Raw genomic sequence first — 110,800 nt, 5'->3', positions numbered from 1 at the left:
TATTGGGGTCATTTCCAGTAAGAAAATAATTTTAAATAACATTGCACATAATATTTTATGTTATTAATCGATTTTGTTACGATTTTTTCAGCCGTGCCACACTGATCCTTCTATTAAGTACCTATCTTACAGGAAAACCACAACTAACTATCTACAATATACACTAACAAACAATTTAACGAATTTACCCAAAAATACTTGTTATTTCATTTTCTGTTCATAATTATTAAGGTATAAACACCGGTCATTTATCTCCTTAAAATTCATAAACCCTATTCATTTGTTACCAACAAATCTCATTTACCCCGTTACAAAGAGGCCATTAGCAAATGCTTATGAAATAGTCATCCGCTAAGTCGGTCAAATTAAGACGCACCTCATTACCAGAGGTGTTAAACAATCAAAGTCAGCGTTTTAAGAAACCAACCTTTTAATTAAAGAGCTCTTTCAATGTACTTCAGCGGTAATTTGTAGTGCAAAATTAAAAATACAGATCGAGCGTACGTAATGCGCGACAAATTAAATAGCAGACGTTAATAGAAGCGGAAAGAGGGGAAATTGAATTGTTTTGCTGAGATATATTGAAGGTTTCTTTTACTGTATTTTCTTATTTCATTTTTAGAGACGCGGAATGTCATATTATGTGAGCAATGTGAGCTACACATACTTTGTAACTATAATTTTAATTTAAAACTATAATATTATCTTAGTCAGTGCCTTCTCCATTTAGTTTATATAATCTATATTAATATTATAAATCTGAAGATTTTGTTTGTTTGTTTGAACGAGGAGGTTATCTCAGGAACTACTCGTCCGATTTGAAAAACAGTTATATGGTGGTGAGATAGCCCATTTATCGAGGAAGGCTATGGGTATATCATCACGGAGTAGAGAAATGCGGGTTAAACCGCGGGGCATAACTATAATATTTATGTTACGAGTAATACATTAAATCCTCAACAAACACGGTCACAACTTTTCTCAACTTACTTATTCTACATATAAATCAAAATAAACACCATTGAAAACGTATAAATTAGGGCTCATGAATGAATATTAATAAACTATATTTCCACGCCTTGACCTTATCGCCCCTTATCTATTTTCCGTAATATGAAGGTGCCTCTTGAATTAATTAGTTCAAGCTCTAGACTCGCCAACGGGAACCTGACTAATCTTTTACGACGTTGCAAATAGATAGAACGAGGTTAGATCTAATCAACTAGCTACTATGCCAACAGCTGTGAGCTTAGACGCAGTATCTTTTCATGCTGCATCTAATGTATGCTAAATATTCTATAATAAATTAGTGGCGGCTAATATTATGCGTTTCATAGGAAAGTGATAGCATGTTTTGTTTTTTTTGTTGATAGAGAAGTGCTTGACCACATTCTCGCTTGATGTAAAGCTAAGATGTGGTCTATGATGGTACGCCTTCCGTAGTAGATAAATATTTCAAATGTTGTTAGAATAGCTTTATTTCGTTTACATAAATTTCAAAAATTTCACTTAAGCCTCTAAATGATACAATAAAAATATGAATCCTTTGTTTTGAGGATGGCAAAATTAAATCTATGGAAACTCTTGACTTGCACCGCAAAGTAAATGTTTGTTCTGATTCGCGTCATTCTTGTATGCGTTTTGTGCAGAGCAACCACGACAAAGGAAATTGTCTTGGGTAAACGTCCGAAGTTATTTACTCTGTTGTCGTGTTACTGTTTAGTTTATAGTAATAATATTTATGATAGAGATGTGAAGTAATTGAATGATGCGTCAATTCTGAAATATTTACATGGTGCTTATCTAAGGTGCTTATATTAAATTTCTGTTAAGGTGACTAGTAGAGCAAAACGCGAATTTTCTGCTAAATTATAATGCTTTAAAGTATATGATTAACTGCAGTAAAAAATCTCAGATAAATATATGATATTCTTCAGGAGATAAACTAGTTGGATAGTGTGTTGAAAACACAATACAACTTATTTTACTCGATAGAAAAAAATCTCAAAGGTACCTCTAAAAAAATCTTTTGATGCTTAAAAACCATACTAAACTACATGCAATCATTCTGTTTTTTCGGCAAATAATTCTACAAGCAACATACTAATATAATACTGTGGTATTTTTTTAGTCCAATCAATAGATTTCGTGTAAATCGCAAATTCTTATTCCCAAACCAAAAACGTACGCATGTGTGCGTGAACGCCTGTGTACCGACACTACCGGCCGAGGCCCGTTCGTAATGATTCGCGTATGGCGATTGGCGTCGGGCTGCAGCTGTGGCGCGGCGTGTGTGTGTGAGTGGAATGAAATGCTTGCTCAGGGCAGCGCCTTAATGATCGCTAAATATTTGGCACTAAGAAAATAACAAAACAACCTTCTTTTCACAATACAAAAACCTTTATTATTCTGCCGTTTTGTTAACCAAATTCTAACCACTGCACACCAAGAAAACGACTCATTGTTGAGTTTAAATTAATTACCGTTTCTTGCCTATACATATATGTTTATACTAAAGTGAGTTTTGTTATTAAGCACAGAGGAACTAAAGTTGTGTTTTCCAAATTAGTTTCGACTGACAGACGTGAGGCTTTGCGGTCGCTAGATGTCATATCCAATTAGCTATGCTCTTACCTCAACGTATATATAATGTGCACAATATGATATTAAATATAAACAGGATATAATAAATTGATCTCATTAAATAATATTTAGTACTTTTTGATACGACAGTAACACGCTTTCTGATTGCGACAAGGGTTCGAAAGTAGATGAGCTTACAACAATTTTAAGTAGGCTCTTTGCGCTAATTCTTACAATATTTTTCAGTAAACTGCTATGAAGACACCGGCGTGTCCAATAATTAAAAATTCGACGTCATGAAATTTACGAGCGCTGGCCAAGCGTGGTGGATAATGGCCTAAACTCTCATGAGCGGCACATGGCACTGCAGTGGGAATATACATTTGCCGATAACAATTAAATACTCAAACTCAAACATTTTTTCAAACTCAAACATTTATTTATTCAATTAGACTTCTTCGAGAAGCACTTTTGAAACGTCAATACATATTTTTATCATTTACCACCGATTCGGAAAGCAGTATCTATGGAGAAGAATCGGCAAGAAACTCCATAGTTGCTCTTTTAAATCATTTCAGTATTACAATTTAATTTTACAAAATATGTAAGTAACCGTACATCATAATATGCCAAAGAACTGTCCTGCGGTTCTCACGCGACAACCCTCCATGGGTTTTTATCTTCCATATATTCCTTAATGCTGTAATAGGCTCTCTGAACTAAGACGTTTTTTACATAATTCTTAAATTTAGCACTACTAAACTCTTTAATACTATGAGGAATTTTGTTGTAAAAAAGTATACCTTGACCCATAAATGAATTTTTAACTTTAGCTAACCGGTAAAATGGCATTTCAATTTTATTTCTGTTCCTTGTGCCATAACAGTGTCTATCTCCTACTCTTGTGTGTAAGTCTGCGTTTTTGTGTATATATAAAATATTATTAAATATATACTGTGATGGTACAGTGAGGATACCAGTATTCTTAAAGAGATCTCTTAGTGAGTCCCTAGCACGTAAATTATATATAGAGCGTATGGCTCTTTTCTGTAATATAAATATAGTTTCAATATCTGCAGCCCTGCCCCATAGCAGAATTCCATAGGACATAATGCTATGAAAGTAGCTAAAATAAACCAATCTAGCCGTGTCTACATCGGTGAGATGCCTTATTCTTCGAACTGCATATGCAGCTGAACTAAGCTTAGCAGCGGTGGCGGCAACATGGGCCCCCCATTGTAACTTCTCATCTAGTGTCAATCCAAGAAAAACAGTAGAATCCACAGGGTATAATACCTCTCCGTTTAAAATAATATCCCTTTTCACCTTTTTTACATTTGGAAGGATAAATTCTACACAATTTGTTTTTTTTTGCATTTAATAATAAATTATTAGCAGTGAACCAATTGGATATGCGTAAAAGAGCAGAGTTTACTTCGTCAACGTTTGAGTCATGTCTATCCACATTAAATATTAATGAGGTATCATCTGCAAACAGTACTATTTCACACATATCCTGCAAATAATAAGGTAGGTCATTAATATATACTAAGAACAAAAACGGTCCTAAGATAGATCCCTGCGGAACACCTATGTTTATCGGCGCACCGCGAGATTTCTCTCCATTAACAACAACGGTTTGTACCCTGTTCTGAAGATATGAAGCTATGAGGTCCTGAGATAAACCTTTAATACCATAAAAATTTAGTTTCCGTAATAGAGTGGTATGTTCTACACAGTCAAAAGCCTTAGAAAGGTCGCAGAATATCCCTAAAGCATTCTTTGAATTTTCCCATGCTTTATATATATGTGACAAAAGAGCTATTCCAGCATCAGTAGTAGAGCGCCCCTTTGTAAAACCAAACTGTTTGGCGTGCAGTAAACCATTTGATACAAAATGACTACATAATTGGTTTAAAATTAATTTCTCGAAGACTTTGCTCAAAGTTGGTAAAATGGAAATTGGCCTATAGTTATTACAGTCTTCTTGGTCACCACTTTTAAATAAAGGAATTACTTTACTTAACTTTAATAAATCAGGGAATATACCAAAGTCACAACATTGATTAAATATAAACGCTAAGTGGTTGGCAATGTTTTCTATAATATTATTTACTAAATTTACAGACATTCCCCAGAGATCACAAGTTTTTTTTAAGTTTAATGTTTTAAAAGTTTTAACAATTTCCTCTGCAGTCACATGTCGCAATTCAAATAATACATTACACTCAGCAACATGGTCCCTCAAGTAGGACTCCGCAAGCGCTGATGACGAATTTAATTTTTCGGTAATACTAGCAGGGACACTACTAAAAAAATCTTCAAAAGCAAGCGCAACATCAGCACTTTTGTCAATGACCCTACCAGCATTAACAAGTTTTATGGTACTATTTGATTGAAATAATAATAAAATACCATTGAAATAATTTGGTTTTATGAAAAATAATATTCTAAAATACAAATAATTAATTTTAAAAGAAAATAACGACTCTGCCGTAACCACTGTACGACAATTATAGATCAATCTTCGAGTGGTTTCAATATATGAAAATAAAAATAATAAATATTATCGTAAATAAAAATATACGTAGAAGCTTAAATAAAACTAGGCTAGCAGTACTAATGAAGCTACTAACGATGTTCATAACAGCTATATACAATTAGAAGAGGACTTCATCGAGATATCAGCTGGTGTATATTTTTATTTTATTTGTGAAACATTCATAAATAGGTATGTGTTCATGTATAATTATTATGTTATACTACGCCTAATGAAATAAGTTAAGGGTACAATTTTTTTTCCTTTCACGTGATATTTAATAAATATTTTAATTACTTATTATACCCTCGTATAAGAACGATGTCACGGTGAGATGAATCTGTCTTATTCGGAAGAAACTTAACAAAAGCTTTAAGGTAAACTCGTTCCGGACAAATGTATTTCCACAAGCATGCGGTAAATGTGCATCAGTAAAACGTTTTTGGTTTTAATTCAAGTTGTCAATGTCGGTGCCAAAATTAAGTACCTAAAACAAATAGCAATCGGGTTAAAGCTAGAAACAAAAGTTTTTTATTATGTTTATTTGTTAAATACCTTTAACGTGTAAAAAATCAAAAAGTATAAACACATACCTAATTTAACATTTATTAAAATATTTGTGTATTATTTCGGCGGTTATTTGTTCATTTTTATCTTAGACCCGGGATTAAGCATATTCCGATGTAACGTAAAAAGAAAAATTGAGTTTTCCCAATAATCCATAGGTCAACAAAAACAAAACACAAGCGGGTAGAATGTAAAAAAAAAGGTTTCAAATTCTGTAAAAGTTACAATTATGAAAGTCCTTAAACTTGAATACCAAACCAAAATACGAATAGTTACAAAGCTCACAAACTGAGGTAATTAAAAGGGATTTACGAATCTAACATTCAGCTAGTTGGCAATTACGAACTCTATCGACATTTCACAAATATAAATTATCCGACACTTCGATTTTATCACATAACACTTTATTGAAGTTCCCAAGTTTGCTGAAACGATATGTTTATCTAATCGGTACGAGAATGCGAATGCAAGAGAACTTTAAATAAGTTTTTAAGCGATAGCATTGCTTTCGAACTTGTTTTGCTGTGGGAGTTTCGGATAAAATATTTTATAGTCACTTTTACAATATACTCGCAAGTTATAACTAGTGAAAAGACCGCTTTGTTGACTAACTTTATTGAGTTGCAAAAATTTAGATAATATTACTACGTTTGGAGGAGACACCACGAACAAAATCGGTGCGCCATTTTTTTGCTCTAACTAAGTTGTAAAAATTATTATCTAGTTGGGTACTTACTGATGAAAGTTATTCCTTTGCACTTTTCCGTATTATTTTTATTATTTGTGCAATATCGTAACACACACGAAGGCATATTTGATGCGTTTCACTTTAAAACAAATAAAAAATGAGCGTGCAGTTAAGCCATATGGCGTATGTTGAGGGGAACATAAGTGATGTAGGCGGTGTCGTCTCCATATGCATATCTCAATGGTTGCAAACCTATTTATGGAATATTAAAGCACCATCCATTTCACATTGAAAGTATAAGTCGATAATATACTGGTGTATGTAGGTGTTATGACTTCGAAATTGTATTGTTATTTGTATGATATTATTGTTACCTTATTCCAAGCAATAGAGCGAGTAATAAAACCAAATTTATGTTTAACCAACTTTTTCCTAACAACTGCGAATACGAAGGAAACTTAGCAAATAAATAACCTGGTGTTTACATGATGGCTCGAATCAATATCTACAAACACTATCCATCAAAGACTCTTTGAATCACTTACACGGTAAATAGTAATTCTTGATGCTAACCGAATATTGTCAGGGAGATCAGGTTACTGTTTGCACTTTCATTCTGGAATTTTTTTTTATGTTAGGATTAGGCAAGCATTTGACCAACGCTTCGCCTGATGGAAAGCGACAAGCGTGGTCTAGGATGGAGCATGTTTGCCTAATAAGTGTCTATTCACATTTCTCTTGAATAAATCCAGATTGTAGTTTCTGGGAAAAACGGAAGCCGGAAGATTGTTCCACTCCTTACTAGTACGCATAAGAAAAGAAGAAGCGAAACGCTTAGTGCGTATGGGTGGGATGTCGATGACATAAGGGTGGAGACCGGCCCGGCGTCGAGTACCTGAACCTGGGCGAACCTGGGCTCTGTATAGGTTTAAGAGCTGTTCCGGTGTGAAGAACTCCCTCACCTTAGAAAGTATTCCGAGCTTCTTAGCTGCAACTTGTACTTTGGACTCAATGAAGCTCTTAAAATTCAGGCTAGAAGAGAGTGTTAGACCTAGAAGCTCCAGTTCTTTGGAAAAATTCAAGGAATGAGGTAGAATGTTCCAGAATAAAAGATTCAGCAGAAGTAATAGATGTGTACAAATTTCCAGGTGTTTACACATGTCTCGCCATCTTTACCAGGCACAAAATAAGATATACCAAAAAATGTTACATAAAAGGCATTTTATACTATTATGCCATACTCGGCTGCTCTCGCATAGTCAAGGGAAATTACCATGGGAATGAGATGTTTCACTCCGATAAAAAGTTGCCTATGTCACTCTCTTGCCTTCTATATAACTCTAGACACAACAATCTTAGCATAAAAACTATCGGTTGCGACGTGTGAAAGAGACAAACAAATAATCTCACGTTAACTTAAATATTAGGCTAGTAAAGCTACGACAAATTTTTCTGATACAAAATTCCAAATTGCTACCCAATTAATGCATCAAGGAAGCATACACAAGCCACATACAATACGCGCTAGCACCCCAGAGTTATTATGATTCAAATAGCCGCTGTACAACCATTAATATTAGTGTTACAAGTAAAACAAAGCAATGCTACTCTAATGGCGAGCTGGTAATGTCCACACCATCGGTCAATGTCACGTCTCTCCGGCTTTTTGTGCACTTATGAAACCTTATTCACTTTATTCGGCGAATGTTTTAACTGGACCGCGGAAGAGTGCGATTTGTCAAGTGTTTCACATTTTTCGGAAATAATATATACCATTGTGTTTGAGAGCTTGATTTTTGGAATGAATTTTTTATGTATGAGGAAAAATGGGTATTGAGTTCTGTATTTAACATTGGAGATCATGCATGCTTATTAAATTAATAACAATTAAGCTTTCTAACTCCTACTATAACCAGCCGTTGAGTCTCGGATGTCCAGATTGTAACGGTAAAATGCACTACATTGTTTAAATATAACCATTTAAGTGCAGCATATTTCGTAAATATTAATTACTAGCCCAACAATCAACATCATGATCAATCAGTATAATTAACATATTTATAAAAGACCAACACCGTTCGTAAGGTAAACATACAATATTTTAATGAAATGGCACAGATTTAAGCCAATTTTAATTACTTGCATCCAAAGAGGCTTTATAAAAGCCGATTGTTATTATCGCTCTCAACAGCAAGCAAATGAAAAAATTCACCACAATCTGGTTAATGGTAGGCTTAAAGTTAAACTTGGCAAAGTGAATTAATATTGAAGCTTTTTGTTGTATTACGCGGGAGTTTGAAACTGTTGAAGGTCATATGAAGGTCATATGTTGGTAAACGGAATTTATATGAAAAATGTAGTTAATGAATATCTACATTATATAAGGTAGGGTGTGTATGCAATTCATTATCATACTGTTGTGAAGGTAACGTTAGACAAACTATATACTTTTAACACAATAACTAAATTATAGGCGATAAATGAAAAGGTAGAAAGAAATATACAACAATAGAAACAAAACTGATTACTTACATTATTTAAATGAACGATACACCGATTAAATAAAACATATTTGCTGAAACAATCAGGTTATACATTACATGCGTTGGCTCAAATATTATTGGCGTCCTTATTTATCTGCATACAAAATTGCGTAACCTCGTCCGATGACACTGTGATAAAACTATTAAAAACTCGCTAACATTACAATGCATTCTCCAAACAATATAAAATTGATTGTAATTATAAAAACAATCAAGCTTTATATTTGATCGCTCCCGCAAAACGTTCCCGGAACTTATTGAATGTCATACCATCACAAAGCGCTTACAAAATTGTATCGACATGATTGATGGAGATTTTCTAATATGCAGATTAATTAATATCAATCAAACTTTCCTAAAGCAATTAATTATCACCAAGGATGTGTTTAGATAAAGGACTGGCAGCTCAAGATTTTAACTTAAAACAAAACACGAAGAAATGGAGTAAACACTGAGAGCAACAATAATGTAAGGAGCAATTATTTGAAGGTTCGTAGTATTTATGAAAACCATGGAATAAACAACTATTCATGGAAATTTTAATACTAATATAAAACAGTGAACCTAATATAAAACTATAATTAAAGAAGTCATTAAACAACTAAGAAGTTTGTTGGATGGACTTGCAGAAGAAACAATATAAAGACTCCTTACTCAATCTTTAAAAAACACTAATTTCACGATCATCTGCTTCAAACTATGCATTTAAAACCAAACAATTAAAACGTTAAGGCCGTTAAACTTTGCTAGCATTTAATCCAATTTGTTCAATGGATGAGATACCAATAAATCTTTTATATTTCATTTGAATCTTACGGATCCTATCTTATCCTCGGTTCAATGAATATCGGAGCTGGTGGCTGACTGCAGTAATGATATTGCGATTTGCGACTGAAAAATATAATTTATATTCCCATTCAATTTAAAGGCTGCACTCTATCGGATTTTATTATCCCTGTGATTACACTTTACCCTTGCTACAATATTGTATTGGTTATTAAAGATTGTGTTACACCAAATAGATACATATAACGATTGAAAGTAGAACCACAGAATACATAATAGTAGCTAAACGCTAGTAGAACTAAAAATGTACTTTCTATGTGAAACTTGGGCATTTATTTTAAACTAGCTGCTCCGCGCGGTTTCACCCACGTGGCTCCACTCCTGTTGGTCGTGCGTGATGATATATATTATATAGCCTTTCTCGATAAATGAACTATCTAACACCGGAAGAATTTTTCAAATCGGTCCAGTAGTTCCCGAGATTAACGCGTTCAAACAAACAAACAAACTCTTCAGCTTTATAATATTAGTATCTATAGATTAGATGCGTCACCTTTTAGACCAAAGGTGACAATTTAGTCTTACACAACTTTGAATTTAATGAACTATATCTATTAAAATATATCTTCAATATAAAATGAATATAATATAAATTATTTAAAAACAATTCTGCTGTGCTATTATTACCCAATTAAACACAAACGCAATATTAAAAACAAAGTAAGAACCACCACGTTCTCGAAAATTCGGCGCTTGAAATAACAGAAAAATTACGTCGAGATAAACAGAGGGTCGTTTAAAAAGACATTTAAATGCAGTGCACTTCGTATCTCGAATGTGGCGAGCTGCTAGTAAAAATTCTGTAGAATTTTTTCCACTATCAGCATTCGTTGAGGCAATTCTTCGCAATTACCATTTATCTATTGAACTGTCGACGACTTCTTTCATTATTAGCAAGAGTTCATTATAAAATCGGCGCATGTGCCAAAAATTTAAAATGAATCGCTTATTGTTCAGAGTAACTGAAAGACAATAAAGTTGAAATGAAATGACTGGGAAAATATTATCAGTTTCGTTTGTAAATATGACGTCATTAGGACGGTCACGATTAATTGTTGTAGGTTGTACTAACTGAAATACGTTTTTCAACACTTGAGACTCAAACAAATGTATCTTTTAACTTATACAAAAAAAAAATTGTATAACATAATATTACTTACTTGAAATATTTTAATTATTAATTCACCTTCTGGTTTTATCTGTCATCCTCTGTAAAATTGAAATTTCTCGCCTGACGAAAATAAAACTATCGAAAATGGAAATTCAACCAAGACATCTATAAATTATTCCAAGATCCGCTCACTAAGAAAGGTTCAGCAAAAAGTTGAGTAAAGCAAATGTTTGCAAACGTTCGGGTTACTGAAGGGTCCTTTGTGTACGATTTAATATTCTTATTCCATAAATCTATTGGATTTGTGTAATAATAACTCATTTCTTTAAAGACTTCGCCTTTTTCATGTGAAGAAGGCGAAGGATGATTGAATGGTACTTATTAGACCTTATGTTTACCGCAAATTATTTTTTGCGTTAGTTTTTCACTAACTTCTAAGGCTCATTTGTTTATTTGGGCTTACATTGTACGTAATGACATTATACATACACTTATTTGACATAAATATCTTGTTCACAAAATACTTTCCAGTTATCGTTCGTCAAATACAACAAAGAGACAAGTTTAACCGTATTAAAAGTTGTCAATAGAACATTCTACATATTACATTATTAAACTCGAAGCTTCGTACTTGATGTTGATTTTCTCTCAGCTCTCAGTTCGAAATTTTAAGCGGTCTGAAAATCCAAAACATATTTTTACAACTGTAACAAAAATAATGATCCGAAACAAAGGACAATAGCAACGGTAGACAAAACAATGCGACGAGTAAATGATGGTCGAGAACAAAACAGAACAATTTGCGGAGAGCTGTCAATCCATTGCCACCTTCGTGGCGTCAATACTTTCAGAACGAATACGAATCAATCAAAACATTTCCGGATATAATTATTTAGTACGAATTTTATTGGAGAATAGATTATTCTAAAACGTATAAAGGCTGGCAATCGTATAAAGCAGCGATGTTTTTACTATGTTATGACGATTAAAAAGTGCTTCTAGAATCTTATTGAATAAATAAATTTTTGGGTTTCAGTTTTATGATCTCTGCTGTTGGAAAAACTTTTATTCGACACACGCAAATAGTTTCTTACTTTTAAATAAGTAATAATAGGTGTAATAAAGGCGTAGGGATGTGACGACCCCATCGCCCCCGGTTGGCATATCTACAATAGATATCCCAGCCGTGCAGTCAGTCACCCCGCAGGGCACCTTGTGGCGAGGTGTCGGGGAGTAGCGACCCCGCGGGAACCGAGTGCTCCCGGGGGAGGTCCCTGTCCTCACCTCTGGGCTGTCCCGGTGGCAGTTCGGAGTGAACAATGACGAGGTTCAGGATCCCCCACCTCTGGCTTGCCTTTGTTGGCCGTCCAGAGTGGAGCCGCTAGAGCTATATGCTCGGGGGTGGAAGTGTCTAATGGCGTAATAGCGGGGAAACCCGCTCCGGGCCCGCGGGCCCGCGATGGTGAAACCGGTGCCGCACCTCTCTACACCCCCAGCCGTTCAGCTGATGTTGCCCCCTTGTTGCCATTATCGGTAACCTTTTTGGGAGCCCATCGACCGAACTGGCGAGTCACCGTCTGCCATAATTTTCAATTTTTAAGATTGAAAAGGCAGACGTCCATAGTCCCCATAGACCCAATATACCAGTCCATCTAACACCCCCTTCCATAACCTAGTTTTATTCATTTCCATTTTTCTGCAATAGTCCTACATTGGCCGTGGACTGCCCAGGGCTGTATCTCTATAGTGCAGCCATGGGCAGGCTGCGGCTGGTGTCCCACAACACATTAAATTCTCTAAAGGGCCTCTGCGTGTTGGACCTGTGTCCCCACGTAAGCCTTCCAAAGGACCGGGTATCATCCTCACGGCGATACCCGTGTATTATGGAGGTGTAATAACATTTTCAAGCATACGTAGTATACGATAATTAATTAATCTTTAATTTTAGGAGTGATTATTAAGTATTACGTGGGTACATATTTGTGGTTTACAATGCTTTCGCTGTAGAAAATATTTTCTGAAATGATCTTTTGGTTATAAAATATGATAATACAGAATGAGGAGCTTAATGTTAAAATATTGAATCAAAATTATAAGCAATAATAAGTTTTATTTCGCAACTTATACGAGATATGCAACCTATGTTTAATATTCAACTATAATAGCTTTTAGATAACGTTTTTCAAACTTGTGAACATTAATATTGGGTTAAGTACTAGCAGCGATTAAGGAGCGCAAAGATGGCAAGCGCTATTGCATTTTTCATTTTAAAACTTAGCTTTCATGCTTTGCATAACATTAAAAGTTATTGTTTAAGTTTTGCATTATTACAGTTCTTAAAAATAAGGCAATGAGACTTAAATGTTTGTTTGTACACAACTTGAATAATTATGAAACAATTTAACTTAGAAATTTAAGATTTTAACGGATTTTAAACGGGACTAAGATCATAAATATTTTAATAGTATTCAGTCGTTTCGCACACTTTTCAGGTAGCGTGGACCATGCAATCTTTAATTTTTAAATGAATAATACTCGCGGAAAATCAAACACAAGAAAACACAATTTTTGAATGTTTCTTACGAGATCGTCGGTGTAAGTCGGTGCCTTATAATATGATTGACCGCTTTTTGTTATCTCGTTACAAACAGAACTCATACTCATATTGAAACGGGCGATTCGAACAATTTATTGCCGCTAAGATAGGTAGCTTAAACATTTAATGCGACTGGTTTAGCATTGCACTTGGATTTCCGGAGACCATTATTCTGCACGATAAATGACTCGATGCCACATTCTGCTAATGGCCTCTATGAAATGGGGGCCATCTTACACTGGAATCGGGGAATTACGTTTTTATTGTTAGTATCGTGGCCTTTTCACGCAGATTACTCGTTGGGGACATGATACTCTTTTGTACTCGAATGTTCGAATGTGACTGTTCATTTTGTCGTAAAACTTACGCTTGAAATATTATGGTGCTCGTAGTTTATGATGTAGCGTGAATGAAAGTTACAGAATTTTCTCTTTATTTTTAACCGACTTCAAAAAAAAGGAGGAGGTTATCAATTCGGCCGGTATATTTTTTTTTTTTTTTTTTTTTTTTTTGTTTGTACACCGATTACTCCGAGGTTTCTGAACCGATTTACGTGATTCTTTTTTTGTTCGATGCGGGATGGTGTCGAATTGGTCCCATAAAAATTTTATTCGGCTAGGCCTAGTAGTTTTTATTTTATGAGCATTTTTGTCTGTACTCGATGACTTAATTTCAATGTAGCAAGTAACTTTGATTCACTTCCCGGTAACCGATTGAGCTGAAATTTTGTATACGAATGTAAATTGGATAGCGATGAAACATTATCATGACATGGAGCTGATCTGATGATGGAATCGGAAGGTGGCCATAGGAACTCAGTAATATATTGACTCAACTTTATCGAGTTTGGGCTCGTTTGATTCGTGTTGAAAAATACACTAAAAAGTATTAAATAAAAATAACTGCGTTAAAAACAACCGACTTCAAAAACGGAAAAGTAAGAAATAAAAAAGATTTGATATTATTAATTACTACATATTATTTTTATGTGCTATTTATTAAATAGGTTTGAAGTCGGTGCCAAACACTAAGCACTTAGTATTAAGCCCATGCACCGACATCAAACCTTTTTAGTAAATAGCACATAAAAATAATATGTAGTAATTAATAATATCAAATCTTTTTTATTTCTTACTTTTCCGTTTTTGAAGTCGGTTGTTTTTAACGCAGTTATTTTTTTTGTTTGATCTTGTAAAGCACTAGTCAGTTTTCAGTTAATGTTTATTATATTATTGTATTTAATTCGAACAAAACAGTGACGATTTTACAAATAAAAAGTAATTGATTATGGCAATCTCGAACTTGAAGCGTTTTCTTTTGTTTGATTTAAATAATTCAAATGATATTTTTATGTTCGTAACTTACTACGTAGTTCATAGTTTGCAAATTAAAACTACCAATATTCCAATATTCATCGATTAATTGCCCTTACGTTTGTGTTGGTTTCAAAGAAACACTGTTCGCATTATATACTAAGAAATAACAATATGAGAAGGCAATTGACTATCGAAAATAACTTCAACACAAGAACTTGTGACGGTTATTGTACAGCCAAGACTTAGGGAACAATAAAACACAGCACGACTTATAGCACCTGACATTTATTCCCTTTGGGCGATCGCGAAAGATTCTTGTAGTTTATTTTAAAGTGGAGTAGTAACTGGAACGAACAATTTTAAACGGCTCAGAACTGATCTTCAACGAAACGTTATTCACAGTTCATTTCCAATCTTCTGTAGCGATGATTCTGAAACTCAATAGAAATTAATAAGCCTAGGTTTGGAAACTGAACCTAATGGGAGATGTGATTAATTAATCGTTATTATTTTTCTTAATGATAAATCTATTCATACAAATTATTATTAAATTTATCTTGTAAATGAGCTTTAGAAACTCGGCACTAAAATACTAACAGAAAATAGTATTAGATGAAAATTATAAAATTATCCAAAATAGTAAGTATGTCTACTAAATTTATTTGCTCAATTGCTAACATCAAAAATTATTATTCGTATATTTATATTTTCATTCGTTAAAGCACTTTATTTTAAAGTTGTATAAGAAAGCAACAATTTCTTTTCATAAAGCTAATCAACAAATATTACACTAAAAGTAATAAAAATATTTATATAGGTAGCTTAAATAAACCTAGTACCATTTTAGTTATAACAGCCCATTACTTATCAAGAACTAACAACCTTGTAATCACTGAAGGGAGAACTTTTCGAATTCATGATAATGATCATAGTTTATTGAACAAGTTAGTTTCTATAAAGATTAAAATATAATACATTTATTTTGATCTACTGCTTCTGATATTAATTAAATGGTAACAAATTAGTTTAAAACAGTTAAATTTGAACCCGCCGTTAATATTTAATAAAAGACAAATCAGACGAGGTTTTTAATGTTTATTTCATTTAGTGCATACCGAAAGCTAATTTTAATTTGAAATTGCAATGTACCTATCTCAATAAAATTATCCAAAAATATGAAACCCATTTTTGTTATAGTAGTTAATTTTGTTAATTTGAACGAAATGAATTTATTTATTGCTTTTCACATATTTTTAATCTTATAATAATATTATTTTCCTTTAAGAGCTAAACTCACACTATCAAATCGACCTTTGTGAGGAAAATTATAAAAACTTATGATGTCGTACCTTGTGTCGTACGAAGGTCGTATGGAATTCTCTGGCGCTATAAATTATAACAATTATCGGCATAACGTATTACGTTTTAGATTAAGGAGACAGGAACGGCAGTGATATCTTGAAGCATAGAGGGTACCTTCTAGGGAAGCGCGTATCATCTTAGACCACATCTCAGCTCATCTCTCTGATGTTAATCAGGCGAGATTACGGTCAAGCGCTTTCCTATTCACAATTGAAAAAAAATCTATTTTAAAAGAAAATGATTACCATAGAGATAATCTTAACAAGCATAGAGGTCGCAGCGTCCTTAATATAAAGGTACCGCGTGTAAATAGGGGCACTTAGCTACCGTATTGGCAATTAGCTTCGAGCGACTTAGCTAATGAAGATCGAACACTCTTGAATCCTGTTCTTGCTAAATACATAATAAGATGTTCTCTAAATTCCATTACATCTATGGTATCATTTTTATGTACCTATAGCGAAAAGATACACTACAGGAAAGCTGCGAAAAAAATGAATAGTATTACTTTTAGAGGTGAACACATTTTTATGAGTTCCAAATATACGTATTTTTCCACATAAGTAAATAAATTAATATGTCTAGGCGAAGAGAAGCTTTTTAACCACTTTTGATTGTCTTAAAAACTAACTATTAAAATGTATTAGCTATAGGATACTTGCTTTTCTGTATTTATATTAAAAAAGTTCTACATTTAAAAAAATATGTTTAACTAGCTTCCGCTCGCGACTCCGTCCGCGCGGAAAAATTAAGAAAAGTTCAGATTTATTTTTTTTCTACGTATTTTTCCGGGATAAAAAGTATCCTATTTTATGCCCAGGATAATAAAGTATAATTATACCAAGTTTCATCGAAATCGGACCGTTAGTTTTCACGTGATGCCTGAACATACAGACAGACTGACAGACAAAAATTTTTTTAATCACATATTTGGGTTTGGTATCGATCCAGTAACACCCCCTGCTATTTATTTTTTCAATATTTTCAATGTACAGAATTGACCCTTCTACAGATTTATTAAATGTATAGATTATTCCTTTTATATTTTAATGTTTATATTAATGTATGAATTGGTATTTATAATTTAATGAATTGAAAACAATCATCACAACACTGCTTCTAAGTATTTATTAAATAAACAATATGTCAGTAATGAACATTACGTCATTTGAATCCAATATTAACCCTCTTCATTTAAGTTTTAATGAATTAATGAGCACTTTACGATCACTGTCATGATGATACAATATAATATTATATTATCATGACTCAGGTACATTATCTTAATTATAACATACCTCCTAATAATAAATTTAATTAAAATGAGCAAATTGCTTTATTTATAAAATACTAGCTTTCCGCCCGCGACTTCGCCCGCGTTTTCAAAGAAAAACCCGCATAGTTCCCATTCCCGTGGGATTTCCGGGATAAAACTTATCATATTATGTGTTAATCCAAGTTACCCTCTAAACTTAAGACGTGTGCTAAATTTGTGTAAGAGTAACAAACACACATACACATACATCCATCCTCACAAACTTTCGCATTTATAATATTAGTAAGACAGGATAGGATATCTTATCTGTAAGTTTCAAATTCAAAGCGCAGCCTTTCCAAATCTTATTAACAAAAAGATCTAAAAAGGAGTAGAGTAATAAAGGAAAGATAAAAGTTAGTAATTAATTAAAGAAAGCAGATGTTACAAAGATAGTCGCAATTAGACAAGAAATGTCAGACGGCAGTTAACAAGCAAGCGATTATTTCTTAGAAATAACGTTTAACGAAATTACGACTGACTTTAATAATAGAACCCTTTGTAAATTGACCGCCTCCTTGGTACAGTGGTTGACGCGTGAGAACCAAGAGGTCCTGGGTTCAATTCCCAGTGGAGACGAAGAAGAAAAAATATCTCTGCCTGGTAGGACACAGAAGGCTGATCACCTACTTGTCCACAAAGAAAATCTATCAGTGAAACAGATTTATGGAATTCAATTTTGTAGTGTGTAATATACCTTTTTGAAGTGAAAACTTCTTTAGCGGCGTTGGGTATAAAATCTTAAACTCGCGTCAGGACACGTGGCCTGATCGAAAAAGCGTAAGACGGTTTTTTTTTAGCCCTTATATTCCATGTGTAAGACGGATACCATTCCAAAATATCCTGCCGGCACTCCCGGAGTGCAACCCGTTTTTTTTTCAATTCTACTTTTAGTAATATTTTGTACTGTAACAATTACAGGAGCGACATTATTCTTACCAATTTAATAAAGATTTCTATAGTAAACTTATCAAGATATTATAATAAAATATTTGGGATAGAGACGTATCGTATTAAAGGCCGGAAAATAAATGAATCGTCCCCTGTTATTAATGGTGTAATTAACCGGAGATTGCTTTATAATTTGTTGATTGCTTTATATTCACATTTTTTAGAGATCACATCTTTATACAATAAAGATTCATAGTATCTTTGACCTATATTTAGACGTTCCCGCTAACCAACGAAATTAAGATGTCTGTGATGTCAAAAATCATGTGATATATAAATCAACTCAATATTATAACTATTAAATTTATTAAATTTTATGAGGACCTTAGAAAGATATAATACTTCTGCATTTTCTATAATCAAATCAATTGATTTTTAAATGACGTTAAATACGTTTAAATTTTTGCTTTTATCAATACAACCTGTTTCTATAAACCATATCAGCTTATATCCAATCAGTTATAGAATCAATAAAAATAAAAAAGCAAGAACAGTTAAACAATAAACCAAACATATTACATTTTCCTTTCCGTCAAAAATATTTGAATTTCATTTATTTGCGCGTACATATTGGTACTCAAATATATTTTTTTTTAATTTTGAGTATTCAATCTAAAGGTTACTATTATATCACAGAAGAAAAAAAATTCTCAAAATAAAACGATGAGTATTTGTATTGCTTCTCGCTAGCGCTTGTTTTATTCGAAAATCTTAAAACCTTCGTGGTACCTACATATTATTAAGTACCTTCTCAATGAAGGTAATTGCCACTTAATATAGGTACGGAAGAAAGATTCGATTGTAAGATAAATAAACCCTTTTTAAACTTTTTATTTTTATTTGATAAAAGTATCGAAAAGAGAAATTTAATTTTGCTTCCGTTGTATGGTAATTTTGTAGACTAATTTCTTAGAATTCAATCTAAAATTATGATTCCACGTATTTTGAACCTACGATCAAAAGGGATTCTACGTAATTTACGCTACACTAAATCTTCTTGAGATATCGTTCGAAAAATGATATCCATACCATCTGTTTTTATTTTATCGATTGCCAATTTTCTAAGCCTGGTTCTAAGCAATTTTCTGGTTATTCAAGATTCTTTTCTGCTTTTATTGAATACGTTAAAATTAATAAATGCCTTCTGGTTTTCAATACTTCTTCAATCTAAATAGATGTACATACGTTAAAATTGACACACTATTTCAGTTCGCGCTGAAGATTCGCAAAATGCATGTAGCTTCTAAATCCCAATGCGCTCAGATTTACATTTCCATTCTCAGCTTGGCAGTGGCTAGTAAAACTCTATATAGAATCCCGTCTTGGGGCGTTAGGTGCTATCACACCGGGATTTAGTGCACATAACGTTTTTATCGCTACGAATAAGATACGTATCTCGAAATATGTTTACATTTTATTGTGGATTCGATGATGGTTTGTAGAGCTTTGTTTTATATAGGTAATAGGAAGTTAATTAGATTGTTGCTACTTATCCTTATTTTATTCTGGTATTGACAATACCCATAATGGGTAACTGTTATGGTCGTCTAAGGGCGAAGAATTTGCTTACTTAACAGGCAGTGCGTCTACTCATTTACCTTACTATATTATCACAAAAAATAACTTCTTTTAAACCACCAAGTGAAGTGAAATTAATAAAGGTATGTCTTTATTAACAGCATGGTTTTGACTATAGTGTTTAAAAAGTTTTATGTAATGTGAAAAACAGACATTAAAGATGGACCCAATTGAAAAGTGTTGTTCTAAAGTTAAGTAAAAACGTAACCGCTTGCTTGTTCCTAGTTTCCATTTACTTTTTACGTCTCTGCAGTGACTTTTTATCGAATCGTTGGTAAATAAAATCTTCAATTTTAAAGGCTTTTTCTTGTATAAAACGAAACAAAATTGTGAAATTGTTAACTATTTTCTTGGAAGTAACTATACCACGAATCTCTCGTTTCGGTTAGAAATAAAATTGTTATAATTATTTTATTTCAATCTTTCTCTTGTTTTGACATCACAAAGAGCGATTTGTGTTTTACGCCTTTCATTTCATTGATAATGAAGTTGCTTTAGGAAAAGCAACTAACAAAAAAATTGTAACGAAATAAATTGACTTAGAAACCAATTAAAAAAGTAGCCTTGAACCTTAATTTTCGTAGAAAGCGGCGTAATAGCTGACATTTAACTTTGGGGCAATTTTATCATTATTTAATTACTTACGCTAGTCGTACAGCCTTTAATGTATTAAAATAAAACTGATATTACAGCGCGGCACCTGTCGGAAACTTATAATCTCATTTAATATAAAAAGTTTAGCGATAGTGCCGTGAAGCCTGGAATTGGTTTAAAACTTGTTCTGGTTTTAGTAAAACTGCAATCAGTTCGCTACTAATTCATAATTAGTTTTCTTTAATACACGATGAGATAAGGGATTAACATTTTACGATAATTATTGTGTGGTAGGTACATAATATTTAAGCGTACTTTTAAAATAATGCTGTAATTAGAGTAAGTATATGGGTTATTCTGAGCTAATACTTATATTAAGTTTTTAACTCAAGTTGCACGAACAATAATAAACACCTTAGTTGGTTGAATTAAAACAAAATTCTGCAACTCTACAAATATCCCTAAAAAATAAATCGAAAACAGGTCTAAACTTCTTCAAGAAGCATTCCCAATAAAACGTTCTTAGATATCTTCAAGATCTGAAGCCTTACAATCACTAGAAATGCCGCAGGTGCAGCTTTTGTAAGGGAAATAGGAGTCTAAAATACAGAAGCAGGATGGTTTGTAGAAGCCTGTCGTGTTTGGAAGAAGCTAAATTGTTTTTATGCCTTGCGGCTGGTGGCTTAGTGCTTACGAAATATTAAACAGTGTTGCTAGAGTGTGAGGCTTAAAACGTGTACGACAAAGTGTGTGTAATATTATGTATAAGTAGTAGGTGTAGACTATAGTTATATGTTATATACGTTAAAGGTGTTGCCTATAATTGCGTATTACAGTTTTCATTCGCGTATCATTTCATTCATGTTTTCATTCGTAGTTCATTGTAGGTTTAGGTTATAAACTAAAGAACGACAATAATGTCATAATTTTAAATCACAGTTTAAAATTAAACTTTAAAACGACAAAAAAAGATATAATCGTCATCTTCCTTGTTGAATATTCCTTGTATTACCGAAATTATTATTATCTTTTGATAATTAAATAATTGAAAGTGTAACTTATAAGAGGGTTTCATTTAATGAACTTCAATGTCATAATTTCTTTATTATATTTAAATTCCAGGGCTCTAAAAATGTCCCAATCTAAATTCAGGGTCTTGGTTGACAAAGAACGGTAGAAATAATTCAATTACTTACCGGCTGCTAATTTGATGTAAAAATTATACAGAAAGCAATTATGACATTTATAGTGACAAATTTTATTAAAATGATTTCAGGGTTCAGGAAAAAATCTTTTGTTCATGAATCTTCTATGATGTGCACAACATTTAGGTACTTATAATTTTTTTTACATATTTTCATTGCACAGACATCACTTTTCTACAATTTTAATATATATTTATTGATGATGATGAAGAAGATCTATAACTTGTATTTTTTATATAACTGATCTCTTAACATTTAAGATAAAAACAAAACTGAAATAAAAAACGGAATCTTTATAATATAACGTTGTACCTACAATCAAATTTATATAAGTTTGATCTTTTGGCTTTGACGGTAGACTTTACCTACTTATCCTGATAATTTAGGGCATGTGATGCAATATCTAATATCATATTCAAGATTCCTTTAGTCCAACGCAAAATTTCTCGGCTTTGCTCTTTATTCCCAAATGCCCAAATTTGGAGATATTCAGTGAAAGGATGACGGCCGTCTCAATGGTCCTTCAGTAACCGGCTTTTTAGATAAGAACAGATTCTCTCCAAATATCTTGTCGACAAACTCCATATTATCGGCTAAAATTATTTGATAAGAGAAATATAATTTCATATTTATTTATTAAAATTAAATACACACAACAGATCACGATTTTCTTAGGCCAATATGCGTAACATTATTTTTGGGAGCAGATCGCGATAAAGTTAAACAATTAAGGTAAATTACAATTTATGTTTAATCATTATAATACGATATTATACATTATACATATCTGCCTAATAAGAAAGGTTATTCGTTAAATTTTTACTTCTTACTTATTTGGTAACAGAGTAAAACCAATACGACGGTTATTTATTTTTAATTATATTCTGTTGTATTAATATAACTGCGCGCGTGTAATGGGTACTTACTATGATTTTTATTAGTATGATTATTTATATATTTATACATACTAGCTTACCGCACGCGGCTTCGCCCGCTTTCTCTAAAACGATTTGAGATTTAAACTATCCTATCTCTCAAGTTGGATTGAACTACACATGGTGTGCGAATTTTATTATAATCGGTTAAGTGGTTTAGGAGTCCGTTGAGGACAAACATTGTGACACGAGATTTATATATATTGAGATTGACATTTAACAATGGATGTAAATTTTACACAAAGGTTGATGTTGAATTCAATAAGTATTTAAATATAATACAACCATTTTAACAAACATCAAAGTAAGCATAAATTCTCAATTCGTCAGAGCCTTTTTGTTAAAAAGTTGTTACGTGCTCAACAGCGATACATTTCAGTTTCCCAAGAACAGCGATTTAGCTAAAATTAGAAATTTCTTGAAACTATTGAAGTTGGCAAAGCCTGTAATAAAAACATTCTTCCCTTACCTCACGATCAGGCAACAATTTCTCTCTTTCTGTCCCTAGCAATCATTAAACATTCTTTGTAAAGTTGTTACTACAAAGTATTAACGTTAAGCAATCAATTTTTTTCTTTGTTTCCTGAAATTCGGTTTGATAAATGCTGTTGTTCATGCTTTACTATTTATATAAGACTTATTACAACAACTTTGAATGTTTTGTCAATAAATATTCAGTATTTTCTACCTGTTTACTGTAGGAATAGAGACTTTCCTTAAAAGTTCATGTCTTTGTTATTGTTTCTAGAACTTTTCTTCAAAGGCTTAAGTAATTGTGTAAATCTTTGAGGTATAGTGCGTAAATTTTTTAAGTTCTCTCAGACGAGCGAATGCTCATTTGATGTAAATGCACCGTTTGCACTAAGCACCCCACTATGTCAAATTATTTTTTTGTAAACCGGCATAGAGCATTTTTTCGTTGTTCTTAGTGCGTTCGAAAAGATTCTATGCAATGTGTAAAAGATTCTTCGTTTACACTAAAATATCACGAAAGAATGGTCTTGCTCTAGCTCTAGGCTCTATGTTCGTTTTATGTAAATGCACCGTAAGGTATCTAAACTATTCAACAGGTAAATCACGAGCTATTCAAGATTGACTTGTCCACAAACAATACAACTACAATAATAACAATATCATAAGATGTTATCGTGACCGTGTCTTACGCAATTTCCATGCTAAAATCTGCTTGTAATCTTACCTTTTCAGCCCATTGTATACAGTGACGGTTCAATTCATTCTGGCTTTTAACAAACTCAAGGAACAAGAAGCTTTTACCCGCGTAGGAAGTACGATAAAATCGTTGTTACGTTAAGTAAAACTGAAATGAACTTTTTAAAATTGCTTGTTATGTTTTAAATATTAATTCATTTTTTTAATTGAACAATTTATTTTCAGTAGTTTACTAAACATTAAACCTCCTTGAGTGTACATTGTATATACTTTAAAGGTATAGATAATATTCTTATATATTAGTTTTTTATTACCTAGAATTACTTTGTAAGAAGAGTTACAATATTGCTAAAGAAAATTTACATACATCTGTGTCCTAAACTTGTTTGTGATGATAAAGGATTAAAAGGTTAACTACTAATAAAATACGTACAAATTGTGTGCAGTTACTTAGAGCGTAAACTGATCGCATCGTCGTGTTCTAAGAAAAGGATCAAGGATTTGACTGCGTGTGAAACTGATAACAAACTACAATTTCTACTGTCGTTTCACTAGTAGATTATGTTTCCAAATCTTTAAAAAATTTTTGTCTATTAAATCGAAATTCCGCTAATCCATTCTTAGACTCAAATGTAATAAGCATCAATTATTTATGCCCTTAGTTAAACTATAAAGTTACAGGTCATATACATGGACATAATGTAATTCACATAATAAATATTATGTTTTATTATTTAATGACCGTTACAAAAGCCTCAGGTGAATTCTTGGTTATTTACTCAATCGTATTTAGTATTCCAAGAGTTTGTAAAAAGGTCAGAACGAGATTAACGAAAACAAACATAAACTTGTTGATTGGTTTTGTCGTTATTTCTTTCTGTTTTCTCCTATTTCGCTATTGAATCACTAAATAATTCTCTCTAAGATAAAACTCAAGATAAACTCTGTACCGATATCTGTAAGATAGGTTAAATATTTTTGCGCTGGCTCGTATTGGAGTGAAATTTTGAAAAATTAAATAGCGATAGAAGAAAAAGCGGCTTTTGAAAGGAAACTACAGTCTCCATAGTTAAATAGTGATCTATAAAATGAATAAAGTTTACAAAAAAAAAATGTTTAAATTACATAATATGTTTAACAGTACCAATGAATTTCAAATTTCTAGTTATCATCCTACTGGGAAATTAATGTTTATCCAAATTTTGTACACGCATATTAAGGTAGCTATAGTCTTCACCCCAACGTATTAAAAAAAATAGTATTATGTATTAATTAACACTTCGTCTAGCTTATTAATGATTTCTTTTTATTTCACAAATTACGACTCTTTATAAAATGGCACTAGCGTAATAATAATAAATTATTAATAGGTGTCAAGTGTTAAACCAAGCAGATCAACGATATTAAAATAAAACAACGAGGAAAACCAGTAAAAAAATAAAAAAACCAACCAAACATTTATTCATGCAACTTCAGTCATTTTAAATTGTACTGTTTTGCAATTATTCTTGAAATACAAAAATGGTACCAAAATCGCACCTTATATTAAGACAGCTAGCCTTTGGCATGAACTAAATACTTAACGTTGCATTTACATCAAACGAACATAGAGCTAGAGAAAAAACATTCTTTCTTGATCTTTTAGTGTAAACGATAAGTCGTATTCAGTGTTTTTCAGTATTAGAAGATTCACTAAGAACAACGAAAGAATGCTCGTACACTTAAGAATTTGACATAGCGGGGATATAATGAGATTCGCTCGTTTGATGTAAATGCAACGTAAGAGGTACGTTTTGTGTCGCATTCACTCAGGCATAAGTTCGTCATAGGGAACCTGGCTAAGTAGAACAGCCAAGTTGTTCACTACAGATGCGCTGAGGCTCTCGCATATCGACGGGCCTACATCTGCCACAATCTCACGCCACATTTCATTGAGGAGTTTGTTTATTTGGTCCCCTGTAAACGGAAAAATCGTGAAAGGAACAGTTTAATGGGTTATTTGAAGTGTTGTGGGATACATTTGATTGTCTGTCAGTTATTGTGGTCTCCTAAGATGTAAAAGAGAAAAAAACAACGTGTACAATTTATTTCGGAAATAAACTGCAGGAAAAAGTTAACATATAAAGAATACAGCTTTATAATTAAGTTTTAAAAATACCATACCTATATTTTTAACGTTCAATAAATTTTCTAATCGGAATGTTGCTTTTTCTACCTCATACTTGGTATCATGTTTTGTAATATTCCAGTATACTTTATCGTCATCTGCTTTTATGTGTTTGTACCATATGCGTATATGCAATAGTGTATTTTCTGTAAAATAATTAATACAAAAATTCTTATAGGTTGGAAATACTTATCTATACTATCTACAAGAAAATAGAAAAATAAAAAAGAGCGTGTGTGCCAAGCACACGTGTCAATAGTGAAACTTCTTTGACAAGATACAAAATACTTACTTCATGACGTGACAGTATTGCCATGATGCGACCTTGAAATTTTACTCTCAATGCGCTTAAAGAATTTTCACTTCAATATCTCGAAAACACACATACTTATATTTAAATGCAAAGGACCTTATTTGGTCTACACACTAAATTACTTTGATGAAAGGGATGCCCTGATCTAAGATAGAAATGGTAATAACTATGTAGGTTAATGCTTCAATTGTCCATCAGTACATCAAAGGAGACCTATTTAAGGATTGTGTAAGTCCATATAACTATAAAATCTGTGAGTCTTGTCTTGTCTTTTCTTGTTAATATATTTTAATTAAACGTCACTATGCATAACATTAAATCTATTATTATACAGATTTTATTTAAACTTAAATTGTATTATAAAGATTAAAGACTATTTATTTAGTGTTATATCTTAAAAGGACTTACAAATATGTGGTATTACATAATTGTTGTTTTGTTATCATTTACTATGAGATTATTCAGTTGTTTTTGCTCAAAGTTTTATAGCCGTACTAAATCATAATCTAATTCACATTTGTAGCTATTTTAGCGGTTATGTAACAAAGTCTATTAATGTTTTTCATACTTAGCTTTATAGATGCATCGCCACTGGATCGAATCGGCAAAACAAGGATTTTCCCACTGACCTCATATTCATTTTTTACATCAAGAGTCACTAAGGCATCAGCAGTGATTAATTTTTTATCCAAGTCGAATCTAAAATCATCAAATGTACCTTATTTTGTTTCTTGTAAGTAATAATAGTTAGTAGATTAAAAAATAATAAAAAACGTGTGTAATGATTGTCGTTATATTAAATTTAAATTCTGTCTTACAAAAATAAAAACAAAAAGACTATTTGGGCTTTTTGTTTGTGGTTAAATCTTAGTCATGTGGTCGGCGCGTCATACGACTTATCTCGCCTCGATGTTATCAACTGAATTTGACCAACTAAAAATCTTCGGCTCGACACACAAAATATATAGGTAATACCTATTTCTTTTCAGAGGTAAAATGCAAACTCCTCTAATCACTACAAAATATACAGTATACAGTACTATACAGTATAAAACAAAGTCGCTTTATCTATCTCTATATCCTTAAGTTACATCCTGTGTAATGTGTAAGTTTAGGTATATACCTATTTTTAAAACTATCTACGCAACGGATTTTGATGCGTTTTTTTATAAAGTGTTTCTCAATGAAGTTTTTAATATGTTTTATTAGGTTTTAGATAAAGTGGACAGAAAGTTAAACACTATATTATACATAGTTTCACACAATTAAATAGATAAATATGGTAAATAATATGACGTTTAATAGAGACTAAGATGACCTAAAAATCTCGCTAGTAACGTAAAAAATGACACTTCGCGAGCACAACCACGATATAATACAAGAGTGCAATCTTACATTCAAATCATACAAGAGATGTGCTATTAAATACCCGTGTAATTTTACTTAAGATGAATAAAATACTTAGGTTAAGGGGTCGAGATGACGCTAGTCTGAATATAGGACATAGGTACTTGTTAAGGCGAAACAATCTCCAATTAGATTTAAGTGCACAGGTAAAGTATATATTATGTTACAATGTCAATAATCGAATGATTAAAAATGATTGCTAGTATAGTTGTAAAATGGTTGTAAGGATATAGGTATTTATGGCATATTTACAACCGGTCTTGTTAATGGTATGTCAAATGTCAAACTATACACTATTACTGTACATTTTTAAGATGTAATTTATGTTTACGTACATAAATTAATACATTTTTAAAGCTAGCCATGTAGTGTTTTTTAAACCAAACATTCAAATTTCAAAACTTAAAATTAAATATTGCTTTTTTTCTTTTTTTGAGAATTGATGCCCAAGATAAGGAAAACTGGGAAAAAGCGCGGGAAACTTCGAAGTTGGAGGGAGTGTTTCTAAAGCTGATTTAATTTTAATTATTTTTTTGTAGTCAGAGGTGTTTATTTTGTAAATATTACTTGTATTTATTATATATATTTGTAAATTCATATAGTTTTGTGGTGTATATTGGTAAGTTTTCTTGTAGATATATTTTTAGTATGTAAGAACCCTCGCGGGAGTTTCGGGCGGGAATATGAACGACCCTCCCGATCCTTTTTCAGAGGATTCAGATTTACGCTCTGGTCCTCTTGTGGCAAGTTATGTCACATTGGAATCAAACAATGAAAGTATACTATTAGATCCGGAACTAAATAGAAAAAGGCGGCGTAAAAAAATTATGAATGATAGCGATACAAATATTAATTCTAGTAATGATTCTTCTTCCTTTATATCAAATAATAATGTAGCAGAAACATCAAACTCAGTTCCACCTAATCCTACAGATCATATTATTCGTGCCAATTATATCCAAACAGATGGATATCCATATATAGTTCATGTGCAGAGAATAGAAGGTTCTGAGGGAGATGGCTCCACATTGCACCCTATCACATTTGGAAATTTCTTAAAGAAAAATAAAATTCAAAATATTGTTCCTGGCAGTGTTAAGAGAATAGGGAGAAATAGATGTTCTGTTGCGTTTTCAACCTTTTACGATGCCAATGCATTTTTAAATAATAGCAATCTAAATACATTTAAACTAAAAGCTAAAATCCCAACATTTCACATTACAAGAATGGGTTTAGTTAGGGGTGTTCCGAGTGACTGGTCTCCTGAGGAAGTTATAGATAATATATCTGTGCCTTCTGGCTGTGGTAAAATTATTAAAATTAGGCGAATCAATTTTAAAGTAAACATTGATGGATCCAATGTTTGGAAGCCATCCCAATCTGTCATTTTAACCTTCGATGGTCAAGTCCTACCCCAAAAAATATACATGTGTTATAATGCATTACCAGTTGATTTGTATATTTTCCCAACAATTCAATGTTTTAACTGTTGCCGATATGGCCATACAAAAAACATCTGTAGATCGAAACCTCGTTGTTATAAATGTGGTCTAGATCATTCAGGTGAGACATGCACTGTTGAGGAAGATTGCGCACAGTGTATTACATGTTCTGGCTTTCACTACGCTACGAATAAAGTCTGTCCAGAATTTAATAGACAAAGGAACATTAAAATTTCAATGGCTCAGCAGAATATATCATATGCTGAAGCAAGTAAATTACATCCACAAATTTCTAAATCTTTTACAGACATATTACAGTCAACCCCAACTGTACATCTCACATCAAATAAAACAAATTCATTACATGCTGGCACTCAGAGGTCATCATATAAAAAGACAGTAGCTTTAAAACCACGATCTCCACCTAAAACAAGTGTGGGATATGATAGAGCTTCGCATGAAGCCCTCATAAAGGAATATCAGATCCCAGCTCCTGATAATGGTTGCGCAATTCAGCCTAGTAGTGACCAGTCTCCTAATAATGTCATATTAGATTTATTATCAACTTTAATAGAAGCTTTACATCAAAACAATATCTTAAAACCGTCCAACGTTGCTCAGTTAAACAATGTGCTCAAAAATTTCGGTAATAATAATGGATTCAAATATAATTCAGTGGAACTGTAGAAGTGTTATCCCTAAAAAAACGGAACTAATACATCTTATAAATAAATATAAACCTTTGGCAATTGCCTTAAATGAAACATGGTTAAAACCAAGTTCATTTTTTCGCATTCCTGGCTATCACTGTTTACGTGATGACAGGAGTGATGGATATGGTGGGGTTGCTATTTTATTAAAAAATTCATTGCTATACAAAAAAATAAATTTTTTCAACAATAATCAGTCTTGTAATATAAACGTTGTGGGAGCCGTTGTTGACAAAATTTCCGTTGTGTCAATTTACATACCCCATCCAACTTCTGAAGCTTTAAATGATTTAAGACAGGTATTGAATTCACTACATGGTCAAGTGCTTGTGTTAGGGGATTTTAATTCACACCATCAAGTATGGGGCAGTAGTATTACTAATACCAATGGAGAATTATTATTGGAGTTAATTGATAAATTCAATTTATGTTTATTAAATACAGGTGAACCGACTCGACGGACACATATTAATGAAAATATTAGTGCAGTAGATTTATCAATGTGCTCGGCAAATTTAGCTTCAAAAATATCGTGGAAGCCTTTAGTGTCTACTTTTGGAAGCGACCACTTTCCAATTTTGTTAAATCTTCCTAATAAAAATAATAAGCATTGTAATAAAAGATCACCACGCTGTAAATATAATTTAAAAAATGTAGACTGGGATATTTATCGAAATCGCATAGAAAACGAGGTTAAGGAGCTGTCTGAAGTCAAAGAGGGGAAAGAAACAGAATGTTCAAACAATTTTGCAAAAATTATTTTAAAAGTAGCTGATGAAATTTTACCTACAAAACCAACGAAAACTTCAATACTACCTTTTCCCCCTTGGTGGGATAAGGAATGTTCAGAGGCTATCAAGAAAAGGAAATCCATAGAGAAAGTATATAACAAAGACATGTCAGAAGAAAATTTGGATATTTTAAACGCGATTATAAAAGATACCCAAATTCTTCTTAAAAAGAAAAAAAGGGAAGGATGGAAATCATTTTGTGCCTCTCTTTCTCCCAATTCTAATCCTAGCGAAGTATGGAACTCTATAAGACGCTTCAGGTCAGTTTATAGAGATCAACAATTTATAGTTCCAGAATCGTTAGCTGAAGAATTTATAGATACAATAGCACCACCTTCAGTCCCATCACAGTTAGATTACTTCCCCATTTTAAAATCTGTTCAAATGGATCATAACTATGCAATACTATCAACACCATTCACATTATATGAATTAAAGGGTACTTTGTCTGGAGTGAACGATTCTGCACCGGGTTTAGACGGAATACCTTACTCCTTCCTCTCGCACCTCGGCGATTCTGCCTTAGAATATTATCTAAACCTTATTAACGTTGTTTTGCTGACAGGAAATATACCACCTCAATGGAAGGAGCAGGAAGTGATACCTGTGTTAAAACCTAACAAAAACCCAGAGGAAGCATCCTCCTACAGACCTATCGTTTTATCATCAGTATTAGCCAAAATAGCCGAACATTTAGTTAAAAACCGTATAGAGTGGTATATTGAACATCATAACTCATTATCAAAAACACAGTTTGGTTTTCGGAAAGGTAAAAGTACTATGGACAACATAAGTATTTTAACAACGGATATTCGTATTGCTTTTTCTGATAACCAACATGTCATTGCTGTTTTCCTTGATATTAATTCTGCGTATGATAATGTTAATATACAAATTCTAAAGAATAAATTGATCAAATTACAGATCCCCGAAATACTAATTAACTTTATAATTGTAATAGCCACTGAGAGAAAATTAAAATTAAAGTTAAATTATTCTGACTCTACATTATCGCGAACTGTACATAAAGGACTTCCTCAAGGATCCGTCCTCAGCCCATTATTGTATAACATATATACAAGCGATTTAGAAGATATATTTTTTGATTCTGTTAACATATTACAATACGCTGATGACGTTGTAATATATGTTGCAAATGATAATTTAATTTCAGCTTGTAGCTCGATAAACAATAACTTGCATGTATTAGGCGAATGGCTTGATATTAACTCACTCGATATATCGGTTTCCAAAAGTTCTGTTGTAGTTTTTTCTAGACAACGGTCGTCACCGACCGTAAATATCGTGTATAAAAATAATACCTTACCTCAACACGATCAGACTAAATTTTTAGGCGTTATATTGGATTATAGGCTCACAGGCACTCCTCACATAAATTACGTGATGATAAAGTGCGAAAAATATTTAAATATGTTAAGGTGCCTCTCGGGGGTGTGGTGGGGAGCTCACCCATTTTGTTTGAAGCTTGTTTATAATGCCATTATAAGAAGTACTATGGACTACGGGATGTTTCTCTTAGACGGTGGAAATGTTACAGCCTTTAAAAAGTTAGATCTTATTCAATCGAAAGCGTTACGAATAATAACAGGTGCCATGAAATCTAGCCCAATCAATGCGCTTCAAATAGAATGTTGTGAGCCTCCGCTATCCCTTCGGAGGCAATATTTATCAGATAGATATGTATTTCGTCTATTTCAATTCTCTAGACATCCCTTGTTCAATAGATTAGAAAAATTATATTGCAAAATTCTAACATGCAGGTATTGGGACCATAAAATGTTACCATGTCTGATTCAAAGTTATCACAGAATCAAATCTATACCTTCCCCGATTCATCGGTCTTCGGCGTTGCCGCTATTTAGTAATAATTTCAAATCTCTTCTTATATCCCCAGATATAGTTTATAATATAGGCATAACGAAACATGATTCATATGCTTATATAGACTTTAAAAATGCACTGAATTGTAAAGAATGGGAAAAACATAATCACATTTATACTGACGCATCAAAATCATCACCTCAGAGTTGTGTAGGAGTTGGAGTGTTTCACCAGCAGTTCAACATTTATATAAAAAATAAACTTCCGCCAGAATCGTCAGTTTTTACTGGAGAATGCTTAGGTATACTTAAGGCCGTAGAGTATGTAATCTTAATGAAACTGCCAAAAACAATTATATTTACAGATTCCAAGAGTGCCTTGCAAAGTCTTCACAAATTTTCATTTCTTAATAAACCCTTTTACCCCATTATTTTTGATATCAAAAGTAAATTATTAGAATGTTCATTCAAAGGTTATGCTGTTACATTTGCTTGGATACCAAGTCACAGTGGTATCCAAGGAAATGAAAAAGCTGATGAGTTGGCAAGGTCTGCTGTGCGATGTGGAGACATGTTTCCCTATCAGAGTTATTGCCATGACTTGGTCAGTTTGCCTAAAATTTACTTGCACGAGTCTTGGGAAAATCTCTGGAAACAAAGTACATTATATAAAGGAAAGCAATATTATAAGTTACAAGAAGTCGTTACCACTAAACCTTGGTTCAATAAAGTTACAGGCTGTAAGCTTGTAACCTCTATTATTATAAGAATGCGTCTTGGTCATACATGTTGCCCAGCTCATCTTGCGAGACTGGGTATTTTAAATAGTGCCATCTGTGAATGTGGAACTGATGTAGGAGATATAGATCACATATTTTTTGCATGCCCCTTACTTGACCACTCTTCGTTTATATCCAACTTGATATCCCTTCGTATTCCATTTCCAACTCGTATGTTATGTTTACTACAAAATCCTATAAAGTTATACAACGCCTTATCATCATTTATAATAAGTAATAACTTAAAGTTATAATAATTTATACATATATATTTGTATCTAGTAACATTAAACGTATCTATAATAAGTAAATAATAATATAAATAGTAATCTATGTATATATAAATATTTCCCAACTCCTCTGACTTAAATCCAAATCTCCTCACCTTAATCCTTACCGCGAATTGTTTCCTTACCTTTTATCATACTTGACACTGGCAAAAAGTCACATCTTCTTGCCATGAAAACCAAAAAAAAAAAAAAAAAAAAAAAGGAAAACTGTTAACAATTATCATGAATCCTTTTCCTTTTATTGGGCATCGACTCTCAAAATAAGAAAAAAAAAACAATATTTAATTTTATGTTTTGAATGTTTGGTTTAAAAACACTAAATAGCTAGCTTAAAAAATGTATTAATATCTTTATAAAGATCTGATTACGACTTGTTGTTATTAAATATTTAGTTTCAATTTTCATTTAGATATTGAAATAATATAATCTATATCAAATTAAACGAACTAAATGTTTCTGATTTTGGTTTGTTCTGTATAATGCTGTAAGAAATTCTCGTTGAAAAATGAAATTAAAGTAATTCACGCAAATACCTACTTTTAAAAAGGAACTAGAGGAAATAGTTCCTAAAATAACTGACCAACAACACAAAGGTAGGTCATCATCATTACGTAAATTATTATAAAGGCCTCCCTTAGAAAACGTCGGTAATTTCGCGGGTGTAAAATGAAGGAAGTTTTAATTAATCAATTTAACCTATCCCCCACTAAAATTCAGCAGATCATAGGCCGGTTCACTCCATTACTTCTTTTGTAGCCGTCGAATCAACCGCGCTTAATTTCGGCTCCCTTTGAGACGGCGCGTCACGATGTTATTCATAATTAAAGGCCCGTAGCTAATTGCCCGTGACTCATTGTGCTCTAATAGTTCCTTATTTTCACCGAATTTTAATGATTTTTTTTTTGCTTGATGAAGAAATATTTTTGGGGAAAGACTTAATTGGGAGACTGCTTTTCCTAGGACATTTTTCAACTCAGCTAGGACATTTTTGTTTATAGTTATCAAGTCATTAAAAAGTAATTCTAACTAGGTAAACGTTTATTTTAGGAAATGAGGAAAAACGACGCTATTCATCAGAACACCGCCCGCTCCTTTGTCGGTTGTGGTAATAAAAAAAAAAAAAAAAAATAATATTTTGATACGAAAATAGTACCTAGTAATAGTAACTAATTCAAATAAAGAAATACTCACGTAAGATTTTCTAAATGCAATTTCGCTAATCCTTTAAAATAATTATTTTTAAAAACGACCTTTAAGCCGTTTTTATCAGGAACATAAATCTTCATTTCAGCAACATATAGCGGGTCCAATGGCAATAGACCTCTACTAGGGTCACCCAGTGCGAATAAATTAAGAGACTCTCTTGCAGATTTTAATGCACATTCGTTCAACTTTGGGTCATTTCTTGAACAAGATTTCAAATAATCCGCTAAAAACAATGCAAAAAAGAATATGCAATCAAATTAGGTGTTATTATTAAAACCTTGCAATTTTTTGTCGTAAATTAAGGTGGTAACTGGTAACCTTACCCATTTTTTACGCCTTACAAGTACAACAAAAAAGGTTTTATTACTAAATGAATATTAATATACATTTTTAAACGAATAATTTAATATAAAATGAATTTAACAGCAATAAATTCGAATGAAACTTACGTAAACTCAGCGGGGAAGCACTCCAGACCGCTAAAAATAAAACAAAAAGTTTCCGCAACATCCTATATGACCCTTACTGTTCCTGTATGACACTTTGTAACCGAGTTACCGTGTGCTCCCGGCATCTCGGCTTTATACGCGAATGTCATACAAATTGCATGTTACAACTTCTCATTAGAAGCAACTACTACGCCGCTGACGTCAGTAATGCCCTAATAACATATACTTTTCTATAAATAAAGAGCACTTAAATATATAATTGATACTTGAATACATAATTGATATAACTGTTTTAAGTAATGACGATGTTCCTTAATTAACCTGTGCTAGTACAAAATAAAATACTATGATAGTAAGAATATTAAATTTTCAATTTCCTCATTACAGTTCTAGAGTTTAGAATAATTTCAATGGCAGTGTATGTTGTAAATTTAATACAAACTCTCTAAAGTATCACAATATATCCGGCCTATATTATTTCTTATTTGAAGACTTGATCGAACCTAGAGAAAAGTCTTAAAATTCGTTCAGCGTATAAAATGGACATTTGAATTTTCAATCTAATACTAAATTTCTCACATCTTTCCTGTATGGTTATAATATAAAACAACTTTGTTATCTTAAAATTAAAAGACCGACAGTATGATGAAGAATTAAATTATTATAACTTTTTTGAAGTTATGCTGAGATATCATACATTGAAAAATAACAATGGCAGCAAGAAAATGCATTAGATTTTAAAAATAAAAACAGAATACTTATGTTTCACTAAGCCCTAGGACAGAAATTAAAACATTGCCTACATTACGTTAATGCTCTTTAAGTGTTAAAAAATAACTAAAATGAATTTGAGATTAATAAAATTATATATAATAAAGTTTTTCACATAAATTAAAATGATTTAATCCTGCGAACTGATAGCACAGATACATAATAGTAGCTAAAAGGTAAACTTTTTGCGCTTGGTGTATTTGTATCTTAAAGAATTTAACGAAAATTATGTAATAATACAGACAAAAACTTTCCTATACGTACGTAATAATAAATATTGTGTGATATTAAATTATAAATATACTTAATGGAAATTGTGAATAGATTTTAGATTTTTAATTTATTTCAGATCTAACATTATTTTATAAACATTAATTTCGTTTAACATAATAATGAAATAATGCATTTCTTTTTAAATTTAAGGTACCTAAGTGTCTATTTTTGATGCACTCAAAATTAATCTGTAATTAAGTTCGTATCTCTTTATTTTGCACTGTATTTTTTTTCCGATGAATACCTACTAGCAAAATTTCATGGAAATCGTTTGAGCCGTTTCCGAGATTCAGATAAATTGTATACGATAAAGATTTTTCGATTAAAGGTAAAATATGCAAAGCAATTTAATGTTATTCAGTTAGGATTTAATTAATTACATTGTATTTTATGAAGATAAAATAATAGTTCATTAAAAGTAATTTATTTATTTATGCATTCAGATTGTTCATCAGATTCAGATGTTATTGTCTGATTATCTATACAATATATATATCTAATAAATCTGTAGAAGGGTCAATTCTGTACATTGAAAATATTGAAAAAATAAATAGCAGGGGGTGTTACTGGATCGATACCAAACCCAAATATGTGATTAAAAAAATTTTTTTCTGTCTGTATGTATGTGAAGACATCACGTGAAAACTAACGGTTCGATTTCCATGAAACTTGGTATAATTATACCTTATTATCCTGGGCGTAAAATAGGATACTTTTTATCCGGGAAAAATACGTAGAAAAAAAATTAATCTTAATATTTCAGTTTTATCCATAGACGTTGTTCTGTAGAACTGCGAACACACGTTGCGTATTATAATTAGGCCTAGCCGTATTTGGGTCCAATAGATATTTATAAGATGTCATTGTCAGAGTTACTCTAAATGGAGAAATAAACCATCCACGCGAAGACCGACATCCGCGCGGACGGAGTCGCGGGCGGAAGCTAGTTTTGTATAAGTTTACTAAACGCTGTGTAAAATATGAAACAAAAATAACAATTTATAAAATAAAATTGAAAAACATTTATGTTTTAAAATAGGTATCAATGCAATTCGTTAATTGTAATTTATTATAACTTCTTATTTTACCAACAAAAACTTTTAGGAAAAACACAAAATTATCATAATTACTATTATAGCAGGAAAATTGACGTCAAATACATGTAGGTAACTTATGCAAATTTTTTATCTTCGTATGATGCAATAAAAACAACTGTGTTAAAAATAAAATATATTTTATTTAACATATATTTAACAGGTCACTTTGTTTATGTCTTGATAAACGGTGTAAGATCGCCAGAGAGGTAGTATTTGGTAGGCACTTGTCCGAAGAAATTGTGTATGAACTGATAAGCCATGTCCGCCACTGAATCCATTACAGTTCTTCCAAAGGTTTTCCATAAGGTCTTCGCGTTTTCATTATAGTAAGTTGAAAGAAGTTGGCCTGGAATTAATACATTGTTTTATGAACATTGCTTTTTTGTTTATATGAAAGTAAATCAGCTTATCGCTTTGTGAGGTCGGGCACAGATAATGTTTAACAGATTCAATTGATGGCTAGTAGGTCAATTTTCCATGCCCTCTTGAATGAGACACTCTTAGAAGAAATGAACGAATGAAAATAAACCTAGGGCTTCTCGCTCACGTTACATGTTAATAATACAACGATTACTAAAGGGGCAAAAAAAAATATGTACCTAGTCAGTATGACTGCGTGAAATCATTGCTAAATAATTTTGTTAAAGATAGGTATATATTATGCGTATTTTCCTTACGTAATAGGGCCCTGTTACACGTAAACTATTTACTGTGTTCCAATCCAATTCAAATTCCAATAAATACTATACCCGGCGCGGCCTAAGATGATCCCTATGACACTGACAGTTATTCTCAAGAGACAAACTTGTAATGGCGTCACCATTAAATTAGAAACGTATTGGAGGCGTCTAAAAATGGCATTTATTAATTTTTACGTAGCTTTATGCCATTACAATGATATTCTGTTGGCATTATAACAATTCTTAACATTTACGAGAAATTATATCAATCTGACTTTACGTTTACGTCCTTCAAAACTTACATCGTTGGCATTTATCGACTAGTGCGGAAAGTATCGATAAACAAATTTCGATAATGGAAACGAGTTCACATTTTTTCCATGCTTAAGCTATAGTTCATTCACTATTGAATGGAACAGAAGATCGCAGCATAATTAATTAATTAATTTCCGTTCGCGTTAATTTACTTACCTATGATAATATAAGTTTTAGAAAAATTTAATGGGGGATTCCATTTTCATGATAAAATAATATACACTGTGTTAAACGGGTTAAAAAATACGAGCAAATGATAAGGTGCATTTTTATGTTTTGGAAAACTTTCGTTTTACTTACCGTTTCGTTTACATAATAGACGTTAAAAATTCATTTTATAATATTTGTAAAAACATGTTTACCGACGTGGCTGAATGCAAACCACGCCTTTGCCTATAAAATAGTAAAGTATCGACACGATCCATCATACGAGCAATCACTAAGACGAACTGTCATAGGGATCATCTTAGGCCGCGCCGGGTATAATGTATCGCGGTATTCCATATTGACGTCTATTAGTAAAAACTGACATGACGAATCACAATATATTTTTTACGTGTAAGAAGCGCCTTAGGAACATTATACCTAATGATTAAATAATTAAAATAAAGTCCTTATCTTCAATAAAACCTTGTTTAGAACGTGTTTACTCACTCGATTCTACGTCTCCAACGTACAACTTTTCAAGCTGCAATTTGCTACCGCCAAGCAATTCGTAATCGTATTTAGCCAGGTCTTTCTTACATTCGATGTAAACTTCACCATCCGGACGCCGTACTACTTCAATTGTGTAGTCAAGTTTGATCGATACTTTTTCTGTAGACAAAACAATGAATTATTATTTTCCTTTTATATTAACATTTTAGATTCGTTCTTACACGTGTATGCAAATGCGTGTCTTTTTTTTGTTCTCTATATTAGTAATACATTTGGTAATAAATAACGTAATAATGTATAGATGAAAAATTATATCATTAACTGTTATAAAGAAATAAATAACATAAAATGTAATAAGAAGAATAAAATGCTTTGTAGATTTGTAAAAATTGCTTTTCGATATAAAACAATTGTATTTTTCTAAAAAGTATATGCAATATGCATTTATAGATCTTTAATTCAAATCTAATTCCTTATATAAAACATCTGTAATTACTTGAGCTCAAACTTTCCATGGAATATAACACTGCATTTACATCAAACGAACATAGAGCTAGATAGCTCTAGCTCTATGTTCGCTAGCTCTAGCGAGCAAGAGCATTCTTTCGTGATCTTTTAGAGTACCTAAACGAAAACTCGTATTCAGTGTTGTTCAGTATTAGAACATTGCATAGAATCTTTTCGAACGCACTAAGTACAACGAAAGATTGCTCTACGCCTGTTAACACTAAAAGAATTTGACATAGTGGGAGCTAGAATGAGCATGCACTCATTTGATGTAAATGCACCGTCAGATCCGTTTATAATACGATACGCTAGTTATATACCGATACATACCAATTTTGATTTTAGCGTTCCCGCTGCCTCTGACGCTGTTGCCGCCAACCAATTCCTTCAAAGCGGGGCTAGATCCAGTTATGTCGTATTTCCCCTTTGCTGATATATCACAAGTAAGCTTAATTGTGAAGCGACCCTTTTCCATGTTCAGCCTAAAATGTTTTAGGTTACATTAAATACTGTTAGATGCATGTTATAACGGTATTATCTCAGTTCCAAAAACGGATGAAAATTATAATTTCTATCGCCTATGCATTTTGTAGCATAATATTAAGTGTGTATATGCAACCTCTTGTGAAGTACCTAATCGACTTGTTATACATATACCAAGAAAAATTTTGATGTTAAAAATATTTAGAGGAACATAGATAATATGCTGAAGAAGTAATTTGTGAAACTTAAAAATTCTAGAACCAATATTGACAACAATTTATAGTATTGAATATTTACCATAAACTCGATGTACGAATATATTTTTATAAAACACTTACTTCAAATCGTTGACTTCGCAGTTTTTTATACCCTTAATCGTTCCCTCAAGGATCGTGAGGTCTATGACGTTTAGTAAGTTAAGCTTCATATTTTCTACATGTAAAGGGTCGATGGGAGGAATGTCATATTCCGGGATACCAGTCTCGGAGATGCTCACAAGCATGGTTTGGATGACTTTCTTTTGACATTCGCGATCTTTATAATCACATTTGTGTAGCGTGTCGACTGAAAAGAAAAATTGTTTTATGAAAATATGTAACTTCGAGATAGAAATAATATTTTTATTGAAATCATGATCTAGATTAGGTAGGTATATGATCTAGTAATATCTATATTATAGAATACGCATGAAGCTAATGAAAGGATAATAAGTTATATATATAATAATATTATTAAATAATCTTATATATATAAAAATGAATCGCAAAATGTGTTGGTAAGCGCATAACTCGAGAACTGCTGAACCGATTTCGATAATTCTTTTTTTATTATATTTCTTGAAGTACGAGGATGGATCTTATGTAGAGAAAACGTAAACATGTACCACGGGCGAAGCCGGGGCGGACCGCTAGTAACGAATAAAAATAAGTACCTAGAGTGATTTGACTAAATAATGTAGTATGCGTTAATTAATCTAAAAAGAAAAAGTATGACAACAAATAACATAACCAAAAAAATCATTTGAAATAATGTTCGAATAAAATTAAGAGTTTTTAGATTTGAATAGCATATTATTACGATAAATAATAAACCAGAATGTTCTCTATATATGTTTTTTTCGAAGCATAAATGTCTTAATTTCATAATTTCTGGTTAAATCGTTAAAAAATATACTAAATATTCCACAATACTAATATTATTAAGACAGAAATATTCATTACTATTTTGGTGAGTATAATAATTCTAAATTTGTTTATAAGAAAGACATCAAGAAAGTGGAACAATACTTTACTTATTTAAATATTTCGCACAGTAAAATACAGATTATATTTATACAGATGTCGCAAAAGTAATGAAAAGTTTTGTAAAATTATTAATTAACCTGTATATTAATGCACTAATACGACGCCATATATAAAATCTGTCTAATCTATTTTTGCAAAACATTATTTTAATATATATAAATCTCGTGTCACAATGTTTGTCCTCAATGGACTTCTAAACCACTTAACCGATTATAATAAAATTCTCACACCATGTGCAGTTCGATCCAACTTGAGAGATAGGATAGGTTTTATCCCGGAAATCCCTCGGGAACGGGAACTATGCGGGTTTTTCTTTGAAAACGCGGGCGAAGCCGCGGGCGGAAAGCTAGTTTATTTATACATTATACTCTGAATAATTTTATATTTCAACTAATCTGATAGATAAACGTTTTAATCTAAAAATACAATAAAGTACATAATTACCAAATGCCGCTTCACTGAGCGCCAACCCAAGGCAAGCTAAAACGAAAATATTTTGGTATCCAAACATTTTGGACCACTGCACCACTTCGAGATCTAACAATACTGTGTCGCTTTACAATCTAACGTATATTTTATAGCTCGAAATACTGACCATACAAATTAAATGAAAAACTACAAAACCTGTTCTTAATTACAACGATAACCCTGACCATGCGTCCGCGAATTATAATCACAATAAAACATTATGTAAAATGCACATGTATCTTAATTCTGTAAATGAAAAACTTATCTGATAATGTTTCAAATACACTTTGAGAATTCATTATTTGTTTTATTTGTTCATTTTTTAATACTAGTATTTTGAAGAAATCTTAAAAATTAATATACTAAAACCCATCTCAAGAATGACTCTATCATTTAAAAATCTCTCATCAAAATCAGTTGCCTAGTTTTTAAGATTGCATACTTTGAGGGACGGACAGACAGCGACAACAACATATTTTCTTTTGTGTAGTGATTATAAATTATAATTTGTAACACGATTTTATTTCAACTGTAAAACGATGAATGATAATTCTCAGCCTCTTTAAAATAATGTATAATAAAATTGAGCTAATGTTTTTAAACTACATATAAAGGTACCTACATATTTAGAAGATTCTATTAACATATTACATAAGTAATATTATAAACTATATCCCACCAAAAACATTTTCATGTAAAATGTTGCCAACACGAGCCCATATGAATCGCACTGTCAAAAAGTTATCAGATCTCATGTAGAGCCAAGCTTCTAACACTACACGCCCTAACTCTACAAGGTCTAACTTCACAAACTCTACACCTTAGTCAAAATATGTGGCTTGGCCGTTCGTTACTACAAGAACTTCGGCCGGATTCACATCGGCGTAAGGTGAAAAATTAATTCACTGTTCATTACTTTTGTGTTATACAATAGTTCTTGTAGTAACGAACGGCCAAGCCACATATTTTGACTAAGGTGTAGAGTTTGTGAAGTTAGACCTTGTAGAGTTAGGGCGTGTAGTGTTAGAAGCTTGGCTCTACATGAGATCTGATAACTTTTTGACAGTGCGATTCATATGGGCTCGTGTTGGCAACATTTTACATGAAAATGTTTTTGGTGGGATTTCATTTCTTTTTGTAAGTTGTTTGTAACAAAATTTTATACTTATGTCGATTATTTTTTTTTAACAAGGAGTACATATACATATATATATATATATATATCTAGGGGAACCAAGTTTTATTATATTAGACCTCTAGCGTCATCAAAATTTAATTTAAAATTACAGGTCTCATACAAACTCCCATCCCCTAGTTTAAGGGGTTGGGGGATGAAAGTTACAAGTTTTATAATTTTTTTGTTGTTTATGTGCTAATACTAGCTTACATACAAAATTTCAGCTTTCTAGGACATTAGGAAATACCTTAAGAATTTTGATGATCATCAGTGAGTCAGTGACGAAATTAGCGTTTTTTAAATATAAATAAAATCTGAAGTATAAAAGCTAATGTAATTAAAACAACATATGTTCAATAAGTCCGCTATTGACAATATATCCCGAAAATTTTGTTGATCTAGCATAATCCAAACCCAAGTTATGAGGGTTCAAAAAAACGTCGAAGCGCTTCGAGAAAAGGTAGGTAGTGCCCGTGCGCTTCGTTTGTTCGCTTGGCTCGTCTTGGCAGGGGCACTACCGTGCCCCCAGATTCGGTATTGTGGCAAAAATTACAATAATCAAAAATCTTGTTTACTACAGACACTGTAGTACTTTAATTACTCCATAAAAATTAGCAAAAAATTAAATATGTAATTTGTATATTATGCTAATTTATGAATTGTTTTTTGCTTATTTTTTGTACCAGAATCAAATATTTCGTTTCAATGCATTTTTAAGGAATCATTTTTCATTGTTTATTCCGTGATGGGATATTTATAGACAATACCTACGATATATCTAATCTAATATATAAAAATCAATGCCACTTTTCGTTGTAATTCCATAACTCGAGAACGGCTGAACCGATTTCGATAATTCTTTTTTTATTATATTCCTTGAAGTACGAGGATGGTTCTTATGTAGAGAAAACGTTAATATGTACCACGGGCGAAGCCGGGGCGGACGGCTAGTATTATATATAATAATATGTAATGTTTTTTATTAACATATAAAATAATAATCGCACGAGTTATTAACTACAATAATAAAATATAAACTATTACATTTTAAGGGTTCCAAACCTCAAAAGGAAAAAACGAATCCCATAAAGGATCACTTTGTCCGTCTGTCTGTCTGTCAACACTCTTTTTCTCAGGAACGCATGGAGGTATCAAGCTGAAATTTATATCGATTACTCCTGTCTACGGTCCCTTGATGCTGTGCAAAAATCAAACGTATACCCCATTAGTGCTGCAAAGTATCGCAAATTTCGACATTCGCAAGGGAATCAAATCCTACATTGTACTTCCTGTAAACACAGAGACTTGAAATTTATTTTATATCACAGATAAGTGACAAATTGCCAAAACTTTATTTTAGAGTTACAACATAATAAAAAGTAGGTTTGTTCGGAGCCCTCGGTGCGAGTGTCCGACTCGCACTTGGCTGGTTTTTATTTTCTCTTGATATAATCCAAATAGCATTAATTATTTTCTTGCGAACATTAAAATTATAGTAAATATAATATACTGTAATATCCGTTGATTAAAAAACACTGTTATCTATATTCTATGTATATCTATACCTAATTAATTATAAACTGAGGTATCTGAGTTAGGTACATAAATTGTAATAAAAAAAAATAAGTTGTACTAGGCAAATTATTGCACGGTACTACTATTACAATTATGCAAAATTATGTTTGCTTATATTTATTTTTATTGTAAGATACGAGCCTTGAGAGTGATATGGCCTATATATCCCGAGGAATTTCCTTTCAGTAGGTACGCAGACGAAGCCACGGGCCGATAGGCATAAATCTTAATAATATTTTAAATGATATTATTATAAAGAGCGCTATTATATCCGAGTTTTTTCAACACACAATAAGTGAGAAAAAATCTCAAGGCAATGGATGCGGTTTCTTACGCATTACCTTTTTAAATATATATAGTACATATTAATATTGTATGTAGGTAAGTATATACTGATAACACTAATAAAATCATAATAATATTATGTATGTGTATTCATATATTTAGCCATTTCATGGAGCATTACCCAAATTGAAAGGCATAAAATTAGTCATGCCAAATGTTTGCATTAGTAATTTTGTAATTTCAATGAAATAAAAATAGAAAATTATCCAAGATTTTATCTACGATAGTTTTATTTTTGGTAATGAATTATTTCATCTAAATCATGTTTGTGTTTTTTCGTATTGTTTCTTTGTTTTGGTGCAAATAAAGTAATTTCATTCATTCATTCACTCATGGTTGTTATGATGGTCGATACTGTTAATTATCTACATGGAAAAATTTTGGATGAGATCAAGTCGCAAAAAGTATTATATGATTTATAGCCAAAACAATATTGATATTCGTCATGCATGACGCAAAAGAACTAGAATAGTACCTATTCGAAAAAAATTATAAACATCGGTTGCGATGACAAGAGGAAATTGTATTTTGAGACTATCTGAGGTATTTGATCTTTGTTATCTTTGTATTATACTTTGTTGTGTTTCATATTGATTCACAAAAGAAACAATCCATAAAAGTAATCAAAATTCGTTTAATTGGTAAGATAAAAAACCTAATCTATATAAAAAGATCCAGCCATCCAATACCCTAAAACACGTGCAGATTTGTATAGAAATTTTATTAAAAATAAAATTAATGAATGTAAAAATAAATTTCAGATGCTTCTGTTAGACGGTATACGCCATACGGCGTATTTTTATGTATTTTTCATTAACTATAAATTAATTATTATTAACAAACCTTTTAATATTTTCGTGATTACTTAATTTTATTTCGAACGTAATTTATATGAATGACTTTGATAAAGATAGTTTATCTTAGTTTCAGATATTTCTAAAAACGATCTTAAAAACATTTTAAAATGTTCATACTATGATCTTATAGACAGCAGTCTGAGCACAGAACGATAAAAACATATTCTTAAGCACTATCTATAGTTCAGACATTAGAGCGTCTATTATAAATTTTAAATTATTATTCTGCAAAAGGTATTGTTAGAACAAAACAAACTAGCTCTAAATTATGAAAACAATCATTAGTGTAAATTTTAGTACATTAGGTAGGTAAGTGAAGGTGAAGGCATCACAACAAAATAGATACTATTTTCTCGCATGCAATTCTTTATTAACAGTTCAACTTTAGATTCAAATATTAAGAAATAATTATAATACAACAATATTTCCTGAGCACACCCAAAGAATCTCTTGGTGTAACCGTAGTAGGGATTCAAATACTCATTTACAAATGCTTGGCCACGGTAATATTATATTACAAGTATTACAATGGCTTGGCCAAATGATGATGGCATCCAGTTTTCATTTAAGTAACTGACGACGTCGGAAGCCGGGCAATAAATAATTTAAGTAGGTACTTGAAAGATCCTTAGCGTTAATTTTTCAATCATGTCATTTTAATCTTTCTTTCAGAAATATTAAGTTTAAACCACTAAAAAGAATAATTCCCTGAATTTGATCCACATCACAATCAAGATTTATTATGATTTATACATATACCTATATGCTGACGAAAATAAAGGTGTGCACGCAATTATTAAATAATAATCCAAGATTAGTTTTGCAGGTAGGGAGTCAAGTCGTCGGTGATGTATAACCTCGTGGGAACACCCTCAAAGAATCTCTTGGTGTAAGCGTAATAGAGCTTCAGATACTCGTTTACAAATGCTTGGCCGAAAGATGATTGTTGCCAGTTTTCATTTAAGTAACTGACGACATCGGAAGCTGAAATCAGATAATTATTAGTCTTAGATAAAAATCAAACATGTTATTTTTTTCGAAATAAGCAAACCGAATTGCTTTTGCTGGAATTGATGTTGCTGGTAATTTTCGAAATTATAAACAAAATCCAACACAGGGTAACATTGACAAAAAAATATCCTGTGTAATCTCGTTTTTCTTAAACCACCAAAAGCTTACCTATATTTTGGTCACCAACGTTAAGATTGTCAGCAGCGAACACAACCGAGCCCTGGTATTCAAAGTCACATTTTCCTTCATCGTACGAGCAGATGATGAATGTTTCGTTCCTGCGCTTTTCGAAGTGAAGCGGCACTTCAATCTTCATGTCTAGGTTTACTGTGGACAGTAGAAAAATATTTAAATGTGATCTTCTACGTAGAACATTACAAAAAAATAGACCTACTTCCTGGTTCAAGAACATAGAGAAAATCGTGCTATCGTGCATCACAGAAATGAGGAAATCGGAAAGATTGTAGACTTTAAACCATTTTATTTATTTCTTCACATGTATCTGTAACATCGCTTGGACTCACCAACACTAATCTGTCCAGTCCCTTGGCCGTGCAAGTCCTGGTCAGTCTGGAAGTCAGCTGCTAATACGGAGTTGGGCGCGTCGGCCGTGTAGCCACCTTTCAGCGTCAGGTTGCAGCGCACTTCTTCTTTCACCGTTCCCGCCGTTGAATCGATTCTTAAACGAAATTTTTATTTTTGTACTTTCACAAGTATTTAATTTTAAGTTAGTTAACATTTTATTAATTTTTTCAAGTTTATAAAAACGAAGTTATGCACGTGTGAAATTGAAATCAACTTACGCGAAGCTTTCGAAAACACAAGTCGTGACTCCCGTTAAGACGGCGTTGTCAATGGTAACATTAACCAAATTCGGTAAATTAACGGAAATGCCATTCAAATACATGGGGTCAAATGGTAGTACGCCGTAAGTAGGCAAACCGGGGTTGTTAAGCTTCCTTATCATAACCTGTTCCAGGCAGGGGTTGTCTTGCACGCTGCATTGTGGTAGAGATTTCACTGAAAACAAACCGATAAATCATTCAATGTTGAATTTATAAGATAATGACAGTAATAAAGGTTATTAATATCTACCTATACCTAGTTTCAGATTTTATTTTAAACAAGTAGTTTTAGAATGTTATGCCATAAGTGCAATATTATTGTAATTCACAAATTGTTTTTAAACAAATAATGGGATGAGTTTTTGTAAAAAAATCGAATCCTTATCTTTTCTTATACAAATCGCCTCATCGAATTTCAGCAGTGATTATCTTATCAAATAGATCTAATAAGATTATTAGGTATGTTGTTATCACAATATATTTATGTATTACGACGCAACGATTGACCACATAGCCACATGGATGCTATTTTTATAATAAAAAAATAAGAAAAATATAAATGTTTCAGAGAGATAAACGACACCGACGACAATCTTTTTTCTTTTTACCTAAACAAAAATTAATGATGCCATAATATCATCTACTAGTTAAGTAGGTAAGCTAGCATTTGTTCATATTCCTAGTCCAAAAATTTGAAATCAATGTTTTAAAAACAATTTTATTAAAAAAAAATTTACCAAAGTCATCTTCAGCGGTCCCATAGACAGCACCCAAGAACAATACAAATACAAATTTTCGGAATGCCATTGTTGTGATGTGTTGAAGTCAACTGCTTTCACAATATTATAGTCCTTTACTGTAAAGCGCCACTATTTATAGTGAAAATGCTGAAAGAAAATATAAAGAAAACGGTGCACGAAAGTCAACCTTAGGCGCTTTACATACAAATCTTTTTTAATGTCTTCCGTAGGAAAGTCGGAAATTTTGAAGATTTCACAGGTGTTTTATTTATCACGGTTCATTTGTTTGGTGGGTTTTTTTTTTTTTTTTAATTTAACTATAATAATGACTTAATATGTTCATATTTTGTGTTTTAGAACAATGCATTTTCGAGCTTTTGTGAGCTTTTATTATACATAATATGTATAATATTATGCTTAAGGTCACTTACAAGGCTTTAAAGCTTAAATCGTACATATAAATTAAAGATATTCGATATATAAAATGTCTATAATAGGTATCAATTTGGTATCAATGCATGTTTATTTTTTTAGATTAATTCCATCGTGATAGTACAAAAATGAAGTATATTTTATTGTATGTCAATACTAGAAAATGTGAAATCATGAAAGATTTTTCTATGTAGCTGATGTGGATTTCTTCGATTTCAAATAATTATAACAGAATTGACTTCACCAGATAGTAAATTAAAATGCTTATAATATATTATGTACCTAAATAAATACAATTACTGTCAATATAATGTAACATATCGTTTTTTTTTTTAATTAAGGAGGATATTTTGAGAATTTCTTAGATACCTAATCTAAGAAATTCGATACATCGAAGGTATCTATTAAAAAACCTTATTATATGTATAGGTACTTTTATGGATTAAAAAAAACTAATTTGTATGACTGAGTTTTCCACAAACTACTTACCTACTGAATTTAAGTAAAACTTAGCATGCTACGAGTTCAACTCTAATTCAATTTGTAAATATAAAGGTAACAAGTGATAACTGCGTTAAAAACAACCGACTTCAAACTTGCACTTGCAAAATTTACCGGTTCAGAAACCTCGGAGTAATCGGTGTACATACATAAAAAAAAAAAAAACATACTGGCCGAATTGATAACCTCCTTTTTTTTTGAAGTCGGTTAAAAATAGGTATGTTTAATTATTTGTTACAAAAACTTGCGTGTGTTTAATTCAAAGAAGTGCAGTGCGCGAGAAACGTCTTAGTTTTGAATAATAATTTAAATACCTTCTGTTGTAGAACGATAAAAAAAGCATTGAAGTTCTATGATTTCTTGTTGGACACAATGTATAATTGTACTAGTAGTAGTACTACTACTTATAATTTATAATATTATCTCGTGTTCCAATTGTATTTTTACACTATAGATAAATAAATCTCAATACAAAAATTAAGTTTTATACAGCTTCTTTCATTATTGGGTCGCGATTGGGCCATGGAAAAGCTCTCATGCTCTCCGCTCTCAACACATATAATAATTATAAAAAAAAATCTTTAAAAGAGGTGTAATATACAATAGCAAAAAGCTATTATCATAAATATATTATATTTTATATTTATTTATTATGCAGTTATATCTAGATTTTCTCTTTACTCAAGCAATATGTGCCACTTATTATATTTTAATTGAATACAAATATGATAACAATTGGCACACCAATTTCTTTTGAATTCCTCAAGGCCAGAAGCTCAATAAAACCGCATGTTAAATACAAGTGTTCTGGAGAAATTATTGTGTAAATATCCGTATCAAAGTAAATTTAAAATGATTTAATATTAAAGCAAATATAATATTATGTAGGTATTGACTATTTTTTGGAAATCTCTGACCGACTTAAAAAGAGAGGTTCAATGTTCCAATGTATATTTTTATTTTATGTATTATTTAATGTACAGATTGCTTAGTTAACTGTTATACTTATTTTTGGGGAGACTCTCCCCGTGACCACGCTCGCAGTAAAGTGTTCGAAACGTCGGGAAAATAATATACCTACATATAATGAATAAATCGCGTTTAAAATCCGTTAAAAAGTCTTTAATTTCTAAATGTATAATACTCGCGTAAAATCAAACCCCAGAAAATACTGATTTTTTCAAAATCTTTTTTATCGGAAAGACGTATTGCCGAGATGGTACTAAACTTAGTACTAAAATATATTATTTCCTTGTCATTGGGCTCGTTTATTATAAACGAAAAAAAAAACTCATTAAAATTATGTTATCAGTACATGCCTGAGTACATGACAAAATGATTGATCATTGAGGCATAGGTAATTGTTAGTTAAATGGCGTAATTGAAGCGTGCCGGTGTAAGGGTGCTTTTTCACCAGAGATGTGTGAATCTTCACAGGATAGCGTATTTTTCACCAGAGATGTGTGATGTAGAAAAGGATACGTTTGTAAAGAACTAATAGGTGGACCATTATCGCCTTATTTACCTCGGTCAGCACAGCTCTAGTGGCTCAGCGGTGCTAGGTTTGTGCACATAAAAAACAAGCGAAAGATGTGTGCAAGGAATGCGTGCGACGTATATTTATTAGTTCTATTATTTTGACATTTTGACGTTCCACACATTTTCATCCACAGCTACACATATTCGCACGACACATTCATTCCCTCGCACACGAAAGTGGAAAAGCACCTGAAAAGTGAGCAATTTCTTACTTAAATTTTAACCGACCGATAATAAATAAAATCACTAAATATGAAGCATCAAATTCGATATTGTTATTCAAAGGGTGAATAGGTACTTATAGTTTGTTGACTGTTGTCCTCTTAGCACCATACCTCACCATATTTATTATTTTTGATGATGGCTTAATTTCATGACTGTTTACCCTCTAAAATAGATCACTAAAAATAAAAAAATAAAAATATTAGTTACTTTTAAATATTTAAAAAATAAACAGCAAATATTAAATAATATACAATTTAATTTCAATTCAATCAAAATAAAAATAAAAAATCTAAAACGGAACCACCAAAAATGTGAAAAACAAAAATGAACCATAAAATTGAAGATAGCCAGCTGTGAAACCAACCTCAAAATGGAAATTTCCACCTTTCATTGGGAAGTTATTTAAAAACATATTGTATGTAAAGTGCTTGAGGTAGATTTTTGAATACCACTTTGTATAGATTTTCTTTCGGTTTTTTTCACTATAAATAGTGGCGCTTTACCGTAAAGAGCATATAATATTGTGAAAGCAGTTGACTTCAACACATCACAACAATGGCATTCCAAAAATTTGTATTTATATTGTTCTTGGGTGCTGTCTATGGGACCGCGGAGGATGACTTCGGTAAAAAATTTTTGTTAAGTATTAAAATATATTTTTTATGAAATAAATATTGATGTTGAAGTTTAATCTAATAACGAATGCAATAAATTTTTAACTACTTATTTAATTAATTTTTAAAAAACTACTTATCTATAATTATCCAAACCATAGTATTAGATATATATTTTCAATTGACTCTTCGTCTTCAAAGTGTTCCCGTCTCTGTAAAAGACGTATACACATAATATTATAGTATCTAAATTCGTTGTAGTTAATTAAACATAACAGCTCTTCATCTCTCGTTTTCTATGTACCCAATTACAGTTTATATTTATTTTTTTATAATACAACAAAAAAAATAGGTTTGATGTCCTTGATCGCATTGTGATAAACAATGTGATAACAAAATCATACAATTTTAATACAAATCAAATTGATAGAATAAGATTAGGCGATTTAATACATTATAAGAATTTAGAAACGTTTTATATTATGTTGCTTAATGATTGTAACTTTCTTACATGATAATATTATGTACAATTTGTGAATGAATATTATTTTGTACCACATTGCATTTCTAACACCATACTTTATCACGTTTCTAATAATTGTTCAATCTTGAAATGTCTTTACCGGTAAATTAACATTATAAACTTGAATGGTCTTTGTTTTCAGTGAAATCTCTACCACAATGCAGCGTGCAAGACAACCCCTGCCTGGAACAGGTTATGATAATGAAGCTTAACAACCCCGGCTTGCCTACTTACGGCGTACTACCATTCGACCCCATGTATTTGAATGGTATTTCCGTTAATTTACCGAATTCGGTTAATGTTACCATTGACAACGCCGTCTTAACGGGAGTCACGACTTGTGTTTTCGAAAGCTTCGCGTAAGTTGAATTCAATTTCACACGTACATAACTTCGTTTTGATAAACTTGAAAAAGTTAATAAAATGTTACCTAAAAAAAATAAAAAAATTAGTCGTGAAAGTACAACAATAAAATTTTGTTTAAGGATCGATTCAACGGCGGGAACGGTGAAAGAAGAAGTGCGCTGCAACTTGACGCTGAAAGGTGGCTACACGGCCGACGCGCCCAACTCTGTATTAGCAGCTGACTTCCAGACTGACCAGGACCTGCACGGCCAAGGGACTGGACAGATTAGTGTCGGTGAGTTCCATGCGATGTAACAGATACATGTGAAGAAATTATAAAGGTTGTGTGGAAGTTAAAGTAAAGGAAATGATTCAAAGTCGACAATCTTTCCTATTTCCTCATTTCCATGATGCACAATTGCACGATTTTCTCTATTTTCTTGAACCAGAATGTAGGTTTATATTTATTTAATGTTCTACGTAGAAGTTCACTTTTTAATATTTTTCTACTGTCCACAGTAAACCTAGACATGAAGATTGAAGTACCGCTTCACTTCGAAAAGCGCAGGAACGAAACATTCATCATCTGCTCGTACGATGAAGGAAAATGTGACTTTGAATACCAGGGCTCGGTTGTGTTCGCTGCTGACAATCTTAACGTTGGTGACCAAAATATAGGTAAGTTTTTAGTGGTGTAATAAAAACCAGATTACACAGGATATTTTTTGTCAATGTTACTCTGTGTTGAAATTTGTTTATAATTTCGAAAATATTCAGCAATATAAATCGAATTGCTTGTTTCCAAAAATTACATGTTTGATTGTTATCTAACACTAAGAATTATCTGATTTCAGCTTCTGACGTCGTCAGTTACTTAAATGAAAACTGGCAACAATCATCTTTCGGCCAAGCATTTGTCAACGAATATCTGAAGCTCTATTACGCTTACACCAAGAGATTCTTTGAGGGTGTGCCCACGAGATTGTACATCACCGACGACTTGACTCCCTACCTGCAAAACTAATCTGGAAGTGTTAAAGAATTTTAGAATTCAGAAATTAAAGAATTGCATGCATAAAAAACTCTTTTTTGTAAATGACCATTACCTAATTTGAATTTTTACGGTAAATAATTAGCTTGTCGTTCCTCCAAATAAGTAGGAATACGATTGAATAATGTTGATAAGCTTTTAGTTGTAGCGTTATCATTAAATAATGATGATTTCTTAAAAATCTTTAGTAATATAAATTAACTGAATTGAAGGGCCAGAGGGAAGAAAAGGCTAAGTCACATTCACAAAACTTTACAGTACAGACCATTCAAGTTGTGAAAGCGGAAATGGGCGACTTGAAAAATCTACTCACACATTAGCAGTTGATTTTAAAAGTAAATTTAGTATATCACATGTATGTGTAATTGTTTTCCGTGCAAAAATTAATCTATAATCATAAAAAAACTAAAATTTCATAGTTACATCCAAGTCGTCTGGGAAACAAGTAGCTAAGTCCAGGACTTAGCCTGTTTTTCCCATTTTTGAGAACTATGAAGGAGTTAAATAAAAAATAATTATCAGCTTGTGAAGCATTTTATTATAATACTTATTGTCTTCATTGATTTTGTTTATTAAAAAACAATTAAATAACTATTTCAAGCAGTAGGAATCAACACAGACCGCGAAAAAAAAATGTCGATTGTCGCTTGTCAACTTAATTCTGACACTTTGTTGCGTTTTTGTTGGGAAGTAGTGGTCATGTCCACAGACTTAGCCGGTTTTTCCCTAGTTATATAGAAATTCAGCAAAAAAAACTTTTGACTCAACGAGTTTTGCCCCTGTGTAAGATAGTCGTATGATGAACTGCGTATTTTTGTGGCCATAGACACCAAAAAATCAATTTTAGAAAAAATGGACTTAGCCAGTTTTTCCCTCTGGCCCTTCAATTACAAATAGACTACCATTGTTTCGTTATTAATTACCATTTCCTATCAATATATTATATATCTACCTTTTTACTATTTAAATATAAGATTGTTTATGTCCATATTATAAATTATATACTATAACTTGCTCTTCTATAGAATACTACAGCTGTAGACAATGAAACACCAAAACTTAAATTAAAAATTAACAAAAACCCATTAAAAGCTGAATTTTACGAGATTCTCAATCAATAGTGTAAGCGAAACACATTCACTGGGCGGAGACAACAATAAATGAAAACGCCACACCTACTTCATAAGAGTAGGTATTTGAAACTATAAGAACATTGTACAAACAAATGTTTCTATCTCAAGTATTGAAGATATTTTAGAGGTTCCGAACCATAGAAGTTAAAAACAGAAGCCTTATAGGCTCCTGTTGTGTGTCTATCTGTCTGTTAAGACCCTTTTTCTCAGGAACACGTAGAGATATAAAGCTGAATTTTACACGAATACTCAGTCTATCGTTTAAGCTGTTAAAAAATCAAACTTATAAACCAATACAAAAGAATATCATAATATAGCTTATTTTTAAGTTGCTGGTATGGGTACAGTTCAGTTCTTCTCTTTGATTCATAGCGGGATTTCATGTTTATAACAGATTATAAGTATAATAGTGTAGAAAAAAAACTGTATTTTGATAAAATAGCAAAAGTAAAGGACAGTCGACAGACAAGATCACAGTGGGATATCTTGTCGCTGAAGCAGCATTCCTTCCAGACATCCTGATGGTCAAGAATAATACCATACCTATCATAACAAAATATAGCGCTCTAAATTCTATAGCGCATTACATTTAGAAAATATGTTCGAAGACATTTTACGATAAATAAAATATGGGCCGAAGAAAATAACAGCTCAAGTGATTTTCTTCAGTCAAGCTACGTCCACATGGGCCTACCTCTATGGGGACTCGTTTATTTATATAAATGAGTCCCCATAGTTTTAGTTTAAATTTAAATTTCAAGGAAAAGGTCTTAATGAAAGAGTGCTTTCTAACTTGCAATTATTTATTAACAATGGAAGGTGGTTTAGTTTTGAATGTAGTTAGTCAAGTCATCGGTGATGTAATATTTTGTGGGCACGCCCTCCAAAAATCTCTTGCTGTAAGCGAAATAGATTTTCAAATACTCTTCGATAAATGTTTGAACAAATGATGATTGTTTCCAGTTTTCATTCAAATAACTGACAACGTCGGCAGCTGAAAATTAATTAAGTTTAGAACATGTTTTAAATAATATAACCGACCTGTAATTTAAATATTTCAATTAATTTATTGTAAAAATATTAAGATCAAAACCAGTAGGACAAGAATTGGGGTAATCCCAATTGAAGCGGTTGGAAAATATTGTATCAACCGCCCAGCTTATTAATATCATCATGATTCATGTTTATCAAATGGCAACGGAAGAGCCATACATTCACACCTGCCCCCCTAGACAAGTAGCTTTCTATTAGCGTAACGTTTGATAGAATAGATTATGAATGTATGAGATTGACGTAAGCTGTCGATACATTTATCTACAGCTCATACATTCATAATCTATTCTATCAAACGTTACGCTAAACGAAAGCCACTTGTCTAACCCCCCTGTAACTCGTATATGCTAGGATAAGCGTTTTGCTTACCTATATTTTTGTCACCAACGTAAAGATTGTCAGCAGCAAATACCACTGAGCCCTGGTAATCATAGTCACATTTTCCTTCATTGTATGAGCAGACGATGAATATGTTGTTCCCGCGTTTTTCGAAATGAAACGGCAATTCAATTTTCATGTATAGGTTAACTGCAAACAATATAAAATATTAGTGTAAGCTTTTTTCTTTATATACAATGAATGAAACATAACAGACGCCTAGCCCGATTCAAAAAAATGAAATAAATTGCTAAGAGAAAATGAGTGTATACTACTATAACTATGATATATTATTATTATTAAAAATGGCAAGCTATAAATAAGGGAATCACATAAAAGGGTATTGAAAAAGGGATTCAAATGGATTGAAACAAAAGTTAGCCTCGTTATTTTTTTCAAAAACTATATTGCATCGACTTTGACTTTTGAAATTTTTTACAATAATTTGGTACAACGCATTCAATACTCGCCAACGCTAATCTGTCCAGTCCCTTGGCCGTGCAGGTCCTGGTCAGTCTGGAAGTCAGCTGCTAATACGGAGTTGGGCGCGTCGGCCGTGTAGCCACCTTTCAGCGTCAGGTTGCAGCGAACTTCTTCTTTCGCCAAACCCTCCGTTGAATCAATGCTTTTAAAAATCCATACTAATATTATAAATGCGAAAGTAACTCTGTCTGTCTGTCTGTCTGTTACTCAATCACGCCTAAACTACTGAACCAATTTTCATGAAATTTGGTATACATATATTTTGATACCCGAGAAAGGCTACTTTTTATCCCGGGAAAATGACGCAATCCCGGAAACCCCACGGCAACGGGAACTATGCGGGTTTTTCTTTGACTGCGCGGGCGAAGCCGCGGGCGGAAACCTAGTATCTTTATATATAAACATAAATCGCTTTTTCCCTTGGTCACAGTATCACGCACTAACGGCTTTACTGATACCGATAATTCTTATTTTGTTGTAGGTATTCCTTATTATCAAGAAAAGGATTTAATGATATAAAAACTAAAGAAATTTACGCTTGTTCCAACGACTGAGGTGCTAGAGATTTATTAGTTTTAAGTTATACTGAATTCAATATTGTGCTCATCCCCGTGTGCATAAAAAAAAACACTTTTAAATTGAGCTTAAATTTTACTTACGCGAAACTTTGATAAACACAATTCTTGACACCTGTTAAAGCGGCCTTGTTAATGCTAACATTGACCATATTTGGTAAATTAACAGTAATATAACTCAAATAAATAGGGTCAAATGGTAGTACGTTGAAACTTGGCAAGCCAGGATTGTTGAGCTTCTTTAGCATAACGTTCTTCAAGCAGTCATTGTCGAGCACGCTGCATTTTGGTAGAGATTTGACTGAAAAACAGAACATTACCTGTAGAATATATAATTGTCTAGGTAAATATATTAATTTTGAATATGTTGAAATAATATTTTTGTTTGAAACATCTTTCCTTTCTATTTTAAAAATTGTATGATAATTTGTAAATGTATAAGATAAAGGTCTCCAAATAACGATAAAGATTCAACATTATCTTGATTCGTATTTTTATTATATCGTAAAATGTTAATAATGTGGAAAATGAATGTTTCCAAATACGTTTAATATAATGTTATTGATATTATAGAAATCATCCTGTTTTATCAAATAATAGATATGAATAACGAAAATCCTAATTAATATAATATGTAAGTATGTAATTTAAGTATTCTCATTCCCTAATATTTTAATTTTTCAATTGAATCAATATTATCATTAATCATAGATACTTCGATGCAGTTATCCCAGACCTTATTCAGTTCCTTATTCTTCCTATCCTTTGAAATTACAAGCCTTGGTGATCTCTTACCATCAGGGGAACCATCGGCTCGATTGCCTTTCGAAGATAAAAAAACCCAAATTTTTTACAAAAAAAAAAAATAATAACAGGAAATAATTACCAAAATCTTCTTCTATGGTCCCAGAAACAATACTCAAAAACAGCATAAATATAATTATTCTTTGGAAGGACATTGTTATTAAACTATTTTCACAATGTAATATTGTAATATTATGATGTAAGTAACGATATGCAGCTACTTTATATGAACTACTGACAATGCAGAAAGAAATTTTATAGACTGTGATAAGGTATATAAAAATTGTTTACCTAACAAAGAAAGGTGCAATATTTTATTTGGGATTCGTGGAAAACTGGAATTAACTTTAATACTGTAGTCTATAATTATCTACATCATCATTCATCTAATTTACATACCTTTTTCTTTAACTTCCATTCTCTTAAACAAAGTCTAGTCAATATAGGGATGCATCGATACGCCTTTTCGCCGATACGATACCGATACCGATACCGATAACGATATCGATACGCTTACTGTGAATTACAAGTGATAACTGCGTTAAAAACAACCGACTTCAAACTTGCACTTGCAAAATTTACAAATACCTACAGACAAAAATGCTGCTCATAAAATAAAAACTACTGGGCCTATCCGAATAAAATTTTTATGGGACCAATTCGACACCATCCCGCATCGAACAAAAAAAGAATCACGTAAATCGGTTCAGAAACCTCGGAGTAATCGGTGTACATACATAAAAAAAAAAAAAAATATACCGGCCGAATTGATAACCTCCTCCTTTTTTTTGAAGTCGGTTAATAAAATTAAGGTATAATCACACCCCGGACACTCCATACAAAATTATAGTTTTGACAGTCACACTGTAGAGACTGCAAATGCGTGTGTAAACTCTTTATGGTTGGCACATTTGCGACTAGCGTAAAAAAAAATTCGCGTTTTTCTGATGAAATACATCCGTAAACAGCACAATATCTAACCATTTTCTACGAAAAATGATAATCACAAATCCAAAATAATAAAATTGCTTTAAGTCAATTTGATTAATGTTGTCAATCTTCGTTGCGTTTCGTCTAAAGACGTCGTTGGTATCGTCCTTGCGGGGAAATGGGTACCATAACATGTCTGATTGTGCGGGGTGAGGTAAGTGTTTAATTTTGGCGGGAGGCGGAGAGTGTCCGTTCTGTAGCGTTTAGCTACTATTATGTATTCTGTGGTATAATAAATAAATCACAAGTCAGATTTTTCTTTTATAATATAAAAGTAGAGACATAGGATAATAATCTGGCAATTAAAAATTTTAGCAATTAAAATTAACATTGATAAGATTTTTGTTTAAAAAACAAAGTAATTAAAGTTATACTTCTTTTGGCGCGATGGAGAAAAATGATAAGAGTGAATTTTTACGATGCGCGCGCACACCGACACCTAAATTAAACAGCATGGAGTTAGTTCTAGGTGATATGAAAATTGATAACTATGTTCAAGTTGTATATTCTAGTATTTTTTCCATACGCCAAAGAATTATAACTTCTAACGCGTGTACATAAGTACACTCACTCTTTTTAAAAAAATTATTGCACACAAAAAGAAAATACTTATAAATTTTACTTAATAGGAGGACATTTGACAAAAAGCGGCTTTATTGCTACAAGCAATTTCTTCCAAACAATAATAAGTAATCTAGGCCGTAATCTTATCCGTAATCTTAAGTTTTGCGGAGAAAGGCGATTTCGCAAGTCTGTTTGAAAAAGACCTGCGCTGGAAAATAGTCTCTCAGATGCAACAGAACTCATTTGGAAACTAAAGTACTTCTGCGCAATTTTTTTCAAGTTTGGGTATAAATTAAAAAGTATCGTTGAATCGGTCATAAAAATATCGTCGATACCGATATATCGGCTAACCCGAAGTATCGCCGATATATCGGTATCGGTATCGGATGCACCCCTAATTTAAACAAATGAAACATGGTGGTGGTAAAAACGACTTTTTTTAGTTTAGTAGGTAGTTTGTTTAGAAAGTTTATCCACTTTTTGCTATATAAATGCTATAATTATAGATACATATTTTCATTTATATTGGAACAAAGTTTTGGAACGAAGTTCGAAAACTGCGCGCGTTGTGAAAGGAGGCTAGACCGAAAAAATTCACGACACTTTTTGCTACAGTTGTAAACCGCGCGGCGTGCGCGTGGTACTCTGCCTGTCTCTCTCTAACTTAACACTTCGTTCCAACTTCCATTCGGATGTCCCTTGACATCGCTCAAGTTTTTTTAATTCCAACTTTGGATAGGTCTCGTAGTTGTGGGAAGTATGACGTAGTTCTAAGCTTATCTAAATGATATTATAAAAATATATTTATTGGTGTAAGTAAGCCTTTAAGCAAATCATAATATTTGATGAAGTATACTTAAGAAATTCTACTAAGCTAATAAAATAATTTAATCCCCAAGGTGATAATAACAGCTATTTACTTTAATATTAAATCATTTTGTATTTACTTTGATACGGACATTTTTCACTGCAATTTCTCCAAAACACTTGTTTAATTAACTTCAGCTTTTATTTCGCAAATGTCTTTGTGAATTTAAAAAGAAATCGCTGGCGAAATGATATCATACTTTTATTTTAATAACACTGATGCTGTTATAAAGAAAATCTGCAAATATGTAACGGATAAAATAAGGAATTTTAATTTTGTAATAGGTATGTTAATATTCTCTTTTAAACAAGTAATAACTGCGTTAAAAACAACGGACTTCAAACTTGCACTTGCAACATTTACAAATACTGACAAAAATGCTCATAAAATAAAAACTACTGTTCCTATCCGAATGTATTGTATGGGACCAATTCGACACCATCCCGCATCGAACAAAAAAAGAATCACGTAAATCGGTTCAGAAACCTCGGAGTAATCGGTGTACATACATAAAAAAAAACATACCGGCCGAATTGATAACCTCCTCCTTTTTTTTGAAGTCGGTTAAAGACTTTCAATCATCATAATATGGACACAAATAAAGGACAATAAATGCAACTTGCTAAAAATATAAATAAAATATAAAACGCATGATAACATTATCTTAAGCATCCCAGTACGCTAATAATGGTTACATTATTTATAATTATAATTTAACAGAACGTAATTTCAACACTAGAACAGGGCTGTGTGCAAGAATTACAAAATTTACAGCCTAGATTGAAATCTAGGCTAGTTGTATTCTTACACTTGACATCTGTAGCGCCCTCAACTCCTGCGAAGTGTACACTTTGCCTGAATGACTTTAATAGTTATGCGGAAGAACTCAGGCTTTTTGTAATATTAACATTTGAACAAAATTAGGTTTTTGCTTCAATCAGAGAAATAAAGTCACTAGGTAACCTATATTACGGCAATTAGTAGATAAATGATAGACAATATTAGATATAATATGAATCACTTTTTTCATTTTATTTATAACTAGCTTTCCGGGATAAAACCTACCCTATGTCCTTTCTCGGGTATCAGAATATCTCTATACCAAATTTCATGCAAATTCGTCAGTTTCAGATATTCAGACAGACAGACAGAGTTACTTTCGCATTTATAATATAAGTATGGATTTATTTAAGCTTGAAAATTTTTCCTTTATTAGCATACGACATAGCCAGACTGAAATGAAATAGATAGATAGATAGATAGAATACACTTTATTGTACAATGCACACAAAAACAAAATTTATAATAAATGTAAAATTTGGCGGCCTTATCGCTTAAAAGCGATTTCTTCCAGGCAACCTTGGGATATAGGAAAAATAAATCAATAAAAAGGTAGATAGTGCATAAATACGTAGATACATATACAAGAAACTGTAATTATACATAGATAGATAACTTAAGAATCAAAATATAATATTATACAAAAACAAAGGAGAAATGAGCAGTATAGGAATACAAATATTAGAAGAGAGGAAAATAAATTTACATAAATATATAACTAAATCAGCAAAGAACATAGACAAACAGCATTAAAGATATAGATAGTAGTTCTTAACAAGAGTTTTAAAACTATAATATAAAGATTGGGCTTGCCTGATCGTTGTCGGGAGAGAGTTCCACAATCTTACGGCTTGTACGGTAAAAGAGTAATCGTAGAATTTGGAAGTGTGAACAGGCATACGTAGCGTAAGATTGTATTAGAAATAGGTACTATTATTATTTTAATATTGATTTAATTTTTTGTCTTCTTTTACATTTGAAATAAGTTTTACAAAATTAAGAACTCCTTACGTTATTTTCATGCAAAATTTACGAAACGCATATTTTCATGTATAATAACTTTCATGGATAATAATATCTTGACCATTATACAAAAGAGAAGATTCAAATAAAATAAAATAAAATGTAGTTGCAGGAAAAATAAAATGACATACCTAATAAAGTATGCAACATTTTAGGATATTTTAAAGACTTTATATTTTGACATCATGGTAATCCTGGTGGAAAAAATGTTAAAATTGAATTGGTACGTTAATATTTATCTGTATATTATAATCCCACCAAAAACATAAATGTAAAATTTGGAGCCGAGTTCAATCGTTGACTTAATTTGCCAAAAAAAGAAATGAGATCTAAATGTGTGCCAAGTTCTGCAGACAGTCCAGAAATTTATTTACAAAGATGTATTAAGTTCTTAGGTTGATTGAAAACCCAATTGTTTTATTTTCCCTTAGAGGACAATGTTTATTCCAAATTCCAAAATTATTATTCAAATTAAAAAAGTTATATTTTGGAATAAACATTGTCCTATAAGGGAAAATAAAACAATTGAGTTTTCAGTCAACCTAAGAACTTAATACATCTTTGTAAATAAATTTCTGGACTGTCTGCAGAACTTGGCACACATTTAGATCTCATTTCTTTTTTTGGCAAATTAAGTCAACGATTGAACTCGGCTCCAATTTTTACATTTATGTTTTTGGTGGGATCTATATCTCAGTCATTTATTGATGGATTTCAAATTTTTTTTCTGCCACTGATTAGTTTTGATCTATTTTTTAAGACTAGTAAGGTGAATATACTATTTTCTATTTTTTTAAACTTTTCCATTTTTCCATACAAACAAAATTAATGTCATTGAAAAAAAAATTAAATACAAATAAATTCAGTATTTTCTGATTTTTTCCTTTGTACACTCACTATTACCTAGTTGATTACAAAATTTGAACTTTCTAGGTCATCTGGAAGTGGGTTAGGTTTTGTATATATCTATAAGTCAGTCAGTCTTAAAAATTGCGATTTTTGGATATTAATATCTACGCAACTGTTTAATCTGTATTTATGAAATTTAAGGTTCTTGTTTATCTTGAAGTCCTCTTGATATGTACCAAATTTGGTTTATTTAACTTAAATAGTTTTCGAGTTATAAGGGGGTGAAAAGTGGCTCGAAATGGTTCGTGTAAATATACACACGGCTGCTGCTCGCCAGTTCTCTTCGCTTGAACTCGGCTTGACACGCTGCCGCGTGTCTATATATACACACGGCTGCTGCTCGCCAGTTCTCTTCGCTTGAACTCGGCTTGACACGCTGCCGCGTGTCTATATTCTACTGGTACATTCCGTGAAGGAAAACAACTTGAGAAAAGCCGCATATCCAATAACTATAGAATTCTGCTGTATTATAGACCGTCCGTGGAGTTCCAATAAAGGAGGGTTGATGATGAAATACATAGCACTATATGCATATATGCATGTGCATTTGCATATTGCTTTTTCCTTAAAACATTTCGCACGAAAGGTCATTCAATCGACCCTACAAACAATCGCTTATTAGTTAATTATTGTATTGACTTTAGCGTTTGTGTGCATTGCTTCATAAACTGGTTCGCTGCGTGTTGAAATGGACAGGGAAAGTGGGGCAATTGCACATGTGAACTAAGAGAAAAATCGAGGAAATTGTATACTTAAGTAGATTGATTCTAGTTTAGAGTTTAATCAACATTCCTGAGTCCTTCCTCTCTTCAAAATTACCTTATGTTATCCGAATTGAAATCGCGTCCTAATTCCCTTTTTGAGAATTTCGGGAACATTTAGAAAATTTATAATGTAGGGTTAGGTAAGTTCATTTATTGTAAATTGCACAATGAAGTTTAGTAATTATCGTTTCATCTTTGAAGGTAAAGGCATAGATAGCGTTGCAATCACTAAATAGTATAAAACAAAGTCGCTTTCTCTGTCCCTATGTCCCTTTGTATGCGCAAAACTACGCAACGGATTTTGATGTGGTTTTTTTTATAGATAGAGTGATTTAACAGCAAGGTTTTAGTATATAATTTATTAGGTTTTAGACAAAGCGGGCGAAGCAGCGGGCAGTAAGCTAGTATTTAATACTTTACTATGCTTTAAGTGCTGATAAATTCTAATAATTTTGTTAAAAATATACATAGCCGATAATAAACAGACGTGTATATTATGTACGTAGTATATATCTGTCAACTGTATATATATGTAGTATAATGCATATTTTCTAAGTTATAAATTACTTCTGTTCCATAAAGTTGGAATATTACGTGATGAAGACAATTCAATATGGGAATGACATGTCTTTTATAGCGTACACCACTAGTGACAGCCTCCTTGGAATAGTGCAAATGAAGAAGCAGCAGTTAGAATCAAGCAGTTAAGAGCCCTAATACTAGTTTATCACAAGGAAGATAGGGGTAACAATCATGAACCAGTTCGCTCCACTGAAATGTATCGTTTACGAATGCCTCAACATCTTACTTGTTTCTACGATACTTCATTCACTGTTCAGGCTATTAAATTGTGGAACGCTTTACCTGAGCCAATAAAAAAGGCACAGTCATTGAATAAGTTTAAAATAATGGTACGCGATAACTATCATTCTTCTTGTCGTACTTAATAATCTATAATATTTTATTATATCTTTGTCGCTTTGTATATTTATTATCATGTTTCTATGGCTTTAGTTATTCCTTCCTATACTTTTGTGAATATATATTATATTTATATACTATATTCTTATACTTATCTTAATATTATATTCTTACATATTATATTTATGCTCTGCCCTATTCCTCTCCTCTATCTAATTTCCTTCCGTACTCCGGTTGTCTGGAAGAAATCGCTATTTAGCGATAAGACCGCCATTTGCTTTAATTTATCATTAGATTAAGTTCGTATTTAAGTTATCTAAGAGCAATAAAGGATAAATAAATAAATAATTAAATAAAGATAGCTATATTTTGAAAACATCTATACTTAACATTAAGTTACTTAGTAGTGGACAAACATCACTACAAACCATCAAAATATAATCAGTTAGTTTCATATTCACTTTCGAATGGTGAAAGAATTTTTAAAATCGGTCCGGTAGTTTATGAGCCTATTCATTTCAATTAAACAAACAAACAAAGTTTTTCTCTTTATAATATTAGTGTAGATTGACGCCATGTTTACACATATTCAAATTTGTAATAAGCATTATGTACTGTATGTACATTGTACAGTACGGAACGAAAGACTTCAAACTTAATCCCTCCACGAAAATGCAAATGTATATTTATTATTTTGTAACTAATAAGTAAAGGATAAGCTATTTTAATAATTATAAATTACCTTTAATAATTAAATATTGATAATTACTTAATATTTAAACGCCGTTTCCAATATCAATGACTCAAACAGGTCATTGTTGTAAGCATGTTTCCTTTCAACGTTCATTACTATTATATTTCGTAATGTTATCTAGACTAGACCGACTTTGTAACGGCATTCCATGTTTGGTTTGTTGTTTGAGTTATTTTAATCAAAGTAATAATAACAGTACAATTATAAAATTAATAAACAAATAACTTTTGTAGAGAATATAATATTTTTATATACATGGGAAACAGCATGAAATATAGCTTAAGAAGGGAGTAACCATAATTTTTTCCAGTGTTTCCAGAGAGAAATACAAGCAGTTTTATTTACAGTATGAAAAATGACGAGCTATTTACGTCCTCTAGCCCCACTGGTAACCCTACAGGGAGATGTATTGACTTTTCATAAAACCATGGACCTCTAGACAAATGGCAAACGCTAAATAATGTAATAGGTAATCTATCGATACTTTATAATATTGACATAAGCTTATTACATTTTGCTAATGTTTCGGTCAAACTACCAATGACGACGACCACAGAACTATATCGAGATTTAATTCTGTGACGATGACCACAACCAAAATTTTCATCCAGCCGAAATTTGGTAATATTGTTGAAAACACAATTAAAAATAAAACATTAATAATTGGAAGTAAAGAGATAATTACAAAAAATATTCATTTTGTTTATTTAGACTAAAAATTATACACCATTAATCATTCCATAAGAATAATTTCTCAATGTCATTTCCATTTTTTAATAATTATTTGGTTCAGTAAATAAATAGATATCGGGCATCTTTTATAATATAATATGTGTATGTTATTAATATTATTAAGGTTCGTTAACTCATTTCACTTATGGCCGAGTCATAAAAAAGTATTTATCAGAAAATCTCTATAAATATTGTTTTTATTTCCATTTTTGTTTTTTATTAATTCTTGTCGGATTTTCAGTCGCAACTATATTAATTGTACCTATCCCAGAGGTTAGTTATTTCAAAATTGTATTCGTTGAACATTCACCTGTTTTCACTGATACAAGGCAACGCCTACGTAAGGTTTTATATTAGGAAACCCACAGAACAGTAAAAACGGAAACCCCTAAACATATATTTCCGTTTTGTTGGCCGATTGTAGCGGGAATTCAACGCAAAGAAGATAATGTATAACTTTGTAAGGTTTTTACGTTTGTTATTATAACACAAAGCCATTAAAGGAAGATAAAAATACAATCGAACTAACAGGAGAATCACGTCCTATATCAATATGTCCTGTGGCTGTGTGGAGAAATTTTTGGACCCACCATAAAAAGGTCCCAGGAGAACGTATCAAACAAATGGAAGATAATAATAATGCAACCATTTTTACAACTATGTATAATTGTATAGTTTTCAATCCAATCTTCCATTTTTAGAAGCGAAAAGAAAACATTTTTACGCATTAAGTCTTTCTTCTTCACACCATAATTATACCGTAATCTCACAAAGGAAAACTCTTGATCCATACGAAAATACAGCAAAATTTCTCAAGCCAAAGAACATGTTTACTGAAGTACGCTCTATTACAAGACACATAAGTACTTTCCGCTATTTTCGAGCTGAGATCGCTGACATGAATAACCCTCTAGCGAGATAACCTTGACCCCGCACAGCTTTTTAATTAATAGTCAAGACCACGTGAAAATATATTCTCCTAACAATTTTTATATATTACGGTTCGAGGGTTTGAGGGTAATTGTTAAGGGTTTACGACCTGATAAAATGTCGTTTGTAAAAAACGTACAGTTTCAGCGTACATTTTTTAAAAGGTGCGGAGGAGAAGAAATATGGAGGAGAAGGTTATGATTTCTGTTATTAAATTTTATACCTATTTTATAATACTTTTTACCCAATGCTCTTATTCTTTTTAAAATAATATAAGCTGTTTAACTTCTTCATAATGTACTTTTAGAAATTCAACTTACGTCTTGACATGTAATAGGTAACTACATTTATGTGTTGGTTGTGATTTGAAATAGGTCTATGTGGCTGATATGTTTTGTATGATGGCTTTCAAAACAAAACCAATAGATATACATCTTATCGAATGCTCGGTGCTGAGGATTTCGGACTTCTGCACTCTTTGCCACCGTGGTGGATTATGGCCTGTACCCTCATTGGCCCGTGTCCCAGCAGTAGGAGCGAATATGATAGGTACATGTCGAATTTTGCAGCCGTTCAGACACGTTTTATTTACTCATGTTGTGGATTAGGCGAGGGTTGCGGATTGATATACAGGGTGTCTCAGAATGTTTTTCGTTTTTCAACTGACCGTTATGCGTCAACCACTGATAGTAGGGGGAGGGGAGAGGTCTCAAACGCTTGGCGAGTTTCTGTAGTTTAGGAGTGATGAGTAATTACATGGGATCGCAGCGAGCATTTTGCGTGCGAGCGTTTTACAAAAACAACGATTCGTACACTATTGTTTGGCGTATATATGAAACAATTCAATATAACAACATTACGAAATGTGCCAAGTGCTAATTTGATCAAGCATTGGGTGCATAAGTTTGAAGAGACTGGGAACACAATGCCGGATAAATCAACTGGGCGTAAAAGAACATCGAGAACGAGCATGAACGTCGACCGTATTCGCCAGTCTGTTATGGACGACCCGCGATAGGCACTACGATTGCACAACTTCCTTAAATTTGAACAAATCCACGGTGCATAGCATTATTTCCCAAGATTTGCATTTTCGCCCTTATTAAATTGTAATTGTTAAAGAAATGAAGCCCGATGATACTGCTAAATGAGTCGAATTCTGCAGGACAATGAAATTCAGGAGGAGACATCTCTTGGCCACCAAGAAGCCCAGATTTAACAACTGCTGATTTTTTTATGTGAGGCTATCTAAAAAGTAAAGTTAACAATCCATTGCCACCCAACTTGAATGCTTTGAAGCAAAGAATCACTGAAGAAATCAACGCTAATCCAAGAGCAATGCTCCAGCGAGTGATTTAAAATTCTTACTCCAGACTAAACGAGTGTGAACAAGCTAATGGAGCGCATTTGCAAACGATCGTTTTTCATAAATAAAATTCATGAATTACCCTTTAATTTGATGCTAATTAAAAGTAGTTTAAACTGAATGTTGTTATTTTTATTTCATATTAAAAAACGAAAAACATTCTGAGACACCCTTTATTTAATTTAGAGTTTGATTAAAAAAAAAGTTGCCTTTATTTAGCAACTGGATGTTCAACAATTTTCAAGTTCAAATTCACAATTATTCTCGTAATTATTATCATATAAGTATTTTAATAGATTTGATTCAATTTCTGATAGATATCTTTTTTGCCATTGCTAATCTTTAGGAATAAAGAACCTCATATTCCTCATTTAATTTTTGGAACAATCTACCATCAGCTGTGTTTCCGAGGAACTATGACTTGGGGACTTTTAAGAAAAGAACATATCAGTTTCTCAAAGGCCGAAAGCAAGCCGCCTCTTAACTCACGGACAGCTCCTCCCATCTCTTTGTTCCGTTTTTATCCCATCCCATTCCCCTCTTTGGTAGGCAACACTCACAACTTACGTTGTGGACGTCTATGGGCGACGCACTTCGCTATTAACATCAGGCATGGCGTCTGCTCGTTTGCCCTCCAATAATATAAAAAAAAAAAAAAAAAAAATATATGAAAAGACTAGTTTTTATATGCTCTTCGCCGCTTTCATACCCTTTAACAATGTAGGATGTAACGCAATTTCATATACAGTACTCAACAATAAACATCTTTGCGGGGGATAAAAATAAGCCTTATTTTTCATAACTTTAGTGAAGTCGTAAAAATATTCTCTCCAAGTTATATATTTAATGCGCTTGTTAAATGGTTATTTATCATTTTATAAAGTATGTTATTTACTTTAAAATATCCATACGAAATTAATAAGAGGATAATTTTTCCTCTAATTATCCAAGTTGTAACAGGTAAAACAATTACGAGAAATATGTTAATTGTTAAAGCCTTAAAATGTGATGATAACTTATTCAATACGATATATGAAACATTTTAATACAATTTTTTTACTTACTCTTCTTCTATGTTTATAGTTCTTCTTATATTAATTCTTATATTAATGCATGATTTATCATGGTACCTTATTTCGTGATCTTTTTATTTTATGACTGTTTTTAGCTATTCATATTATTCCTTAATGATACTACTAAATCATTATAGTAATACTCATTTATAATTTAATACTGTAATCATTAATTACACATTATTTTTATTGAATATAATGAATTAACGTCATGCTTATATCGCTACATCATCGTGGAAGTAATTTTAATCATAAACACTATTACTAGTAGGAAAATTGTTTTTCCTAATGACGTTATTCCTAAATGCCCTAAAGGGTTAATGAATTTATTTGTTATGATTAATGATCCGTTAACTACATTTTATACGAAACGGTATTATTCTGTAAGTGCAACTAATCTATACCTAAATCTAATATAATTAGATTTTTGAATATTAAAATAACTCTTTATAAATGCATATGGATGTTTATACGGTAAAATAGACGAACAGATTATGATGGAACTTTCACTGTCAAATTATAAGCGATGTAATAATTAATAACGCTTTCATCTGTCCATAACTTCACATTGGCAGAATCCGTCCTCACTGAATTTGTCATTTAAGGAAGAGAAGAAGAAGAAATAAATACCTAACTTAGGCTACCATTTATATTATTTCATACCGATAAGGAACATCTATTTAGGATTAAAAGGAAAAATTAATACGCGGATGAAATCGCGGAACGCAACTAGTGATATTTAATAAACTTCTTGGAATAAATATATGTTACATTAAGTTTTTTTATATCGTTATTATTTAAATAAATTTGTACACTTATTTAATATGCAACTCACGTAAAGGTCACTCTAGTACTAAAGACCACAAAAGCCTAACATTTACTGGTTAATTTTATGGTGCTCGTTTAAACAAACATAACAATTCCTAAAATGTTTAACAAGATATTATCTTAACATGACTGTTACGCATAAGTTCTAATGTTCAGTACATTTTCATGGTTTTATATTTTAGTAGGTAAAATTTAACAACGAGCGGTTGTAATCATAAAGAACAAATCGTTGCTGTTAAATTGATTGCAACATAGTACAGAATCGATTATACGTAAACTCAGTGATTTGGAGCTCTGTCAGTGGGAAAATTGATAATAATTTTAATGAAAACAGAAAAACCCAGTTAAGCAAAGGACGCGTGTTAAGTAACGTTGGATAAAATAGTGGGGCCCGCGACATTGCCTCAACATTTAGGTCCAGAATATGTACGCGCCTAACCGCATACAGTCCGGTGCCTAGTATACAGTACATTATAAAACGGATTTGCGTCCAGTGTTGCGTGAAAAACGTACATCATTGGCAAACGGCTGCCTGAATTTATGCAACCGAAAATGAGAAAGATTATATTTACATAAGAACTAAGACACGAAGGTCACTTTTGAGTCCTCGGATTCCTATTCGGGCGTATCGTTCTGTGATATTTTCAGTGAACAGTTGCAATGTGTGAGAGATATGGTTTATATTTTGTGGCGGTAGCGGCGTCCTTCGTGAGTGTGTGTTCGGGCCGGCTAGCGCGTAAGTTTTCTAATAAGGGCATTTGATTTTAGTTGTACCTAATACTGGATAGAGTTATTATTAAGCGATTAAGGGCCGATTTTTCAATGCTTGGATAAAACTTATCCGTCCAATAAAGTATTACACGATAATATTAAAATGTCACGTAAACTGTGAAATAAGGGCAATTAGAATACGTTTTTAAAATGGTAGTTTTATACATTATTCGACGAATAAGTTTTAACCAAGGATTGAAAAATCAGCCCTAAACTAAATAAGCAAAAATACAAAGTTATCTGAATAAATTTGTTTTAACCCATTGAGCCCCAAGCGGCCCGATCGGTCCACGACACAATATATTTTCTATTGTGTCTGTGGTTCCAGGACCTGAGTTAGGGTAATTTGAAACATGAATTGAACAATCTAAGATCGAAATGAAATTGGTTTCCCTAAAACGTTTTTAATTGTATTTTTTTTATTTTAATTGCTTTAACTTACAATTAACAAAAACAAAAGCTTTCAGTCAAAAGGTTGACACTATCCACATCACGCCGTTTGTGATCTATAATAGGCCGAGGGTCGACTAAATTAAAAAATATATTCTAAAATATTGCGGATACTTAAAAACTCGAAGTCTCCTCATTTCGTATGCAAATCACTTACTCATCTATAAACATACTACTGTTTCATGCATACACTGCAAATTTCTGAACACAAGTGGATGTTTGTCAATCAAAAATTCAATTTTCGTGCTTGGCTACGAGCCATTATTTTAATGAGCCGTTTCGTAAAAGATTTTTTTGTTAAGGCCATCTTATAATTTCTAGACTATAGCGTGAATTGATGGTATTTTTTTTTTGTAATTAAAAGTGTCAATATGTCAAAATGATTTTTGTAAGAAAAAGAGTAAAATTCGAGTAATATTGTAAACGTTATCAGTCCTAACACCACGTTATAGTACTTATTGTATTTTAAATGACTCTACTCTCATACACAAAAAATCATTTCTCGTTAATTTGAGATTAATTTATATATTTTGGGACTCGTGATTTTTATAACATGTTACATGAGTAGAAATTATAATGAATTCCTAATGAAAATAAATTTAGACAAAAATATTTATAGTTTTCTTCAAGAACACAACCATGACATTATTGTAAAACCGCAAAAATGGAGTTTTCAAAATAATTGGACATTGACCTTGACCCAAATTACACTATTTGAAAATGAGTGAACTGATTCCGCAATATTGTCACAAAAACATCATTTGTCGAGTTAAGTTCACATTATTTGCACAATGACCATTCATTACCATTACAAGGAGAATATAGGTACCCAATAAACATATTTACTATAATATCCCGAGTATGTTAACAAATTCTTTGTTTTTTTAATGATAGTGATGGAATAGGAATAAACACTGTACTCTTGCGCATAGTATTTTTGAAGATGCTAGAATTTCTTACTCGTTTAACTACTTCCTAATGTGATATTTACCACCATATCACCATGGCAAAATAAATGCATAATATAGATTATGTAACGTTATTAAATAAAATAAAGAAAACTTTATGAATACCTATTAATTGATAAAAATTAATGAATATTGTCAGAAAATAGAGCCAATTGGGATGGTATTGTGATTATAAACCTATACTATAAACATAGATTGGTATCGCAAATTAAAGTAGATTCAACTTAAAAACTACCTTTATAAATTATTAATTCAATATTTACATCAAAGTAGTAAAGCAAATTAAAGGCTTGATTATGATAGTTGTACGACTCTATCGTATGCGTCATGTTTGGAAACATGTTGGTAAATATTATGTAGACTATATTATGAATAGATGCAGAGATAAGTAGATTTTTCTTTAAAAACTGCTATCGTCATGGCCAAGTAGGTACCACCTTATTATCAAATTTTGAGTATAAGGTACTAACCTAATATAACATAAGCAGGCTTTAACGTACGCTCGTTGCTTTTATTGCTTTAAGAAAATGAATCCCAAACCTAATACATATAATAATTATGTGGCTTAAATTTAAACAATATTTAATCGCTTTTAGTACCCCGACCTACGATACTAGTCTGCCAATATAACTTTTGAGGTCAGCGCCTAATAGGCGCCCTAGATATGTAAATTGTTATTCCCTTGTAGTTAACACTAATATAGTTATTTAACACTTACCTACGCTTTAATACCGTTTTATTTATTTAATTAATGTGATTATCGATTTAATATTTTAACTCGAATTGGCTCGATTATACGGCCTACTAGATTCTAGAAGATACATGTTTGTTCATTTTATCAACTACTAGCTTACCGCCCGCGGCTTCGCTCGCTTTGTCTAAAACCTAATAAATTATATACTTACCTTCCTCTTGAATCACTCTATCTATTAAAAAAACCGCATCAAAATCTGTTGCGTAGTTTTAAAGATTTAAGCATACAAAGGGACATAGGGATAGATAAAGAGACTTTGTTTTATACTATGTAGAGACGAAGTATTTAGGAAAGCCTAAATAGCTCTTCTTCTCTCCATAGTATTATGAAACATCATCTTTAGACATATTGCTGTTTAATTATCAAGTATACAAATTTCTTGATTATTTTATTCAAAAGTAAGGTGTCGAGATGTATTCATGCTTAATGAAACGGAAAATTTCACATAAGGAACTTCATCATGATTAGTTCGTATTTGACTTCACTTAATAGGAACAAGTAAACAAATAAATGGTAGGTAATTAATTTAATTCTTTACACCGTTAATATCGCGATTTCGAGTGAAGTCCGAGACCATAATTACGGACTTAACTTAACCAGCTTCCACGACTACTGAAATGAAAATTGAACAAACGTACGAAAACCATATAAAAAATAATGTAATAGATTAAAGATTTCATAAACCTCATTATTATTTCTCATTGCACAGTGCCAACAATCAAAAGCCAAACAAATACTTATATCGTATCACACACTACATAAGTAAAACACGATGAATGTTTGATACAATATTAAACCTGCAGGCACATATTAAAGAGCATGTTATAAAATCGCTTTCCCGTTCAAATTTTCAAACGAAACTTTATATTTTATCTCCATATAAGCCTTGTATTATGTATACCAATAAATACTACTTTACTTTGACAGTGTAGGTACATAAAGTTTAACCGTGTCGAACTCACTGTGCACGCAAAACTTTTCTTATTAGCTTAAGCGGTATCGTATGGTTTCTATTTCAGTAATCAGATTAATTATTATGCTTTAGTAACTTGATGGGAACATAATATACACTATCTGCGTGAAGTGTTAGCGAGTACAATCTTGGCTTGTGCTGTATGTGTACTACCTAGTAGGTACCTACATAGTTCATAGAAACGTTCTTTTAATGGACTTATATTTTCGGTCTGTATATTATGGTCTAAAATATATAATATGTATTACATGATTTGAAATCAGAAAATATACCTAGTAATAAACGTGAATTGAATAAAATTCAGAAGTATTTTCTAGGGTTTGATTTTACGCGAGTATTATACATTTAGAAATTAAAGACTTTTTAACGGATTTTAAACGCGATTTAATCATTATATTATTTTCCCGACGTTTCGAACACTTTACAGCGAGCGTGGTCACGGGGAGACTGTACTGCACTGCAGTCTCCCCGTGACCACGCTCGCTGTAAAGTGTTCGAAACGTCGGGAAAATAATATAATGATTAAATCGCGTTTAAAATCCGTTAAAAAGTCTTTAATTTCTAAAAATTCAGAAGTATTGGACAGATTTACAATAATAAATCCACTCTACTATTAATTTCGTTTATGGGTCTAAAAAGTTGAATTAATTTTTACAACTTTTGCTAGTATTTTCTGAGATGTAAGTATGGGATCTTGGCAATAGCCTGAAGAGTTTTTATGGCAAAAATAAAACTTGAAGGATAAAATAGGAGATGTAAGTTTTTATGGTGATCGGCTTTCCTGATTGTGTGACGAGCGCCGCGGGCAGAAATCTTATATTATACCTATAGGTACAATATACTAATAAATCTATATATTATTAAGTGTAATATCCTTCAAAATTAATATAATAACGAACAGGTATGTAAATTTATTTTTAAATAGCGTAAGTTTAGTTGTATAAAAGTATAACTATTTATTAATACAAAGTATGGCCATCTCCTTATATTCACAATGCAGTTATAAACTTAAGATTAAGGCGTGAAGTGAAATCCCACCAAAAACATAAATGTAAAAATTGGAGCCGAGTTCAATCGTTGACTTAATTTGCCAAAAAAATGAAATGAGATCTAAATGTGTGCCAAGTTCTGCAGACAGTCCAGAAATTTATTTACAAAGATGTATTAAGTTCTTAGGTTGACTGAAAACTCAATTGTTTTATTTTCCCTTAGAGAACAATGTTTATTCCAAAATATCACTTTTTTAATTTGAATAATATAATTATTTTCACAAAGCAAACAACTAATGACCTATTGAACCCCATAATTTGATGAGGCTAGTTTTTAGAACCTCACAAAATATAAACAGTATGTAAAACTAGCCTCATCAAATTATGGGGTTCTAGGTCATTAGTTGTTTGCTTTGTGAAAATAATTATATTATTCAAATTAAAAAAGTTATATTTTGGAATAAACATTGTTCTCTAAGGGAAAATAAAACAATTGAGTTTTCAGTCAACCTAAGAACTTAATACATCTTTGTAAATAAATTTCTGGACTGTCTGCAGAACTTGGCACACATTTAGATCTCATTTCATTTTTTTGGCAAATTAAGTCAACGATTGAACTCGGCTCCAATTTTTACATTTATGTTTTTGGTGGGATATCATTACTTTTTGTACAGAAAATTACTCTGCAAATTTGATTTACTTGAGGCTAGTTTTTAGAACCTCACAAAATATAAACAGTATGTAAAACTAGCCTCATCAAATTATGGGGTTCTAGGTCATTAGTTGTTTGCTTTGTGAAAATAATTATATTATTCAAATTAAAAAAGTTATATTTTGGAATAAACATTGTTCTCTAAGGGAAAATAAAACAATTGAGTTTTCAGTCAACCTAAGAACTTAATACATCTTTGTAAATAAATTTCTGGACTGTCTGCAGAACTTGGCACACATTTAGATCTCATTTCATTTTTTTGGCAAATTAAGTCAACGATTGAACTCGGCTCCAATTTTTACATTTATGTTTTTGGTGGGATATCATTACTTTTTGTACAGAAAATTACTCTGCAAATTTGATTTACTTTATAAATATAATACTTTTTATATACGATTTTTTTTTCTTGCGGTTTCTCTGTATGGTTTGTTTAGTATTATTTTCTATATTTTCTTGTATGTTATGAATGTCAGCGCACATTGCCCCGTCATTATCTGCAATTTTTAAACTCGTTTTCTGTTTAAAAGATTACATGATTTTCTAAACATCCAGCGTGAATTTGTACACACACTATTACCAAGATGCAAAGATCGTTGTAGAAGAATCGTCGCCTTACTCCATGACGTTACGGTATTGCCATGACGCGATTTTGAAATTTTACTCTAAACGCGCCTAAAGATGTTTCACTCATATTAATATTACGCAAATTAAATCATTTCGACCTTCGACGAAGCCTTCTTCCATTACACCATGTATGGTAATTATTTTTGCATGCTTGTATTGGCTGAACATGTTTGTGCTTTATTAATATAATTGTATCACCATTGAATACCATGTTTAAAGCAAAATAAAGATTTTATTTATTTATTTATTTATTTACACTGAAATTAAAACTAAACTAAACACTCATAAATAAAGAATAAATAAATGTGAATATGTAAAATTATATATTATTTTTAACTGTATATAGTATATAGTGTGAGCAATAAAGGCAATATTTTTATTAAAATTTTCTTTTATTTTACGTTTAATAACAGTTTTGAATAAAGAAATCATGCAATCGAAGTAATCCGCCCAAGCGAATACTAGCGCGAGTGAGTGTGATGTCAGAGGCGCATCGAATCTACAGATGTTTCGTACTAAAATATGTAAACTTCAATAATCTATATCTCAGTCATTTATTGATGGATTTCAAAAATTTTTTCGGCCACTGATTAGTTTTGATCTATTTTTTAAGACTAGTAAGGTGAATATACTATTTTCTTTTTTTTTAAACTTTTCCATTTTTCCATACAAACAAAATTTATGTCATTGAAAAAAAAATTAAATACAAATAAATTCAGTATTTTCTGATTTTTTCCTTTGTACACTCACTATTACCTAGTTGATTACAAAATTTGAACTTTCTAGGTCATCTGGAAGTGGGTTAGGTTTTGTATATGTCTATAAGTCAGTCAGTCTTAAAAATTGCGATTTTTGGATATTAATATCTACGCAACTGTTTAATCTGTATTTATGAAATTTAAGGTTCTTGTTTATCTTGAGGTCCTCTTGATATGTACCAAATTTGGTTTATATAACTTAAATAGTTTTTGAGTTATAAGGGGGTGAAAAGTGGCTCGAAATGGTTCGTGTAAATATACACACGGCTGCTGCTCGCCAGTTCTCTTCGCTTGAACTCGGCTTGACACGCTGCCGCGTGTCTAGATAGCCATTATGTTTTCCAATTTTTTATGCCTGGCAACAATTCATAAAGGTTTACTTTCATAAGAGCCTTCTTCTGACAATAACGAATACAAGAAAAAAAGAATTATCGAAATCGGTCCAGTTGCTCACGTGTGGTTCCGTGACCAAGGGAAATAGGGATTAATTTGTATATAATAATTATATAGACTAGCGGTTCGCCCGTGGTACATGTTCAAATTTTCCATTTTGTACTATATTACCATCCTTGTACCTCAAGGAATATGATAAAAAAGAATTGTCGAAATCGGTCCACCCGTTCACACGCGATGCCGTGACCAAAGAAATAGGTAATTCGTTTTTATAGAGGTACATAGAGATGCATAGCACAAAAAAATTCAGTATATTATTTTACAATCTTCATCATGTTTATAAATAAATATAAAAATATTTAAGCATCGCGTGCACACATCGCGAAATAGCGTTGCAACAGCAGTGCAATGTGGACTTACTAAACTTTATGATACTGTTATGTGTGTCACAGGCCAACATGAATGTAATTCATTTGATAATAATCGCAATTATAGCTGGTAATGATGATGACTTTGATGAAATCATTGGAACTACGGTTGTGCTGTTGTCGCGTGATTGTTATAATTTAAACACCATTTGATAAAACTATAGTATATAGAGTTAAACGAATATAATGAATTGGTTTTAGATATGATCAGATGAGCATTTCAAGATAATTTATTGCGCACTGTTATCGGATTACACAATACAACGTAATTTTTTTTCTATCTAAATAATCGAATTCCGTATATTTTAATAACCGTAATACTATCAAACGTATATTAGGGTGTTTTAATTGACATTAATTGTTTATTAAAACAACGATGACTATTTGTTTAATAGAAGAGCCACGTCTACTGCAAACTTTAATTATTATTAACCTCGCGTCGAATTTTAACTTCTTTTTTTTTCGGGGAAGTAACATCAAACCTCCTGACAAACTTGATGATAGCTGAATGTTACAGAATAGAGTATCCTAAAGCAGAAGTAAGAAAGAAGCCTAGTTCCTACACAAGTAGTTCCAAAACTGAATACCTATCCTTTCTATTTGTTTTGTTTACACCAAAACTAAATCCATAAAACTAAAGCTATAGGTACTCTGAATAGGTAATAAGACTAACCCTGACCGGATTGGTTCTTGAATTGTGAGAGTTTCATATCGCGTGATTAGCTATTTATATTACAACAATGTTGGATGCAAGATAATTTATTTCAAACAAAATCATTCTTTGGTGATTTTAATTAAAATGATTGACACAAATCTAGAGAATACTGATAATAAACTACACTATGATCTCTGATATCTCTCCCACTACATAGAGTAAATTAAATTAAGAATTCGGTTTCATAATGGTAAAAATCAATAAAATATGGTTGATTTCACGATAAATTTAAAACAATACAGAACTGCTGGAGAAGTTTCTCCTTTTTTTACGTTTGTTTTACAGTCATTCAATATTTTTGTCAGTTACAAGTTATTTCTGCTGAAGACTTTTATTTCGTTTCGTTTAAGAGCTTTCCAGTAATTATTGTATTTAACCAACGTGTAATTTCATTCTGTTTCTATGTTTAGAATATAAAATAAAATATAGGTATATCTAGGTAGTTTTTTTAAAAACTTATAATAGGTACTATGTTCAAATCTAATCTACCTCTTTATCATCTCAACCTATAGTTTTAAAAGTATATAGTATTAAGCGTAACGTATAATTTTTAATACAGTTACATACACAAATAAATCTAAAAAAACTCACGACGTCGTTGTATTTTCCAGCCGACTTCATTCACCCCTGCAACAACACAGAGTCTTCCTGTTTAGTTCAAGCCACCCAAGATGCCATACCAGAGTTTTCCAAAGGTCTACCCCATCTTGGAGTGCCGGCCTTGGACCCTTTCATCATCGAAGAGCTGCCAATTCAGCTACCAGGGGTCAAGGTCACGTTCATAGATGGGAAGGTCACGGGGCTACGGAAATGTCAGGTGCTAAATGTTGAGTAAGTAAACGCAGAAACTCGTAATTGCTATTTTAAATTATTAGACACTGCGATTTGCATGTTATCCGAAGTTCCGAACCACCGCCCACTACATAATATTCACTTCCTTCATTAAACTCTACAATTTTGGAAGTTCGTATTAGTGCTTGTAATTTCAGAACTATAGAAAACTAACGTATAAAAACCCACGATTGTATACCTAATAATATGTCCATAAATCATAATACCTACATAGGGGCTTTATGAATATAATGAATGAAGACTTTAAGAATAAAAAACATCGAATACCTACAACTAAATAAAAAACTATTTAATGATAAAAACACTTAGAATTAATAATTATTTGAATACATACCTACAAAGGGTACATATCTAAAGTTTATCTTCGTGATTATTATTAGAACGCCTTGTTAAATAAACTAATCAAATTAACGTCACATGCGTTCATAAAATAATTAATGTAAATGAGCAAATATTTCTTAATTATTAGTAATTCTTACTTTTTATCTATTTATTTTAATATTTCTAGCTATTCTTTATATAAATCGTTATCCTCTTGAATTATTCTAACCTCTAACATCTCTTAAAAATATCAATTCATTACAATATGTATTTTTTTCTGAAGAATACAAGACGTTTGTACTAAAAATCCTAACCTATGTGTCAAACGTGTTTGCAATAATTATATTATTTACCTACTTAAACTATAGTATTCATCGTGAAACGCGCTTCCGATTCACTTAAACAATTATTAGAATTGATTTTATTCGTATGAAGTATGAACACTAGAAATTAGTGCCAATACAGAACTAGGTAATCGCATAAACTATGAACATAAGTGCAGCTCGGATTGCAAGGAAATAACTAGATGACAAACTCATTTATTTCATGAACTGAATGTTCCGTTTTCAGTCAATAATCTTAGAGTTATTTAAAAACACCATCATAATCGAGTAACGTAAATTAACTGACATACTTTTATAAAGCATGGATTTAGTTGTTGTCTTATGTCTACCGGCGAATTAAGCTTGGTTATTTTTAATAAAATATGATTTAAAATATGAATAGAAATTAATATTCATGGGCTCGTCTCATGAACGTAATTTGCGCTCCTATAACAATCTTACGCTTTGTATGCCTGCTCACTTCTCCAAATTTTATGATTCATCTTTTACCGTGCAAGCCGTAAGATTGTGGAACTCCCTACCAACCGCAATAAAGCAAGCGCAAACTTTGAATAGTTTTAAAGCTGCAATTAAAAAATACTATTTGTCCTCATAGTCATTCTGTATCTGTTCTGTTTTACCTTTTTCTCTACTTGAAATTTTTTATATCCTCTTCTGCACGTTTTCTTTCTTTCTTATGTTATATGTAATTTTATACCTTACTTACCTATATCTATTATATTTATTTGTATTCACTCCTTGTATATGCACTATCTACCTTTTTCAATCTTTTCATTTTCCTATATCCCAAGGTTGCCTGGAAGAAATCGAAGATTCATTTTGTTTATTGTTGTATTTTTATATCTGTGCATTGTACAATAAAGTGTTTTTTATTTTATTTATTTATTTAAAATATGCAATGTTTAACTCAATAATCTCTTGAAAATACATAATTGATTAAAAGACTTTGTCAGTAATTTAGCTAAGATATGATGAGCAATGATATCACAGTAACTAATGACATAATAACCAATTTTTACCTATACAAAAAATAAATAATGCAAGGGATTAATATAAAGAGTATATTAATCCAAGAGTGAAGAGTCTCATTAAATATTTTATATATTGTAATTACAAACAAAAATCCTTGTAAATTTCGGTATATTAATTCAAATATTGTATGTAATAGGTAAATAAAGAATTATAACATAGAAATAAACCTCTAATATTCGATTATAAATGGCCATTGCACCTCAAATAGTATTCCACAGTGAATATTAAATTTTCCGTATTGAATAAATATTAAATAAATGAGCCAAGCCTACAGCCAATCATTATTAGCTCTGTGGATTATCATATGCTATTTTAACATGTTAAAATTATTTTGTATGCATTTTCTGAGAACTTTATATATTTAAAGTAAAAAACTTTAGATATATAAGTACCATATATGATGGTAATGTATATTTTTTTACACTATCAGAAAGTAGAGATTTCAAGGAACAAAAGGTCTCTCGACTTTTTTGGAAAAAAGCTGTTATGAGAATTTTCGCAAGCAGATCAAATAAAAAAAATCCATCCAAAAATTTATTGATTCATACTTTGATTAGTAAAGTTAAATATTAACAAAATTTTGTCCTAATTTGAATACACATTTTTATGGCTGCGTGGATTATAATTATTATCTACCTTAATTACATAATTTTTCACGAATAGACCGCGGCGTGAGCAAATGCAATTAATTATTATTAGACTGTTATTTTGTAAGCATATTTGAATCGAATCTTTTATTGTATTTATATGATTTTTTTTTTGTATTTCAGAGCATACTTAGAGAGAAATATATTTATATTGGAAATACGATGCAATATAACGATTAAGGGAAAATATACAGCTGTTGGGAGATTGCTACTCTTCCCTATAAACGGCGAGGGAGATTCTAAAATAAAAATCGGTATGTAACGTGTTTTTATTGTTTAGTTTGTTATTTAAAATGTAATGTATATAGAAGTAAGATCAAATTACAATATAAACTCCTACTAATTATTAATTCCACAAAAAGTCTAAATTTATTAAATAAATAAATTAAATTAGATTATGTAAATCATAACGTAAGTACCTACTTGAACATTGATTGATTGATTTGATATTACTATAAATATTATAATACTGTGATATTACTCTGTAATAAACAAAATATATAAATGAGATAGACTTGCCAAAACATTGTTTATCAATTTAACATCACAAATCCCAATGTGCATTATAATCCCTATCTAATGTTGAAACGAATACAATTTTACGATTTCCCTTCGAATTACAGTTAACTCCATAATAAAACTGAATATAAAGACGAAGTACTTCAAGGACTCGGAGGGACGCGATCACTTCGGAATAAAGAATTATAGATATGCCTTTGACTATGGCGATAGAGTGCATTATACAATCAACAATTTGTTCAAAGGGAATCCTGAGCTAAGTATGTACTATTTATTTTACTTTAACAATAATTATATTTTTCAAATCGGACCAGTAGTTCCCGAGATTAGCGCGTTCAAACAAACAAACTCTTCAGCTTTATAATATTAGTATAGATTATGCTGCACTGGAAACTTCTACAGCAATTAGTAGAATCATAATAATTAGGTAGTTGTTATATCTGTCGCAGTCATCTGGTTGAATCTGCTGTTTGATTAAATGGCGACGTTTCATTGAATGACTAAATGTCATGTCAACTCATTCAGTTGTTGAATATATCGTTTAACGCTTGCCCTAGTCATTCAATTAAATGTCGCCATTCAATGATCGCGCTAGTCATTCAATCAAATAGCAGATTAAACCAGATTCTGTCGATCTTTGCCAATTTTTACGATCTTTTGCTTAGATGAAGTGCACTTTAGATATAATGTAGTTTTTACAAGTTTTATAATCTTGAATATTTTGAATTCCTATCTACGGGCAAAACCAGAGCAGTCTTGTACACAAATTTTGTGTAGAGAAATAAAGGATGCATATCCTAAGGATGTCGTTAAAGTCCCTTGTCCCTTTATAGATCAAATGCGTTTCACAACTGTTTCACTGACCTATTTTCTTTTGGGTTGATGATTATATCCTTTGCCAGACAAAGAAATGGTACTAGTTTTATTCTATTTTATTTTAAAGCTTTTGGCGTCCAATAGTGATTATTAAGATTAGCAATTTAACGATAAAGCTAATTTAAGATTCCCAAAACTATTGTAGAAATTTTAATTTTCGATATAACAAACGACATCTAATTTAAAATGTTTTCTTTGATTTCAGGCAACACAGTATTACAATTTCTCAATGAAAACTGGAAGATCGTAACAGAAGAGTTTGGGCAGCCAGTGGTCGACTATGCTATGAACGTTACCATAGAAACGGCGAAGAAATTCTTCGATGCGGTACCATACGACGAATTACTTGAAGTACCTATACCAAAGTACTGATTGTCACAATATGTTACGGCCCAATACTTCATTGGGCGATATAATTATTGCAACTCAATGTGATTTCATTATCATACCCTATATATACCTACGTAGACAAAGAAAATATACAATATAATTATTATGTTTGTAAGTTTGTATAATTAATATTGCAGTCGTAAGATAAATCAATTTCAAATGTATACCTAATATTAACAGAGTAACAAACACTGATTTTGGCCCACTTCGGTATACTTTTGTGTTTTTCATTTTCACGTCACAAAACTAATTTATAGCTTAAGAGCTAGCGCGCACGAGCAACTTTGTCTCCGCAGCTATTCTGTCTCCGCAACTATTTTGTCTCTCCCACCTATGGGCTAGTATGAAAGTGCGCGCACGTAGCGACGCAACTCCCCATACAATTGATGGGAGAGACAAAATAGTTGCGGAGACAAAGTTGCTCGTGCGTGCTGGCTCTAAGAGGTAGCGCGCACGTGCAACTTTGTCTCCGCAACTATTGTGTCTCTCCCACCTATGGGCTAGTACGAAAATGCGCGCACGTAGCGATGCAACTCCCCATAGAGTTGATGGGAGAGACAAAATAGTTGCGGAGACAAAAGTTGCTCGTGTGCGCTAGCTCTAAAACAATACCCCTATGAAACCTCTGTGTCGAATTTACATGTTTGCTTGTCAGAAATCGGAGGTGCAGGTATTATTCTATTATCAACAGATTCAACAAAAATGTGACCTCAAAAATATAATATGATGAGGTACAAATTAACACAAACATTTTATAATTTAAAAATTACGACTTGTTTTATTTATAAACCGTTACAATAATGTAAATAATGCTTTATATATTATTAGAATTATTATAAAATTGTAGAAAAATAAAATAGGCTTTTTTCTATCAACCGAAGTTTTGTTAAAGGAACTCGAACCTATTATCGTTATGCTTTACATATTCATAGTTTTTAAACTATATAATCATATTATTATGTATCGTTTCTTAATGTAATGAAATAAATTATTATTTAAGATAATTCTAAGACCTACTAATATAGTTTAAGTTCGTACTTACCTACTGCGTAATAAGAAAGATGTAAAATGTCTAATTAGGACAATAAATATAAGTTTTATGTTATTATAATCGTATGTTATTATGTGATTATTATTATGTCTCTCTCCATAATACACGGGTATCGCCGTAAGGATGATACCCGGTCCTTTGGAAGGCTTACGTGGGGACACAGGTCCAACACGCAGAGGCCCTTTAGAGAATTTAATGTGTTGTGGGACACCAGCCGCAGCCTGCCCATGGCTGCACTATAGAGATACAGCCCTGGGCAGTCCGCGGCCAATGTAGGACTATTGCAGAAAAATGGAAATGAATAAAACTGGGTTATGGAAGGGGGTGTTAGATGGACTGGTATATTGGGTCTATGGGGACTATGGACGTCTGCCTTTTCAATATTAAAAATTGAAAATTATAGCAGACGGTGACTCGCCAGTTCGGTCGATGGGCTCCCAAAAAGGTTACCGATAATGGCAACAAGGGGGCAACATCAGCTGAACGGCTGGGGGTGTAGAGAGGTGCGGTACCGGTTTCACCATCGCGGGCCCGCGGGCCCGGATCGGGTTTCCCCGCTATTACGCCATTAGACACTTCCACCCCCGAGCATATAGCTCTAGCGGCTCCACTCTGGACGGCCAACAAAGGCAAGCCAGAGGTGGGGGATCCTGAATCTCGTCATTGTTCACTCCGAACTTCCACCGGGACAGCCCAGAGGTGAGGACAGGGACCTCCCCCGGGAGCGCTCGGTTCCCGCGGCGTCGCTACTCCCCGATACCTCGCCACAAGGTGCCCTGCGGGGTGACTGACTGCACGGTTGGGATATCTATTGTAGATATGCCAACAGGGGGCGATGGGGTCGTCACATAGGGATGAGGCGTAGGGACGCCTTTGATTATTATTATTATTTGAATAATTTTCCTTATTAATATTATATGTATACCTACAACCTATATTTATGTAAATATTACCTGCTTATAGAATTTTTCCCACCTCGTCATTATGCACTTTCGAATCAAATAAAATTTAAAAGCTCTCATTAAAAAAGTAAATCTAATTAATTTTGGAAATTAGCATCAAAAATAGTTTATGAATGAAGATATAGAATAATACTTATAGTTAATGGACATATATATACAATTTTAGTAGAGAGATAGATTTTAGTACGAAATAACAATTATGCTTGGTAGGGACCACCACTAGGGACGCCCCGGCCGAGGCCTATCTGTGGCCGCGAGCACAAAATAAATATTTTTTTATGATTTCCTTTTTAACATGTTTAAAGACATGCAGTTTGCTTATTTGCTCAGTGAGGTCGCATCTAAATAACAATAGATACTGCTAATACTGACCTTGGAAAACATAGATGTTGAATGTGTTACTGTGTCAGAAATATAGACAAAATTAGAAACCATACGGAAACAAATGGAGGTCGAAATATAATCCATTCAGATTTTAAATGATTAGTATGGCATTGGTAATTTTATTCGTTGTATCATACTAAAACTATGGTATTATATAACAGGAAAAATACAACGTTTATTGTATCTGACATTAAAATAATTGATAGACTATAACAATATAATTAACCAGAGAACAAAATAGTGTTTGATTTTCTGTGTAAATTTTTTATTTCAATACTAGATTTTTACACGAAACTTTGTCTGCGTTTTAATATTTTTTAACGCATCTAAGAAAAATAGTAGACTGCGAATGTGTCCTAACTCCTAAGTAACTCCTAAATGAGCAATGAAAGCAGACATTCATAAAATATACAAATAAAATTTATATGCTTATCACTCTTTTTATAACAGTATATCCCTTATAAACAATTAAATATATTTATAAATACGGAAATTAAAGAAGACTTAATTTGCGATCGGGGTCAAGGTGCCAATATTCAAATTAAAGTTAAATTTAGTTAAACGAGATCTTAAACGATTATGATACTCTTTACAAAATTAATCGAATTACATATTTAATTTTATTCATATGAACGAAAATCATGGCTTTAATAATTACGAACGAGATGAAATGTAAACATAGTAGGTATGATAATATAATGCAATATGGCACTAGAATCTCTGTGTAAATTACGCCTGGATGCACCTAACAGGACGCACACTTATCTAATTAAATCTGATATAGTTTCTACCTATTACGCTTTAAGTAATTGATATAATATTCTATGATTATCTTATCGTTGTCATACTTGTACAAAATAATGAGATTTGGGTTTATGAATTTACTGTTGATGACTGCCACTTCTTAGGATCTTTTTTGAAGTGAAACTTCTTTAGGCGCGTTGAGAGTAAAATTTTAAAGTCACGTCGCGTTATGGCAATACCGTCACGTCATGAACTAAGGTGACGATTTTGGTATCTTTGAATCTTGCCAAAGAAGTTTCACTTCTGACACAATATAATATGCTCTATACAATATACAGCTGGGAACGACGAACGACTTGACCACGATCTCGTCAGCTCGTAAGCGAACATGTGGTGGTATTTATGATGATCTGCCTTTAAACTTGGTTAATATAATAATTAATAAATGCTACTGGGAGATCGCTGTTTGTCTAGCAACTGACTAAGTGGCGAAAACCAGACTTAGGAATTGTTATTTATATTCCTTGGTGCCCACATCAAGTTGCTCCACAGCTATCTAGCTTAGAGATAACTTGATTTTAGGCCGTGAGCCGGCTCCCGCCTGCCATCATTGTAGCAGCCTACAAGATTCGGCTTTACACACCCTTGCAGACTGTCCAGCTTGGACAGACGAACGTGGATCCCTCCGGAGCCTACTGGGAGCAAACTCCCAGGTGACTCTGCAGACTCTTGTAGAGACCATGGTCTCCTCCGACGGTGACCGCGCATGGAAGATCGTCGCCACTTTCTGTGCGACGGTAATGAAGAGAAAGGAGGACGCAGAGAGGGCCCGGGAAAACGACCCAGGAGCGGATCCTCTGCGACGACGCAGAGCCGGCAGGCGCAGGCGTCTATATGACCAGCGCCAGCCGTAAAACACCCTAGAGAAAAGGCCGGGGGGAGGTTTCCGTAGATACGCGCATACTACAGCTATGCTCACGGCAAGGAAACCGGATCCCCCCGTGACGTAAGGTGGATAGGTCCGGAATGGAACGGCGATATTGTCTAATATCGGCGCCCATTATACGCTCCCGGGCCTCGGAGGGTCGCCAAGACGCGGCAGTCGCCACATAGACGGCGGGGGTATAAGGCCTGGCTGTTAACCCCCGTCGTTCAGGGTGATAGACGGCCACCGTTGGGTTTTTTTTTTTTTTTTTTTTTTTTTTTTTTTTATTGGTCTACAAAACTGGTTACAAAAATGTTTCTGATTTATTCTATTAATTATGTACTATCATGCAGTTGATTTATAACCTTCTGGATGTAGACACAGCATGCAAATTTACAAATTTTAATTGGATACCTTATCTATGTAACAATAATTATGATAACTATGTATTTATTTGATTAAATTTAATAATTTATTCCTAATTGAGACCAGAGAACCACTAAATATATCTATTTCTGATCGGATACTATTTGCATAGGTGCACATTCGAAACAGAGGTGCATGTTGACCAAGATTAGTTTTACTTAAAGGTGGCAGAAAACATAATCTGTTATGTAAACGAGTAGTGATACGCGGAATTGAGAGACAAATGCGCTCCAAGACATCAGAACAATCTGCTTCCCCATGTAGAACCTTATAAAGAAATAATATATCCGCTACTTTCCTGCGTGTATGTAAACCACTCAAGTTAAAGTACGACAGACGCTGGTCATAGGAAGTTAAAACCCTACATTTATGGTCTGAGTAACTAAGATGGTACAAAAAACGTTTCTGGACTCTTTCAATTCTATCGGAATGGACTTGGTAACTAGGGCTCCAGACAGCTGAACAATACTCTAGTATTCCACGAACGAGGGTGCTATAAATTAAAATGGTAAGTTGAGGTTGTTTCAGGAATCTCATTTGTCTCGTGACGAAGCCCGATAATTGTGAAGCTTTTTTGACAATATGATCGTAATGGATTCTAAAACTTAAAGAACTATCCATGATAACGCCTAGGTCACGGATAAAGCTCACTTCCGTGAGTGGTAAATTATTGATTTGGTAAGTAACAGGTGTTCGAATTTTCTTTCTAGAAAATGTTATGTGATAGCATTTATTAATATTTAAGCACATGTGATTATTTGTACACCATTTTTGTATATTATTAAGATCTGATTGAAGTATGTTAACATCTGTTTTATCCTTAATCGTTCTATAAACTTTTAAATCATTAGCGTACATTCTATAGTTGGATTGTATTACACGCGGGAGGTCGTTAACAAAGATTAAAAAGAAGAGAGGACCGAGATGGGAGCCCTGCGGTATTCCCGATGGAATAGTATAGGGGGTGGATTTAAAACCTCGGATTGAGACAAGCTGGGAGCGGTTGCGTAAATATGACTCGCACCATCTTAATAAGGATCCGTGTATCCCCATATTTGAGAGCTTATGTAATAGAAGATCATGATTTACTAAGTCGAACGCCTTTCTGAAATCGGTGTACACAGCATGCACCTCGAGATTCTTATCAAGAGCTTCAGCTATATCAGATACATAACCTACAAGATTTGTGTTTGTTGATTTACGGGGCAGAAACCCGTGTTGGTTTTGATCAATTTTACATTTAATGTGGGCCAAAAGTTTAGTATTTACTATGTCTTCTAGAACTTTTCCAGGTGTACTTAGAATCGAGATAGGTCGGTATTGGGCAATTTCGTTTAATGAGCCTGCTTTGTGAATCGGAGTTAAGTGTGCGAGTTTCCAAGTAGATGGGAAGAAGCTTAATTTTAATGATTCGTTAAAGATTAGAGTAAGTGGTATGTATAGGCCTTTGGCACAATTTTTATAGAATATTGGTGGTATTGCATCGGGTCCTGGGCCTTTATTGGCATCTAAGAGTTTTAAGCGATTTAACACTTCTTTTTCAGATATTACCAACGTGCTAAAAGGGGCGACACCACTGTCTGTATCTGCATCATGCATATTTATGGAAAAAGACGTTGAATTCGATGAATAAGAATATACTGATTGAAAAAAATCTGAGAAAGCATTACATATTTCTTGACCACCTTTAACAACCGTATTATTAAAAACCATTTCATGTGGTAAATTTGTGCAGTTGCTCATTTTATCCTTAAAGAATTTCCAAAAGTGCTTAGGACGATGACGTAAATGATCAGCCGCGTGATTTTTAAATTCTGAGTAGCAGTGGTCTAGCATGTCCTTACATCGCCTTCGAAGCAAATCAAACTGGAGCTTGTCTCTGAGATTCCCATATTTTAGGTATTTTGAATGAAACTTAGCTTTTTCTTTAAGAGATTTTATTAAGGGGCGACTAAACCATGTTGGATATTTTTCATTGCGTAGTTTGCGTACTGGAGTATTACTTTTAATAATATTTAATACAATATCATAGAAAGTTGTGACCATTTCGTCAACGTTGGAGGCGTTTATCCATTGGGAAGTCCAGTCAACTTGTTCCAGTTCGAAATTTATGACTTCATAATTGCACTTATAAAAATCATATAAAACAATGTCGCTATTTGGTTTAAAATGACGTTGAGAAGGATTTTCTATAATAATTTTAAGAGCGGGATGATGCGCATCGATCGAAACTAAAGGTAAATCAGCGTTATAGACGTTGACATGCGACGGCTCGCTGGCTAAAACTAAATCGAGAATACGGTCATTTGAATTCGCGACAGCATTGCATTGTTGTAAATTGTTAAATGCAAGGGAATCGAGGAAATATGTACTGAGTGAACTACAATTGGAAGACGTTGTTAGGTAGTTTAAATCACGATCGCGTTGCCAAACTAATTCCCATAGATTAAAATCACCTATCAGAAAAGTGGAAGAGCGCTGAGAGTTCACGTCATTATGTATGATTTGAGTAGTATTATTTAAAAATGTTTCGAGGTACGACGAATTAACAGGTGAAGGTATGTAAACAGCGCATATGTGTATTAAAAAGCTATTATTAATTTTTAATGAAAGCCAAAGGTCTTCGCATGCTGATTCCCAATTGAAATTTCTTATAACACGAAAACGGTTATTTACTGCAACTAAGACACCACCTCCATCTCGTTTATGCTCACTAGAAGAAGTTGACGATCTATCTCGTCTGAAAACATTATAACGTTGGTCAAAAAGTTCATGGTCAAATACACTACTGTTAAGCCACGTTTCGGTTAAAATTATTACATCGTAGTTATTTAACAATATAGACTTATAAAATTCTTCGGTTTTGGTTCTGAGGCCTCGTACATTTTGGTAATAACATTTGAGAGTGAATTTTAAAATAAATACAGTTAAAAGAAAACATTTATAAATATTAAGTTATTGCTAAAGTTTACAAGGTTTTCAGAAAATCTAAATTTTTTACCCACTTTGCTTCTGATTTGATATCCTTACGAATAAAAATGCGGGCATTCCTTATCCAAATGAAGTCGTATTTCTTTTCTTTAGCAGCAAGTCTAGTGGCAGCGTGAAGTTGTTTATTGGCAGGGCTGAGATGTTCCGAGATGAATATTGGTGACTTAGCACCAGCAAGGCCAATAAGAGATGTGTTTAATTTCTCTCCGTTTTGGCGGTTAAAGGTTTTTATGGCGGCTAGGAAATCATCTCGGGTACGTTGGTTGTTCATTTTCAGTATAATATTGCGTGGGCGTTTTGATTCAGAATCTAGCTTAGCCACTCTGTGGAAACCCGCGATGTAAGTGTCTTTTAGATCATATTTAACTGTGCTTGCTATTTTGTTTATAATGTTAAGAAGATTTTCATTTCGTTGTTCAGGGACACATTGAATTTCCAAATTGTTGTCTCTACTGGATTGTTCTAGCTGAGCCATTTTTGTATTTAATAAATTTAATTCAGACCTGAGAAATGAGTTCTCGTCAAGAATTTTCGAAAGAGAACTTTCAGTGTGTTCATTTATTTTTATTTGGTCGTCGTGTGCGTCTGATAAAAATTTTATTGATTTTATGGCTTCATCCAATTCTTCTCGTATTAAAGAAAATTGAGAGCCAAGATCCTTTAAGTCTTGTTGGACTTTGATAAGCGTGGAGTTATATTTATTAAGACATTTTTCTTGATTTTCGAATTTTGAATTCATTTCATCACGGAGCTTGCGAATTTCTAATATCACCGTGTCATTGTCTGAGGTCGTCGGCACGGAGCTTACTGGCGTTGTCATCAAATCTCTAGGAACCTTGCCGTGAACGGGGGTATTGGAGTTGTCTCCCACCTTGGGTCTGGAAGCCACGCAGACAGGGCACACCCATTTTGAACGTACACCAGTTGTTTCATTAAACTTGACACAATCCTGATGATATAGGTGATGGCAGTTTCCATTGGTGCATTTAATTCTTTTTTGGGTTACTAAAATATTCACATTACACGCTGAGCAGGCCACCATCATGTAAATTTAAGTTGAAAAATAAAAGTAATAAAAAAAAAAATCAAAAGTCAAAGTAGCACAGTAATAAATGCTCCAATACTTCGGTGTTTTACCGATTTTTGTAAAAAAGCACACTAATAAATGCTCCCGGTTGATAATATTATGTTCTCAACTTGTGGGTATTCGAGAAAAGTCAGCATTCAACACAATTTGTAGCTTAAGTTTGTGTTTACCACTGTGAATTATTAAAACTTTTTAGATAGTGATACACTGAAGGTAAGTCCTTTGTGATGAACACGGATTTAACACAATATTTACACTTATTACTTTTTAAATTAATTATGTTCGACGGAGCGTTTCTCAATACGTATTGACACAAGAAAGGTACCCGACCGAAAAAAGTTTTAGGTAGGTTTTAGTGGGTATGGCTTCGCAGCGAGTCCCACATACCCCCTTGGACAGTAAAACTGCCGAGGGGGATGCGTAAAAGCATTTCCCAACGTTAAAAAAAAAAAAAAAGAGATAACTTGATTTTAGAAGTTGTCCAATTAATAATTCAAAATAGGATAGTATTTAAATAAACAACAAAAATGTACCTAGAATCTAGATCCTTCGGAAAATATTTTAAATATAAAATGGTTATGATATTTATCGATTAGTATAATATTAATATGTGCACAAGGAAAAAGATTTGCATAAACTTAAACTCAAACTCAACTTTTCATGAGCAATTCGGGGGAGATTACCTACACTTCAATTTTTAAACAGAAGTGTCATAAATTTAAGATAACATACTTGAATTTTTTTTTTCGTAATATCGAGATAATAATATTATCATCACATAAAATTAACCTTAATAAAATTCCGTTTTGAAGTGATCTCAACTCATACTAAGTAAACTGTAATTAATTTTTTATTAATAAATAACAATTCAAATATCAAGGATATTTGGTCTTGATTACGTTTTTTCTGTTTTTGGTTGTGCTATTTTAATTTTATTGGAATGTATGAGAAATGTAGATTGATTTTAAATATAGCAATTAGTTATACTTATAATTGAGTATATATGAGGTATATTATCGAAATTTTTAAATGAAATTGAGCATTTTAAGCTCTTAAAGGTCTGTATCATAAGTTTAATATATTAAATAGGTAAATTAATGAGTAAAATATTCTTCTTGCACTCTATTTTTATTAAATAAATCTGTCGCGTAGTTTTAAAAATCCTAAAATAATAATCACCTTTGGTTATAGCTATAGTTAAACCTATTTATATCTAATTGATGTCATGTAAGTATGTACCAACAATCTACTTACATAATATGTGTATGCACATAAAAATTTGAACTTCATATCCTATCAATCAATGGGACCAACATAGGAACAAACAAATCCGAAGTAGGATTCTAATGTAGTCAATGAGTTCTGAATGGAATAATTAAAGTCTTACTTGTAATATACCTTAATTGAGTATCTCTTGTGAAATTTCAATGTGACTTCTGTTAATTGAAACATTACAAATTACCTGCTGAAGCTATCAGGTGTTATGCTACATATCAAGTACTAGCTCACCGCTCTCGGCTTCGCTTGGTCTAAAACCTAATAAATTATATACTAAAACCTTCCTCTTGAATCACTCTATTTAAAAAAAACCGCATCAAAATCCGTTGCGTAGTTTTAAAGGTTTAAGCATACAAAGGGACATAGGGACAGAGAAAGCGACTTTGTTTTATACTATGTAGTGATGATGATGATGTAAGTATGCATGGATGGATGTTTGTTACTAGGCGGATTGGGATGAAACCTTACGGGAATATAGGTAATACATTAGAATAACACATGAGCTATGGAAACACTTGATTTTGCACGCGGGCTCGTCTGCGGGTGAAACCGCGCGACGCAGCTATTCTTTAATATTGCTATTCTACACGAGCAAGGTGATTAAGGGACAGAAGTCTGATAATCAACAAAGTATTTATACAATGTTTGTCTTACCTACAATTTTACCTTAGTATCCAAGTCTTTTCAGTTTAGAAATATAATACATGTAATCAATATCATGAATATTACATTGTAATAATACAGTATAGATGCTTAGCGGTTAAGGTTAGTGCTAATTCACAGTCACAGATTAATGAAAGTGTAATGAAATTCCTACTAATATTATTATAACTGCGAAAGTAAATCTGTCTTTCTAACTGTACCTTTTTCATGCCAAAATCATACACATACACATAACATAATCACAGATATAGAATACCTATAGCTATTATCCCGGAAATCCCACGGGAACGGGAACTATGCGGGTTTTTCTTTGACTATCTCGGCGAATCCGCGCATGGAAAGTTAGTATGACAAACCCTATAGAAATAGATTTGTATCTATGCCAATGGATTGAACAATATGATGAAATGATCATGATAAATATCATACATCATCTGAAGTTCTAACCAGTAAAAAAGAGAGCACAATCACCTGTTATGTATTGGTTCTCATTGAATGTACGAAATTTATCCACTTTTTTCCAATATGTTATTCTTCACTTCCAGTAAGATACTTTCTTGTCGTAGCGTTGCGATTAGATTTTGTTAATAACCTTATTGGATACTTAGTAACAAATATGTAACACCACCTCGCCTACAAAATCGTCTAAATAAATCGCTCAACCAACAAAGAACAAAAATGTTTACTCGTTATATTTTAATTAAATGCAGTTTACTAGTTTGACAACATGGTTAGAAATATTAAAAATTTGAGGGTAGTTTTGTACAAATTACGTTCATTCAACATCAAACATGTCATATCAAAGCGATGAAAACCGCCTTACATAAACAAATTAGCTGCGTTCTAATTACAATAAATTCAAATTCTACTCCAATATCAATGCAAAAACATAATCAAATTAACCAAAACAACAACGGCAACGTAATTAAAAAATTATGAAAAAAAAAAATTATATTCGAGCGGTGATATCCACTAAAGCGGCAACCGGTTGACTACAATGTCAGCCTGAAGGTCCGGCATATCGTATTAAGTTAGATGATATAAAGCATTTATTCCTCTCTCGACCAGTGCAGTGATTCCACACTAAAATAAAATTTCGTAATCATGATACTGCGATTCGAATATGTTGTTCTGTGTGTCCTGGCTCTCTGCGGTTCGGGCCACGCAAAGTTGGCACGTAAGTGAACTTTTTATATTTTGTTCATAGTAATCATAATAAATTATATTTTGTAAACTCATAGTTTAATAAACTTATACTGTAGGAACAAAATGTTAAATTTATTATTTATTAATCTCGTGATGAACGCTTAAATTGACCAAACATCCCACGCTTATAAATAATTTTAATAATGTATAGCTTTCGCACAGATGTAATCTGTGAAATTTGAAACAATTCTAATATTGCTCCCTCAGAGTATTTCATTACATTTAATAATTGTTTTACCGGTATTTTCCCTCAGGATTATTTTAAATTATCTATCATACGCATATAATATTATAAAATAACATAGGCTACTAGCGGACGGCTCCGCCCGCGGTTTCAAAGAAAAACTCGCATAGTTCCCGTTCCTGTGGAATTTCCGGGATAAAACCTATCCTATATTAATCGTGGATAATGTAGCTTTCGAATGGTGAAAGAATTTTTAAAATCGGTCCAGTAGTTTATGAGCCTATTCATTACAATCAAACAAACAAACAACGTTTTCCTCTTTATAATATTAGTGTAGATAATATATTATCACGCTAAGACCAACAGGAGCGGAGCCACGCGGGTGAAACCGCGCGTCACAGCTAGTACATTATACAAGGCATTTCAATAATTTTCAATTCACATTTTATATGATTTATTTTTATTGAGAGCCAAACACATAACTCAGGCCCCGGAACCACAGACACAATAGAACATCTATTGTGCCTGGGACCGATCGGGCCGCTTGGGGCTCAATGGGTTAAGAACGACAGATAATAAATAAATAAATGGAATTTATAGAATTAGTGCTTTTTGAACTTCTTTAGGCGCGTTGAGAAAAATTTCAAGGTCGCATCATGGCAATACCGTCACATCATCAAGTAAGGCGAATATTTTGCTATCTTTGAATCTTGCCAAAGAAGTTTCACTTCTGACACGTGTGCTCGGCACACACGCTCTTTTTTTGTTATCAACATTATATGAAAAAGATTGGTTGTTAGGTGCGTAACAAGTTTTTCTTTAAGAATGAGTTTTAGTTTTAATTTTTTTTTACTTTTATATTATATCTGGCATGGCGTACCTGGTCTATTTAATTTATTCATTCAGTCTAAGTAAATAAGCATGAAATGATAAATACCAAAATAATTTATGCGTTAAATAAATAGACGGTAATATTATACCGTAATTTAATAGCACTAAGCTGATTATACATTGTTTTAAATAATTTAGATACTATCAGATTAAAATTTAATGACAGTTTTATTAAATGCCCATGACCAATTACAAACACTATTTGTGTAAAATATGTTATAGTAATAAATTAATTTTGTCTAAAAATATTAGCTACCTATGGACTCATTTTATGCAGGTACTTTATACTTACATTGGTACCTTTTGATACGAAGTATCGTAACGTACGTTTTTCATTTTTTCAATAGAGCGAGTAAAACGTGCCAAAATATTTTAAGTGTTTTAAGTCGTGGCTTATTTACAAAAATCCAAGAACTGTAGATAATAAATTTAATAAAAATGTTACCTATAAAAAATATAAATGTGAACATGAAAGTTACTCTCCTACACTTTTTTGAACCACTTTATATAGTAGTAGGTCTATATTTTTTATATATCATAATTATACATATTTATATTAATATGTAATGAAAAAGACTCACGCAAAATAGAAGAAATTTCGAGCGAAGCCACTGGCTGGAATCATTTTGTTACCAAAATAAAATTAAGTATCTAACTAAGTACCTTCTAAAAAAATAATCATCCAATTGTTACTTACAATTAGTACTTCAAACACAATGTTACATTTCCGCAATTGTAATAATGGCAAAAATTAAACATTAATTATTAAAACAGAAAATATCCAGTGAAAAAAGAAACAAAGAATCGTTTATGTATATTTTTATTACGTAGGTATAAAAACTTTTTTTATTCATACCTAAAATAATTAATATGTCCTTATACATTACTTAACTAAAGATATTATTATATAATTTCAATTCGAAAACAGCTGATTAAAATTGTATATTTTGTGTGATCTAAATATTTATGGATATTTGATATAATCATATCTAATTTGCTGAAAATTTTAATTAAAACAAACACGCATAATTGAGAATTAATATTGATCATCTAATTACATAACAGTAAGATTGTAATGCTTAAAATATTTGGGTTAGTTGCGAATATCCTAATATTGTTTTAAATTTCTAAGTATCGTTTACATTTAGAAAATTCACAAATTAATATCCAATGCCACGATTAAGATTATTATATAACCAATATATTGGTGAAACATTTATAATAATGATACTATATCAATATCGTAGTAGAAAAACTATTTCATGAAGAGTCTGATAAAAAGTCTTATATAAAAAACATATTGGCTTTTCTTGAACTTATATTTGCTCTATTATATAATCAAAATTTTGTTTAGGAAGATTGAAGATCACAAAACCAACCTATATATTTTCCCTAACATTCTTCAAATTAATTGAAAATTGATTCACTAGCGAGAAGATTGAGTTTTTAATTCTCACTTGGCAGACTTCGAAAATATGCTAATGAAGATGAATATTTTGCTGATAAGGCAAACTTTCTTTTTACTCGTTTAATTTTATAACTCGTTGATTCTTTAAAACTCTTCTTTTATTGATATTTTTTATCGCTGTAGACTTTTATGGGCATTGTTTGCTTTAATAGGCTTTAATGCCTACGTCCATGTGACTAAAATATTATCTGGGATTTTTTATTTAACTAACATTTAAAACGCAGTGTACTAATTATTAGAATTTAGACCATTTTTTTACACTATTATTTTTTTATAACTTTTTGTACAACTGCTTATTACTAAGATATTTTTTTTTTGTACACAGTATTGTTTCAAATGTAAGTATATTCCATACATTACATGTATAGGTAAGGCAGAAAAATCATATGCCACAGCTTCTTTAATAAGCTCTGTTCTTCCAGGGGAGGGTCGAGTTTTACTGTTCTAAGCTCAGCTCTCAAGCTCCTATATTATTCTCTTCGATATTAGGTAAATCCTAGTTAAGTCAATCGAGTTATTATTGTAAAGTATGTACAATAATAACTCGCTATTCACACATGTACGCTAATTTAAATACCATTTATTATTTACATAGGTACAGTGTTTTATGTACCATAATTATAACTTGAAGGATCATGCTGTTTAACACCCGTTTTTGTTTACAAACATCTGAATTGTTTATTCTTATAAATCTCAGTAATTAAATTGTTTCCGTGCGTTTTATTGACTGAACACCGCATTGTTTTTTGGACATTTTGCCATTTTAAAATAAACTTTAGCGGTGCATTGTAAACAACCCGATCTTTACCGTGCAAAAAATGTGATAAATAAAAATAAAAAAATTATAATAATTGTGATACATTTATAAATGAGTTGTTAACAACTCAGCATTATTCGCTCGCTCAGAGCTCGCTCAGAGATCAGAGAGAAGTCACAAACTAGAAAAGCACGAAATGTAATTAAATATCTATCAATATTTAGGTACTAATTATTGGTTGGATATCAGCTGTGGTTTGATATTATCATCCAAAAAGGCCAGGTAACCCAACCCACGTACTTTTGATTAGCTTAAAAAAGAGAAAAAACAAAAAAATAAAAATTGGCCCTGAACCCCTTTACACACTACAATAAAGATGATTGATATAATATCTGCATATTGTTATGCTATGCATAACATAATATATATGATTTTTCCTCCTTCATGACAATTAGCAACAAGAAAATCCGATATCATCTAGCAATTGAGGCCACAAAATGACCTCTTGAATATATTATAAAGGTATAAGTTACATATTGAAGCGTTTAAAAGGAATATTTTATTGTTCAGACGAAGAATCGTAGATGACTTAATCAAAGAAGCATCAGCTGTCTTTTTAAATTGTATTGAACATTATAAAAATAATGTTTATGAACCAAATTATATGAATATCGACTAAATTAAAATTTAATCTTAATGGTACTTACGTACAATAACCAATCTTTTCTCCTTTTGAAAGACGAATATAAAATTTGAACTTAGTTTTTACTTAAATATCTGCTGAATCGAGAAATTAATTTACGAAAACAAACATTATATCGACACTTATTCTAACGCATACCGAAAGCAAATCGTTAGCAAATTGTCTTAGTATTTCGTATTTCTTTTGGACAGTAGCGCCCAAAATCAATTGGTTTTACTCCCACCACTTCAAGTTCTTCTATTTTCCAAGTAATTGACACAGCTCAGGGGATAAACACAAGAAAGAAAACTCATTAACAGCCAGATTGTTTCATTATGTAAACGCTTTCACATATTTTGATTAGATTATATCCGACTAGCTTACCGCCCGCGGCTCCGCCCGCTTTGTCTAAAACCTAATAAATTATATACTAAAATCTTCCTCTTGAGTTACTCTATCTATTTAAAAAACTGCATCAAAATCCGTTGCGTAGTTTTAAAGATTTAAGCATACAAAGGGACATAGGGAAATAGGGACAAAAAAAGCGACTTTGTTTTATACTATGTAGTGATTCGCCGGAGTATTATATCCATTCAAATATTGCGTATTTTTTGATCTAAACAAAACCCAGTGTTTAAGTTATTTAAAAGCATTGACCTTTGCAACAAAAACTTGCTAATTATGTTACACACGCTCCTCCGTATAAAATGATTGTTGATGTTATTTCAAATAACGCAAAATTGATATCTGACGCTGCTAATAACCAAATAATTTGAGGTTGATTAATTTAAACAATGTCATGACCTTTTGAAATACTTTATCCTCAATAAGAAACGAATAAATTTGTTTAAGTATATTAAAAGTCTTTAGAAATAAAGGCAGATTCTGTACAATGATGTTTGTTTCCCCTAAAGTAATTTAAGGAGTGTTTTTCCCCTCTGAAGTTTTAACCAATGGAGTTCTATTAAGTATTCTGTGACCAGAGAAAGCAAACAATGCCATTGTTCTTTTTCATTTTAATCTATTGAATATAATGTAACAACAAAATGCATTGTAATTTCACACTGTAAAACTAACAATAAATTATATATTATTATGTTTTAGCGGACTTCATCCACCCTTGCAATGTAACGACTAGCGAGTGCCTTATAAAAGCGACACAGGACGCGATACCAGAATTTGTTAAAGGTATCCCGAATCTCGGAGTACCTTCTTTGGACCCTTTTGTTATTGAAAAGCTCTCCATACCCCTCACGGGACTGAAAGTGACATTCTACCAAGGCAAAGTGACTGGCTTCAGAAAATGCATCGTTGACAACGTAATGTGAGTTTATTTTACTACCTGATTGTTTAATTATATAACATGATTGCATAATATTTATAAATATGTAGATTAGTTAACATTTTTTACTTTGTGACACTTTTGTTACACTTGAATATTTGATTAAACAGAAAAGCGATAAGGTAAACACAAAATGTTAAAATGTAAAATGAAATTTTGGATCTAAAGTTTCTACAGTTTGAAGAAATTTAGTAGTTACTCGAAAAACATCAGCTGTAGGTATTGCGAGCAGATCAAATTAAGTTCAGGTATACCTAATTGTAACTAATAGTACCTAATAAATAAGCGTAATTGAAATAAATTTACATGCACACGAATAATTATTACCTATGATATCAAAAATATACAGATTTGAAATATAGCTGTACAGTCTACACTCTACATAAATCTACAATGAAACAATAATAATTATGATCAAAATGGTCAAGGAATACGCATATTAAATACTAGGTGTGCTGTGCGGTTTTACCCGCAGTGCTTTGCTCCTATTGGTCTTAGCGAGCGTCTTATATAGCCTACTAGTGGTCCGACCCGGCTTCGCCCGTGGTACATATTATTTCGCAATAAAAGGTAGCCTATGTCCTTTCTCGGATATCAAAATATCTCCATACCAAATTTCATGCAAATTGGTTCAGTAGTTTAGGCGTGATTGAGTAACAGACAGACAGACAGAGTTACTTTCGCATTTATAATATTAGTATGGATTATATTTATATAGCCTTCCTCGATAAATGGGTTATCTAACACCGAAAGATTTTTTCTAATCAAACTCGTAGATCCTGAGATTAGCGCGTTCAAACAAACAAACAAACTCTTCAGCTTTATAACATTAGTATAGATAGTTCCTCTATATTTCACGAAGGCGGCTGATAAAATTTTCTTCAGAAACTAGCTCTATCTCGCCTTTAATTAAATTAATCTTGAAAGCTTTCGAGAGATGTAACCGCGAAACTTTTACGAAGATAAATAGCTTCTATATTAACGTCTCCTGATTTAATTGAAGCTTCAATTTTGTGTACTTTGCCTAAAACACGTCCATTATAAATGTTTCTTAAATGATGACTTACGTGACGATAATTATGTGATCTTATAAAGTATCTTGTTAACCGAGTTAACTTACTTAGTTTTAAGTGTTCAAATTCAAATTCAAATTGTTCGCAGTGTTTCAAACAAAACACCAACATCAAATTGCTTCCAACAACTAATATATTTAAAATACTTATGAAAATTTAAAAATGTCTCTACAAAATATAGAAAAATTCTTATACAAACTAAAACTGGTTAGATATTAAAACTAATAATACTTACTTTATATTTATCATGATTATAATTTATTCCAGTTCTGAATTGGAGAAACGTCATTTCGTTTTGGAATTCCACTGCAATTTAACCATAAAAGGACAATATGATGCCGTCGGAAAAATCTTACTTTTCCCCATAAATGGAGAAGGCGACGCTAAAGTTAAGCTGAGTAAGTATTTCATCTTCTTTTTATACCTTTTTACCTGTTACAATAGAACATTTATTCTATTGATCAATCAAAATTTGAACTGAATTTATTTATTTCCCTACGTAGTTCAATTTTGCTATATTTACTGAATCTAGCTTTAAATATTGCAGTTTATGTGTATGACATTGTATGTAATAACGCACTTGTTAAAGTAAATATTTGATTTTCAAACTTTATTACCCTGCAAACAAACAATTAATGGAATGGTAAATGCTATGACAAAGATGTATAATATTAATTTTGTAAATACGAGTAGATAAAAATAATTATAAACATTCCTATATTTATATAGGAAGCTCTGCGTTATTATTATATATCATAATATAATAAATTATCTATATTTTGTATAGATACCTGTACCTACAAAAATTTGTATAGATATTTATTGTAAGTTCGCGCAAGGACTCCTGTAGTACTGTAGTGGGATTTGGATGAAATTTATAACAGAGATAGGCTGTTTATCTCAAAAATGTGTAGACTCGCCGTGGAATCTAAATATACGAATATCTCGAAAACGCCGCAACGTTTTGTCAGATTTCTACGAAATTATTTTATACATTCAGCAGATTTGAGAATTATAGATTACTTATTAGTACCATTTTTACGATCTAATTTTATCGTCCTTGCAGAATAAAGTTTGCTGGGTCAATTATAAAATTTTAATTTCGTGTACCCATACTACTTACACAAAACGTTGCTTACTCCGATCCATAAGTAGTATATCAGTAGTATTTCAATGTACCTACTTACTTACTTACTTATTTTTAACTAAATATTATGAATAATTTTCCAGCAAATCTAAGAATGAAGGTGGACATCAACACAAAGTATGTGAAGGATGACAAAGGAAATAACCACTTCGCGTTAAAGAATTATAAATACACTTTTGACTACGGTGATAAAGTGTACTTTGATCTCAAGAATTTGTTCAAAGAAAGCAAGGAATTGAGTGAGTATCCTATTGAATATTTTGTCTTTGTAAGTACTACTCAAATATAATGAGTGGTACTTTTTGTATTGATACACTTTCTAAAATAGCTCTGCGAAATTTCATCGTTCTAAACGGACTAATACGATAACTAATTCTACATAAGTTGTTGTATTGAAAAGTTTGAAATCTTACTGGCAAAACTGAATTTTATTTTCATAGTTCGTCACTAGTAATTAGGTTCATTGGTTTCCTATTACTTTAAAGTACCTACATTAATAATACATTACTTTAGTGTAGGTAGTAGTTCATGTTTAGGTATTAAAAATGGTCACCTTTGTTAAAAATGTTACTTATGACGAATGCGTCGTTCCCGTTGTTGTAGTTACAAAAGCCAAAAACATAACAAACGAAAGAATTCTAGACATAAATATGTTTTTACTAAATATTTACCTCGAATTTTTAAACACGTCCTCACATTCCGACCCTAGGGATTCTTAAAAAAACTGGCAGCTCATTAGATAAAAAGTAATGTTGCAAATTAATTACTTTCAAGCTTACTTTCTTCTTCAAGTAAATCTTCTCATTATTATAACTGTTTAAATTCATAATTCCTGAAGTATTAACATTTTCTTCTTATGTATAAAAATTCGTTGTGAAACAGAAAAAAAAAACGGATAAAACCATGGTCGAAAATTTCCTACAGGAAAATTATGATAACTAAATTCTCTTTTTTAAATTCCCGCGCTCTTAGCCTCCACAGATAATATAAAATTTCCGATTCGAAGATTCAAAGGAGGTTGTGTTAAAAAATATGTAGATAATTTATACACTATTCATAGATATAACAAATAAAATATATAAACACCTAAAAAGGTGTTGAAATATACAAATTTGATTTTAAATATCTCATATAGCCCACACCTACAAATTAGATTTTCAGTATCTCTTACAACCGTCTCTATGACAACGCTCACAAAAATTAAATTACAAACTTGTTGATCTTACTTCTATTAAATTAGGCTCTTGTTAGTAGTTATAATACAATATAAAATATTTGAGAATATCTCGTTTAAACTATTTTGATCTTCTAAATAAAAATTTAATTAAGTTTATTATCGTCATCAAAATTTCTATAATTTTTTATTTTACTTTTTAATAATTATTATCTTTGCATATAAGATGGTTTATACATTATTCACAATGAAAGCCTTAATAGATTCATATCTTGAAACAGTCATAACAGTCATAACAGATGGGCCTGCGTGGCTCGTAATAAAATTATAAGGGTGTCGACTAAGGGCACCTCGAAAATTAATTATGTATGTCAAACGGGCCATGTTTAAAAATATAATTAACGATAATCTTAAGGCATTTACATTTTTATTTTGAAATTAATTTAAAAAATTTATTTTATAACTAAGCTCTTGTGTTATATATTTGAACGACTTAATATAACTGAATTCATTTTCTGACTGGCAACATTAATATTATTCTCTTAGCAGGTAACTTGTGTTTTCGCAGAGTAAAAAAAATGAACGAATGAAGATTTCAATACTTTATTTGGGATTATTATCTTATTAATATTTGACATTATAATAGTCCAGACATCTAATAGTTTCGGGAGATTTTAAATAGTTCTCGATTGATCGATTTGGTTTTTGGATTTCTTTGCGAATTTCCACTTTGCTACCTCGTACCTATCTTGGCTACTCGCGCCGCGTCGCCATATTGAAAACATGGCGTTGAAAAGCCATTGAAAAGCAGGCATTGATGATCTTTTTTGAATCATTTTGAGGAATAAATCAGCGTAAACCTTTTCTGATAGAAATTTGCACATTAAATTACATTATCTTATTTTAGCGGGTTATTTTAGAAAAAGAAGGCAGTTATCTCAAATTATTTGGTTTATATAAGTTAGATTCGAGTACATTAAAAATAGAGGTGTCATTTTTTTTATAAATCAATAATATATTAGAGCTATGAATTGCTAAATGACCTGACCTTTTAGTCAGGTTAGACTTCCTATATTATAATATTATCCTATAATAAAAATGTGTTAATTTACCTTGAAGCATGATACTACATATAAATTCATTTATAGGTACGTAAGATTAAAAATGTTATAAACATAAAATTTAATTATTCAGAAATGTTCTATGGAAAAATTTAATTTGAGCTTAAATAGAGAGACATAGAGTAATAGCATATTATAGCATATAATATATGTACTTTACCTCGAATCTGTACAACTATATATTATATACTGTAATGTTAAATGGTGTGGTACAATAAATGGTTAAATAAATAAATAAATAATACTATGGTACATAATAGTTATAGCAGGATGTACCTAGTGATACAATTGTTTGCACAAAATATCGATATCTAAAAATTTTAAGTTATTCATATACATATAACCTGTATACTGTATAAGTGTATAGCCATATATACTATAATATTGTAATTTGTTTTTCAGGTGAAACAGTATTAAATTTCCTCAATGAAAACTGGAAGACTGTAGCAGAGGAGTTCGGCAAGCCAATAGTAGATTACGCAGTTGATTTAGCTATAAAAACTATTGAGAAGTTCTTTGTAGAAGTACCTTATGAAGAACTTATAAATATACCGATACCTCAGGATTAGTACGTGTTAATGCTCATAATATGTGTGATGTTTTATTTTATAGAATAACCAAAGTCTGCGGAAATGGAAATGTATTTTATAATTGTATTAAATAAATTATATAAGACAACTTAATGATTTTTTGGAAATCTTTACCATGCGTTGTTTTAAGAACACGTTTCTGCCTGTATCCGAGCATATTTACTTGGTGTTTTATTTCATAATTCCTGACTTTATTTCTAAGAAATAATGTAGCTTCCAAATGACGCAGAATTTTTATAGTCGATCCCGTTGTTTCGGAGCTTACTTTGCACAATGTATAGACAAAAAAAAAACATTTATTATTCAAATGAAACTCGTAAATTATTTTTATGTTGTAATAGCACAGAATACTTAATAGTAGCTAACGCTAATAATAGCCCAACTAAGTTTTAATCGCGATCAATGCTCTTTAAAAATGTAACATGCTTAGTATAATATAAAAAAATGTACTGGTAAAAATATATCTTGCAGGGTCTAGAATTTTCTACATTTAACTTTGTCCTTGGTCAACACTCGAACTACGCCGGTCGCGGCCAACAACTCAATTTGATCGGTATTTAAGCTTAACAACCTTATCTAACGTGATAAGCATTAAGGAATTCATTATTTTAAATAGTATTTGAGTTAAATTACTTTTGAACAAAAAAAAATAGTGGATTACAAATTATGTCCTTCTATGAATAGTACATTACTAGCGTTTAGCTACTATTATGTATTCTGTGACATTACCTACGTAGAGTGTAATATTCTTTTTGCCTTTCACCTTTTTCAACCACAGATAAAAAATTAACAGACATCCTTAAAAGTTACAAAGTTAATGTTTAGTTTAGTTATTCAACCCCTATTTTTCAAACGCAAATGGAGACGATCGGACATTGTATATTTTATCGAAAGTAGTAAACCTCAAAAATCTCCAATTTCCAAATAGGTAGTAACATCTTGTATCTATGACAATTTGTCACAGTTGGCAAGGACAGGCGTCACGCCTTTTCCAAGTATTTGTCAATCCAAAATTCACATACATTTAGGTTATGTAATCTGACATCTTATCGGGAATATAGGAATCAAAACTGTATACCTATTGAAGCAAATTCAAATCTTAAGTGACACTATTATTATATTATACACCTATTATACATATTTAAACACTTATCTATGTTGATTTATTGTACCTATCGTAAAAAGCATAACTTAGCTTAGAATTTTTAGCGCAATACACATTGAGCCCGCCGGGCCGCCAACATAAAAATCTGTACTGTAATACTGTGTTTGAGGAAAAATCATTGTGTGTTAACATACAAACCTGGAAGAGAGACTGTAAATTTGTATTTATGTAGATTGTAGAAGCTTTGTAGCACCTAAACGAGAAGCGTACGTGAAGCCGCGGGCTTAAAACTAGTTTTCATATAAAAATCTAACAACTTACAGGCAGTAGATAATTTATTAATATCGACTCACCATTAAAAACAGAGCAAGGATATTAATTTAACGTGAATTATATGCAAATATCCCCATAATTTACGATGCAATTCAATTTCATATCACGTAGGAGCAACTGTAGGTAATAACTGTGGAATTATTAATAGAGCTGAATACCATGACTTTTAACCCTGCTTCATTATCTTATCCATAAATAACGGGATTATTATCTATTATTTGTACCCTGAGTAATGTTTTTATGTAAGACGTTTACGATATTATTATATATGCAGTAATAATTATATATTTTATGACCTATTTATGTGGGGTATTTTTACGCATTTGACTTCACACAACATTGTAGAATGTAGATAGATATTAATTGTTTTTATATGTATTTGTATTATTAACTAGCGGTCCGCCCCGGCTTCGCCCGTGGTACCCGTGGTACGTGTTTACGTTTTCTCTACATAAGATCCATCCTCGTACTTCAAGAAATATAATAAAAAAAGAATTATCGAAATCGGTTCAGCCGTTCTCGAGTTATGCGCTTACCAACACATTTTGCGATTCATTTTTATATATAAGATTGACATGGTTATTAAAGCCTGGATTTATTAATCGCAATCTCAAAAAATACATTTATTTTAAAAGTTCTTCATGCAATTATACAATTAATTTTGTCATCGGTTCCATACACATTCACACAACTCGACAATCATGGTTGTTAAGCATAACCATTCATTACAGGTGTTAAAAATTCCAACTAATGTCTTCATCTCAAGTTTCACTTCTTACACGTATGCGCGGTACATACGCTCTTCGTTTCACTAGTTTATTATTAGTACTTCTCTCAATGACAGTAAATCTTATAACAGAACCATAATTGGACAATACACTTGATCGTGTGATCCTCCATAAGAAGATTATGACGTACACATTACACAACCCACGGTTTTGTTAAATAAACGGATGGCCTTGCATACTAATTGTATTATGGTTTTGTAATTATTATTAGTGGTCTCAATTCATATATTAGTGGTCATTGTATTTGAGTTATTTTAAACTAGAGCAAACGTGTGAGTTGTGAATGTCTTTGTAATATAGGAATCGTAACAATAATAGGTACCTACTTTTAATGCATTAGGGTAATTCCGAATGACGGGGTAAATGCAGTAATATATTTTAAATTAATAAACAAAATTAATAAATCAATAAAACCATGCTCTGAAATTTTAATTCATAATTTTCCGGAATTCCCTCAATGTATAAAAACAGTATACACATAATTTGATTATTCAAATTATGACAAAGACAATTGAATATATCCTGTACAACAAAAGTTGTATGGCATTTTAATTAATAAAATCGAAAAATTCCGATATTTTGTTTGGGATAAGTAAGTACTAGGCTATGGTATGTTAAATACTGACACTGACTGACAAAATGTAATAATACCAATGTATTGGAATACACAGGAAATAAACAGGTTATCACCAAATTGTACTGTACGTCAATTTAATATCCCTATGAGTTATTTGTAGATAACTTATAGTGTAGAACTTGATTCTGAATTGATTTTGACCTACCAGCAATTGTACCAAAATAAAACATTGTTCAATACACCACAACACTTACTGTGTAATTAAAATACCTCAAAATATGTTGCACGATCACCATAATTGTTCGCATTCCCACACCATGCTAAAAACGCATATGAAAACATATTTTATGAATTACGAGGGAAGCTGGCGCGTCACGCGTGGATATTTTACTAAAGCATCATTTAAACGTGTTTACGAAGGAAGTATTTTAAAACGCATATCCCTGGCTTCCACACGTCATTATCCCGTACATATTCATCGGAATATTCAGTACCTATTCGTAAGTATTGAACGAGACTACAAATAGGAAACCCGGTACTTTAAACCTCTCGATATGTGGAACATATTTTTCACATTCCTGTGTTAGCCTGCAATCAACAGCGAAGTATTATTATGTAAAATATTTGCAGATGTTTTTGAAATTATTTTCTATTGATGTTACGATGTTTTAGCGCTCTAGAATCGTGTCACAACTATAATTTGTATTAAAGTTAATGGAATTTAAACATTTATGCCAATTTATAATTCATTTTTTTCCCTGTGTATGATTTTACACGAGTGTTTCATGTTTTCATTCCCATCAGTTCCAAGAGACTTCATTTTCTAAGTCAAATAGATTAAGGTGCTAATGAAAATTTGCTCTAAATGTAAAAAGAAGGGCATCGAAATGTCTTTAACATTTTTATACAGAACCTTAGGTAATTGAACAGGCGCCGTCTGAAATATTAGTTTACGTGTAATAGGAGTTGGAATTTCTACTTATAACAAGAAAAAAAGAAAAACAAGTGGGCGTATGTGGGCCATGCAAGTAGACATGTATAAACTATGATAACACAATAAATACGTTATTGTTTAGTGGTCTAATTTCTACACTTGTAGCTCCGGGAAAAATACCTAAGTTCATCTATACATATATAAAGGGTCAATTCTGTACATTGAAAATATTGAAAAAATAAATACCAGGGGGTGTTACTGGATCGATACCAAACCCAAATATGTGATTAAAAAAATTTTTGTCTGTCTGTCTGTCTGTCTGTCTGTCTGTCTGTCTGTCTGTCTGTCTGTCTGTATGTGAAGGCATCACGTGAAAACTAACGGTTCGATTTCGATAAAACTTGGTATAATTATACCTTATTATCCTGGGCGTAAAATAGGATACTTTTTATCCTGGAAAAATACGTAGAAAAAAATTAATCTTAATTTTTCAGTTTTATCCTTAGATGTTGTTCTGTAGAACCGCGAACACACGTTGCGTATTATTATAGGCCTAGCCGTATTTTGGGTCCAATAGATTTATAAGATGTCATTGTCAGAGTTACTCAAAAGGGGGGAAAAAACCATCCACGCGAAGACCGACATCCGCGCGGACGCAGTCGCGGGCGGAAGCTAGTAAAGGAATAATATTTAAATAAAGGGATCAACAGATAAAAAAGTGGTTAACAAGTTCATGAGATAAGAATATCTTTGTACGTCAAATCTAGTTATGTATAGTATATGT

General features: G+C 31.9%; 8 protein-coding genes across 8 annotated transcripts; 4 read left to right on the top strand and 4 right to left on the bottom strand.

Moving 5' to 3' along the window:
- Window positions 1-25,621: 25,621 nt before the first annotated feature.
- LOC123696768 (circadian clock-controlled protein daywake-like) lies at window positions 25,622-35,426 on the bottom strand. Its single transcript, XM_045643133.1, has 5 exons — window positions 35,295-35,426; window positions 34,831-35,068; window positions 26,948-27,078; window positions 26,063-26,212; window positions 25,622-25,855 (listed from the first exon to the last, which is right to left on the bottom strand). The coding sequence occupies exons 1-5, from the start codon at window positions 35,353-35,355 to the stop codon at window positions 25,704-25,706; spliced, it is 732 nt and encodes a 243-aa protein (XP_045499089.1). The 5' UTR covers window positions 35,356-35,426; the 3' UTR covers window positions 25,622-25,703.
- Window positions 30,114-31,669, top strand: LOC123696769. Its single transcript, XM_045643134.1, has 2 exons — window positions 30,114-30,989; window positions 31,295-31,669. Exons 1-2 carry the CDS (start codon window positions 30,439-30,441, stop codon window positions 31,347-31,349), a joined length of 606 nt encoding a protein of 201 aa, XP_045499090.1. The 5' UTR covers window positions 30,114-30,438; the 3' UTR covers window positions 31,350-31,669.
- A 2,129-nt stretch (window positions 35,427-37,555) lies between the features above and the next one.
- LOC123696767 (protein takeout-like) lies at window positions 37,556-41,946 on the bottom strand. Its single transcript, XM_045643132.1, has 5 exons — window positions 41,826-41,946; window positions 40,416-40,641; window positions 39,925-40,076; window positions 39,085-39,246; window positions 37,556-37,781 (listed from the first exon to the last, which is right to left on the bottom strand). Exons 1-5 carry the CDS (start codon window positions 41,890-41,892, stop codon window positions 37,606-37,608), a joined length of 783 nt encoding a protein of 260 aa, XP_045499088.1. The 5' UTR covers window positions 41,893-41,946; the 3' UTR covers window positions 37,556-37,605.
- Window positions 41,947-46,151: 4,205 nt separating this feature from the next.
- LOC123696641 lies at window positions 46,152-48,511 on the bottom strand. Its single transcript, XM_045642964.1, has 5 exons — window positions 48,397-48,511; window positions 47,618-47,834; window positions 47,339-47,493; window positions 46,983-47,141; window positions 46,152-46,787 (listed from the first exon to the last, which is right to left on the bottom strand). The coding sequence occupies exons 1-5, from the start codon at window positions 48,464-48,466 to the stop codon at window positions 46,618-46,620; spliced, it is 771 nt and encodes a 256-aa protein (XP_045498920.1). The 5' UTR covers window positions 48,467-48,511; the 3' UTR covers window positions 46,152-46,617.
- A 4,312-nt stretch (window positions 48,512-52,823) lies between these two features.
- On the top strand, window positions 52,824-53,602 carry LOC123697046. Its single transcript, XM_045643464.1, has 3 exons — window positions 52,824-52,873; window positions 53,098-53,256; window positions 53,433-53,602. The coding sequence occupies exons 2-3, from the start codon at window positions 53,109-53,111 to the stop codon at window positions 53,600-53,602; spliced, it is 318 nt and encodes a 105-aa protein (XP_045499420.1). The 5' UTR covers window positions 52,824-52,873; window positions 53,098-53,108.
- A 1,984-nt stretch (window positions 53,603-55,586) lies between these two features.
- On the bottom strand, window positions 55,587-95,641 carry LOC123696644. Its single transcript, XM_045642967.1, has 5 exons — window positions 95,116-95,641; window positions 57,336-57,552; window positions 56,664-56,818; window positions 56,185-56,343; window positions 55,587-55,756 (listed from the first exon to the last, which is right to left on the bottom strand). The coding sequence occupies exons 2-5, from the start codon at window positions 57,497-57,499 to the stop codon at window positions 55,587-55,589; spliced, it is 648 nt and encodes a 215-aa protein (XP_045498923.1). The 5' UTR covers window positions 57,500-57,552; window positions 95,116-95,641.
- Window positions 71,013-84,348, top strand: LOC123696642 (circadian clock-controlled protein daywake-like). Its single transcript, XM_045642965.1, has 5 exons — window positions 71,013-71,353; window positions 79,764-79,983; window positions 82,472-82,602; window positions 82,972-83,127; window positions 83,949-84,348. The coding sequence occupies exons 1-5, from the start codon at window positions 71,278-71,280 to the stop codon at window positions 84,113-84,115; spliced, it is 750 nt and encodes a 249-aa protein (XP_045498921.1). The 5' UTR covers window positions 71,013-71,277; the 3' UTR covers window positions 84,116-84,348.
- Window positions 95,642-95,665: 24 nt separating the features above from the next.
- Window positions 95,666-106,358, top strand: LOC123696643 (circadian clock-controlled protein daywake-like). The gene is made up of 5 exons (XM_045642966.1): window positions 95,666-95,821; window positions 100,937-101,156; window positions 102,515-102,645; window positions 103,478-103,633; window positions 106,092-106,358. Exons 1-5 carry the CDS (start codon window positions 95,749-95,751, stop codon window positions 106,256-106,258), a joined length of 747 nt encoding a protein of 248 aa, XP_045498922.1. The 5' UTR covers window positions 95,666-95,748; the 3' UTR covers window positions 106,259-106,358.
- Window positions 106,359-110,800: the final 4,442 nt, after the last annotated feature.

This window comes from Colias croceus, chromosome 13 (genome assembly GCF_905220415.1).
Source record: "Colias croceus chromosome 13, ilColCroc2.1".
NCBI classification, from domain to species: Eukaryota; Metazoa; Arthropoda; class Insecta; order Lepidoptera; family Pieridae; genus Colias; species Colias croceus.
This window is presented reverse-complemented; position numbering and strand designations above follow the sequence as displayed.

What these genes read in the sequence shown, in the direction of transcription:
- LOC123696769 (XM_045643134.1), top strand. Translation starts at nt 30,439, where the DNA reads ATGTGCTCGGCAAATTTAGCTTCAAAAATATCGTGGAAGCCTTTAGTG. An exon ending in AACTCTATAAGACGCTTCAG is followed by an intron (nt 30,990 to 31,294) that starts GTCAGTTTATAG and finishes TTTTGCTGACAG; the next exon opens with GAAATATACCACCTCAATGG.
- LOC123696768 (XM_045643133.1), bottom strand. Translation starts at nt 35,355, where the DNA reads ATGTTGCGGAAACTTTTTGTTTTATTTTTAGCGGTCTGGAGTGCTTCC. An exon ending in TGCTTCCCCGCTGAGTTTAC is followed by an intron (nt 35,069 to 35,294) that starts GTAAGTTTCATT and finishes CATTGTTTTTAG; the next exon opens with CGGATTATTTGAAATCTTGT. An exon ending in CGATGCATCTATAAAGCTAA is followed by an intron (nt 26,213 to 26,947) that starts GTATGAAAAACA and finishes ATTATTTTACAG; the next exon opens with AAAATACACTATTGCATATA.
- LOC123696767 (XM_045643132.1), bottom strand. Translation starts at nt 41,892, where the DNA reads ATGTTTGGATACCAAAATATTTTCGTTTTAGCTTGCCTTGGGTTGGCG. An exon ending in TGCGAAGTCAACGATTTGAA is followed by an intron (nt 40,077 to 40,415) that starts GTAAGTGTTTTA and finishes AAAACATTTTAG; the next exon opens with GCTGAACATGGAAAAGGGTC. An exon ending in CGTTGGAGACGTAGAATCGA is followed by an intron (nt 37,782 to 39,084) that starts GTGAGTAAACAC and finishes TATTAATTCCAG; the next exon opens with GCCAACTTCTTTCAACTTAC.
- LOC123696641 (XM_045642964.1), bottom strand. Translation starts at nt 48,466, where the DNA reads ATGGCATTCCGAAAATTTGTATTTGTATTGTTCTTGGGTGCTGTCTAT. An exon ending in GACCGCTGAAGATGACTTTG is followed by an intron (nt 47,835 to 48,396) that starts GTAAATTTTTTT and finishes GTTTGTTTTCAG; the next exon opens with TGAAATCTCTACCACAATGC. An exon ending in CGTTGGTGACCAAAATATAG is followed by an intron (nt 46,788 to 46,982) that starts GTAAGCTTTTGG and finishes ATCTGATTTCAG; the next exon opens with CTTCCGATGTCGTCAGTTAC.
- LOC123697046 (XM_045643464.1), top strand. Translation starts at nt 53,109, where the DNA reads ATGAAGATTGAAGTACCGCTTCACTTCGAAAAGCGCAGGAACGAAACA. An exon ending in CGTTGGTGACCAAAATATAG is followed by an intron (nt 53,257 to 53,432) that starts GTAAGTTTTTAG and finishes ATCTGATTTCAG; the next exon opens with CTTCTGACGTCGTCAGTTAC.
- LOC123696644 (XM_045642967.1), bottom strand. Translation starts at nt 57,499, where the DNA reads ATGCTAAAGAAGCTCAACAATCCTGGCTTGCCAAGTTTCAACGTACTA. An exon ending in TGTGTTTATCAAAGTTTCGC is followed by an intron (nt 56,819 to 57,335) that starts GTAAGTAAAATT and finishes GATTTTTAAAAG; the next exon opens with CATTGATTCAACGGAGGGTT. An exon ending in CGTTGGTGACAAAAATATAG is followed by an intron (nt 55,757 to 56,184) that starts GTAAGCAAAACG and finishes ATTAATTTTCAG; the next exon opens with CTGCCGACGTTGTCAGTTAT.
- LOC123696642 (XM_045642965.1), top strand. Translation starts at nt 71,278, where the DNA reads ATGTGTGAGAGATATGGTTTATATTTTGTGGCGGTAGCGGCGTCCTTC. An exon ending in GTGTTCGGGCCGGCTAGCGC is followed by an intron (nt 71,354 to 79,763) that starts GTAAGTTTTCTA and finishes TGTATTTTCCAG; the next exon opens with CCGACTTCATTCACCCCTGC. An exon ending in AGATTCTAAAATAAAAATCG is followed by an intron (nt 82,603 to 82,971) that starts GTATGTAACGTG and finishes TTCGAATTACAG; the next exon opens with TTAACTCCATAATAAAACTG.
- LOC123696643 (XM_045642966.1), top strand. Translation starts at nt 95,749, where the DNA reads ATGATACTGCGATTCGAATATGTTGTTCTGTGTGTCCTGGCTCTCTGC. An exon ending in GGGCCACGCAAAGTTGGCAC is followed by an intron (nt 95,822 to 100,936) that starts GTAAGTGAACTT and finishes ATTATGTTTTAG; the next exon opens with CGGACTTCATCCACCCTTGC. An exon ending in CGACGCTAAAGTTAAGCTGA is followed by an intron (nt 102,646 to 103,477) that starts GTAAGTATTTCA and finishes ATAATTTTCCAG; the next exon opens with CAAATCTAAGAATGAAGGTG.